Source organism: Salvelinus namaycush, chromosome 24 (assembly GCF_016432855.1).
Source record: "Salvelinus namaycush isolate Seneca chromosome 24, SaNama_1.0, whole genome shotgun sequence".
Lineage (NCBI taxonomy): Eukaryota > Metazoa > Chordata > Actinopteri > Salmoniformes > Salmonidae > Salvelinus > Salvelinus namaycush.
The window spans coordinates 14,893,019-15,008,876 of record NC_052330.1 but is presented as its reverse complement, the minus strand read 5'-3'; the positions used below and the strand labels follow the sequence as shown (position 1 = coordinate 15,008,876).

Here is a 115,858-nt window from a genome sequence, read left to right as displayed (position 1 = left end):
ATATCAACAGATTGGCAAGATCCACAGGGCTATGGGGTGAGACGGATGCAGCTTGAACATATCAACAGATTGGCAAGATCCACAGGGCTATGGGGTGAGACGGATGCAGCTTGAACATATCAACAGATTGGCAAGATCCACAGGGCTATGGGGTGAGACGATGCAGCTTGAACATATCAACAGATTGGCAAGATCCACAGGGCTATGGGGTGAGACGATGCAGCTTGAACATATCAACAGATTGGCAAGATCCACAGGGCTATGGGGTGAGACGATGCAGCTTGAACATATCAACAGATTGGCAAGATCCACAGGGCTATGGGGTGAGACGGATGCAGCTTGAACATATCAACAAATTGGCGAGGGCACTAGAACAGTCTGCAGAACCCGACCCTCACCCAACTAGAATCTGAAGTCAAGTGTCTGTTTGCTGATGATCTGGTGCTCCTGTCAACCAACCAAGGAGGGCTTACAGCACCATTTAGAACTTCTGCACAGATTCTGTCATACCTTGGCCCTGACAGTAAATCTCAGTAAGACAAAAATAATGGTGTTCCAAAAAAGGTCCAGTTGCCAGGACTAAGAATACAAATTCCTCCTAGACACTGTTGCCCTAGAGCACACAAAAAACGATGCATACCTGTGGCGCTGATGTTTAGGCCGAGGTAACTTCCACAAAGCTGTGAATGATCTGAGAGACTAGGCAAGAAAGGCCTTGTACACCATCAAAAGGAACATCAAATTCGACATCACAATTAGGATTTGGCCCCAAAAAATACTTGAATCTGTTATAGAACCCATTGCCCTTTTATAGTTGTGAGGGACAAAATGGGACAAACACCCAATTGAGACTGCATGCAGAATTCTGCAAAAACATCCTGTGTGTACAACGTAAAACACCAAATAATGCATGCAGAGCAGAAGTAGGACGATACCCACTAATTATCAAAATCCAGAAAAGAGCTGTCAAATTCTACAACCACCTAAAAGGAAGCGATTCTCAAACCTTCCATAACAAAGCCATCAATTACAGAGCGGTTAACCTAGAGAAGAGTCCCCTAAGCAAGCGGGTCCTGGGGCTCTGTTTGTGAACAGAAACACATTTAGACCCAACTAAATCATGAGAAAACAAAAAGATAGTTACTTGACACATTGCTCTGTTTTTTTGTTAATTCTTTCCAAACTGGAAAGCTATTTGGCCCTAAACAGAGAGTACACAGTGGCAGAATACCTGACCACTGTGACTGACCCAAACTTAAGGAAAGCTTTGACTATGTACAGACTCTGTGAGCATAGCCTTGCAATAGAGAGTCCGCTGTAGGCAGACCTGGCTCTCAAGAGAATACAGGCTATGTGCACACTGCCCACACATTAAGGTGGAAACTGAGCTGCACTTCCTAACCTTCTGCAAAATGTATGACCATATTAGAGACACATATTTCCCTCAGATTACACAGACCCACAAAGAATTTGAAAACAAATCCAATTTTGATTAACTCCCATATCTATTAGGTTAAATACCACAATGTGCCATCACAGCAGCAATATTTGTGATCCGTTGCCACAAGAAAAGGGTAACCAGTGAAGAACAAACACCATTGTAAATACAACCCATATTTCTTTATTTATTTGAACATTGTTACAACACTGTCCATAGCCATAATATGACATTTTAAATGCCTCCATTCCTTTGAAACGTTTGAGTATAATGTTTACTGTTAATTTCGGATTGTTTTTCACTTTTGTTTATTATCTATTTCACTCGCTTTGGCAGTGTAAACATGTTTCCTATGCCAATAAATACCTTTGAATTGAATTGATGCCTATTCTAAAGTGGCTTGTGCAATAACTCAATTTTCCCTTGCAATATTTTGAAACTTCTCAAACAGTAAAGTCTACAAAATTGTCCACTCTGTTCGTAAAATATTATAGTTTTTGGAAAATAACTGTATTGAGAGAATCTTTCATCGATGAGTATTTGCAGATTGTCGACTAAAATCTATCTCGCTCCATCTTATTCTACTCCTAGCCACTGGGCTTCCATATTTGGTGGTGAGTAGAAACGTCAACCGGATGCTTCAGATGTATATATCCGGTAAACATCTGGCTCATTGTTCTATGACTGTAGCAAATATTTTGTATAACTAAACCAAGATAGACCACAGCCCGTCGTTTCAAATGGGAACAAACGTGCCAAAGTGGACAGAACAAGCAAGGAGGTGGACAGAGCTAAGCACGAGCTAGCGATATCCTATTGGCGCGTTCTATTCATACATTTCATTCATACATTCATACATTTGCATATTTCTGTTGGGGAACGCCTACTCTGAAGTGCGCGTGTCCAATAACTTAATTCGCCTTTGCACTCCTAAACAGCGCACTTTTTAAAAACTTTGGCAAAGGGAAAAGTCTACAAAACTTAGTCCACTCTGTTCGGAACATATTGTAGTTTTGGGAACAGAAAACTGTATTGAGATCAAATGTTCTATCGATGAGTAAATTAGCATAATGTATGCCAATATCCATCTCATTCAAACTGGGCTTCTTCTCACTGCCATATTTGGTAGAGAGTGGAAACGCCAACCGGATGCTTCACATTTATACAACCGGTGAAATATCTGTCTTCTTGTTCTATCTGTGACTGTAGTGTGGTAGTGGTGGTCCAATTATAAGACCATTCCAGAAACCTGACTTAACTAATCATAGTTAGTTGTAACAATTTTATAGTTTTCATAGACAGATTTACAGTAGTTAGAAAAACCAAGATGCTTTTTCTTTGAATTTAAACATTAATTTCACAAGAATCAAATAATTTGTGTAACGACATGACGACGCTGTCCCCTGCTTCTGAGAAGAGGGAATCAACCAATCAGACCGCACTTGTCTGTATGGCTAACAGTACTGAAACGATAGTCTATAGCTGCTAGCATTTTTAGGAGGGGCGGACATTCTGAGCCATTATCTGGCATTCTTGAAATACAAAGTGGATGCCTCTATGATCCAGCTACAGCGAAATATACCTCTTCGTACAAGGTAAGATACGCCGTAAAGTCACCCTGACCTGAGCCACTGGAAATGATTTCGAGCTACGCTAGCCGGTTTTGGCTAAATAGAGAACTAGCCACTAGCTCGCAAGTGTGTGTCGCGAGCGGTCTCTTCAAAGATGGTTTCCTATTAACGTTACTATGGTCTCGTTTTAGTCTCTGGGTGGTAGCTTAGTGAGTGACAGTCCATACTCTACACCTAGAAGACCATGGACATGGTGGAAATCCAAGCAACATATTCTGGCATGGGGTTGAACAGTGTTGGATTGGTTAAATATAATTTATTTGAACGTTTGAACGTTCGCTAGCTAATTGTGACATCCAGTAGCTATCATCGTAGCGAGCGAGCTAGTTAATGTTAGCTGCTAAATTACAGCTAAGCAGCCCGTCGGCTTTTGCAGTTGAAACACATTTAGAAGTATCGGTTGATGTCCATCCACCTGTTTCGCATTACTAACCAACACAGTAGACCACGTTATGCATGAATCTGATCATATTAGTTAGCTAGCTAATAGCTAATCACTCACCAAACGTTATTGACAACATTGATTGACAGAAAGCCTACTAACGTTATCCATGTGCGAAGAAAATAGAAATGTCGTTACTAGTTAATTATTTAGCAAAATAACGTTAGATAGCTTACTACATATGCAGTACTAACGTTAGATCATTCAATAACAATGAATGGGGAAAAGACAGGATGTAAAAATTGTTTGTAATTCTCCATGTGGATATTAGCAGGGGATTATGGTTGTGCAAGGACACAGCAGTTACACGTTTTCACTGAGTCTATATCCACTAAATCAGATTTCAGTCAAATTCCACAGCCACAAAATCTAAATTGGCTACAAACATTTGCTTGTTGGTCTTAATTTATATGGGCAATCCTTAGGTGCCACATCCATTTTTGGACGTATATATTTTTTAATGGCAATTATACGTTATATTATTCAGGAATCAATGGGTACATATGTCATACATGTATACGTCCAAAAATGATGTAGCAACTAAGGATCGCCCATATAAATTAAGAGAGCTAGTATGTGTGTGACAGATGGCTAGATATATCTAGCCATCTCAGCAAAAAAATAAAATGTCCCTTTTTCAGGACCCTGTCTTTCAAAGATAATTAGTAAAAATCCAAATAACTTCACAGATCTTCATTGCAAAGGGTTTAAACACTGTTTCCCATGCTTGTTTAATGAACATGCACCTGTGGAGTGGTCGTTAAGTCACTAACAGCTTACAGATGGTAGGCAATTAAGGTCAGTTATGAAAATTTAGGACACTAAAGAGGCTTTTCTACTGATTCTGAAAAACACCAAAAGAAAGATGCCCAGGGTCCCTGCTCATCTGCGTGAACGTGCCTTAGGCATGCTGCAAGGAGGCATGAGGACTGCAGATGTGGCCAGGGCAATAATTTACAATGTCTGTACTGTGAGATGCCAAAGACAGTGCTACAGGATGGACAGCTGATCGTCCTCGCAGTGGCAGACCACGTGTAACAACACCTGCACAGGATCGGTATATCCGACCATCACACCTGCAGGACCGGTACAGTATGGCAACAACTGCCCGATTTACACCAGGAATGCACAATCCCTCCATCAGTGCTCAGACTGTCCGCAATAGGCTGAGAGAGGCTTGACTGAGGGCTTGAAGGCCTGTTTACAAGCCCACGGTCTCTTGACCAGACAGGACTGGCAAAAAGTGCTCTTCACTGACGAGTCGCAGTTTTGTCTCACCAGGGATGATGGTCAGATTTGCATTTATCGTCGAAGGAATGAGCGTTACACCGAGGCCTGTACTCTGGAGCGGGATCGTTTCGGAGGTGGAGGGTCCGTCTGGGGCGGTGTGTCACAGCATCATCGGACTGAGCTTGTTGTCATTGCAGGCAATCTCAACGCTGTGCGTTACAGGGAAGACATCCTCCTCCCTCATGTGGTACCCTTCCTGCAGGCTCATCCTGACATGACCCTGCAGCATGACAATGCCACCAGCCATACTGCTCGTTCTGTGTGTGATTTTCTGCAAGACAGGAATGTCACAAGTTAATTGACACAAGAAAATAGCAACTCTACAGATCGCAATGACTACAATGAATAGCTAAATTACTTCGGGAAACTAAAGGCGTCTGAATGCTTCCCAGCCCATACAGTTTGGTAGAGTTTGTGCATATATTATGACATTTTGTGACGTTGTCGTTTGTTTTGGACTTCGATGAGGGGTTTCTCGGCTGTTCGGTCACACTTAATTTTTTTCTGGAGGCAATCTGAAGTTCAGAGACGAAGTCTACGCCTCTTTGTCTGTAATTGGTCAACAGTAGGGATTCTTCAATAAATGATTTCTCATTCAACTAGAGACAACTCGTTTTCATGAACGTTTTTTCATTGAAAAATACTGCATCAAATATCTTAATTAGATGTAAAATTGTGCTACTAAGATCTTTTCGGCAAAAACGTCAAAATGAATGACCGATTTCTTGTTCTTTTAATTCTGACTATTTTGAGGAAGTGTATACTGGCTATGGCGTCTCTAAATGGACAAACAGTACTATTTCCACTATCTTCTCGTTTTAAAAGTAAAGGTCTTGAAGTGAGTATGCGAGCACTCGTTCGGCTAGGTACCAGCCGAACTGAATGCATGGGTCCGCAGAGCTCCTCATCCTCTCCACTCTATGCTTTTTACTAACTGTAAGACATAATTAAGATTGATCGAGGAATCCATGTGATCTCTTATCTGTAGCTAGTAATGTTACAGCTATGGGTTTATGTCGTGTGAGCTAGCTTTTGCATAATGCTGCTGATGATCACACCCTTACAGGCAGCCCTCACTGCCATGTGTTTCCTAGCAACGTGAAGCTGCTGTGTTTCCACAATCTTCTCTCACAGAAAATATAGCTCAAACTGTTATTTTATTGCCCTTTTGTCAGCAGATCTATTAGTGAAACAAATGTGGGTCTGTAGTAACATATGGTATGACAATGATATTATTCAATGCATTTGGAAAGTATTCAGACCCCTTGACTTTTTCCACATTTTGTTACGTTACAGCCTTATTCTAAAATGGATTAAATAAAATAAAAATCCCCGTCAATCTACACACAATACTCCATATTGACAAAGCGAAACAGGTAAAGAAATGAAATGCCTTATTTACATAAGTTTTCAGACCCTTTGAGCTCAGGTGCATCCTGTTTCCATTGATCAGCATTGAAGGTCGCCAAGAACACAGTGGCCTCCATTCTTAAATGGAAGAAGTTTGGAACCACCAAGACTCTTCCTAGAGCTGGCCGCCCGGCCAAACTGAGCAATCTGGGGAGAAGGGCCATGGTCAGGAAGGTGACCAAGAACCCAATGGTCACTCTGACAGAGCTCTAGAGTTCCTCTGTGGAGATGGGCGAACCTTCCAGAAGGACAACCATCTCTGCAGATCTCCACCAATCAGGCCTTTATGGTAGAGTGGCCAGACGGAAGCCACTCCTCAGTAAAAGGCAAATGACAGCCGGCTTGGAGTTTTCCAAAAGGCACCTTAAGACTCTCAATTCATGAGAAACAAGATTCCCTGGTCTGATGAAACCAAGATTGACTCTTTGACCTGAATGCCAAGTTTCACTTCTGGAGGAAACCTGGCATCATCCTTACGGTGAAGCATGGTGGTGGCAGCATCATGCTGTGGGGTTGTTTCTCAGTGGCAGGGACTGGGAGACTAGACAGGATCAAAGGAAAGATGATTGGAGCAAAGTACAGGGAGATCCTTGATAACCTGCTCAGGACCACAGAATGTAGCTTAAGAAACAAGGTTTATGGAATTAATAAATTGCTAGTAACGGATGACATTCATATTTTGAATAGATACAGTGGTAGCAATACAATGTTATAACATTTACAGAAAAGACAGAAGTGCCAGTGTTGCTGTTTTTATATTCAGAACCACATTCCTATAAAGCTTAGAGGATCATGTTAAATACTGTTGAAGTAATATGGCTACAGGTTCATCTGCCTCACCTAAAGCCCATTCGTGTGGGAAGCTGCTATAGACCACTAAGTGCTAACAGTCACTATCTGGATAACTTGTGACATGCTTGATATTGTATGTGATATTAACAGAGGTATTTTTCTGGTTGATTTAAATATTGACTGGCATTCGTCAAGGAAAAGCTTCTAATTGTAACCAGTGCCTGCAACCTGGTTCAGGTTATCAGTCAACCTACCAGGGTAGTTACAAACAGCTCAGGAATTAAATCATCAACATGTATTGATCACATCTTTACTAATGCTGAAGAAATTAGCTTGAAAGCAGTATCCAAATCCATCGGATGTAGGAAAACCAAAGTTCCAAAGGCTGGGCCTAATATAGTGTACAGTCGTGGCCAAAAGTTTTGAGAATGACACACACATTAATTTTCACAAAGTCTGCTGCCTCAGTTTGTATGATGGCAATTTGCATATACTCCAGAATGTTATGAAGAGGGATCAGATGAATTGCAATTAATTGCAAAGTTCCTCTTTGCCATGCAAATGAACTGAATTCCCCCCCCCCCCCCCCCAAAAAAAAATCCACTGCATTTCAGCCCTGCCACAAGGACCAGCTGCCGTCATGTCAGTTATTCTCTCGTTAACCTCTACCGACCCCCCCTCCCGGATCCGGGATCCTCCTCATCAGAAACGCTGACTAGCCTAGCCTAGCGCCACAGGGAATATCATATAATATAATTTCATGAAATCACAAGTCCAATACAGCAAATGAAAGATAAACATCTTGTGAATCCAGCCAACATGTCTGAATTTTAAAATGTTTTACAGCGAAAACACAACATATATTTATGTTAGCTCACCACCATATCCAAAAAAACACAGCCATTTTTTCACAGCAAAGATAGCTTTCACAAAACCCACAAATAGAGATAAAAATAATCACTAACCTTTGAACAACTTCATCAGATGACAGTCTTATAACATCATGTTATACAATACATTTATGTTTTGTTCGAAAATGTGCATATTTATAGCTACAAATCCTGGTTTTACATTGTGAACATGGCGCCAAAATGCTCCAAATTGTCCGGAGAAATTTAGAGTCACGTAATCTAACAGAAAAACTCATCATAAACTTTGCTGAAAAATACATGTTGGACATATAATTAAAGATACACTGGTTCTTCAACCGCTGTGTTAGATTTAAAAAAAAAAAATGGGATAATCTGAGACAGTGCTCAGCCATTCTCCGCCATGTTGGAGTCAACATATTCAACAAAAATACGAAATAACATCATAAATATTCTCTTACCTTTGATCTTTCATCAGAATGCAGTGCAAGGTGTCCTAGTTCCACAATAAATCGTTTTGTTTTAGAATGTCCATTTCTTCTGTCGAATTTGCAACTTTGGCTAGCATAGTGGAGCTCACGTGTCCATGAAGAGTTTACGCATGAACGAAAAATTCAAAAAGTCATAATAATAGTCGAATAAACTGGTCAAACTCAGTTGATAATCCATCTTTAGGATGTTTTTCAGAAATCAATCCAATAACGTCCCAGACGGAGCATTTCTTCGTGTCTACCTAACGCATTGCAGAAAACGATGTGACAAACCCTAGTGCGCAGCAAAATACTGCCAATATGGCTGACCTGTCACTCCAAAAGCTCTCATTCGGTGCATGCACATTTGTGTGTGGCCTGCTGGAGGTCATTTTGCAGGGCTCTGGCAGTGCTCCTCCTTGCACAAAGGCGGAGGTAGCGGTCCTGCTGCTGGGTTGTTGCCCTCCTACGGCCTCCTCCACGTCTCCTGATGTACTGGCCTGTCTCCTGGTAGCGCCTCCATGCTCTGGACACTACGCTGACAGACACAGCAAACCTTCTTGCCACAGCTCGCATTGATGTGCCATCCTGGATGAGCTGCACTACCTGAGCCACTTGTGTGGGTTGTAGACTCCGTCTCATGCTACCACTAGAGTGAAAGCACCGCCAGCATTCAAAAATGACCAAAACATCAGCCAGGAAGCATAGGAACTGAGAAGTGGTCTGTGGTCACCACCTGCAGAACCAGTCCTTTATTGGGGGTGTCTTGCTAATTGCCTATAATTTCCACCTTTTGTCTATTCCATTTGCACAACAGCATGTAAAATGTATTGTCAATCAGTGTTGCTTCCTAAGTGGACAGTTTGATTTCACAGAAGTGTGATTGACTTGGAGTTACATTGTGTTGTTTAAGTGTTCCCTTAATTTTTTTGAGCAGTGTATTTTCCAGCATGATGGAGCACCTTGCCATAAGGCAAAAGTGATAAGTGATAACTAAGTGGCTCGGGGAACAAAACATCGATATTTTGGGTCTATGGTCAGGAAACTCCCCAGACCTTAATCCCATTGAGAACTTGTGGTCAATCCTCGAGGCGGGTGGACAAACAAAAACCCACAAATTCTGACAAACTTCAAGCATTGATTATGCAAGAATGGGCTGCCATCAGTCAAGATGTGGCCCAGAAGTTAATTGACAGCATGCCAGGGAGGATTGCAGTCGTGGCCGTATGTTGCAGGGTCTACAGACAATCACGGATTACAAAAAGAAAACCAGCCCTGTCGCGGACACCGACGTCTTGCTTTGCTCGCTTTGAGGACAATACAGTGCCACTGACACGGCCCACTACCAAAACCTGCGGGCTCTCCTTCACCTCAGTCAACGTGAGTAAAACATTTAAACGTGTTAACTTCTTGCGGATCAGTGGGACGCTAGCGTCCCATTTCGACAACTTCCGGTGAAATTGCAGAGCGCCAAATTAAATTACTATAAATATTAAACTTTCATGAAATCACAAGTGCAATATATCAAAATAAAGCTTAACTTGTTGTTAATCCAGCCGCCGTGTCACATTTCAAAAAAGGCTTTACAGCGAAAGCAAACCATGTGATTATCTGAGGACAGCGACACGAAAGTCAGAAATAGAGATATAATTACCTTTTGAAGATCTTCTGTTGGCACTCCAAAAGGTCCCAGTTACATTACAAATGGTCCTTTTGTTCGATCAAGTCCTTCTTTATATCCATAAAAACTCAGTTTAGCTCCCTCCTTCAAAATGCATACAAAATGAATCCCAAACGTTACCAATAAACTTATCCAAACAAGTCAATCAACGTTTATAATCAAACCTTAGGTACCCTAATACGCAAATAAACGATAAAATTTAAGACAGAGAATCGTTATTGTCTTTACCGGAGAAAAATACCAAAGAACGCGCTCTCATTCACACGTTTGGAAACACTACAGCCAAAATGCCGGTCCAGACGGCATCTCTAGCCGCGTCCTCCTAGCATGCGCAGACCAGCTGGCTGGTGTGTTTACGGACATATTCAATCAATCCCTATCCCAGTCTGCTGTTCCCACATGCTTCAAGAGGGCCACCATTGTTCCTGTTCCCAAGAAAGCTAAGGTAACTGAGCTAAACGACTATAGCCCCGTAGCACTCACTTCCGTCATCATGAAGTGCTTTGAGAGTCTAGTCAAGGATCGTATCACCTCCACCCTACCTGACACCCTAGACCCACTCCAATTTGCTTACCGCCCCAATAGGTCCACAGACGACGCAATCACACTGCACACAGCCCTAACCCATCTGGACAAGAGGAATACCTATGTAGGAATGCTGTTCATCGATTACAGTTCAGCATTTAACAACATAGTACCCTCCAAACTCGTCATTAAGCTTGAGACCCTGGGTCTCGACCCCACCCAGTGCAACTGGGTCCTGGACTTTCTGACGGGCTGCCCCCAGGTGGTGAGGGTAGGAAACAACATCTCCACCCCGCTGATCCTCAACACTGCCACATGGGTGCGTTTTCAGCCCTCTCCTGTACTCCCTCTTCACCCATGACTGCGTGGCCATGCACGCCTCCAACTCAATCATCAAGTTTGCAGACGACACTATAGTGGTAGGCTTGATTACCAACAACGACGAGACGGCCTACAGGGAGGAGGTGAGGGCCCTCGGAGTGTGGTGTCAGGAAAATAACCTCACACTCAATGTCAACAAAACAAAGGAGATGATCGTGGACTTCAGGAAACAGCAGAGGGAGCACCCCCCTATCCACATCGACGGGACAGTAGTGGAGAAGGTGGAAAGTTACAGCGCCTCTTCAACCTCAGGAGGCTGAAGAAATTTGGCTTGTCACCAAAAACACTCACAAACCTTTACAGATGCACAATCGAGAGTATCCTGTCGGGCTGTATCACCGCCTGGTACGGCAACTGCTCCGCCCACAACCGTAAGGCTCTCCAGAGGGTAGTGAGGTCTGCACAAGGCATCACCGGGCAAACTACCTGCACTCCAGGACACATACACCACCCGATGTCACAGGAAGGCCAAAAAGATCATCAAGGACAACAACCACCCGAGCCACTGCCTGTTCACCCCGCTATCATCCAGAAGGCGAGGTCAGTACAGGTGCATCAAAGCTGGGACCGAGAGACTGAAAAACAGCTTTTTATCTCAAGGCCATCACTGTTAAACAGCCATCACTAACATTGAGTGGCTGCTGCCAACATACTGACTCAAATCTCTAGCCACTTTAATAATTAAAAATTGGATGTAATAAATGTGTCACTTTAAACAATGCCACTTTATATAATGTTTACATACCCTACATTACTCATCTCATGTATATACTGTACTCTATGCCGTTTGGCCATCGCTCATCCATTTATTTATATGTACATATTCTTATTCATTCCTTTACACTTGTGTGTATAAGGTAGTTGTGAAATTGTTCGATTACTTGTTAGATATTACTGCACGGTCGGAACTAGAAGCACAAGCATTTCGCTACACTCGCATTAACATCTGCTAACGATGTGTATGTGACCAATAAAATATGATTTGAAGACTCGAGGCTGTAATCGCTGCGAAAGGTGCTTCAACAAAGTACTGAGTAAAGGGTCTGAATACTTATGTTATTGTTTATTTCCATAAAATAAAATTGAAAAAATGTCAACCTGTTTTTGCTTTGTCATTATGGAGTATTGTTTGTAGGTGGATTATTTTTTTCTAAATCAATTTTAGAATAAGGCTGTAACATAACAAAATGTGGAAAAAGCCAAGGGGTCTGAATACTTTCCAAATGCACTGTATGTTGGTATAGGTCAGTGTTGATGGTTAATGTAGATATTTTACCCTTATGACATCAATATCCCTATTTGCCCAGCTGTAGTGGCTGCAAAGGTTGAGGTCAAAGGTGAGCTGTCATAGCAAAATCATGGTGTGATATTTTACATATTAGTCATTGATTGTCAATTTTTTTTTAATTAACTGTTTGTAGCACCTGGCAGTTTTTAGGTTAAAAATGGTTAGGCTTAGTTTATACTCTGTTGGTTATGAGCAGGGGTGTAGATCAGATGTTGCTATGCCATAACTGTCTGTCCTGCTAGTTAGGCCTACTTGTCTTCTTGCTCATAGAGTTGTCCTTAGGCATGCTTCAGTGTGGCATAACGTTGTAGCAATGTTATAAAACAAAATAAAAGTCGAGGCCTATATCTCAAACTTTAATTAGGTAGCTGCCAATAACGTTTATGGTGGCAAATAAAACCAGATACGATCCTTTTCCGTTGACCATGTAATAAAGTAGGCTGGACGTTTTCCTCTGAAGTAGCTGTCATCCCTGAGATCCCTGAGATGACAGCTACTTCAGAATAAAAGTACTTTGAAGCAACGTCTCTCAAATCACTTGCAAAAGGCAGCCAAAAATAGCCTTTCTGTGAGAAACAAGGATTGCAAAGAAATACAAAATACTTAATTTAGCCCAGTACTGACAATAGGCATTTTTGGCTGTCACATAGTGTTAGTGTCTGTGCTGAAAATTTGGTAGATCTTTCCATCTCTGACAGACTGTTTGTACACTGAACAAAAACATAAACATGTAAAGTTTGGTTTCATGAGCTGAAAGAAAAGATCCCAGAAGTTTTCCCTAAGCGCAAAAAGCTTATTTCTGTCAAATTTTGTGCACAAATTTGTTCACATTGCTGTTAGTGAGCATTTCTCCTTTGCCAAGATAATCCATCCACCTGACAGGTGTGGCATATCAAGAAGCTGATTTAAACAGCATGATCATCACACAACTGGGTACAACAAAAGGCGACACTAAAATGTGTAATTTTGTCACAACGCAATGCCACAGATGTCTCAAGTTGTGAGGGCGTGTGCAATTGGCATGCTTACTGTAGGAGTGTCCACCAGCGCTGTTGCCAGAGAACTGAATGTTAATTGCTCTACCATTTATCATGCTGAAATAAGTGGAGTATTTTTCTCTTCAGTCACTTAGTAGCCTAGGCCTACTCCTGACTAAAATACTTGTCTTTAATCAATCAATGTGATTTTGTTTCACTGAATCTCCATCTGTAGGCTATATTGGATTAGTTCTGTGGCTGGGCAAATAAGTTGGTGGTATAGCTCATCAATTCGTTTTGCACATCTATCACTGATTAGAAACATTTAGCATGCAATGTAAATCAAGTGTAGGCCTGTTATTAAGCTCACGTATAGGAAACTTTAAAAGCCCGTGGAGGTTGTGAAATATGAACACGAGACGTGAGTGCTTTTGAAAATATGTTGCTATTATTTTCTATGGGTCTCATGATGAAGATGCTGGGCCACTCCACAAGTTTCTAGGCCTATGGGAGAGGCTTGGCATAGTTCTGAGAGACAGAGTTTAGTTTAGTTTATTAGGATCCCCATTAACTACTGCACATGCAGCAGCTACTCATCCTGGGGTCCACATAAAATGTACAGAACAGTTATAGACAAAGTAAGATATTACATTAAATTCAAAAATCTAATAAGAGTTTTATATTTGAAAGAGAACAAAAAAATACTACTTACACACCTATACATATTCTTATTTCCAGTACAGTTAAATTAAATCTTTAGAAAGAGGAGAGGCGGTGTGGTACAATTTTTGTATGTTTTTATTTTTTTTAAAGCTAAACTAGCTTTTTGCCTGTTTGTTTGTAAATGGTACAACATGAGAAAACGGGAGCAGGAGATTCCAGCTGTGTATTGACGGGTCGTGTTTTATATTGAAAGTAACTTCTTATTTTTTCTTCAATAGAGTGATCAGGGGCATGCAACTATAGTTTTCCTTCACAGAAAATACGTTAGTGCAACACATTCGGTAGAAAATAACTTAATTTTCATCAGATGACAACAGAAGTGCAACGCTATTTGGCTGGCAGCCACACAAGTAAATGAGCTTACACTGTAATGATGTGCGCTGAGAGTCTGGAAGCAAGTTCAGGGAGTGAGTGTTTTAATAAAATAAAAGGAACATAATACAAAACAAGAAACACTAACAGCACACAGACAGGAAACAGAAACAATGACGCCTGGGGAAGGAACCAAAGGGAGTGACATATATAGGGAAGGTAATCAGCGAAAGTGATGGAGTCCAGGTGAGTCTTACGGTGCGCATAACGATGGTGACAGGTGTGCACCATAATGAGCAGCCTGGTGACCCAGAGGCTGGAGAGGGAGCACACGTGACAGCAAAAGGGATGCGTGGCCAATGTATTTATAATGTTTGCCATAGAAGGAATGTAGCCAACAACATTTTATTAATGTTTTGCTTAAAGTTAATTGTGCATTTTTACCAGAGAAAAGTAGCTCCACATCAGTCAGAGCGCTGTCTGCTGATTGAATGCCAATTGGTGAATTCTCATCTGAGTGGAGAAGTGCAACTGAAGCAAAAAAATTGTCTGAGGCCAAGCAGAAATTACAGTAAGAAGCATTTTAAATCTGCGTTTACAAAACGCAGCCAGATATTTATTACGCATTCTTATTTTTCTGTGTGAAAAACGCAGAATTCTGTGTTAACACGAACCCTAAATATAATTTGCTAGTTATCTAAGTGGCTGAATTAATAAGGAGACGGGGCATCGTATAGTGTTACTATTTTTGTTTTCTTTAAAATTGTATATATTTTTTTTGTGATACCGTAATTTCCGGACTATAAGCCGCTACTTTTTCCCACGCTTTGAACCTCGCGGCTTATACAATGACACGGCTAATTTATGGATTTTTTTCACAAGATTCATGTCGCCAAAAAACTGAGCACCGTCACATAATGTGACATAAATTGAGCGCGCTCAAACTTCCCATCATTCTGATTACGGTAGTCATTTTGTCACCCTCATCATGGCAAAGACACGGAGAAATGCATATGATGCAGCTTTCAAGTTGAAGGCGATCGATCTGGCTGTTGGAAATGGAGCTGCTGCACGGGAGCTTGGCCTTAATGAGTCAATGATAAGACGTTGGAAACAGCAGCGTGAGGAACTGACTCAGTGCAAAAAGACAACAAAAGCTTTCAGAGGGAAGAAAAGCAGATGGCCCGAACTAGAAAATGAGGCTTGGATGACAAGTGGGGAGAAATCCTTCACTAAAACGGGCCGCATGCGAAGAGCAACTTATGGTCAAGTCTGCCAGTGGGTCCTGATGTCAAAAAATCCACTCATCAACGGGTTTCGAAAGGCTGGACTGCTGCGTGTTGAGGGCAGCATGAGCTCAGCGGGGAATTTGCCTCCGGATGAAAGTGACGAGAGCGACAATGAAAACGATCCAACATCGGATGAAGCAATTCTGAGGTTATTCAACTCCGACACCGAAGGAGATGACGTCAGTGGTTTCAGTGCACAGGAGGAAGATAGTGACCAATGACTTTCTTGGTAGGCTACTGTTTACTGCTATTTTTTAAATTTGTTACAAGCCGTGTTTCGTTTAAAAGCCTATTTATTTTTGTTACAAGCCGTGTTTCGTTTAAAGGCTGTGTAAAGTTCATTTGTTTCAATGTACCGGTAGGCACCTGCGGCTTATAGACATGTGCGGCTTATTTATGTACAAAATACATGTTTTTTTTAAATTCAGTGGGTGCGGCTTATATTCAGGTGCGCTTAATAGTCCAGAAATTACGGTACTTTTACCCCTTTCTCCCTAATTTCGAATTGGTAATGGTACAAGGAAATCCCGGCTGGCCAAACCCTAACCTAGATGACGCTGGGCCAATTGTGCGCCGACTCATGGATCACCCGATCACGGCCGGCTGTGACACAGGCTGGGATCGAACCCAGGGCTTTAGTGACACCTCAAGCACTGCGATGCAGTGCCTTAGACCGCTGCGCCACAGAGGGGGCCATGTTAGCTTTCTGCTGTGTTTGAAAAGTCAAAGCCCTTTGAAAAGTCAAAGCCCTTTTGGATCAGTTATCTGTACAGCTGCCACTGCTATCTGGATTTTCTTGCGTTTTTTTCCTTCTCCATATTCTCCAAGCAGAGCAGGCAGGCCTGTTGCCGTAGCGACTCCAGATTCCACACACACACAGCGTGTACACTTGCCGCACCAGAGACGGTACTGTTCTTCCTTCAGACAAGTATACGTCAAAGCCTTGTTCATTTGGTCAATGTCTCTAGTTCACAGTCCAAACTCACCAAAAATGACATTTGGTAGGTCCTACCTATCTGTTACTTATGAGCTGGATTGTCTGTCTTTGCAATTTAGTGTTTTTCCCGTTTTGTGCTTGTTAGCATATTTAGCTTAGCAGCCTCCATGGAAATTGACTATTAATTGTGCTAATTTTGACAGCATTCTGGTAATAGATGCCAATTGGGCTTTTTCTTTTTTTTGGCGCCCACTTGTGTATTTAACCGGTAATACCGCAAATCCTGAGATGAGAGAAGGACGGTATGAAAATCTGGGTACCGCCCAACCCTACTGCAATGCACAGGAGACCATTAGCTTAGGCCTCCAGTGTTTGCCCCATATGCATTTCAATCGTGGACGTCACTGTAGATGTATGCCCCAGGAAGACCCCATCCGCCCCCAAGCAAGAAGCCCCCACCCAACACCCCTGCAGGAAGCCCCCTGCTAAGTCTGCCACTGCTGCTGAAAAAAAATCCTAGAGGAAACACTGGGCTTCAGTAGGTCCAGTAGGTTCCACCTGAGCCAGTGGAACATTGGAGCTGCAGCTTTAGTGAATGGCCTACAGACAGGCCAGATAGCAGATGTAATTCATGGAAACAAGCTTTGCTGGCTAAATGTCTCTGGTTATCCAAGCTTTGGAAGTGTGGTTGTTGTTAAGCAGTTGGAAACCCTTGACTTGGCTACTGACCAGTTCCAATGTAGAACAAAGGTGATTACAAACAGACCGCTTTTTCAGTGTTGGGGCACCACCAGCTTTAAGGGAATCAATGGGGTAAGCTTAGTTTACTGCTATTCTGCTATTGCTTGTAGCCTTGTACCACCATTTACTGTTTCCCCTCACAACAACCTATAGAAAAAGGTTCCCCCCCCAGCCCAAACCACCTCCTAAGCCTCTCCCTGCCTGTCTCTGGGCTGTGCTGGCTGTTCAGGGAAGTCTCCAGGCCACAGCCAGTCTAAGATTGCCCCATGTTGATCTGTGTGAGATCAATGTAATCGCCTTTAGCTCAAGCCTCCCCAGGGCATTAGTAGTCACCGTGTGCGTGGCTGAATGTGGTGTGTGTGTATGCCACAGCAGGGCTAATGTCCTGCTCAGCAGAATGTGGTGTTCTGTGGGGTGTTGAGAGTTTCACTGCTGCCTTCTGTTAGGCTTTGTTTTAATCAAATGTATTTCAGATAGAGGCTCTACAGTTTATGTATTTCATTATTCATGTTTGCCATGCTGCTGCACTTTACTACTCAGTCTTGGAGCTTAATCCCAAATGAATCTGTGCTAGGCCTAGTTGTCAATAGTGTATTGTGGTTGTAAATGATCTGTAGGGGTTTTGTGTAGGCCCAACCTTTACATACAGTGCATTCGTTACAGCCTTCTAAAATTGATTACATTGCATTTTTTTTCTCATCAATCTACACACAATACTCCATAATGACTAGGTGAAAACATGTTTTTAGACATTTTTGCAAATGTATTAAAAATAAAAAAACAGATCCCTTATTTATGAAAGTATTCCGATGCTATGGGGCATCCTGTTTCCATTGATCATCTTTGAGATGTTTCTACATCTTGATTGGAATCCACCTGAGGTAACTTCAATTGATCGGACATAATTTGGAAAGGCAGACACCTATATAAGGTCCCACAGTTGACAATGCATGTCAGAGCAAAAACCTAGCCATGAGGTCAAAGGAATTGTTCGTAGAGCTCCGAGACAGGATTGTGTCGAGGCACAGATCTGGGGAAGGGTACAAAAACATTTCTGCAGCATTGAAGGTCCCCAAGAACATAGTGGCCTCCATCATTATTAAATGGAATACGTTTGGAACCACCAAGACCCTTCCTAGAGCTTCAGACCCCTTGACTTTTTCCACGTTTTGTTACGTTACAGACTTATTCTAAAAAAGATTTTTCCCCCCCTCATCAATCTACACAAAGTAACCCATAATGACAAAGAAATGTTTGCAAAGTTTTTTCCATTCTTCTCTGCAGATCCTCTCAAGCTCTCAGTTTGGATGGGGAGCATCGCTGCACAGGTCTCTCCAGAGATGTTTGATCGGGTTCAAGTCCGGGCTCTGGGTGGGCCACTCGAGGACATTCAAAGACTTGTCCCGAAGCCACTCCTGCGCTGTCTTGGCTGTGTACTTAGGGTCATTGTCCTGTTGGAAGGTGAACCTTCGCCCCAGTCTGAGGTCCTGAGCCCTGTGGAGCAGGTTTTCATCAAGGATCTCTCTACTTTGCTCTGTTCATTTTTCCCTCGATCCTGACTAGTGTTCCAGTCCCTGCTGCTGAAAAACATCCCCACAGCATGATGCTGCCAACCATGCTTCACTGTAGGGATGGTGCCAGACATGACGCTTGGCATTCTGGCCAAAGAGTTCAATCTTGGTTTCATCAGACCAGAGAATCTTGTTTCTCATGGTCTGAGAGTCCTTTAGGTGCCTTTTGGCAATCACCAAGTGGGCTGTCATGTGCCTTTTACTGAGGAGTGGCTTCCGTCTGACCGATCTACCATAAAGGCCTGATTTGGTGGAGTGCTGCAGAGATGGGAGAACCTTCCAGAAGTACAACCATCTCCACAGAGGAACTCTGGAGCTCTGTCAGAAGGACCATCAGGTTCTTGGCCACCTCCTTGACCAAGCCCTATCTCCCTTGATTGCTCAGTTTGGCCGGGCGGCCAACTCTATGAAGAGTCTTGGTGGTTCCAAACTTCTTCCATTTAAGAACGATGGAGGCCACTATTCTTGGGGACCTTCAATGCTGCAAAAAATATTTGGTACCCTTCCCCAGATGTGTGCCTCGACACAATCCTGTCTCTTAGCTCTACGTACATTTCCTCATGGCTTGGTTTTTGCGCATACACTGTCAACCGTGGGACCTTATATAGACAGGTGTGTGCCTTTCCAAATCATGTCCAATCAATTGAATTTACCACAGGTGGACTCCAATGAAGTTGTAGAAACATCTCAAGGATGATCAATGGAAACAGGATGTACCTGAGCTCAATTTCAAGTCTCATAGCAAAGGGATACTTATGTAATAAATAAAACACTTTTTAAAATAAATTCTAAAAACCCATTTTTGCTTTGTCAATTGTGTGTGTAATTAAAAAGAAATCTATTTTAGAATAAGGCTGTAATGTAATAAAATGTGGAAAAAGTCAAGGGGTCTGAGTACTTTTCAAATGCACTGTTTATACTGGGACTGCTTGACACACACATCTGTCAACCAACAGACTATCGACCAAATAATCGACCAGTTGACTATTTGGAATCAGCCCTTATACACACGTAGTTACTTGTTTTGAAAAACAATTTTAAGATTTAAGAACAGGCCTTTTAAATACTTCAGGGTGTATGTCTCTGTTGCTGCAGTGACAACATACTCAGTGCCACACCTGTGTGTGCCAGTGTGACTCAGTGCTAACCTCCTGTGTGACTGTGTGTATCTTTCCAGACTTCAGCCATGGCCACGGCAGGCGCAGGACCAGGCACAGCAGAGCCAAATCGGCCAGGCCCCCAGAGGAAGATGTCTACCACAGGGGAAAGCCTGTACAAGGTGCTAGGCCTGGAGAAAGGAGCTTCCGCGGATGACATCAAGAGAGCTTACAGGTAACACACTGTTGTGGTGTGACTACCATTAATGTGATGACTGTTATTTGATCAAATTAACTATGTTTAATTATTACGTGATTAAATTAATCATGTAACAATTAACTCATTAGCAGTCTTGGGGCACCACGGGAAAGGTTATTTAACGAGTTGCTATCCCCGACTTAAACTCTAAAGATATAAATATCTCTTACCTCAATAACAGTCAATTATTAATTATTATTACCTCATCAGTCTCATTCTGAACGTCATTGACCGCACAGAAATAATAATAATCGCACAGAAATACACACAGTATAGATTATATTGATTACTAACATAATGCAATGTAAAGTCCCTAGTCGACTAACAAAGCATGACGGGGGGGGGGGGGGGGGGGGGGGGGGGTTTAATACTGCTGCTGCGGCTACTGCTGCTGCTGCCATCTTTGATTCTCACCTAGGCGTGAGAGTCATGACAGTCCTCCTCTGGTTGTTTCAATCTTGTAATTATCTTGCAAGTTGCACACCACCATAAAAATGACCACGGGATGTTCTGGTTTTGGATCCAGGACATCCCGTGGGGGGGGGGACTGACAATACTTAGGCTGTCTCTGGTTGTTATAGCCACAACTGGTAAGCCTGTTTCTCCATTTCCCAATGAATTGGTCCATCAGACACAGAAGAATGGACTTTTAATGAGTTATAAGCTCTTTATAGGATTCAGAGTTTCGTTTCATTCATATGTGACGGCGTGGACTAAGATTAATGAATTCATCCATCTGTCCATCCATCCATTTACAGGAAACTAGCGTTGAAGTACCACCCAGATAAGAACCCAGACAACCCGGAGGCTGCAGATAAGTTTAAAGAGATCAACAACGCCAACTCCATCCTGAACGATGATGGCAAGAGGAGGATCTACGACGAGTACGGCTCCATGGGTCTCTACGTGTCTGAGCAGTTTGGAGAGGAGAGCGTCAAATACTACTTCCTCATGTCCAAGTGGTGGTTTAAGGTGAGAGAGAATACCGCATAACCCCTCTAAAACCACCTTTTAGTCTAACAGTGTAATAGATTGAGTACTCAGGTGACCATTACCCTCTGTGGACAGGTTATCCTGGGTGTAGTCAGGACTGCAGTAGCCTCTGACAGTGGGGTGATTAACCCATCCTGAGTCCCAGCCTACTGTCTCTGTCTGTGATGACGTACTGACTGGATTGCTTTCACAGCCACGTCATTCACACACTCATCGCACTGTATAAGACATTACTATGTCTACTCCATTCATTAGACACCCTTCTATCTTGTGGTGGGAGTGCATTGACAGTCTATTAATTGAAGACTTGAGTGAAGTGTATTATTGCTTTGAAAGGTGTCATAGTTATACCTCCCTCTGAACCTGTCAGTGTACTGTGTTTTTCTGTTTGTCAGTTAGACCGGTGGCGTCAGGTGCAAAGCAGTCTTTATTTAGAACTGTGTAGTTGTGCTCAGTCACTCTGAGATGTGAGGCCTTTGATGCTGAGTACAGTAAGTAGAGTGGTTGAGATGCAGAGGGGACGATCCAGTGACTGTCTCACAAACCTCACTCTGCTTTCATCTACAAAGAAACAAAACCGCTGCACTTATTTATACCCTAGAAAGCACAGTGCAATAGGATTATTAAGCGCACCACACATATTACATTTGATATGTAGCATTGAAAAGCAGAGAGCCCTGAGGGCAAAGCCACTGTCTGAGCCAGGAGGTCTCTGCTGATAGCATCCACTAGCTTCTCTCACTGGGTCACCCTGTAGATCTGAGGCCAGATATGTAGAGGTTCTCATGGGAGCAGGATGACGGCGGGTGGCTGTCCTGACTGCTGTGTGTTTGTGTTATGTCCTTGTGCTGCAGACCATGGCCGTGTGCTGCACAGTCTTCTCCTGCTGCTGTTGCTGCTGCTGTTGCTGTTTCTGCTGCGGGAAGTGCAAGCCGCCAGAGGAGGATGATCACTACCAGTATGTGGACCCAGAGGACCTGGAGGCCCAGATCAAAGCTGAGACGGACGGAGGTGAGAGCACGCTGGGAAGGGGACGTGTGGGGGGGGCATTATGGGAGGGGGGTAGGATATGGATATGAGAGTGGAGGGGGGATTTTGGTTTGATGGTGGGTAGTGTATGGGAGAATGTTTGGGGCACCAGTAGGTGGGCTGGGGACTGAGAGCGTGGTGCTGCGCATGTATAGTATAGACTCTATGCTATAGTTGGACTAGAGGTCATGGTGAGGGTAGCCGATTTAAATGCAGTATGCCCCTCGGTCCCTGTCCTTCTGTGTTGGCCCTTCTCCTGAGTCCTTCTCCTGAGTCCTTGGCCCCTCCACTGTACCTCAGCGGCAGGCAGCCTCGCAGATGTCGGTTTTTCAGCCTGAATTAACGCTGTCACTTCCTTTCAGAGCATAGGAGCCGGAGAGAAGGAGATTAGAGGGAGGAGAGGCGGGGAAACCGCAGAGCACAGATGGGGCTAGAGCTGCCAAACAGAGATGGGGGGGAGGATGAGGAGAGAAGCGTCAGTGTCTAGCTCTACTAGGCAGAACTCCCGGTCTACAGCACCTGATCCTGCTCTGGAGGTTGAGGCTGAAGGCTAGCCCATAGATTACCTTAATGAAACAGAACAGCTAAAAGTGCATGTATTTATAGCTCACACACACTGTGAATGAGAGACTGCTGGCTCATATCACAGAGGATATGTGCTTTGTATCACAATCTTCCTTTACCACAAGGATACAAAACGCTAATGAAATGTTGTTTGGTATTTCTGCAGGTCAGCTTTCTGTGTGAAAGCTATGGATGTAGTGTACAATAACGTACACATTAACCGTTAGAAATGTCAAGTGTTTCTTTTCTTCCAACATTTCAAACTCAACAAGAAGCTTTGTTTTACCCTCTACCATCCGTGGTCCTCAGTGCAGGTCAGAACAGGGACAGGGGCTGGGACAGAAGTGAGATGAGGGAGATTAATAGCACATCCTCAGATCTGACGGGACTGTATTGTCTGCCTCCGCCTCCTGTGTCGTGTCCTTGACTGGTTGGTCTGAGGACATGACTCGGAGTTCCTTGACTGATGTTGCCTGTTAACACGGCAGCAGGAGAGCTCAGATAACTCAATAGCAGACAGTCCCAAGGACTAGACTTCTAAATGCCTTGTCAGAGTGATCAGCGACCATGGTGACCCTATAGTCATGACCCTAAGCCCAAATTGCTGTCGCACTTTCAGTATAAGAAGTTATGAAATTATGGTGCATTGTAATTTACTATTGGTTTCAGAGAGATATTTGAATGTTTAGGCGAATACCTAGGTGACATGAATAACCTAACAAAAAACAGGAACTGTGCTTCATTTACAGTACCTGAAAGCTAAACAGGACATGACAAGCTAACAACCCCAGGGCGGTATGGGGATAACACATCAGTATACTCTGGCCCAATGAGCAGGACAGGTTCATTTCGTTCTGACAGAGTGGTGTTTCTGTACTTTTGTGTTTCCATCTACCAGGTGACACGGTAATCATTGTCCAGCCCATACCTGTAGCCGTACCTATAGCTGTATCGAGCCCTGTGGCTGAGAGCATCAGCCTAGGCCCTGCCATCAGCCTAGGCCCTGCCATCAGCCTAGGCCCTGCCATCAGCCTAGGCCCTGCCATCAGCCTAGGCCCTGCCATCAGCCTAGGCCCTGCCAGTCCAGTAGGTGACAACCCGACCAGTCCAGTGGCTGCTGAGAACCCAGGCGAAACGCTGCCGGAGTCTAAATGACTCGTAAGCCCCCCCGTCTGCCTGATGTACTGGCTGTACTCATCCCATCTGCATGGTGTTGTCCATCCGTTATGCCCCAGACCAACCCGTTTCACCGTACTGTATTAGTTCGTAGTGACACATGGTGCCTTTGTACCATGTTCTGCTGTTTGGTAGTTCGACTGGCTCACTAACTATCCATTCTGTTTGCCTGTCAGTGTTGCATGATGTCATGGCTGTTACTTCAAAATATTTTCAGCATGGCCACATGAGCTTGCCTTGTATATAATGTCTCTGCAACCGTTTCATAACAATTTCAGTGAATTGATTGCTAAGTATTTTGATTGTGTTTGGTCCATCATGAATGTATCTGCAGTAACTATTTACTGCCTTGGTTATAAAGTGGATGTCATCTCTTTATTAATTAGGCCTAGTAAATGGTAATTAGATATAGCCTAATCTCTGCCCAGTATCCCATTACCTGAACAGCAAGAACACAGTGGCACTTAGGGCTGGATTCAATCCGGAAGATCTGCGTTAAAATGTAAAGGTCAGTTGTGATTGATTTAGACATTTTAACGTGAATGCAGTCTCTGCAGGAACATTGCCTTTAAATTTAAATCGAGCTATACGGCATTTTCCGCAAGGAGACTGCGTTCACGTTAAACGCTGCATATGTCGGCTCAATCGGAAATTACCTTCAATTCCACCATACGGATTGAATCCAGCCCTTAGGCAACACAGGGCCCCACAGCAGCCAAGTACTCACTCAACCCACAACACATTAGCTGCCTTCAATAAACAGTAGCAGTCTATGTATATGAAACATCAATGAAATGTCAGGCTGGTTAGTTGAAAACCTAGCCTGTGGGTATGTGCAGGACAGAGCCATGTTCTAAAAGCACAGTCCCTTTTTGTCATAAGCTAACACAACCCTGGGATCCCCCTGGGGCCTGACGTAGAGGTAGCTGACCGCTTGGCTGAGCCAGTCCAGTGTGGGTTCAGCAGCTAAAGTGTTGGCACAGTATTCAGACTATAATGAGTCATTCTATTTCTCTGATTCATGCTCGCCCTTCATAGTGGTGGTGATAGACTAACCTTGGTGGTGGTAGACTAACCTTGGTGGTGGTGGTGATGGACTAACCTTGGTGGTGGTGGTGGTGATGGACTAACCTTGGTGGTGGTGGTGGTGATGGACTAACCTTGGTGGTGGTGGTGGTGATGGACTAACCTTGGTGGTGGTGGTGGTGATGGACTAACCTTGGTGGTGGTGGTGGTGATGGACTAACCTTGGTGGTGGTGGTGGACTAACCTTGGTGGTGGTGATGGACTAACCTTGGTGGTGGTGATGGACTAACCTTGGTGGTGGTGATGGACTAACCTTGGTGGTGGTGATGGACTAACCTTGGTGGTGGTGATGGACTAACCTTGGTGATGGACTAACCTTGGTGGTGGTGATAGACTAACTGTGGTGGAGGTGGTGATGGACTAACCCTGGTGGAGGTGGTGATGGACTAACCCTGGTGGAGGTGGTGATGGACTAACCCTGGTGGAGGTGGTGATGGACTAACCCTGGTGGTGGAGGGTTTTTTCACTTGTCACTGAAGCAGGGTTGAAACTAACCTCATAGGACATGCCTTCATTAACCTAGGCTAACTCCCAGGGAATTACAGAACATTCTAGTATGTCAGTCAGGTGCCTACCACTTTAGGTTAAGAACATTAGTAGTGTTTCCATGAAAGACGTGGGTTTAGAGTACCTAGATAGTCTGGAATATTCCATGATATCATGATACCCACTGGGTACTATTATTTTGAAAGTTTGTTCGTGGGGTTCCACTGTCACCTGTGGAAGTGGTAGGGACTAGGTACAGGTGTGTGTCCAGTGCACTGTTGAGACCAATGCCCCATAGACCTAGACGGACCACTGCTGTCCTGTCACATCCAGCCATATGTTTTTGTCATCTCACCTCACACCTACTTCCTCAGCACCGTCCTGTCTGTTAGTGGTCTGTTTGTTCAACACCATGACACCTGTTGACATGTCAGTCTATGGTTCTCTCTTTAGCTATACCAGAGCGATAGCTTGAAGCTTTGAGAGACAATGGCTATATAATGATGTTGGGATAGTAGTGAATCATTACTATCATTGCATTATACTGTAATCTGATATAGTAAGGGTAGTAGTCTACCACTAATAGTAGAAGTGCTTTCAAAGCCATGCTCTGTGCTCTTCCTCTATGCTGCGTTTTGGATGGTGTCCTCTATAAGGACAGTGACAGTGTGGATGAGCCTCGCCAGGGGAGGGCAGGTAGGTTCCTGATACACACTTGGTTATGTTCAGTAGGGCGCACCGTAGCAAAACGTTTTGCAATGGAAAACATGCTCAGGTAGCACTTCCTTGTTTCAAAACTTTTTCCCACCTACTGAACATGACCCTTGTGGGGTTTCAACACTGCAGGGCAGGTTACACATGAGGACAGTAAAACAAGGGCCCAACTTGAGGTCATGCCTTCTACTAATAATACATTCCCTTGTCAGTTGTATCTGAGATGCAACAGGCTATTACTTGCAAACATTTTAAACTTTTTATTTAACATTTTCACTGAGCAAGTAGCCTAAATCATGACAAACTAGTACAAGATAAAATTGTATAAGACGGTGCATTAACAAAACAATAATCATAAAACATGACTTGCTGGATTTTGATCTCTGTATTTCAGAAGAGTTCACTTTTTTGATAACAGGATTTATTGCTGCAAAGCTAATGAGGATTGGAAGCTTCCAGTCAACAGTGTTTACAGAGCTGTTGTGTAGATCCAGCTAGTAAATACTCTGTGTGTACCTGGCAGCCAAGTCTTTGCCCTTGTAGCCTCAGCCTAGCTGCTTTACTGTTTTGGGAGGAAGTTTTACTGTAGTCACAGACCTTTGGCTTGTACAGTCTGCATGAACCACAACCTGTACTGATATTCCTGTTTGATTTCTCATTGGCATCATGTCATTAGCCTAAATCTACAGAACCCTGATATGTAATTTGATGTTTACAAAGTCATTGTCATTTGAAGGTCATTGTGATCATTGTTGTTACCTGTCTGTACATGCCTGTTGGTTATTCATTTGACTTCAGAATTTGACCTTTTTAGTATTACACAAACAATAGAGAATTATTTTACAGGATATGTAGCATAGTTCTTTACTCACTCCATTAGTATAGAGTGGGGCATATAGCTAACATACAGAGCTTTCAGAAAGTATTCACACACCTCACATATTGTTGAGTTATAGGCTGAATTTAAAATACATTACATTTATATTTGTTTTGTCACTGCCAGTAGACAATACCCCATAATATCAAAGTGGAATTATGTTTATTGGAATTTTTACAAATTAATTAAAAATTTAAATCTGAAATGTCTTAAGTATTCAACCCCTTTCTTATGGCAAGTCTAAATAAGTTCAGGAGTAGAAATTTGCTTAACAATTCACATAATACGTTGCATGGACTGTGTGTGCAATAATAACATGATTTTTGAATGACTACATCATCTACATACCCCACACATAAAATTATCTGTAAGGTCCCTCAGTCGAGCAGTGAATTTCAAACACAGATTCAACCACAAAGACCAGGGGGCTTTTCCAATGCCTCGCAAAGAAGGGAACCTATTGGTACATGGGTAAAAATAAAGATACACTACAAAGATACAGACGCACTTCCTAACTCAGTTGCTGGAGAGGAAGGAAACCGCTTAGAGATTTCACCATGAGGCCAATGGTGACTTTATATCAGTTACAGATCTTAATCTGTGATTAGAAAAAAATAATAAATGGAATGAAGTTAAGCACAGGAAATATCCTAGAGGAAAACCTGGTTGTCTGCTTTCCACCAGACACAGGGAGATGAATTCACCTTTCAGCAGGACAATAACCTAAAACACATGGCCAAATCTATACTGGAGTTGCTTACCAAGAAGTCAGTGAATGTTCCTGAGTGGCCAAGTTAGTTTTCACTTAAATCTACTTGAAAATCTGGCAAGATCTGAAAATGGTTTTCTAGTAATGATCAACAACCAATTTGACAGAGCTTGAAGAATTTAGAAAATAATACACTGCTCAAAAAAATAAAGGGAACACTTAAACAACACAATGTAACTCCAAGTCAATCACACTTCTGTGAAATCAAACTGTCCACTTAGGAAGCAACACTGATTGACAATAAATTTCACATGCTGTTGTGCAAATGGAATAGACAACAGGTGGAAATTATAGGCAATTAGCAAGACACCCCCAATAAAGGAGTGGTTCTGCAGGTGGTGTCCACAGACCACTTCTCAGTTCCTATGCTTCCTGGCTGATGTTTTGGTCACTTTTGAATGCTGGCGGTGCTTTCACTCTAGTGGTAGCATGAGACGGAGTCTACAACCCACACAAGTGGCTCAGGTAGTGCAGCTCACCCAGGATGGCACATCAATGCGAGCTGTGGCAAGAAGGTTTGCTGTGTCTGTCAGCGTAGTGTCCAGAGCATGGAGGCGCTACCAGGAGACAGGCCAGTACATCAGGAGACGTGGAGGAGGCCGTAGGAGGGCAACAACCCAGCAGCAGGACCGCTACCTCCGCCTTTGTGCAAGGAGGAGTAGGAGGAGCACTGCCAGAGCCCTGCAAAATGACCTCCAGCAGGCCACAAATGTGCATGTGTCTGCTCAAACGGTCAGAAACAGACTCCATGAGGGTGGTATGAGGGCTCGACATCCACAGGTGGGGGTTGTGCTTACAGCCCAACACCGTGCAGGACGTTTGGCATTTGCCAGAGAACACCAAGATTGGCAAATTCGCCACTGGTGCCCTGTGCTCTTCACAGATGAAAGCAGGTTCACACTGAGCACATGTGACAGAGTCTGGAGACGCCGTGGAGAACGTTCTGCTGCCTGCAACATCCTCCAGCATGACCGGTTTGGCGGTGGGTCAGTCATGGTGTGGGGTGGCATTTCTTTGGGGGGCCACACAGCCTTCCTGCGGTTAGCCCTGGGTTCCTCCTAATGCTAGACCTCATGTGGCTGGAGTGTGTCAGCAGTTCCTGCAAGAGGAAGGCATTGATGCTATGGACTGGCCCGCCTGTTCCCCAGACCTGAATCCAATTGAGCACATCTGGGACATCATGTCTCGCTCCATCCACCAACGCCACGTTGCACCACAGACTGTCCAGGAGTTGGCGGATGCTTTAGACCAGGTCTGGGAGGAGATCCCTCAGGAGACCATCCGCCACCTCATCAGGAGCATGCCCAGGCGTTGTAGGGAGGTCATACAGGCACGTGGAGGCCACACACACTACTGAGCCTCATTTTGACTTGTTTTAAGGACATTACATCAAAGTTGGATCAGCCTGTAGTGTGGTTTTCCACTTTAATTTTGAGTGTGACTCCAAATCCAGACTTCCATGGGTTGATAAATTTGATTTCCATTGATAATTTTTGTGTGATTTTGTTGTCAGCACATTCAACTATGTAAAGAAAAAAGTATTTAATAAGAATATTTCATTCATTCAGATCTAGAATGTGTTATTTTAGTGTTCCCTTTATTTTTTTGAGCAGTGTATATACCGTCAAAGAGGTGTGTAAACAAAACTCCTTAAAAATTTGGCAAGATAAGAAGTTGGGGTATGGGGGAGACAAAATACTGATACCTACAATCCAGTAGTGGAAAGCTCTTAAAGACTTAGCCAGAAAGACTCACAGCTGTGATCCTGCCAAAGGTGCTTCTACAAGGTATTGACTCAGGGGTGTGAATACTTATGTAAATGAGATATTTCTGTATTTGATTTTCAATACATTTGCCAAGATGTCTAAACATGTTTTCATTATGGGGTATTGTGTGTAGATGGGTGAGGGGGGAAAAAACAAAACAATCTATTCCATTTTGAATTTAGGCTGTAAAATATCTATGTGGAGTAAGTCATGCGGTATGAATACTTTCTGAAGGCACGGTGTCAACTGTCCGTTTCTCTATTGAGGGTTATTTTTTTCTAGTGAATCTGACCCAGTCCCTTGTCTTCCTGCAGGTCCGCGTGCCCCTATCGTGATCCAGCCGCATTCCATTACCGTCGAGGTTCCAGAGACCTCCCAGGCTGCAGCCAGTCAGCCCACCTCCAAGCCCCAGCAATGACCCTCCCCTCCCAGCCCCGTCTACCCGCTGGAGCCCTCCCCTTAGGTGGGCACGGCCCCCCGAGGGCCCCACCCTGGAGCAGCCAGCCAGGCCAGCCGTTACGACAGCCAGGACTCACCAGTGCCAGTCAACCCCCCATACTGTGGCAAAGGTCCAACCAAATGGACATGAGCGGCATGCTGCCAAGAGACCAGGACTCCTTATGACTTGATATGTCTATCTACCAAACTGAGGATTAGAACAAACTCTCCTATCACTCCATTGTGTCCCTCTGTTTCAATCCTCCCTCGTCTAACCCCTCTCCCCCGCTCTCTTTCTCCCTCTTGGACTCTCGTCTCTGTCAGAGCTCTGGGATTGGAGACTCTTTTCATGTTCAGTCTGAGTTTTGGGTTTTAAATAGCCTGACTCAAACCTTCGACCTCCCAGAGACTAAAGCATGGATCAGAGGATGTGCATGTTAAGTTTGATCTGCATGCCCCTACTGTACAACACTGGCACATACATACCCCTCTACTACAGCCACCACCACCATCTTACCCCTGTCAGCGATACCCCCAGCTCCAGCCAGGTGCACTTACAGAATGCTGCACAACCAAGGGTCTCCACCTCCACCTGAATGAGACCCAAAAGTGGGGCCAACATTCGAGAACAGTGAAAATGTGCGGTGGGAAAATTCTGCATTTAACAGAAAAATGTGTTGACTGCTTTATTTAATTGCTAATTGATGTCACAGTTATGTTAGTTAGACCAAAGCCAAACTACATGCCACTAACTCCATGCGTTCAGTAGTCACCAGTTTCTCCTCATGCCACTAGAGCCAACCTGAGAGGATTGCCCCTTTTTGAGGTGTATGCATGTGGGTCTACTATGCACTTTTGAAACCTGTGAATTGGGTAAATGGTCATTTCTGATGGACTGTCAGCTATCGTATGGGTCCAGCCAACCAGCACTGCTTACTGAAACAGTCAGCACACTTCTCTCTGTATTCGATGGAACTGACAGATAGAAACAGCTAGCTGACTGCAACCCAACTATTATCAAACGTCTCCCATCTCAAATGGTGCTTTTGCTTTGCGTTCTCATAGTCTGTTGTGACATGGAGATACAGGTGGTAGGTACTGTAGGGATCTGTGTTTGACCCAGCCACTAAGTGCACTCTATGCCACATTCTAGAGGGACAATTATGTTCTCTGTACTGCCTACAGAGAGATCCCATCACCAATGATTTTGAGACTTTTCAGATGTTGATTTGACTTTGATGAAATAACACACCAGGGTGTTTTCCATGGGGTTTTGGTGGACTGAGGCATGTTGAGTATTTTATGGGCTAAAGATGCACATGTCTACTATTTACAACTAGGCATTAGTCCTCCCGTTCACTCCTTTCTACAGTACGGTCTCTGTGATGAGATGATGCAGGGTTAGGGTCTGTACAGATCACACAACCAGCCGTTTGTACTTTAGTACAGCTCTCTTTATGACCCTGGGGGTGCAGAGTCGGCGCTTTCTCAAATGTACTGTAATCAGAATAGTGAAAAAGTGAAGCGAATGGGTGCCACATTGTTATTGCGAGTCAGTCCCAGTGGTGGGTGGGGGTGTGTGTGTAGAGCATTGTACTAAGTCGTTTGGTTTGTTCATCTAGTGCTGTGGTCAGTCAGTCATCCCCTCCCAGTTTCTTTGTGGTTTGTCATTTGAAAAGGGCATTCTGTGTTTCCTAAAGAGGGGCTGGTACATGGTGTTAACCACCTTGTGTATTGGCTGAAGAACAACCCTAAAGTTAGACTAAAATCATGTCATCAAATGATGTCAAGCGTTTTGTAGCTTTGGATGTTTTTTTTCCTGAGTTTTCATAAATGATTTCAGTAGCTTCAATTTCTTACTGGAATTTATGGCACTTTTCTCCCCTTCATTTCACTAAGTTAATAGCCAAAACCCTCCTGATTTTTTTAATTATTATTTTTTTTTTTTGTCTGTTATGCGTTTTCGAAAACCATAGTAAATCGGATGCATTTCAACATAACAGTGCAGTATCTAGCCCCAGGGCTCAGAGAGGAGAAATACCTTTTATTTACTCAGTGATTATTATTTACAGCAGATAAGGATCACCAATGTGTGTCACATGCAAATAACATTGTAATAAGGTTGTTTTGAGAATCTTTGTTGAATGGAAAATGTTTTAAGAATCAACCCCATATACATAGTGTACATTGTCTATTTTTTATTTATGTCCAACCAAAAGAGCTGTTTAAAAAAAAAAATGTAAACAAGTTGACAGTTGGGAAGAGAGGACCCTAGACTAGCCAACATGGTCCTCCCAGGGGGCTGGGCAACTGGTTGACAGAGGTAGGCAGGCTGTCCTAACTGGCTAGGCCACCATGGCGCTGGTCTACAGTAGCAGACAGACAGGTAGTGTGTATCTGTCTGCCCTGAGTGTAGGGGGCAATGATGTCTCCATCTCATCTCTCTTATAGGACACCGGGTAATATGAGGACTCTGCCACTGAAATGATTGATTGTAGTTTTGTCAATGTTTTCATTGTCATTCATTCTTCATCATGACTCATGGACAAAAATGATCTGTAAATGTGTATTTATATAATGAAATCAAAATTAAAAGAAGGGGGATTTGTACAATGTATTCTGTGTGCGTCATTGTGTAGTTATTGTGGAATAACTACACAGTTATTGTGGAATCCTCAACACTGAGAATGGTTGGTATTTTATTAGGATCCACATTAGCTGTTGCGAAAGCAGCAGCTACTCTTCCTGGAGTGTTTTTATTTATATACACACATATTACCAGTCAAAAGTTTGGACACACCTACTCAAGGGTTTTATATCATTTTACTATTTTCTACATTGTAGAATAATAGTGAAGACAAACTATGAAATAACACACATGGAATCATGTAGTAACCCAAAAAGTGTTAATCAAAATATATTTGAGATTCTTCAAAGTAGCCACCCTTTGCCTTTGACAGCTTTGCACACTCTTGGCAACCTGCTTCACCTGGAATGCTTTTCCAACAGTCTTGAAGGAGTTCTAACATATGCTGAGCACTTGTTGGATGCTTTTTCTTCATTCTGCGGTCCAACTCATCCCAAACCATCTGAATTGGGTTGAGGTTGGGTGATATTGGAGGACAGGTCATCTGATGCAGCACTCCATCACTCCTTCTTGGTCAAATAGCCCTTACACAGCCTGGAGGTGGCTTGGGTCATTGTCCTGTTGAAAAACAAGCGATAGTCCCACTAAGCGCAAACCAGATGGGATTCCACAAATGAACATTCAACAAGGCACACCTGTTAATTGAAATGCATTCCAGGTGACTACCTCATGAAGCTGGTTGAGAGAATGCCAAAGTGTGCAAAGCTGTCATCAAGGCAAAGGGTGGCTACTTTGAAGAATCTAAAATATATTTTGGATTAGTTTAACACTTTTTGGATTACTACATGATTCCATATGTGTTATTTCATGGTTTTGATGTCTTCATTATTATTCTATAATGTAGGAAATAGTCAAAATAAAGAAAAACCCTTGAATCACACACCGAACGAGCAGTATGGCTGGTGGCATTGTCATGCTGGAGGGTCATGTCAGGATGAGCCTGCAGGAAGGGTACCACATGAGGGAGGAGGATGTCTTCCCTGTAACACACAATGTTGAGATTGCCTGCAATGACAACAAGCTCAGTCTGATGATGCTGTGACACACCGCCCCAGACCATGACGGACCCTCCACCTCTAAATCTATCCCGCTCCAGAGTACAGACCTCGGTGTAACGCTCATTCCTTCGACAATAAATGCAAATCTGACCATCATCCCTGGTGAGACAAAACTGCGACTCGTCAGTGAAGAGCACTTTTTGCCAGTCCTGTCTGGTCCAGCGACGGTGGGTTTGTGCCCATAGGCGATGTTGTTGCCAGTGATGTCTGGTGATTACCTGCCTTACAACAGGCCTACAAGCCCTCAGTCCAGCCTCTCTCAGCCTATTGCGGACAGACTGAGCACTGATGAAGGGATTGTGCGTTTCTGGTGTAACTCGGGCAGATGTTGTTGCCATCCTGTACCTGTACCGCAGGTGTGATGTTCGGATGTACCAATCCTGTGCAGGTGTTGTTACACGTGGTCTGCCACTGTGAGGACAATCAGCTGTCCGTCCTGTCTCCCTGTAGCGCTGTCTTAGGCATCTCACAGTATGGACATTGCAATTTATTGCCCTGGTCATATCTGCAGTCCTCATGCTTCCTTGCAGCATGCCTAAGGCACATTCACGCAGATGAGCAGGGACCCTGGGCATCTTTCTTTTGGTGTTTTTCAGAATCAGTAGAAAGGCCTCTTTAGTGTCCTAAGTTTCATAACTGTGACCTTAATTGCCTATCGTCTGTAAGTTGTTAGTGTTTTAACGACCGTTCCACAGGTGCATGTTCATTAATTGTTTATGGTTCATTGAACAAGCATGGGAAACAGTGTTAAAACCCTTTACAATGAAGATCTGTGAAGCTATTTGGATTTTTACGAATTATCTTTGAAAGACAGGGTCCTGAAAAAGGGCCGTTTCTTTTTTTGCTGAGTTTATATAAGGAGTGGCTCTCCACGAACCAAACAAAGTATGTCTGTTCACAGAAGAATGCTATCTTTTATTTCTGTTCTCTCAGACTAACAGAACACTGCAATCATTGGTGAACATAAAATTGGAACACAAAGCCTCCATGTCCTATAAAAGTCCCCTTAAGCTTATTAGCAGCTTAGCATTACCTCAGCAATTACCTCATCTGTTTAGTAACCAGGAAGTGGAGGGTTAAGGGTCATGGACCACTTGTCAGAGGGTGTGTTTCAGATAAAGTCTTTCCGGGTCAGTTAATCAGCTAATCGAGTCATTTTCTTATAGGCTCACATTCCAGCTTGGATCTTTTGAATAGTTTGGATATTTTATCCGTCACTGATAATTACGCTTAAAGTGTTGGTCTGATGTTTCTTGAGCTGAAAGAAAAGATCCCAGAAATGTTCCATATGCACAAAATAGTAATTTCTCTCAAATTTTGTGCACACATTTATTCACGTGCCTGTTAGTGAGCAATTCTCCTTTGCCAAGATAATCCATTCAAGAAGTTGATTAAACAGCATGATCATTGCACCTTGTGCTGGGGACAATAACAGGCCACTCTAAAATGTGCAGTTTTGTCACACAGCACAATGCCACAGATGTCTCAAGTTTTGAGGGAGCGTGCAATTGGCATGTTGACTGCAGGAATGTCAACCAGAGCTCTTGCCAGAGAAGTGAATGTTAAGTTCTCTACCATAAGCCTCCTCCAACATTGTTTTAGAGAACTTGGTAATACGTCCAACCGGCCTCATAACCGCAGACCATATGTAACCAGGCCAGCCCAGGACCTCCACGTCTGGCTTCGTCACCTGCAGGATGGTCTGAGACCAGCTACCCGGACAGCTGATGAAACTGTGGGTTAGCACAACTGAAGAATTTCTGCACAAACTGTCAGAAACCGTCTCGTGGACATTCATCTGCGTGGTCGTCGTCCTCACCAGGTTCTTGATGTCAACATTGTGAACAGAGTGCCCCATGGTGGTGGTGGGGTTATGGTATGGGCAGACATAATCTATGCACAACGAACACAACTGCGTTTTATCATTGCCAATTTGCACAGTGATACCGTGACGAGATTCTGAGGCCCATTGTCATGCCATTCATCCACCGCCATCACCTCATGTTTCAGCATGATAATGCACGGCCATATGTCGCAAGGATCTGTCAAGAACTGCAAAGCTGCTGGGGTTTTCACGCTCAACAGTTTCCTGTGTGTATCAAGAATGGTCCACCACCCAAAGGACATCCAGCCAACTTGATACAACTGTGGGAAGCAATGGAGTCAACATGGGTCAGCAGCCCTGTGGAACGCTTTCGACACCTTGTAGAGTCCATGCCCCGATGAATTGAGGCTCCTCTGAGGGCAAAAGGGGTGCAACTCAATATTAGGAAGGTGCACCTAACTTTTTTTTACACTCAGTGTATGTCTTTGGTCCTGTTGAACCCTTCAGTTGACTGTTCGAACTGAAGGAGCCATTCAGATATGAGAGACTCCAACAGCTGCCTCAGTCCTGGGGGACAGGATGCAACAAGGTCTGCCTCTCAGGCCGAGGCCATTAATGAAAAGCAGAGGAGGCTGGTGGGAGGAGCTATAGGAGGACAGGCTCATTGTAATGGCTGGAATGGAATAAATGGAACGATATCACAACAAACATATGGAAACCACATATTTGACTCAGTTCCATTGATTCCATTCCAGCCATTACAATGAGCACGTCCTCCTATAGCTCCTCCCACCAGCCTCCTCTGGTGAAAAGTGGTCTACTCGTCACAGACCAAGACGAGTGTACCAAGATGGTGGTTCCGCTGCCCGTCGTGTCGTCACGAAGTGGTGTTGGACCGTCATGGTGTGTGAGCGAGCGAGGGGTACGTGACTGCCTTCTGCAAGCATCCACCTGAAACAGAATTCTCACCAAATGTCAACATCATCCATACAACGTGCCTTCACACTTCTGCTGACCTCTGTTGACTTGGCATGTCAACAGTAGCCATGTCAACAGTAGCCATGTCAACAGTAGCCATGTCAACAGTAGCCATGAGCACAAGGGGTGTGTAACGTGAACTCAGCCATGAAATATTGCTTCCAAAATATTCACCGTTCATGCAACAGACCTAGGGATCTGTTTTTATTCTAATGGTGTCACTAGAGCTTCTGTGTGTGTTCATAAGCTGCGTCATGTCAACATACCAGGAATATGGAAAGCTCAGTCCCTGGCAGTGTCCTCAATGTTGGTGTTATAACAAGCACACTTTATCCCTGCCTCGATGGAGTGGTAAACATGAGAACCATGTGTCCTCTTGTGGCATTGACACAGCTACAGACTTGTGTATCTGTATCTGGGGGTTAAGTACCATAGATTTTATATTTGGGAAGTGTTGCAATTACTGTAGGTGCATTGTATTACCATTCTAGGATTAGGGTTAGGGTTAGCACTTATATCCTCCTTTCTGTCTTAATCCTACCACTCTTTGGACCCGCAAGGTGCTGGATCTTGGCTCAGTCTGGCTTTCTCTTTGACCCAAGGCTCAATTTAGCCACTGATGTGGTTCGCAAGAGGGAGTGAGAATCTGCACCTACTATTGCAGTAATGTCTGTTTTATATATATATTTTTTTAATTAACAGAAAATAGAAGACAAAACATTCAGGAAAGTTTCCCCTTTTTAGCCCCCCACCCCCTCAACCCCCCGTATTTCAAGACACATTTGCAACTGATTGTGCCTTCAAACACATAAAAAAGTCGTTAAGTTACATATAAAAAAAAAAGATTCAAAAATGTATATACCACGAAGTTACTTCAATGCCGTAAAACATACTATAGCCTAACATTTCCAGGTGATTAGGTGATCCTATAGAAGTAACCTCAATGGCTGGGGGTGAGGTAAAGAATCTGGAGGAAGTGTATGGAGCTGTTCGAAATAGTATACCATCGGGCAGTAATGTCTGTTTACCAGTAGAGAGCAGTACTGTAATCTGTTACTACTGGGTGTTGTAAAAGCGCATTACGGCCATATTTAAAAGCCGTTGGTCCTTTTGGCTGTGAACAAACTATGTTGTTTATTATATCATTTATATCCATCGCTGAATGTATAGTACGTGGCATATTTTTGTTCACACCATCTCTGAGGACACATTCTCACTTTGTATACATGGCCACTGGGTGGCAGTCTTTTCCAATATTTTGTTTAATTTAGAACGCTGTACATTATCACAGCTTTTTCATACCTTGTCACTTGACACGATAAATATAAAAAATAATATAATTACATCAAGGAAAGTACTTTTGGTCTGTAACACATTTGAGTTATATGAACAATCTATCTAGTTACACTCCAAATTATATTCCACAATAACTTTTATCGACTTTGTAAATTGGCTTGCAGTTATTTGATGTTATAACACCTTAACCCAGCAGAGCAAGGGAGAGAAATGAAACATTACCAAAGCTAGTGTATCATCAGCTGTTCCAGTGACTGTGAAACAAAGCGTGGGGAGAGTGGACTTCTCCCCTGGAGAATGGTGGTCAATAGCTGTAAATTACATATGAGGTAAACTGTTGGTGAAATCCCCTAACTCCTTGTAAGTGTTGTTCCCATAAGGGTATTTCCTCTGTCAAGGACAGAAGTGACGAGTCTCATAAGACAGAGGCAGTTGTGTGTGTGTGTGTGTGTGTGTGTGTGTGTGTGTGTGTGTGTGTGTGTGTGTGTGTGTGTGTGTGTGTGTGTGTGTGTGTGTGTGTGTGTGTGTGTGTGTGTGTGTGTGTGTGTGTGTGTGAGATTGAGTGTTTCTATAAGAGGTCGTTCCTTTACTTCTGTGTCCCTGCAGGCCCCTGAACCCCACCAAGGTGGAGCAGCTGATGTGTGAGGAGCATGATGAGGAGAAAATCAACATCTACTGCTGAGCTGTGAGACGCCCACCTGCTCTATGTGCAGTGTTTGGCCAGCACAATGACTGTGAGGTGGCCCCCTTGCAGAATGTCTACAAGAGACAGAAGGTAAGGAAGCACCCTGAATCAGGTTGTGATCTCACTCAATATCTCTATAGGTTGTCTGTCTTCCTGTCTGGTAGTCTGTCTGCCCGCCTGTCTGTTAGATCGTCCTTACTCTTGCAATGAAAAGTAATTATCCAATATAACAGCTTACTTACTTTGTCACTCTCTATTCATCATGTCCCCCAGAGAGAGATTTGAATGTTATTTAAAGTGTAGAGCCAGTGTGTGTATGTGATCTGCCTGTGTGTGTGTGTGTGGTTTGTCTGTGAGTGCTGAGTGAAGTGACAGCAGACAGATGTATTGAGTTGGAGCTGCCCTGCGGGGGTTCTCACACTGTGAGGGCCGGGTTTCATCTCACCTTACACGCACGCACACACACACACACACACACTCACACAGCCTGGTGGCACGACAACAGCTAATGTTGTATATCACACCTCTGAGTCTTGTGCAGCATTCGTGTCTGTCTGTCCTTCATGTGGACCCACTCACTCACACACACACACACACCACACACACACACACACACACACACACACACACACACACACACACACACACACCACACACACACACACACACACACACACACACACACACACACACACACACACACACACACACACACACACACACACACACACACACACACACACACACACACACAGCGGTGCTCTGGCCTGCTGCCATTAGTCCTTACTTCTAATTTCTACTCCCTCTAACTCATTCACTATAAACTTGTCATCTCACTCCCCTCTCTCTTAAATCTCCTCCCCCTCTGGCCATGCTGTGTACTGTGGGCCCAAGCAGAGAGGGACATGCCTGACCATTAGCTCCCATAGTTCTCCCTGGCTCTCTCTCTCTCTCTCTCTCTCTCTCTCTCTCTCTCTCTCTCTCTCTCTCTCTCTCTCTCTCTCTCTCTCTCTCTCTCTCTCTCTCTCTCTCTCTCTCTCTCTCTCTCTCTCTCTCTCTCTCTGTCTGTCTGTCTGTCTGTCTCTCTCTCTCTCTCTCTCTCTCTCTCTCTCTCTCTCTCTCTCTCTCTCTCATCCATCCACAGCAGTGGGACTTGAGTCATTCTCCTCTGAGCTCAAGTCACAGGCTCAGCTCCTCCGTCGCTGCTGGCTGCCCGCTAACTAGCTCTCCTCTCCAGCATCCAGGTGAACAGTGACTAATATCAAAGTGAGAGTCCCACCATACCAGCATGGTAGGACTCAACTGAAGGTCACTTGTTAAGGATGGACAATGTGTCTGGCTATTAAGTAAAACTAAAGGGGAACGCCACCCACACAAACATGATACATAGGGTTTACATATGTACTATATCTACTTACATAAGCTAAAACAGTACGAATGGACCATAGCGACAGACATGTTATTGAGCAGATGGCTTTGGTGCCATTTTTCTTTGCACTACGTTGCTCACTCACTCTGTAAATCACTCAACATTACAGATGCAGATGAGAAACGTTTAGGATCAACTTCAGCTTCACCTGATGTTTTATGCATTGTTAAAAAACAACACTTTTTCACTCTATCATCACAATTGTGTGAACTACCACATTAGGTCAGGGTTTCCCAACCCTCTCCTCGGGCCCCCCCAGACGTTTCACATTTTAGTTTTAACCCTAAACTGGCACAACGGATTCAATTAGTCAACTAATCATCAAGCCTTTGACTAATTGAATCCAGTGTGCCAGTTTAGGGTTAAAACTAAAATGTGAAACGTCTGGGGGGGCCCGAGGAGAGGGTTGGGAAACCCTGACCTAATGTGTTAGTGCAGGGTTGGAACAAAAGCCTTCTTATCCTGTAGTAACAACCGTATCCAGGCCCTCCTCTCTAAGATGGAGGAGATATGCAGGACCATCCAGGTGAGAATGTCACCCACTACAACCATTCACACTTCTCACCTCAAAGTCACAATCACTCACTGTGGGGTCACAACACACATTACTCACATCACTGTGAAGAACCTGTTATATTGTAATAACTAGCATGAATAAGTAGTAATACATTATTTATTAACTATTTCTACACTGAACAAAAATATAAACGCAACATGTAAAGTGTTGGTCCATTGTTTCATGAGCTGAAATAAAAGATCACAGACATTTTCCATACGCACAAAAAGCTTATTTCTCTCAAATGTTGTGCACAAATTTGCTTACATCCCTGTTAGTGAGCATTTCTCCTTCGCTAAAATAATCCATTCACCTGACAGGTGTGGCATATCATGAAGCTGATTAAACGGCATGATCATTACACAGGTACACCTTGTGCTAGGGACAATAAAAGGCCACTCTAAAATGTGCAGTTTTGTCACACAACACAATGCCACAGATGTCTCAAGTTTTGTGGGAGTGTGCAATTGGCATGCTGACTGCAGGAATGTCCACCAGAGAAATGTTCTGAAACAAAGCTGAAAATGTCTTAGTTCTTCCATGGCCTGCATGTCACCCATTGAGAATGTTTGGGATGCTCTGGATCGACTTGTATAACAGCGTGCTCCAGTTCCCGCCAATATCCAGACTTGCCTAGTTAAATAAAGGCTCAAATTTAAATGTATTTTTATTTTTATAAGAAATATCTTTGCACAGCCATTGAAGAGGTGTGGGACAACATTCCACAGGCCACAATCAACAGCCTGATCAACTCCATGTGAAGGAGATGATTCGCGTTGCATGAGGCAAATGGTGGTCACACCAGATACTTACTGTTTTTTTGATCCACGCCCCTACCTTTTTTTAAGGTATCTGTGACCAATAGATGCATATCTGTATTCCCAGTCATGTGAAATCCATAGATTAGGGCCTAATGAATTCATTTCAATTGACTGATTTCCTTATATGAACTGTAACTCAGTAAAATCGTAGAAATTGTCGCACGTTGCGTTTATATTAAGCATTTCTAAAGGCTTATTCATGAAAAGCCATTATTATAAAGTGTTCAATGGGTGCCTGTGTGCAGGAGAACGGGTATCATCAGAAGCAGAGTGCGTGTGAAAAGTTTGACGGGCTGTATGCCATCCCTAAGGAGAGGAAGGAGGAGCTGGTGGGGAGGATCAGCCGCCAGCAGGATGACAAGCTGGACCTCGTCCGCTCCCTCATGCGTCGCCACGGAGACCACCTGGAGGGTGCGGGCAAGCTTGTGGGGACAGCCATCCAGTCCATGGAGGAACCACAGATGGCTGTGTTCCTACAGGTAGGCACTATGGATGGAACACTAGCCCTGGACCTGGGTGCACGGTCTGGCCTCAGTAACTGGACCTGGGGTGTGTACCAGTATGTCGTTGAATGGAATGGAATGATGGTCATTCCAGCACAATTACCGGTATATGTTAACATGTAACTTCTTGAGCAGAAAATGTGCCTGTTTTAGCCCCTCGGAAACTGCACTAGGATCAGAGTTCCTGCAGGTGTTTCACTGTCTTATGATCAGTATCCCTACAGCTAGCATATGAGTCAGTGGGCCCTTAACAACTGTAATATGATCAGTTGTTTGATCAATGGCTCTGGGTCAGTTATGAGCTGGCCCCAATCCACATGAGACATGATAAGGCATAAAGTAATAACAGTGATGATGAGTCACAGACACCATAGAGACTGTAGTCCCCTGCTCTCACCCCTGACCTGAACCAATAACAGTCTACTTCACATCCTGTTCATGCTGGGACCAGGCTCATTGATATACCCAAAGACCCAGTAAAGGATCCTTTCATCCTTTAAATCAGGTTTAGAGAAACCTTCACTATCGATGATCAATGGGGTGTCATGCAGTGCTTCACCGTATTGAGCAGGGGAGAAGTGATGAGCAGAAAGCCCAGCAGGGGAGCCTCATCGGCGGGGACGCTGCTTTTAAAAGCACCCCTAGAAACTCTGGTCCTGTGATTCTCTGATCACTCACACTGTAACCCTGTGGAGGTGATTGACACCTCTCTCCATCAATACACCAGAAGCATTCTCTGAGTTCCAGCCCCAGGGGCCAGCCATTGCTCAACTAGTGACAAACCTACACATAGGTCTACACACACACAACTCCCCTGCGGGGGACACCTGCCTCATCCTTTGACCGCTGGCCTACTGGCCATAAATATTGTCCTTGTAATAGAGCCAGGTGGGATGACGTGCCCCTGCTGCAGACCACAGGTAGTTTAAACCCCAGCCAGGCGAGAGATAGATGGTGCCATTTATGCCATTCATCCGACACTCCTTTCCTCCACTCAGGTCCCTTGCTTAATAAAAAGCTACAGTTTGAGTGAAGGCTCGCAATTTAAGTGTCTCTTTATTCAACTCCTTCACGTCCACGCTTGCAAGCACTTTGTTTTGTCAACCAGTTTAGGGCTCTATTCACTCTGTAAACCTGAGTGATACAGATTCCACGATAGAAATGTAAAAGTAATTTCCGATTGAGCCGACATTTGCAGCGTTTACTGTGAATGCAGTCTCCGCTATAGCGGAAACGTTGCCTTTAAATTTAAATTACGCTGTAAATCTGAACTTCCGCGATGCGGATTGAATAGGGCCCTAACTGTTAGCGCTAGCGTGAGTGGCAGGATGGTGGCAGGTGCACGTTTTATGAATGACTCAAACTGAGCGAGTGATTCAGAAGATCGAGAGAAGAGGAGGCTATAGAAATTAAATGAATTGTAAATGAATAAAAATTATATAAAACTCAAAAAACTTATTCTAGAGTATATATAGCACTAATTTACCTCAGAAATTGAAGTGCAGGAATTGAAACTAAACGCAATAGCCTATTGATCATTTATTTTCTCCACAGAGCATCAAAGATATATTTAAACAGAAAGTAAAATTCTTCTTTTCATCTGTTTAGTGTTCCATTCTGCTTCTTATGGGGTGTTTAGCTGGAAAGTCACAAATTACATTACATTCACTAACACAAGCACTAAAATAAACTAACACACCAATTGCAATGACTGTAAACTGAAAGTAACTGCATGGGAGATGTGTGTGGTTGGCAGTAATGCGTGATTGCTGGCTGCTGATAGCTAATGCATTATAATGAAGCTCTCCACTTGTAGAGTTATCGAGCAGACCCACCCAGCCTGCGTCACTACCAGCCACAGGGGGACAGGAGACGCTGCCATCCATCGCTGTCCGTCATCTCCTATTTGTTTGTCTCTGAGCTGTGACCTCCCCACTGTGTCCTTGTCAGGATCTCTGCCACTGCCAAGGCGTCCAACATGGAGCGTCCAGAGCCGGGTTATGAGAGCATGGCCCATTTTGTTACCAACACAGAGGATGTGGCAGACATGCTAAGGACCATTGACTTCAACACAGGTAGGGCCTCAGGTAGCTGTACAATACAACCATATATGGAGAGTTTGGCCATTAAGGTTTCTCTATATTTGACTCTAGCCTCAGGGAAGTGACGTCAGCTCCAAACATTACCCTGAAATCACACGTTCAAGAACATTTCCCTTGTTTTTGTTGGTCTGTCTTAATGTGGTGCGCTGTATGTGGTCGCAGGTTCCCACGGAGAAGACGGAGAGGACGGTTATGATCTGGATGAGGGGGCCAGGACCTGACGTCACTGGCAACGGCGGACGTAGACTATGGGAGATACCAGTAGTTGAAAAGGATCCCTCAGGTTAATATCAAAAGACAAACCAGCATATAGTATGCTGCTCCTCTGCTTTATTCCTGTACCCACATTTACAACGTTTAGGCTACAAACCCAAAGGCTTTTATATATAATTTCTTATGACATTAGTCTTAAATATTGCCATAAAGGCTGAAATCAAGTGTTTCATGTCCAGAATATGGATCACTTGTCTTGTTTACCTCACAGCAGACTCATTTCCAATGGAAAGACAATGCATTATTTTTCCTCTGTGATCAATCAATTCCATATTCCCCTAGCTACCTCCAAAGGTATAACGATCCTGCTTAAAACCAGGGAACCCTTCAGCCTCACAGCGTCACTGTAACATTCCAGAGATTAATGAACTGGAAGCACACATTTCATGAATGGCAGATAGTCCAGGGAGAGATGGGGGGGTTATTTACTGGCCTGTCGTTTATACATGATTATGGGTTCATCCAGAAACTCCCAAGTGAAGAGTTTGATGTAGCCTGTTGATTGGGATTTACCTTGTTGTACTGACTATGACAATTCTTGTGATTTTGGCTTAATATACAGTACTAGTCAAAAGTTTGGATACACATACTCATTCCAGAGTTTTTATTTATTTATTTTTTACTATTTTCTACATTGTAGAACAATAGAGAAGACATCAAAACTATGAAATACACAAAAAAGTGTTAAACAAATCAAAGTATGTTTTATATTTGAGATTCTTCAAAGTAGCCACCCTTTGCCTTGATGATAGCTTTGCACTCTCGGCATTCTCTCAAACAGTTTCATGAGGTAGTCCCCTGGAATGCATTTTAATTAACAGGTGTGCCTTGATAAAATTTAATTTGTGGAATTTCTTTCCTTAATGTGTTTGAGCCAATCAGTTGTAACAAGGTAGGGGTGGTATACAGAAAATAGCCCTATTTGGTAAAAAAACAGGTCCATATTATGGCAAGAACAGCTCAAATAAGCAAAGAGAAACGACAATCCATCATTACTTTAAGACATGAAGGTCAGTCAATACGGAACATTTCAAGAACTTTGAAAGTTTCTTTTAGTGCAGTCGCAAAAACCATCAAGTGCTATGATGAAACTGGCTCTCACGAGGACCGCCACGAGAAAGGAAGACTCAGACTTACCTCTGCTGCAGAAGATACGTTCATTAGAGTTACCAGTCTCAGAAATTGCAGCCCAAATAAATGCTTCACAGAGTTCAATTAACAGACACATCTCAACATCAACTTTTCAAAAGAGACTGTGTGAATCAGGCCTTCATGGTCAAATTGCTGCAAAGAAACCACTACTAAAGGACACCAATAATAAGAAAAGACTTGCTTGGGTGCCAAGAAACACGAGTAATGGACATTAGACGGTGGAAATCTGTCCTTTGGTCTGATGAGTCCAAATTTGAGATTTTTGGTTCCAAATGCTGTGTCTTTGTGAGACGCAGAGTAGGTGAATGGATGATCTCCGCGTGTGTGGTTCCCACCGTGAAGCATGGAGGAGGTGGGATGTTGTGGGGGTGCTTTGCTGGTGACACAATATATCAGTGATATATTTAGAATTCAAGGCACACTTAACCAGCATGGCTACTATATAATTCTGCAATTATACGCCATCCCATTTGGTTTGCGCTTCGTGAGACAATCATTTGTTTTTCAACAGGACAATGACGCAACACACCTCCAGGCTGTGTAAGGGCTATTTGACCAAGAAGGAGAGTGATGGAGTGCTGCATCAGATGACCTGGCCTCCACAAACTCCCAACCTCAACCCATTCGAGATGGTTTGGGATGAGTTGGACCATAGAGTGAAGGAAAAGCAGCCAACAAGTGCTCAGCATATGTGGGAGCTCCTTCAAGACTGTTGGAAAAGCATTCCAGGTGAAGCTGGTTGAGAGAATGCCAAGAGTGTGCAAAGCTGTCATCAAGGCAAAGGGTGGCTACTTTGAAGAATCTCAAATATAAAATATATAACACTTTTTTGGTTACTACATGATTCCATTTGTGTTATTTCATAGCTTTGATGTCTTCACTACTATCATACAATGTAGAAAATAGTAAAAATAAAGAAAAACCCTTGAATGAGTAGGTGTGTCCAAACTTTTGACTGGTACTGCAGATCATGGCCCTCACACTGGGCATTCAGCTCTGTTAAAAAGGCCAAAAGCTCTGCCTCCTGGTGCCTTGGGACCTCAGCTTGCACAGGTAGTGAAGAATAGACCTCTCCTGCATTTCCAACGACACACACACATCTGAGCCATATTTCTGTAACCTGTGTCATTACTTATAATACATAGTTAGAAATAACTACTGCCCCACCTTGCGTGTGCTGGGTGTTTTGGGGTTGTTGTAGATGTATGGACCTGACACTGAGTCCTCACAGGAGCTGACCTTGTCACTGGGGCTGTCGACCCCTCATTGATTGAAGGAAGAGAAAGAATTCTGGTGGGATGATAAAGATTGTGTGTGTGTGTGTGTGTGTGTGTGTGTGTGTGTGTGTGTGTGTGTGTGTGTGTGTGTGTGTGTGTGTGTGTGTGTGAGAGAGAGAGAGAGAGAGAGAGAGAGAGAGAGAGAGAGAGAGAGAGAGTGAGAGAGAGAGAGAGAGAGAGAGAGAGAGAGAGAGAGAGAGAGAGAGAGAGAGAGAGAGAGAGAGAGAGAGAGAAAACCACAGTGAGAGTTTCTGACTATGAATGGAGACAGATCACTGGAGGCCGTCAGACATGTATCAGAGGTTGACGCATGCCGTTTTCTGGCAACAAGCTGTTCCAACATTAACTCTTCACACTACAAGTAGGATAAGACAGAACAGAATGGCCAATTCCATGATCCTTGACATGTACATTAATAAAATAAAATCAAGCTTTATTTATACAGCACATTTCAGACATGGAATACAACGCAATATGCTTTACAGGAAAAAAACGAATAAAAAACCAATGAAAATACAAGCTGAAATATTTACTACACAACAAACATAATATAAAAAACTAAAGAATGACAAACTGAACAACTAGAAAGCACCCTAAGGAAATGCAAAGCTAAACATATGTTTTAAGATCTCTTTTAAATATGCCCACAGTTTCGGCCCCCCTCAGGTTTTCTGACGGGCTATTCCAGAGGCTGGGGGCATAATAACTAAAGGCTGTCTCTCCATGCCTATTGGTCCTAGACTTTGGTATAGTTGAAAGGCCAGTGCCAGAGGACCTGAGGGACCTACTGGGTACATCATTTAAAAGCATGTTTGACGTGTTGGGGTGCACAATCGTGGATAGATTTAAAAACCAATAGCGGGTGTCAAGTGGGGTTTCTCATGGAATCTAAGGGGAAACCATTGTCTTGCTTATATTATCATTTTTGGCCTCCGAGATCTGTAACAGACATAGCTGAAGACTACACAGGCAAATGTAACATTTCGGAACAGAGCATAAAGCTCAAACATCACACAGTTGAAGGCCTCCCTTGCCACCCACCAGATATACTGTATATACAAAAACCTGTGTATTGTGTGTAAATATGATAAACTAAGAATAATCAAATGAAATGTATACCACTGTTGGTTTGAATTGAGCATGTTGTAAAGTAGGAAGAATACATTGTTGTGTCATGTTTTTATCTCACCTCACACTCCTACTAGTGCTTTAACCGAAAGGTCGCATGTTCGAATGCTCGAGCCGACTAGGTGAAATCTGTCTATCTGCCATTGAGCAAGACACAACCCTAATTGCTCCAGGGTCGCCATCAATAATGGATGATCTCTGGCCGTGACCCCATTCTCTCAGGTTCTCAGGGAGAGTGGGATACGCAACAACAAAAAGATCTAATTCACACACCACACACTTGTACAGGTTACACACTTGTACATGTGTGAAACAGGACATTTTGACTTCCTCTTCATCTTACAACAACCTTAACTTTGACGAGTTCCACAAGTATGACTAATATTGTAGAGACCCGAAGCAGCTGAAAGACTACTCATGAAAGTGTAAGACAAAACTAAATGATCTGACTGTATAGCATATGCACATTCTAGCTTCAGCTTACAAAGTTGTATACAAAAAAAAATCTCATTATGATATCCCCTCTCTCTTTTTAAGCAAATGTTTGTGTTACCAACCCTGACCTTGAGCTACAGCTGCTGCTTTGATCTCCAGTGGGATTTGAGATGGTGATAACCACCGAATTAATCATTGAATGCATCTCTATGGTGTTAACACAGTGAGGAACAAGGCAGCAGATCCACCACCATACTGACAGTCTGAGTCATTGAAACACCAGGCTGGGGGGCATTTTGATGAGTTCTCACAAATTCGCAGAGACTCTCACCAACCATTACACCATTATCTAGGCTTCCACATGTTATGCTTTTAAAAAGAAGACGTGCAACTGCTGTAAAGTTACATTTAATGAGAGTTAAAGGCGATAACTGCAATGAATGTTTGGCCATGGAGGTTAGATATTTGGCCATAGGGGTTTTGCAATGAGTGTATAGCCAGAGTTTAAGTAAATATGCAAGGAGTTTATTTATATTTCAATAGGCAATAGGATATTCAGCAGCATCTGTTTACAGATGTAGGAATAAACTATTTTGGTAGACAAGTCAGCAGAATAGTTTCCTTTATTACATTCACTACTGTACGAGACTATGACAAACTCAATGGACATTTTTTCAGAACTTTTTTTAATTAAAAAATATAAATGGCAAAAAAGCTTTTCTTTACTGCTAAACCATGTGATCATATGATATGTCCATGATTGGGGCTTTGACAAAACAGTCAACATAAAATGAACCATTAAATGTTTTTCTTAGTTTAAGGTAAGCATGCTAGGTACAGTACAGAGGATAGTGTACTTGCTTGGATGGAAAGATAATAAGGAGAGTGGGAGTGGCGTTAAGTGTAGGATATGTTCACTTTGTCTCAGATTAGATTGGAGATTAGTTGTATCACAGAAACCTACAGGAAATGCCAGACCCCATACCTGAAACAATGTGAAAAGGCTTCTTCTGCTGGCTAGATGGCTGCCTGCCAAGTGAGCTAACAAACCAAGGGCAAATGGATAATCACTATAAATTAAACAATTGGCATACAGCAAATACAGTAATGAAATGACAATATTACATGAGTGCTTTACCTGATTTGTTTTAATCTATGCCGGTGATAAGGCCCTAGTTCAATCTTTTTCAGTTGTTGAACAAAAATACATCTCAGGAAAAGGACACAATGTATGTATCTATATTGACTGAGCCTTGTCCCTTAAAGTAAGCAACAATATGAGTCACACAACTAACCATTGAAAGATCACATATGGGTAGCCAATATCAATTTGCACAGCATTATTTTCCTCCAATGTGTTATAAAAGGCCAATAGCATGTAATGCTGGAAAAAATGACTAGCCTACCTGCCTTTGTTATTTACCTAGTACCAACCATTTAGACTACGACTAACAAAACATGTTGCACTTATTCCACATGAGGGCAACTTGTAACTCAATTTGTGTCTGGCAATATTATTGTTGTAGGCCAACTACAATGCTCCGGACATCCAAAGGTGAGAATACACTATAGAGGTGTGAGATCCGGAGTATTCACACTATGCCATATGTTAGGGAATAGTTGTCAAGGCGCCTCACTATGATTCCATTGTAGATGGGGTCTTGGCAGTCAATAATTTATTGCCCGTTGATTTTGAAAGGCTTTTTGGACAGGTGGGGAAGTTATTTTTATGCATCTTATGATGAAGAATGACAGAGAAACCAACGGTTAAATAAAATCTAAACTATTTCGTGGGTCTGAGAGTGCCAGGGGCTTTGTTGTTTTCTGTGAGATGTTTTATCATGATGTTTTCTCCCTTGTTGACGACACTTGCTGTATCACTTTCCAACTTCATCCAGATACTTGCGGTTTAACTCCGCTTGCTCCTTCTGGCTCTCGATCCTCGCCATTTCGATCATATTTCTCAGAAGGTGGAAAGTGAGGTCGATTGAAATTGGGGGGTCATCGTTTCTCTTGGTCAGCTCCACGAAGTCTTCCAGGCTGTTGCCCTCCTCAAGCGCGCGCTGCTCCTCCAAGGGCGGCAAACTGCGCGCCAGGTGACCAAGACCCCTCGTGCCCAGGGGCGTCACCTCAAAGGGAAACTGTGGCGGGAGACCTGCCTGCAACCGGGGATTTCTTTGCAAATACCTCAGTATCTTTTCTCCTATAAGGTAGGAAACTGCGTTATCACCAGCCTTCAGCAACACCTCCTCCAGCTGACTCTTGTAGCCGTGGCCGTCGAACATTGCCAGGTCCCGTGGTCGACAGACACTGGGGGGGATGTGAGAGCTGAGGAGAACAGTGGCAAGGAGCAGGATCAAGGGAACAGGCTTCATAGTGCTGGACAGACGGACAAAACGGTGCCCTGTTACGGAGAGAGGTGTACAAATATTAGCAAAAAGCACTGGAACTCAAAGTAGACTCAAACTTTAAATGGCACATATTTAACAATTGTGTTCAAAGCAAAAACAAATAGGCTATCACCAATTTACAAAAATTAGCCTAAAGGCAAGCTTAATAACATAAACAGTAATAAACAACAAACGTAACAAAATAATATGTTTCTCTTTACATTATAAACATATGCATGTGAGTAGGCTATTTATAGGCGTGGTTAATTGTCACACAATGGATACATACATACATCGTTGAGCTACTGAAACAAGCATGCACATGCTTCTTCAGCTTTGTAAATAAGTAAAATAAACATACATTGTTTTTATGATACAAAAATGACCAACGAATTGCTGTGTGTACTTGATATTCTCAATTCAGCACCAGAACTCTCAGCACCTCAAACTTAAAAGGTGAAACAAAAGAAAGCTAAATAAACCACTTACCGGTACTTTGTCTCCTTAATGCTGAAAAAGTTGCACACCGGCTAGAAAAGTGTCAATTGAGACCCCGGTCCGAAAAGTCCCGCTAAATGTCGATTGGAGAATAACGCCTCTTTCTTAAGGGTTATATATACATCCAACATCGTTCCATTGACGTCAGTGCAAGTGCATAAACTGCTTGTAAATGAGGCGACTCCGTTTGAAGTAAAGGCAAGTGTTTTGAGGGACAGCTTATTATGCTGCAAGCCAAGGTCTGCTCAAAAACATTTAAAATGTTTCCATTTGAGTCATTTAGCAGACGCTCTTATCCTGAGCGACTTACAGACTTACAGTGCAAACGTTAGAATATTTTTTTCAGAACAGTTTGTCGATCTGATATTCTATTTTTCCATTAAGTTAGCCTACCTCAACCTGTCACATTATCCCTAATTAAGTCCGCAAGGCAAAACCAGTTATTGTTTCACACGGTGTTGGTATGCCTCCAGTGAAACTAAAATAACAGAACGCACCGCAAAAAAACAACACATTTACTTATTAAAAACAACCAATTGTGGAAGTTATAACAAAGTGATTCGTCAAAGTGTAAAGCTGCTCCATGTACCATGAATCTGGACTCTGAATAAACTAGTCTAGAAATGATGAACCGTTGTCGTGATGCCTTTATGCATGGTTTAACATCTAAGCGAGGCAGAGCAGAAGTACACAGCGGGGAAACGTGCAGAGGGCGCAGAGAGTACTGTCCACGGTACTGAAAAGGTTTATGCCTGTGATGCAAGTTCATTCTAAATGAAAACTACACAAAATAGAGGAATACGTCATATTTAGCTGATACAATCCGAGAGCTATTAATGCATTGAAAACGAATTTAAAGCCACCCCCATGTATTTTTGTCAGATACATTTAGTTCGTTATAGAAAAGATTCCTCTTTTCAGAAATAGCCAGGCTAATGGATTTGTCTGTTTGGTCCCCCAACTATTTTTCTAACACACTTTCTTTCGCTTGGAGAAGTGTGGCATATTCAACAATGGTGCAAAGTTGGGGTCAAAGCCACTCATTGTCACCTTTTAAACAGAAGTTAAAGAAATAATTAGATATTAAAGAACAGACAGATATGGCTTTAATATTACAATTCCTTGTACATTTTAAAAGTATAGTGTATACAATTTAAGCTTAATACAGCATTTTAAAATTGTATGTTCATTATTGCTGGTAATGTCATAAATTGAAATGAGAAAACAGAAATCAAGTAAGCTACTGTTTAACAGCAGAGTAAGTCACTGAACAAAAATATAAATGCAACATGTAACAATTTCGAAGATTTTACTGAGTTACAGTTCATATAACGCAATCAGTCAATTGAAATAAATTCAATAGGCCCTATTCTATGGATTTCACGACTGGGACTAAAGATATGCATCTGTTGGTCACAGATACCTTTAAAAACAAGGTAGGGGCGTGCATCAGAAAACCAGTCAGTATCTGGTGTGACCACCATTTATTTGCCTCATGGATTTGCATATCAGCCTGTTGATTGTGGCCTGTGGAATGTTGTACCCCTCCTCTTTAATGGCTGTGCGAAGTTCCTGGATATTGGTGGGAACTGGAAACACGCTGTCATACACGCCAATCCAGAGCATCCCAATCCTGCTCAATGGGTGACATGTCTGGTGAGGAAGAAGGCCATGGAAGAACTGGAACATTACCAGCTTCCAGGAATTGTGTACAGATCCTTGTAAAATGGGGCTGTGCATTATCATGCTGAAACATGAGGTGATGGGTCGGATGAATGACAACAATGGGCCTCAGGAACTCGTCACAGTATCTCTGTCCATTCAAATTCCCATCGATAAAATGCAATTGTGTTCTTTGTCCGTAGATTATGAATACCCATACCAGAACCCCACCGCCACCATGGGGCACTCCGTTCACAATGTTGACACCAGAAATCAGCTTGACCACATAACTCCGTGGTCTGTGGTTGTGATGCTGGTTGGACGTACTGTCAAATTCTGTAAAACAACGTTGGAGGCAGCTTATGGTAGAGAAATGTACATTCAATTATCTGGCAACAGCTCTGGTGGACATCCCTGTAGTCAGCATGCCATTGCACGCTCCCTCAAACCTTGAGACATCTGTAGCATTGTGTTGTGTGACAAAACTGCACATTTTAGAGTAGCCTTTTATTGTCCCTAGCACAAGGTGCACCTGTGTAATGATCATGCCGTTTAATCATCTTATTGATATGCCACATCTGTCAGGTGAATGGATTATCTCGGCAAAGGAGAAATAACAGGGATGTAAACAAATCTGTGCACAAAAACATTTGAGAGAAATAAGCTTTTTGTGCATATGGAAAATATCTGGGATCTTTTATTTCAGCTCATGAAACATGCGACCAACACTTTACGTATTGCGTTTATATTTTTGTTCAGTATATATATGTCAACTACAGTCTGCCTGACTATCAACTTTTTATAGCATTAATAGTAACTTTATATACGCTACCGGTCAAAAGTTTTAGAACAAGGGTTTTTCTTTATTTTACTATTTTCTATACTGTAGAATAATAGTGAAAACATCAAAACTATGAAATAACACATATAGAATCATGTAGTAACCAAAAAAGTGTTAAACAAATCAGAATTAATTTTATATTTGAGATTCTTCAAATAGCCACCCTTTGCCATGATGACAGCTTTGCACACTCTTGGCATTCTCTCGACCAGCTTCACCTGGAATGCTTTTCCAACAGTCTTGAAGGAGTTCCCACATATGCTGAGCACTTGTTGGCTGCTTCTCCTTCACTCTGCGGTCCGACTCATCGCAAACCATCTCAATTTGGTTGAGGTCGGGGGATTGTGGAGGCCAGGTCATCTGATGCAGCACTCCATCGCTCTCATTCTTGGTAAAAATAGCCCTTACACAGCCTGGAGGTGTGTTGGGTCATTATGCTGTTGATAAACAAATGATAGTCCCACTAAGTGCAAACCAGATGGGATGGTGTATCGCTGCAGAATGCTGTGGTAGCCATGCTGGTCAATTGTGCCTTGAATTCTAAATAAATCACAGACCGTGTCACCAGCAAAGCACCCCCACACCATCTCCTCCATGCTTTACAGTGGGAAATACACATGCAGAGATCATCCTATCACCCGTTCACCCACACTGCGTCTCATAAAGACACAGCTGTTTGAATCAAAAATCTCAAATTTGGACTCCAGACCAAAGGACAAATTTCCACTGGTCTAATGTCCATTGCTCGTGTTTCTTGCCCCAAGCAAGTCTTTTCTTCTTATTGGTGTCCTTTAGTAGTGATTTCTTTGCAGTAATTCGACCATGAAGGCCTGATTCACACAGTCTCCTCTGAAAAGTTGATGTTGAGATGTGTCTGTTACTTGAACTATGTGAAGCATTTATTTGGGCTGCAATTTCTGAGGCTGGTAAATCTAATGAACTTATCTTCTGCAGCAGAGGTAACTCTGGGTCTTCCTTTCTTGCTGTGGTCCTCATGAGAGCCAGTTTCATCATAGCGCTTGATGGTTTTTGTGACTGCACTTGAAAATACTTTCAAAGTTCTTGACATTTTCCGTATTGACTGACCTTCATGTCTTAAAGTAATAATGGACTGTCGTTTATCTTTGCTTATTTGAGCTGTTCTTGCCATAATATGGACTTTCTGAATACCCCCCCCCTACCTTGTCAAAACAAGCTCAAACGCATTAAGGAAAAAAATTCCACAAATTAACTTTTAAGAAGGCACACCTGTTAATTGAAATCCATTCCAGGTGACTACCTCATGAAGCTGGTTGAGAGAATGCCAAGAGTGTGCAAAGCTGTCATCATGGCAAAGCGTGGCTATTTGAAGAATCTCAAATATATTTTGATTTGATACTTTTTGTTTTTTGTTAAACACTTTTTTTGTTACTACATGATTCCATATGTCTTATTTGATAGTTGTGATGTCTTCACTATTTCTCTACAATGTAGAAAATAGTAAAAATAAAGAAAAACCCTTGAATGAGTAGGTGTGTCCAAACTTTTGACCAGTAGTGTAGATGTGACAAAATTTCACAAAAATCTTTCACTATGCAAAAGTTTGAGTTTCAAGTTTCTTTTTTTCCCAAGTTTGAATATTTCATAGTGTTTGTTAACAATTTTTTTCCTGACTGCTAACTTAGTGTGCGATTCACAGCTTTCTGGATTCAGTGTATCACACTATTTGCAGGTGTAAAAGTCTCATTGATAGTCCTATATGTGTGAGGTAGGGCGGGTCCTGAAATATCCATCACATCTTATTGGCTTTCCAGGACAAGTAGGAATTCCAGCCGATAGCTACAATCTGGACCACAGCCAATCTGCAAGACAAGAGTTCAATACTGACACATCACAGCTGAATAAATAGATCAATGCCATTGAATAGATCAATATGGAAATAAAATGTATATGGACTACATTGATGTCACTAAACCATCCCAGGGGCTCACCGGTGGTGCAGTGGGATAAAATAGAAGTTGGCAATCTGGACTGCAGGCCATAGCTGAAAAAGAGCGGAACACATTCAATGAAACATTACAGAGTGGTTCATACAGTAAATAATATTTTAAGCCTTTCACAGGAATAACTTACATAGTAATTTGAGATCAAGGCATCTGTGTAGTCCTGCAGAGAATAAGATGGACACAGAGACCTTTACGTTAGAGCTTAGAAGGATTGTGTATTTCTAATAAAAACATCTTCACTGATCCTCACCCGGATGCCTTCTTCCAGTTCACACCTGTGTTGACCTCTAACCCTGACCAGGTAGGTAGGGGCTATCAGTCAAGCTGTGAGGGGTTACAGTATGTGTTGGCCCCCCTCTGGGCCAGTCACAGTGACAGCTGACAGCACAGCACCATAGTCTCAAGTTATTAACAACTGTGGGTCAGTGCCATGTCTTGCTCCCTCACATCACATGGCATATAAAACAACCAGCCATCTGGAACAGCCAGGACCCTCACTAAGCCTGGCCCATCTCCCTAAAGGTCAACCCAATAAGATTGGATGGATTTCATTCTTTTTTAAATGTCTTTATTGGGAAAGACTAGGTGTGTAAAATAATCCAATGTTCCCAGAAATGTTGTCTTTGTTTTCTTTGGCGTAACAGTTCCTAATTACTAGAAAACAAGGCACCGGCCACCTGGGGTGAAAACACCGGAGTACTACAACATCAGAGACACACGGTGGCGTTACCAAAATCCTTCCCCTTTGGAGAGCGGACATCTTTCATTCTTCTTCTAGGGCTGAAGAGACAACTAACTTCTTTGAGCTCACGAGGCTGCAGTTATGCGTCCATGGAACTGTTTGGCCAGCGCCCACCATATGTTCCCTTAATTATGACACACTGAGCTCTGAGAATGTCATAAAACCATCAAACTGTCACATAATGAAAACGGTAATAGGTAGACGAGTTTTTAGTACTTGTTTTTGTGTTCCCAGGAGGTAGTGTGCGCTTGACCTTTTTGCTTCAGTATTGGCATTCAGCAGCGCGAAGCAGAGCGACTGACCGCATGTGTAGAAGAATGGATGCACTCAAAATGGACATCTCCGACCTTCACGTTTACAACCCATTCATCATTTCATAAAGAAGGGAGGGAGGGAGGTCAGAGCTAAGACATACATTTTGATCTAGCTCTACAGGAGCCATAGAGGAGGTAGGTACTGTAGCATCAGTGGCCATCGAAATAAGCCACATGAATAACCAAGTGGTCCCGGGGGAGAGCTTGACCCACACTATAAGATGAGGTGAAGTGAAGTCATAGTTGGGATGGGCCTGTGACGTGATTGACACCAGAGCGGCTTGCCACTAGCTATTGAAGAGCAGGGCTGAGGACTGAGGAGGATGCTGCATATGGAAGATTCCACGCCAGGAAGGCACCAAAATATTTTTGGTATGTCAGATTGTTCCGGCAATTCTCAAATAGAAACTTGATTGGAAGGAAGGATGTTTGATAATCTTTTTACATTTGCATCCCAAACCATTTTTGAGAAAATCATGATGAAAGTGGCAATTTTAAGGCCCTTTTTATACATGCCTCTTGTAAGACTCCATGAGCCATGAACCGCACATGATACAGACAACATCTTGGTGTGCTAAAATATGGAGTGTCTAGATACTGAAATAAACATTTTCACATTAATTTATTCAACATTAACAATATTAATATCTCATATCTCATTATATTTGGAACAATATTCTCTTCAAACACGTCAAATTTCCAGACTGGGTACTCTTAAAGATATGACATAGACATTGACATTATGGTCATTAACCAATTACATTCAGCAAGTCACCAGCAGAAGGAGTTCCCTTTGAATCTTCAATATAAGCCTACTAGAAAGTGTGTGCCCTCAAGCCTAAAGGGAAGCAAAAGTAATTCCGCTACCCAAGAATAGTAAAGCCCCCTTTACTGGCTCAAATAGCCGACCAATCAACCTGTTACCAACCCTTAGTAAACTTTTGGAAAAATTGTGTTTGATCAGATACAATGCTATTTTACTGTAAACCAATTGACAACAGACTTTCAGCACGCTTATAGGGAAGGACATTCAACAAGCACGGCACTTACACAAATAACTGATGATTGGCTGAGAGAAATTGACGATAAAAAGATTGTGGGAGCTGTATTGTTAGACTAATGCAGCTTTGGACATTATCGATCATAGTCAGCTGCTGGAAAAACATATGTGTTATGGCTTTACATCCCCTACTATATTTTGGATAAAGAATCTAACAGAACACATAGGCAGTTCTTGGAAGCCTCTCCAACATAATCCAGGTAGAATCAGGAATTCCCCAGGGCAGCTGTCTAGGGCACTTACTTTTTTCAATCTTTACTAATGACATGCCACTGGCTTTGAGTAAATGTATGCAGATGATTCAACACTATACATGTCAGCTACTACATCAAGTGAAATCACTGCAACACTTAATGATCTGCACTTAATTTCAGAATCGGTGGCAAGGAATAAGTTAGTCCTAAATATTTTTATTACGAAAAGCATTGTATTTGAAACAAATCATTCACTAAACCCTAAACCTAAACTAAATCTTGTAATAAATAATGTGGAAATTGAGGAAGTTGAAGTGACTAAACTGCTTGGAATAACCCTGGATTGTAAACTGTCATGGTCAAAACATGTTGATACAACAGTAGCTAAGATGGGGAGAAGTCTGTCCATAATAAAGCATTACTCTGCCTTCTTAACGACACTATCATCAAGGCAGGTCCTACAGGCCCTAGTTTTGTTGCACCTGGACTAATGTAAATGTACACGGAGAGCTAACATTAATAAAATACATGTAAATCTCTCGTGGCTCAAAGTGGAGGAGAGATTGACTTCATCACTACTTGTTTTTGTAAGAAGTGTTAACAAGCTGAATGTACCGAGCTGTCTGTTTAAACTACTAGCACACAGCTCAGACACCCATGCATACCCCACAAGACCTGCCACCAGAGGTCTCTTCACAATCCCCAAGTCAAGAACAGACTATAGGAGGCGCACAGTACTACATAGAGCCATGACTACATGGAACTCTATTCCACATCAGGTAACTGATGCAAGCAGTAAAACCAGATTTTAAAACCCAGATTAAAAATACACTTTATGGAACATCGGGAACTGTAAAGAGATGCACACAAACAGGAACAGACACACGCACACACTCTACACACACGTACATTGTAATATTGTTGAATGGTGGTATTATATATTTTGTATTGTAGATATGTAGTGGTGTAATAATGTTATATGATATACTGTTTTATATTTGTTTTATGTGTGATGTAAGTGCCTTTATGTGTTTGAAACCCCAGGAAGAGTAGCCTTGGCAGCAGATAATGGGGATCCCTAATAAATACAAATACATTTTTCCAGTAGCAGAGCACCAACTCTGACAATTTGAAGTACTTGTATAGTACAATAAAAAAAAGGGTACTTTTGAGGTAATCATATTCATATTTTTTATGTTGAATAAATGAATGTGAAATTGTATTTCAGAATCTAGAAATACTCCATATTTTAGAGCACACTATAAGGAGTATAATGACACCAAGATGTTGTCTGTATCATGTACGGTTCACGGATCATAGGGTTTTACAGGAGTTATGTATAGGTCTGAAAAGTGCATAATATGGCCACTTTCATCAAGATTTTCTTAACAATGGTTTGTGATACAAATGTAAAAAACATGTCAAACACCCTTCCTCCCAATTAAGTTTCTATGCGAGAATTGCCAGAACAATCTGAGACACCCAAAATATTTTCGAGCCTTCCTGGTGTGGAATCACCCATATGTCCGCAAACATTCCCACGTGTCACTAATGTCCATTTTAACTAGTACTGTCTATCAGACTAAGTTCCATCTGGCTTTAGATGGGGAAGGTGTGGTCACATTATTGCCTTTCACCACACATTTATTTCACATCACAGTCTTGCCTAATGAGCACAATTGCCATTTGTTTTCTGTCTTTTCTGACATTTTGGTGACTGCCCTTTCGGCCTCATTTAAACTCAAGCGCCTTCCTTACATAAATATTTGATGGTCCGCCGAGCAAGAAGAACGGTGGATGAACACCCCCCCCCCCCCCCCCCCCCACACACACACAAACACACACACACACACACACACACAAACACACACACACACACACACACACACACACACACACACACACACACACACACACACACACACACACACACACACACACACACACACACACACACACACACACACACACACCTTCTCTAAGACATGAGTCACCAGCGCTATTTCAACCCTCCTTCCCTTCATTCCTTCATCCCTCCATGGGAGAAAATAGCTTTAATTATACTGGGGCAGAGATGGAGGTCACTCAGCTTGTTTCCTGGAGAACACAGAAGAGGAGAGGAAAGGAGTTCCTCTCAGTTTTGGAGCTACAGGGGTACCTACAGGGATCTGACAGTCCCTGGGCTCCAAGGTCAACGCTACACACCTCTGTCTCAGACCACGTTGATTTTTTGTGATTACAAAAATCAGCATGTACAGTTGGAGTCGGAAGTTTACATACACTTAGGTTGGAGTAATTAAATCTCGTTTTTCAACCACTCCACAAATTTCTTGTTAACAAACTATAGTTGTGCCAAGTCGGTTAGGACATCTACTTTGTGCGTGACAAGTAATTTTTCCAACAATTGTTTACAGACAGATTATTTCATTTATAATTCACAGTATCACAATTCCAGTGGGTCAGAAGTTTACATACACTAAGTTGACTGTGCCTTTAAACAGCTTGGAAAATTCCAGAAAATGTCATGGCTTTAGAAGCTTCTGATAGGCTAATTGAGATCATTTGAGTCAATTGGAGGTATACCAGTGGATGTATTTCAAGGCCTACCTTCAAACTCAGTGCCTCTTCGCTTGACATCATGGGAAAATCAAAAGAAATCAGCCAAGACCTCAGAAAAAAAATTGTAGACCTCCACAAGTCTGGTTCTTCCTTGGGAGCAATTTCCAAACGCCCGAAGGTACCACGTTCATCTGTACAAACAATAGTACGCAAGTATAAACACCATGGGACCACGCAGCCGGCATACCGCTCAGGAAGGAGACGCATTCTGTCTCCTAGAGATGAACGTACTTTGGTGTGAAAGTGCAAATCAATCCCAGAACAACAGCAAAGGACTTTGTAAAGATACTGGATGAAACAGGCACGAAAGTATCGATATCCACAGTAAAACAAGTCCTATATCGAAATAACCTGAAAGGCCGCTCAGCAGGGAAGAAGCCACTGCTCCAAAACCGCCATAAAAAAGCCAGACTATGGTTTGCAACTGCACATGGGGACAAAGATCGTACTTTTTGGAGAAATGTCCTCTGGTCTGATGAAACAAAAATAGAACTGTTTGGCCATAATGACCATCGTTATGTTTGGAGGAAAAGCCGAAGAACACCATCCCAAACGTGAAGCACGGGGGTGGCAGCATCATGTTGTGGGGGTGCTTTGCTGCAGGAGGGACTGGTGCACTTCACAAAATAGATGGCATCATGAGGCAGGTGGATATATTGAAGCAACATCTCAAGACACCAGTCAGGAAGTTAAAGCTTGGTCGCAAATGGGTCTTCCAAATGGACAATGACCACAAGCATACTTTCAAAGTTGTGGCAAAATGGCTTAAGGACAACAAAGTCAAGATATTGGAGTGGCCATCACAAAGCCCTGACCTCAATCCTATAGACAACTTGTTGGCAGAACTGAAAAAGCATGTGCGAGCAAGGAGGCCTACAAACCTGACTCTGTTACACCAGCTCTGTCAGGAGGAATGGGCCAAAATTCACCCAACTTATTGTGGGAAGCTTGTGGAAGGTTACCTGAAACGTTTGATCCAAGTTGAACAATTTTAAGGCAATGCTACCAAATACTAATTGAGTGTATGTAAACTTCTGACCCACTGGGAATGTGATGTAAGAAATAAAAGCTGAAATAAATCACTCTCTCTACTATTATTCTGACATTTCACATTCTTAAAATAAAGTGGTGATCCTAACTAACCTAAGACAGGAAATTTTTACTCGGATTAAATGTCAGGAATTGTGAAAAACTGAGTTTAAATGTATTTGACTAAGGTGTATGTAAACTTCCGAATTCAACTATATATATTTGCAACTCATGCTTAAAACCTTTTCTCAATAGGGGGGCGCCATTTCGACTTTGTAAAAATTTGTTCCCAAATTAAACTGCCTCGTACTCAATTCTTGCTCGTACAATATGCATATTATTATTACTATTGGATAGAAAACACTCTCTAGTTTCTAAAACCGTTTGAATTATATCTGTGAGTAAAACAGAACTCATTTTGCAGCAAACTTCCTGTCAGGAAGTGAGAAATCTGAAATCGGGCACTCTGTTCCAGGGTCAGTTTATTAATTTGCATGTAATCTATGGGTCGACATGCACTGCATACGCCTTCCCCTAGATGTCAGTAAGCAGTGAGAATTTGAATGGGGTGTCTAGGTAGATCTGAGGCCGTACAAAAGCTCTTGGAACCGGGTGTGCAGTCTTTTCAACTTTCGTCATGGCGCAAGACAGACCTCAGGATTGCATTCTGAAAAGCTCTCGTTATAGGCGTTAGATATATCCGGCTCTGATTTTACTCGATATAGGTGTTAAAAACATCATAATGTAGTTATTTTAAACCGAGTTATATCAGTTTATATCAGTATATTGCGATTTTCGGTATTTTATTTGTGCTGCGTTATGGTGAGTTGGACACGTCTTCGCCACATGGCTAATGTTTGCTGCTAATTCCAAAGTTGAAGACGACAATCTACAACCGAGCAACGATTATTCTGGACAAAGGACAACTTGCACAAGATTCTGATGGAAGCTCATCAAATAGTAAGAACTATTTATGATGTTCATTCGTATTTCTGTTGAAAAATGTTAAACTATTATTCCGCCATTAATTTCAGTGCGGTCTCGCTTTAACGCACGCTGTATGTCGTAGTAACGTTAATTTTAAAAATCTAACACAGCGGTTGCATTAAGAACTAATGTATCTTTCATTTGCTGTCCAACCTGTATTTTTTAGTCAAGTTTATGATTAGTTATTGATTAGATTAGGTGCCTCTCCCAAGATTTCTCCCGACATTTTGTTTGCAGTTTGGCTACTATTCTCATTGTATAACCACGATTTGTGCCGCTAAATATGCACATTTTTGAACAAACCATATATGTATTGTGTAATATGATGTTATAGGACTGTCATCTGATGAAGTTTTGAGAAGGTTAGTGAAAAGTTTAATATCTTTTGCTGGTTTATTCGCTATCGCTAACGTGCATGAATCAATGCTGCTGTGTGGTTGGCTATTGTAGTAAGCTAATATAATGCTATATTGTGTTTTCGCTGTAAAACACTTAAAAAATCTGAAATATTGGCTGGATTCACAAGATGTTTGTCTTTCATTTGCTGTACGCTGTGTATTTTTCATAAATGTTTTATGATGACTATTTAGGTAATTCACGTTGGTCTCTGTAGTTATTCTAGTTGCTTTGGTGAGATTTTGTGATGGTGGCTGCAATGTAAAACTATGATTTATACCTGAAATATGCACATTTTTCGAACAAAACATATGCTATACAATAAATATGTTATCAGACTGTCATCTGATGAAGTTGTTTCTTGGTTAGTGACTATTTATATCTTTATTTGGTCGAATTTGTGATAGCTACCTATGCAGTAAAAAAATGGTGGAGAAAAAAAAGTTGGGTCTTTTGCTATCGTGGTTAGCTAATAGAAATACATATCGTGTCTTCCCTGTAAAACATTTTAAAAATCAGAAATGATGGCTGGATTCACAAGATGTGTATCTTTCATCTGGTGTCTTGGACTTGTGATTTCATGATATTTAGATGCTAGTATTTACTTGTGGCGCTATGCTAGGCTATGCTAGTCAGCTTTTTTACTGATGAGGGTGCTCCCGGACCCGGGATGAGTACCAAGTAAAAGTTAATGTATGTTATTTAATGATCTTATTCTTTGAGGTTTAATGTATGTTTCATTGAAATCAGTGGAGAAAAGTCATAATGAGATGAGCCTTACCCTCTTGAGCTTGGCAACGTTCTCCTCCACAGTCAGTCCATTCAAGGTTCCAGAGATCCCCAGGAAGGCACCCAGGAAACACGGTGCAAAGCCCAACTGTTGATACATGACAAGAAAAAACACTGTTTTATCCGTCTGTGTACATGTGTGTGTCTGTGTGATGTTTTTGTGTGTGTGAATGTAGAAAAAACACTGTTTTATCCGTCTGTGTACATGTGTGTGTCTGTGTGATGTTTTTGTGTGTGTGAATGTACATGTTTATATAAATGTTCATGTGCGTGCAAGATGAGTGGAAAATAAGCTCAGTGAGTTAATGGAAGCATACTTTTTCCATGGACATTGTGCATACAAATAAGGATGCACACTGGCCACTATTAAAAGGTTTCAAAAGAAAATTGGATAATTGCGATGATTATGATGAGTCCAGTTGGGCCCTGAAAGTAGAGTGCCTGTAGGATGTTGTTACCTCTGCAGGGTTCTGCATATAAGCCAATGATGTCATAATACATATTTACGGAAGTGAAAATGGCCATTTTTAAAACACAGACCCATGTAGGTTTTTATTGATCTTTCATGCAACATTTCTCAAATCACCAAAAGCATAGTCACTGAGGAAACGGTTATACTTGTATAACATACACTATATATACAAAAGTATGTGGACACCCCGTCAAATTAGTGGATTTGGCTAGTTCAGCCACACCCGTTGCTGACAGGTGTATACAATCGTAAAATCGAGCACACAGCCATGCAATCTCCATAGACAAACACTGGCAGTATAATGGCCTTACTGAAGAGCTAGCTTAGTGACTTTCAACGTGGCACTGTCACAGGATGCCACCTTTCCAACAAGTCAGTTTGTCAAATTTCTGCCCTGCTAGAGCACTTACAGTCAACTGTAAGTGCTGTTATTGTGAAGTGGGAACGTCTAGGAGCAACAACGGCTCAGCCATGAATTGATAGGCCAAACAAGCTCACAGTACGGGACAGGCGAGTGCTGAAGTGTGTAGTGCGTAAAAATCATCTGTCCTCAGTTACAACACTCACTACCGAGTTCCAAATTGCCTCTGCAAGCTAACAGGCGGTCCACAAACAGGCAAATAATGGCGCAGTACAACAGTGGTGTACAGAATGGCATCTCGGAAAGCACAACTCGTCGGGTCCTTGTCAGGGATGGGCTATTGCAGCAGATGACCACACTGGGTCCCACTCCTAACACTGGACAATTGAGGAGTGGAAAAACATCACCTGGTCCGACGAATTCCGATTCCTGTTCCGTCATGCTGATGGCAGAGTCAGGATTTGGCGTAAGCGGCATTAATCCATGGTCCCATCCTGCCTGGTGTTAACGGTAGCAGACTGGTGGAGGTGGTGTAATAGTGTGAGGAATGTTTTCCTGGCACAAGTTAGGTCCCTTGATAATAATTGAGCAACGTTTGAATGCCACACCTTGTAGAATCCGTGCCCCAAATAAGTCAGGCTGTTCTGGAGGCAAAGGGGGGTCTGACCCGGTACTAGATGGGTGTACCTAACAAACTGGCCACTGACTGTATAGTGACAGGACATATTATTTGGGGGGGAGTGGGTCTTTAAGATCACAAATTTGCCCTGGAATCGCTGTTTTGTGTGTGAAAATAGCTGTGCAGTGAAAGGAGATCGTGGAGAGTATGCATCCTTCAGAGTGTACACTAATCCCTCCTCCAGGAGAGGGCCGCGCGGTGCTCGCCTCTCATTGTCCTCTCTAATCCTGTGCATTCACAGATCCCAAATCATGTTAGCTGCGTATTATGCAAGTAGGCGTTTGTTCCCCCACCTGTCAATGCAGGGATTGGTTGACAGACGCTGAAGGGGGCTTCAACCTTTAGGGGAACAGGCAGAAATAGATTCCTCTGATGCATGTCACACCTATTCATTCAGCTCTGGCTGGCACCACAGTGACAGGCATTTTTGATGGCGCCTTAACCTGGGGTCCATTCATATTTGGAATGTTTGTTGATGTAAGATTTGTGACTAGAGGAGTCATATGCAAGGGTTAATAACCAGCCCATTAGAGGACAGAGAACTTACCTAAAGCAATATTAACCATGTTAAATTATCTATTCATGTAAACTGGCTGGTAGATGTAAACTGGCTGTTTTTTTACTTAATTGCAGCCACCCAGATGCCCCTCACCTGATCGACAAGCATTTTCTTCATGGCAGCACTTTTAGTCCCCCCAGTGACCAGCTTGTCCAGAACCTTGTACCAGCCACCTATTGCAGGGCCCTGGGGTTGAAAAAAGAACAATCAGGATACTTCACACAGATTCATCACGAAAAGACTGATGGCGTAACAGCAGGAATCAATCATGGAAAATTATTATGCTTTCAGAACATTCCGGAAACAAATATGTTTGACAACAACAGGGTTGGTGTCAATTCAAATTGAAGTCAGTCAATTCAGGAAGTAAACTGACATTCCAAATCAATAATTGAAAAAAGGCACACACACACACACACACACACACACACACACACACACACACACACACACACACACACACACACACACACACACACACACACACACACGCACGCACGCACGCACGCACGCACGCACGCACGCACGCACGCACGCACGCACGCACGCACGCACGCACGCACGCACACACACACACACACACACACACACACACACACACACACACACACACACACACACACACACACACACACTAACAGAGTTTCTCAGCTTTCTGTCATGTCAGTCATGTCACCGAGTCTGTGAGAAGGAGTGTTTGAGAGGGAACATCTGTGTGTGGCGTGTCTAGGAACCTTGGTGCTGTGGCCTGGCCTTAGGTGGTCCTTGGGTCAAATCAAATTAAATGAAATTGTATTTGTCACATGCGCCGAACACAACAGGTGTAGACCTTACAGTGAAATGCTTACTTACAAGCCCTTAACCAATAATGCAGTTTTTAGAAAAATAAGTGTTAAAAAATAGATCAGTAAAAAATAAAAAATAAAAGTAACAAATAATTAAAGAGCAGCAGTAAAATAACAGTAGCTAAGCTATATACAGGTAGTACCGGTACAGAGTCAATATGTGGGGGCACCGGTTGGTCGAGGTAATTAAGGTAATATGTACACTACCAGTCAAAAGTTTTAGAACACCAACTCATTCAAGGGTTTTTTCTTTAGTTTTACTATTTTCTACATTGTAGAATAATCGTGAAGACATCAAAACTATGAAATAACACATATGGAATAATGTAATAACCAAAAAAGTGTTAAACAAATCAAAATATATTTTATTTGAGATTCTTCAAAGTAGCCAACCTTTTCCTTGATGACAGCTTAGCACATACCCCAACCATAAGCCATGGATTACAGGCAATGGCCACACTGAGCTAAAGGCTAGAGCTGCCGCTTTCAAGGAGCGGGACACTAATTTGGATGCTTATAAGAAATCCCGCTATGACCTCCCACGAGCCATCAAACAGGCAAAGCTTCAATACAGGACTAAGATCAAATCCAACTACGGCGGATCTGACGCTCGTTGGATGTGGCAGGGCTTGCAAACTATCACAGATTACAAAAAATAGCAGGGAGCTTCCCAGGGACCCAAGCTAACCAGAAGAGCTAAATACCTTTTATGCTCGCTTCGAGGCAAGCAACATTGAACCATGCATAAGAGCACAAGCTGTTCCATACGACTGTGTGATAACGATATCCGTAGCCGATATGAGTAATACCTTTAAACAGGTTAACATTCACAAAGCTGCAGGCAAGTGTCTTCACTGACATTTTCAACCTCTCCGTGACCCAGTCTGTAATACTTACATTTCAAGCAGACCACCATAGTCCCAAGAACACCAAGGTAACCTGTAGCCAAGGTAACCTAAATGACTATCGCCCCGTAGCACTCACATCTGTAGCCATGAAATGCTTTGAAAGGCTGGTCATGGCTCACATCAACACTATCATCCCAGACACCCTGGACCCACTCCAATTTGCATACCGCCCCAACAGATCCACAGATGACGCAATTTTATTGCACTCTACACTGCCTTCTCCCACCTGGACAAAAGGAACACCTATGTGAGAATGCTGTTTATTGACTAGAGTTCAGTATTCAACACCATAGTGCCCTCAAAGCTCATCACTAAGCTAAGGTCCCTGGGATTAATCACCTCCCTCTGCAACTGGAGGCTGGACTTCCTGACGGGCCACCCCCAGGTCGTAAGGGTAGGCAACAACACATCCACCAAGCTGACCATCAACAAAATGGCCACTCAGGGGTGTGTGCTTATTGTCCTCCTGTACTTCCTGTTCACCCACGACTGCGGCTATGCATGACTCCAAAACCATAATTTAGTTTGCTGACGACACAACGGTGGGAGGCCTGATCACCGACGACGATGAGACAGCCTATAGGAAGAAGGTCTGAGACAACAACCTCTCCCTCAACGTCAGTAAGATAACGGAGTTGATTGTGGACTACAGGAAATGGAGGGCCGAACATGCCCCCATTCACATTGACGGGCTGTAGTGGAGCGGGTCAAGAGTTTCAAGTCTAAGAATCTATAAATGGTCCACACACACCAACACAGTCGTGAAGATGGCAAGGTCCTCAAAAAGTTCTACAGCTGAACCATTGAGAGCAGCTTGACTGGCTGCATCATCGTTTCGTATGGCAACTGCTCGACAAGGTGCTACAGAGGGTAGTGCGAAGGCCCAGTACGTCACTGGAGCCGAGCTCCCTGCCATCCAGGACCTCTGTACTAGGGGATGTCAGAGGAAGGCCCTAAAAATTGTCAAAGACTCCAGTCACACAAGCGGTACCAATGCCCCAAGTCTGGAACCAACAGGACCCTGAACAGATTCTACCCCCTAAGACTATTAAATAGTTAGTTAAATAGTTAGTCCGGGAGGCAATTTGGTTATCTGCATTGACATTTTTAGCTTTTTTTGGGACTCATCACATACGCTGCTGCTACTGTTTATTATCTATCCTGATACCAAGTCTTTATTTCTAGTTATATGTACATATCTACTTCAATTACCTTGTACCCCTACACATTGACTCGGTTCTGGTACAGTGCATTCAGGAAGTATTCAGAACCTTGACTTTTTCCACATTTTGTTCGGTTTACAGCCTTATTCTAAAATGTTTTAAATAAAACATTTTCCTCATCAATCTATACACAATACCCCATAATGACAAAGCGAAAACAGGTTTTAGAAATTTGGGCAAATGTATAAAAAATGTATAACAGAAATACCTTAAATTTCTTTTTATTTTTTATTTAGTTTTATTTTTTTATTTAATTTGTACTTGTACCCTGTGGGAATTGAACCCACAACCCTGGCGTTTCAAGCGCCATGCTCTACCTACTGAACCACACATGACCTAGAAATACCTTATTTACATAAGTATTCAGACCCTCGGTTATGAGACTCAAAATTGAGCTCAGGTGCATCCTGTTTCCATTGATCATCCTTGAGATGTTTCTATAACTTGATCGGAGTCCACCTGTGGTAAATTCAATTGATTGTAAAGTCATAGACCTGTCTATATATGGTCCCACAGTTGACAGTGCATGTCAGAGCAAAAAACATGCTATGAGGTCGAAGCAATTGTCCGCAGAGCTCAGAGACAGGATTGTGTTGAGGCACAGATTAGGGAAAGAGTACCAAAACATTTCTGCAGCATTGAAGATCCCCAAGAACACAGTGGCCTGGAATAAGTTTGAACCACCAAGACTCTTCCTAGACCTGGCCGCCCGGCCAAACTGAGCAATCGGGGGAGAAGGGCCTTGGTCAGGGAGGTGACCAAGAACCCGATGGTCACTCTGACAGAGCTCTAGAGTTCCTCTGTGGAGATGGGAGAACATTGCAGAAGGACAACCATCTCTGCAGCACTCCAATCAGGCCTTTATGGTAGAGTGGCCAGACGGAAGCCACTTCTCAGTAAAAGGCACATGACAGCCCGCTTGGAGTTTTCCAAAAGGCACCTAAAGGACTCTCAGACCATTAGAAACAAGATTCTCTGGTCTTATGAAATCAACATTAAACTCTATGGCCTGAATGCCAAGCGTCACTTCTGGAGGTAACCTGGCACCATCCGTACGGTGAATCATGGTGGTGGCTGCATCATGCTGTGGGGATGTTTTTCAGCGGCAGGGACTGGGAGACTAGTCAGGATCGAGGGATGAAAACCTGCTCCACAGGGCTCAGGACCTCAGGCTGGGGGTGAAAGTTCACAATGACCCTAAGCACACAGCCAAGACAACGCAGGAGTGGCTTCGGGTCAAGTCTCTGAATGTCTTTGAGTGGCCGGACTTGAACCTGATCGAACATCTCTGGAGAGACCTGAAAATAGATGTGCAGCGATGCTCCCCATCCAACTTGGCAGAGCTTGAAAGGATCTGCAGAGAAGAATGGGAGAAACTCCCCAAATACTGGTGTGCCAAGCTTGTAGCATCATACCAAAGAAAACTCAAGGCTGTAATCGCTGCCAAATGTGCTTCAACAAAGTACTAAGTAAAGGGTCTGAATACTTATGTAAATGTGATATTTCAGTTTTTTTATTTTGAATGAATTAGCAAAAATATCTATAAACCTGTTTTTGCTTTGTCATTATGGGGTATTGTGTATAGATTGATGACGGGGGGGATGACAATGTAATTCATTTTAGAATAAGGCTGTAACCTAACAACATGTGGAAAAAGTCAAGCGGTCTGAATATTTCTGAATGCAATGTATAGCCAAGACATCGTTACTCATTGTGTATTTATTATTACGTGTAATTACTTTTCTATTTTCTTTCTCTCTGCATTGTTGGGAAGGGCCCTTAAGTAAGCATTTCACTGTTAGTCTACACCTGTTGTTTAAGAAACATGTGACAAAGACAAATGTGATTTGATTTGAGCCCACGCTTCCCAGCTGTTCTCTCACTCCTTCAGAGACCTACTCATACCTACTTGTGGCTGCTATTGACGCACAGTCACAGATCTGATCCCATATAACAGCTGGCCAATGTAGTGTTTGTGACAGCACAATGATCCTCTCCATTTAACATGACCACAAACAAACCTCCTCTCCTGTGTGTGTGTGTGTGTGTGTGTGTGTGTGTGTGTGTGTGTGTGTGTGTGTGTGTGTGTGTGTGTGTGTGTGTGTGTGTGTGTGAGAGAGCACAACCCAATATGCATGTGTGTAGTGAAAGTGAAGTCAAGACTGATACACTGGAACTAACCAGTCCTTTGAGGTGAGACAGTGAGTTTAAAAGAGAAGAAGAGTGAGGAAGAGGAGGACTCACGACAAAGAAGAATCCGATGCTCATCATCTTGGCCGTCCGTGTCACGTTGTGATTGGCCAGACCCCGCCTCTCAAGCACCTGCTGGGAGATGACATCACCCACCCCCACCAGCGTGCCTGTAGGAGAGAGAGGGGAGAGAAAAGAGGGAGGGAGGTGAGAGGAAGTGAGCGAGAGTGAGTAACAGAGAAGATCATTGGGATGTGGTCATCTGCCGCTCTGTGCCAGCAGCCAGGGGACACGTGCTTAGACAGACACATGCCAACCTGTGATGGTGCCAACGACAGAAAAAGCAGTAGAAGCCCATTCAAAGACATCAGCCCCCATTAACCATTAATACCCTGTACACCTACAGACCTTCACAGGGTTCAAAGACAAGCCCCCTGCCTCTCTGCTTTACTGATAACATCAGACGTCACAACTGATGATTATCAAACATAATGTACCTAAAAAGAATCAACATTGACTCACCACATACACCACTACTGTTATAATTGTTTTAACGAGTGTACTATAATAAATCTCTATGGTTTTGAGACCTAAATATACTGTAGTTACACTGGTGCAGAGGAATGGTTGACTGGGCATTTGTCCTACTCTACACATGTCCACTCCTTACAAAGATTGTTACATTTACATTTTAGTTATTTCGCCTACGCTCTTACCCAGAGAGACTTACAGTTAGTGCATTCATCTTAAAAGGAAGATTGCAGAATTAGGTTGCTGTTAAACATTCAGATATTTTATAATTTTTTCTTTGATTTAACCTTTATTTAACTAGGCAAGTCAGTTAAGAACAAATTGTTTGACCTACACCGGCCAACACGGAAGACGCTGGGACAATTGTGCGCAGCCCTATGGGACTGTGAAACAGCCTGGAATCAAACCATGGTGTCTGTAGTGACGCCTCAAGCACTGAGATGCAGTGCCTTAGACCACTGCACCACTCGGGAGCCCCCTTTGTTTCATCCTTCCCACTAAAAGTCCCAACACCACATATCACTTTACATTTGTATTTTGGGAGACATTTATATTCAAATTTGATCAAAGCCATGACGGGAAAGCGTTTGGAAAAGTGACGTCAAGAGAAGAACACAAGGGAATACACAGCAGGAGTGAAGCCACTGTCCACATCATACCTAGTCCTCCTACTGTTTAAATTAAGAAAAATATTTTGGCATGCTGAATAAAGCCAACTTATGATATGAGCATATCCTGCGCGTTCTTTATTCTGTATCAGCAAAAAAAAACATTTTTACCACATACAGCATGCAGGCTTTTAGCATAGTCCCTTTCACAACCTTGCTGGCTTACGTTACTCCTACTAGCTAACCACTAACAGCCTTGAAACACATCACTTATTATGAGTTCAGCACATCAGCATTTGTTGACTGTTACACAAAATCTAGATAAACCTTTACCATCACAGTAGACACTGAACGTCTATAACCAAACTGGCTAAAACTCTGTTGTTGGCCAATGGTAGGTACAGCTAGCCACATGCTTACCTGAGTGCTACTATTAGCTAGCAGCAGTAAATCCAGGTAAATGGCTAACACAAACATTGGCTACCATGATATCCTGCAAGTTATAACGGCCAATGAAGATCAGGCAATTCAGCAAAAATAAAGACATACCTTGAAATAAACAATGACATTAATACGATTGGCATTTCACCATTAATTTCGACAAAACGTACAGTATTCTGTTGATGGAGTTGTTGTAGTTAGCTAGCTAGCTTATTCCCAGCCATTGATCATGACTCTTAGTTCCATTACATTACACATAAAAGAAATAGGACGGGGCCTCCCGAGTGGCGCAGTGGTCTAAGACACTGCAGTGCTTGTGCCATCACCACAGACCGGGTTCGATCCCAGGCTGTGTCACAGCCGGCCGTGCTCGGGAGACTCATGAGGCGGCGCATAATTGGCCCAGTGTTGTCCGGGTTAGGGGCGGGCCGGCTGGGATATCCTTGTCCCATTGCGCTCTAGCGATTCCTTGTGGAGGGCCGGGCACCTGCAAGCTGGATGGTGTTTCCTCCGACACATTGGTGCGGCTGGTTTACGGGTTAAGTGAGCAGTGTGTCAAGAAGCAGTGCGGCTTGGCAGGGTCGTGTTTCGGAGGACGCATGGCCTTTGCCTCTCCTGTGTCCACATGCATCGCTTGCTGTACCGTATCTTAGCTGTTTCAGCCACTGCCTGACACCAAGGCTCGATCCTAGGCCCCGCGCTCTTCTCAATTTACATTAGCTCATAGCTCAGCTCTCATCCATTTATATGCAGATGATATAGTCTTATACTCAGCTAGCCCCTCCCTGGATTTTGTGTTAAATGCTCTACAACAAAGCTTTCTTAGTGTCCAACAAGCTTTCTCTAACCTTAACCTTGTTCTGAACACCTCCAAAACCTCTGAGGGTTTAGAGATTACTACCTCTGAGCTTGAGGTAGTCACCTCATACAAGTACTTGGGAGATTGGCTAGACTGTCAGCACAGTGTACCGCACATATCAAAGCTGCAGGCTAAAGTTAAATCTAGACTTGGTCTCCTCTATCGTAATCACTCCTCTTTCACCCAAGCTGCCAAACTAACCCTGATTCAGATGACCATCCTACCCATGCTAGATTACGGAGATGTAATTTATCGATCGGCAGGTAAGGGTGCTCTCGAGCCGCAAGATGTTCTTTACCATTCGGCCATCAGATTTGCCACCAATGCTCTTTATAGGACACATCACTGCACTCTATACTCCTCTGTAAACTGGTCATCTCTGTACACTCGTCGCAAGACCAACTGGTTGATGCTTATTTATAAAACCCTCTTAGGCCTCACTCCCCCCTATCTGAGATATCTACTGCAGCCCTCATCCTTCACAAACAACACCCGTTCTGCCAGTCACATTCTGTTAAAGATCCTCAAAAGCACACACATCCCTGGGTTGCTACTCTTTCAGTTCACTGCAGATAGCGACTGGAACGAGCTGCAACAAACACTCAAACTGGATAGTTTTATCTCAATCTCTTAATTCAAAGACTCAATCATGGACACTCTTACTGACAGTTGTGGCTGCTTTGTGTGATGTACTGTTGTCTCTACCTTCTTGCCCTTTGCACTGTTGTCTGTGCCCAATAATGTTTGTACCATGTTTTGGGCTGCTACCATGTTGTGTTGCTACCATGTTGTTGTTATGTTGTGTTGCTACCATGCTGTGTTGTCATGTGATGCTGCCTTGCTATGTTGTTGTCTTAGGTCTCTCTTTTTATAGTGTTGTGTGTTGTCTCTCTTGTTGTGATGTGTGTTTTGTCCTATATTTATTATTTATTTATTTTACATTTTTAATCCCCCGTCCACGCAGGAGGCCATATGCCTTTTGGTAGGCCGTCATTGTAAATACAAATTTGTTCTTAACTGACTTGCATATTTAAATAAAGGTTAAATAAAATAAAAAATAAAATCTTTCATAACGGCGAGAAATCATTTTCAAAAAACTAAATATTAAATTCAATCACACCTATATATGGTTAGGGTTCCCACACAACCATATTTCCATGTTACAGAGCTTGTTTACAGAAAACAGACAGAGTGGACTACCTGTGCTAATTAGCTATCTGCGTCTCCAAACACCTGTGTGTAAACGGAAGACCTACGCCACAAACGTGTTGTCACTGAAAAATGCTATCGTTGCAACTGTGTTAAAACAGGTTAAAACAGTCTACAGTATTTCGCATTTGGGAAATTATTTTGATGTGATATGAAAGTAGTTGGATTTTTGTTTCTTGAACCTTACCACATTTAGATGGAGTATTTGGCTATTTTGGCTTCCAGACCCAATTCACCCTTTAAACAGAACATGTAAGGTCATTGGACTAAGGAGTAACATTAGCCTCCTTTAGTGCAATATTGGGCAAGCTTATTTCATCCCCAAACACCATGCTAGATCCGTGTGAGTGGGCCAGTTCATTTTGCATGGCCCGGTGCACTTAGATAGCTGGCTATCTTCGTGTTTTATAATCTACTAGCGACATAACATGACAACTCTTTGGGCACTTTAGTACCTGCTTATCTGATTCACATCCATCACCGAAGCCGCCAGCCGTGGTGCTATAAGTAACACCGGTGGCATCCGTGGAATTGGAGCCTACATTGATCGTGGGCAAAGAACCGATTTTTAGCTTCAGCTTCATGTTGAATCCACTCTTCCACTGTTGGTCACCGTTGTAATTGTATAAGTGAGGTCCACATATGACTGAAGCTCACCTGACCCAGTCTACCCGAAAGCGGTAGGACTTCCTTCCCATCTAGCTACTCACATTTCGACCAAACATGCATGCCGGTAAACAGTGCACTGCCACCACCACCAGTTCTTCTCTTTTGCCAAAGCCGCAATGTATTGTTGGTATATGAGTTTTTGATAAATGTAATTCAAATTGTGAAAACAGAAGTGAAATTTTAAGGGGGGATAAACTTTTGCATAAAGACCGTTTAGATGGAATATCATCAATCTACGTTGTTAGATTTGTGGAAATATATTGTGCAACCTTCCCTTTAAGATAGCTAGGTGGGACAACCACATATCAGTAATAGTAAGAACATTTTTCCTCAATAAAGTAGATATCAGCAAAGTCAGTGGGAAACAAAATTGTCAAGAGCGAGTGTTAGTTCATAAAAGGCAAGTGCTTGACAATAACTTTTTTAGCCACTTGTATATCGGACAAGCAGGACTGATTTTTTCTACTTGTCCAAAGTACAAGCTCAAGTCACTCGTCCCCCAAAAATTAAATAATCTGTAACACCATGGGCCAAAACAATGATGTAAAATTGTGTTGTATCATGCAAGGAACTACTTATTATCACTGGTACTGACAACGGAAGACTGCTGGTCTCTGATCCCAAGTATTATATCTCCTGCCGTTGCATAAAGTAAAATACTGCACTGATAGGCTACTGTATAAAACATACAGTGAGTGCCAAAAGTATTGAGCCAGTGCCACATTTTTGGTTGTTTTGACTCTGTACTCCAGCACGTTGGATCTGAAATGATACCATGACTATGAGATTAAAATTCAGGCTGTCAACTTTAATTTGAGGGTATTTTCATCCATATCGGGTAAACTCCTTAGAAATTACAGCACATTTTGTACATAGTCTCCCCATTTTAGGGGACCAAAAGTATTGGGACAAATTCCCTTACATGTGTATTGAAGTAGTCAAAAGTTTAGTATTTGGTCCCATATTCCTAGCACGCAATGACTACTGTACATCAAGCTTGTGACTCTACAAACTTGTTGGATGCATTTGCTGTTTGTTTAGGTTTGGTTTCAGATTATTTTGTGCACTATACAAATTCATGGTAAATAATGTATGTGTCATTTTGGAGTTACTTTTATTGTAAATAAGAATATAATATGTTTCTAAACACTTCTACATTCACGTGGATGCTACCATGATTATGGATAATCCTGAATGAATCGTGAATAATGATGAGTGAGAAAGTTACAGACGCACAAACATCATACCCCCAAGACATGCTAACCTCTCACCATTATAATAACATGGGAGGTTAGCATTTTTTGAGGTGGTTTGATATTTATGCGTCTAACTTTCTCACGCAACATTATTCACGATTCATGCTATAACTGGGCAAATAACTCACTAACTAGCAATGAATATCAACAATCCGAACACACAGCTTGCTTTGATCTCAAAAACGTATCTCGCGACTTCATGATTGAAAGACCGCTCCTGCCTGTCAATGCAGGCATATAATAATTCTACTGCGATGCGCTCTGCAGAGATTGGGAGGACATTGGGCAATACATCACATCCGGAGGACAATTTGATCCAATTCTGATCAGAGTAGCCTAATTGTTTGATATTGTGATTTTTGCCTGATTAGGACCACTTAAATCTATAATCTGCTCGTCTGACAATTAGTTGTACTTGCCCTGAAGGGTGTTTAAGATACTCTTTGAAGAGGTAGGGTTTCTGATGTTTTCAGAAGATGGGCAAGTGTAATTTGGATGTTACACAGTTGTAGTACATTTGTGACAATGTGTAGATTGTAGATATTGTGAACAAGTGTCTTGCGGTCACAATATGTCAACAAGATGAGACCACATCTAATAGGCTAATATCATTAGATAGAGGCACTAAGCCAATTTAACCAATATAGACATTAATATACATTTATTTTATACATGCACTGAAATCCAATAAAGACAATTTTCCTTTCCTTTAACAACCAAAGAGACGTGCATCTTAAAAATGTATAATTACACAATTTTATGTTTTTTCTCTCCAAATCCATTGAGGTGATTTAGCAAGGGCTGATTATCCTGATTTAGAGTCACATAAAACAAAACACCTAAAAAGTTAACTTTTGTCCTCTGGCCTCATCAACAAAGCTCTGACTGAATGAGTCATCCTAAAACACACTGGTCCTGTAGGTCATTGTCTTTGGAGGGCCTTACTGCCACACATAGGGATTACTGACGCACTGAAGTGTGTCTGCCCCGGGCACACAGGATAGGTCAAACCTTTCAGATGCTCCTTGCTCTGTAAATACTTCTGCACTAGAGGGGGGGGGGGGGGGGGGGGGGCGACTTGTACGGTGTCATTTTATCAATGAGAGTGAAAAAGAGAGAGAGAGGAGTCAATGGACACTGGCCTCAGTGACTGATGGAAACGTATGCCATTGCCAGATAGGCCTCAGTGGGACATGATCGTGTCCTGCGTGTGTGTGTGTTTACGGTGCTTAAAGACAATTATTTTGGGGTATCTCAGATTGTTAAGGCAATTCTCACATAGGAAGAAGGAGGTTTGACACACTTTTTACATTTGTATCACAAACCATTTTTTAGAAAATCATGATGAAAGTGGCCATTTTAGGCCCTTTTTATACATGCCTCTTGTAAGACTCCATGAGCCATGAACCGCACATGATACAGACAACATCTTGGTGTGCTAAAATATGGAGTGTCTAGATACTGAAATAAAAATTTTCACATTCATTTATTCAACATTAACAATATTAATATCTCATATCTCATTATATTTGGAACAATATTCTCTTCAAACACGTCAAATTTCCAGACTGGGTACTCTTAAAGATATGACCCATTTTATACATAGACATTATGGTCATTAACCAAATACATTCAGCAAGTCACCAGCAGAAGGAGTTCCCTTTGAAACTTCAATATAAGCCTACTAGAAAGTGTGTGCCCTCAAGCCTAAAGGGAAGCAAAAGTTAGGCCCTTTTAGACCTATACATGCCTCCTGTAAGACCCTATGATCCGTGAACCGTACATGATACAGATACATTTGAATCCTTATGGTAGCGGTCGGCAACAGGCTGCCCGACGAGCAAATGTTGGTTTTGGGTTAAAAAAAATACTAGAAATTACCAGGAATTCAGCAAAAAACTTTTTTTTTTAAGAAAGTCTGTTCCCAAGTATTCTCCCAAATAAATAAAACGCCTCAAATACAATCTCTTTTTGGGCTTAGTTGTGGTCAATTTGAAGTGTGAAAATTATTATAATTATTAAATCCCTCAGCTGGATTTAGTTGCATACCCCTGCCTTATGGAGATTCTGGATTCTAGATTCTGAAATACACATTTTCACATGAATTTATTCAACAACAAAAAATATTAATATAAATATCTCAAAAGTATATTTTTTGATTTTGTTAATTTTAAGACATTTTGTTTGGAACAATATACTATACAAGAACATCACATTTCCAGAGTGGTCTCTCTGCTAATTCTAAAGCCGTGATAAATGTTATGAGCACCACCAACACAGTGAATGAGAAAATGGATTCAAAGTGAACTCACTCTGCTGGTGATTTGCTGAATGTACAATCCCAATGGAGGGCTGTGACTGGTTAATGACCTATAACAAGCATAGTCATTGCGTCTGTCGACAACTTAATTGGCGGCTAGCGGCAACATTCTGAATGAATGTTGTGTTTTCCATAGTCAGCTGAATGCGCTGCTGAGTTCATAGAACCCGATATCGGGTAACGGAGCGGTAAAAGTGGTTTCTAACACTTCTGTTGCATCTTCATATAGTTTTCTTCCTACTAATTTGGCTCAAGACTGAACGGTTGGAGCTATTACTGATTATGACCTCACCCCATTCTTGAAGGCCGAGACTCTCAGGAACACGTGGAATGAAGCTGTGCAGGACTCGTTAGAAGGGAGTGATAAATCTGCATAGAATAGCCTAACTAAGGGAAATGAATTGATTCACCACAAACTATCATACACAAAGATTGTTTGATGATCATCATTATTCCTGTTTTCCTGAACTTCCAATCCCTTTGATGCATTTTAATCACTCCAAAGCATACCTTCTTCAGACTGAAATATGCCATTACCTGATTTGACATTTCTTTGTGCTATAACTTTTATTGAGATAAATGGCAATAAGGTCAGATTCAAAGATACATCAAATGATTTTTTACATATTTGTTGCTGATACCCCCAAGTGACACAAAATAGAGAATCAGAGATTCAAATAGCTTGATAGTCCATGTTAATAGTATCTTAAATATCATGCATGAATCCATTTGATATCATGTAGTAGGCCTATAAATCAATTTTACTTTCTGACCCCCCCCAACCCCCATTCTCCGATTGTTATGGTGACTCACCCAGTGATTTTGTTTTACAAAAGTGTCTCCCTCAGAAATATTAGTGACTACCACTGACTGACCTATAATGTCAATTTCTATGTATAAAATGGGTCATATCATTAAAAGTACCAGAGAGGGCATTCTGGAAATTTGACGTGTTTGAAGAGTAAAAATAAGCTAAATCAAAAAGGGTCCTTTCGATACATTAATAATATTCTGAATGTTGAACAAATGAATGTGAAAAATTGTATTTCAGAATCTTGACATTCTCCATATTTGAGAGCACACTATAAGGAGTATAATGACACGAAGATGTTGCCTGTATCATGTACGGTTCACGGATCATAGGAGGCAAATATAGGTCTAAAAGGGCCTAAAATGGCCACTTCCATCATGATATTCTAAACCATGGTTTGCGATACAAATGTAAAAAGCATGTCAAACATCCTTCCTCCCAATGAAGTTTTTAAACGAGAATTGCCTGAACAATCTGATACCAAAAATATTTTTGGCCTACGCTGGCATGGAATTGCACGTGCGCGCGAGACCTCCTGTCAACACACACAGAGAGTGCCAATCAAGAAGACAGAGCCGTCTCCTCCAATCTGTTGGAAATGTCACGGGTCCTATTCCCTTCCGCTGTCCAGAGTCTGGCTGGGCTTGGGGGCATCGATCCCCTCGCCCCCACGCAGGAAGGAGGGGGGAACAAACATACACATGCATTATTTATACATGCTTAAACAAACAACGGCCTCGCATGTCTCTGCGGCGATCAGCTCATATGGGAAATCTACAGCAGAGGATGCAAACATTTGATTTAGGAGATGCATTGATGAATATGACTGAGCGAGATCGGTTGATGATAAAAACAAACCCATTGACTACATGTCAGCCTAAAAAGTATGGTCTCTTTGCGTGGGGGGGGGGGGGGGGGGTTGTTTCCGCTTTTGACAAAGAGTTCCGAAAACGGTGACTCCTAATTTGTTATGATGCAGCATCTAAATTAAGCTAAAAAAAAGATGACTCCTCTCCACCATGTCTCTGACTAGAAAACTTCTGAGAGGGAAAACATTTCCATCAACACTCTGCACAAAAAACAATACAGGCACAGACCAATGTGTTCTAGCCTTTGTTGACATCACGACAAGAGACAAAGCAACACAAATTTGTTCTCTCTGCGTAAGCAAAAGTCGCCAGTATCTCGTTAGATATGAGCACAAGCCAATTTCAGGCTCAAAGCATTCCTCTTTGTGACACTCTCTCACTGGCAGGTCTGAAGAGTCAGATAAATGCCAGCTCTCTCCGAGCAGTTAATGAACAGAGTCATACAGATACAACACATGTGAAGAGAGAGCGGGTTTCATGGAGGTTCATAACAGAGGAAATTGTGGATTCTTGTAAACAACTTTTGGCAGACAGTAGGCCTGCTAGATAAAGGAGTAAACAGCCTGTATGTGTATGTATGTATGTGTGGTCTGTTTGTGTGTGCGGTGTGTATGCTACTTATCAGGAGGAATAGAGATGAGCAGCCCTGACTGTGGACAATGGGACAGAAAGATAACAGGGGAAAGGGGTGATGAGACACCATGGAGAGGGAGAATCCCCTCCCCTACAGAGAGGGAGAGATGGGAGCGTATTAGACCACTGCCCAGTGCCCACACCTCCAGTCTGTTTCTAGGGAGCGCTGCCTGGGCCAAAGCTTACACCTCTAAAATCCAGAACAGCATCCTGTTTAAGAGGCAGGATGACCAGGCTAGGCGTTGAGATGCATGACTCGGTGAGGTGTGAGAACCATGGCTGACACAGACAGCCCATCCAGCCACTGACGGCAGAGCTCCAGATTTAGTGTGCTTCTGTTTTTAGCTTAGCCGTTGTGAAATGATGATGCTGCGTGGTGCGGCGGGGGACTAAGGAGTGAGCAGAGAAAATGGCCAGATTTAAAAACAGTTTGTTATGGGCAATGTGAGCTTGACTGGCCCCTCAGGCCACTCCTCAAACGACACACAAACACTAGAGCACACACACACAGGGCCTGGGTCAGATGGCCCTCGCCTCTCTTGGAGGAAATGAATGGAAGGACAGAGAGATGAAGGGACACAACCTGAGTATCAGAACTCAGGATAAGACCCAGATGCAGACAGCTAGAGTCACAGATGTTAATTGACCCAAACAGGGAGCAGGCAAAAGACAGGTCAAAGGCAGGTAGAGGTCCATAATCCAGGGCAGAGTCAATAAGGTACAGAACAGCAGGCAGGCTCAGGGTCAGGACAGGCAGAGGTCCGTAAACGGGTCAGAGTCAGGCAGATACAGAATGGCAGGCTGTGGGCAGGCAGAATGGTCAGAACCGGGGAAACTAGGAAACAGAACTTGAGAAAGCAGGGAGACGGGAAAAACCGCTGGTAAGACTTGACAAGACGAACTGGTAACAGACAAACAGAAAACACAGGTATAAATACACTGGGGATAATGAGGAAGATGGGCGACACCTGGAGGGGGGTGGAGACGAGCACAAAGACAGGTGAAACAGATCAGGGTGTGACACTGAGGGGGACATTGGTGGACAGAGGACACACACACTCACCCCATCAAACCATGGAGAAAACTGAGTGGACCCTATGCTCTCAGATCTGCAGGGAGGAGGTCATGAAATGTGGCTAGATTGGTTTGGAATCAGGCCATGGTGGAGCCCCAGTCTACAAACCTCCAGCTGCATCAGCAAGAGGATGAGGTGTTGTGGTACTCATGTTTGACACACTGAGCAGGGAACTTTCACCTGAAGTCAGCTCAGACCTGCCTCTACCTCCCGCAGCCAAATATCATGTTTTAAAAAGGACATTTGGCCTTAATAATAATGTATTCCAAGGCAGACAAGCCCTCTTTGTATGATCTAACTTTTTCTTAAAATGTCATGGAATAACTAATAAGGCAGTTGGGAAGAGGGTGGAACCTTTTATGTGCTTTTACTGGAGCATCTACAACTCGACCTTAACATAACGCGCGTGCACGCACACACACACACACACACACGCACACACACACACCTCAACAGATCAGATGAACCTAGATCTATCTTGACTGGAGTGTGTCCTTCATTGTAAACCTTTATTGTAATAACTGGCCCTTTAAGAATAGAGCAGCCATAAACCCTGAGAAACCCGAGGCTTATCAACACTACATGAGCTCATCCTTAAACACAGCCAGACACTACCCTCTTACAGCTACCATTTCTCTTTTGTAAGGTCCTTTGTGAGTGTTCAGCGATAAAACCACAGGACAGGTGCAACAAAAACATCTTCCCTCCAAACTTTAATAACATATCTATCTAGCTGGTAGCCACCATCTGATGCCCACTGAGACATGGCCCCGTAGCTAGTCAAGAGGTGCCAACGAGCTTCCTCTCCCCTCCTTTATTGAGTGCTGATGTCAGCACTAGCTAGCTTGGCAGGCTGGCTGGCTGCGGCTCTAGGGGCCCGTCCTTGAGGGAGAGCCAGAGCCTATAGAGGCTAATGGGGCTGATGGTGATTGACGTGGCCCAGGCTAAGTGAAGTGATCTGGGGGAGAGTTGGCAGGCGTTCCCCCTGGGGCCTGATGGTTGTTCCACTGGGGAGGGAGTGGACCCACTGAGCCCTCAGAGGTGTAACGGATGTGAAATGGCTAGCTAGTTAGTGGTGGTGCGCGCTAATAGCCTTTCAATCGGTGACGTCACTCGCTTTGAGACCTTGAAGTAGTGGTTCCCCTTGCTCTGCAAGGGCCGCGGCTTTTGTGGAGCGATGGGTAACGATGCTTCGTGGGTGACTGTTGTTGATGTGTGCAGAGGGTCCCTGGTTCGCGCCCGGGGCGAGGGGACGGACGTAAAGTTAAACTGTTACATTGATGCGGTTGACCCGGATCACTGGTTGCTGCGGAAAAGGAGGAGGTCGAAAGGGGGGTGAATGTAACGGATGTGAAATGGCTAGCTAGTTAGCGGTGGTGCGCGCTAATAGCCTTTCAATCGGCGACGTCACTTGCTCTGAGACCTTGAAGTAGTGGTTCCCCTTACTCTGCAAGGGCCGCAGCTTTGTGGAGCGATGGGTAACGATGCTTCGTAGGTGACTGTTGTTGATGTGTGCAGAGGGTCCCTGGTTCGCGCCCGGGTTGGGGCGAGGGGACGGATGTAAAGTTAAACTGTTACAGAGGCATTTAACTGATGAAGCCAACCCAGCCTGACCCGTCCCCTCCAGGTAGGAGTGCCTCTCAGGATCCACACTCACAACTTGACTTTGGGATCAGCTACTGCTACCGTAGCTCACTGGTGTCCTGAGATCTCCCTTTTTCCTCATTAATTTTGTTCGTTGTTCAATCATTCATCCATTGATCAATTAATTCATCGACTGACTGACTGACTGATGTCAGGTACTGAATTCCATGTATCATACAGGCTATAGGTAAGCAGACCTAAAGCTAAGCTAAACAAGAGGTCAGAAAAGTTTGGGTTTGTCTGCAGTTGCTGTGTCTCTGCCTTTTTAGAGCAGATCTTCATTTGTCTGTGAGGTCTGGTGGTCCCCTCAGTGGAGAGAACACACACACTCGTTATCTCTCTTTATCAGGTGCCCTCTCTCGTTCTTCTGAAGGTCTCCAGTGCACTACAGTACATAAATGGCATTTCCACACAGCTACAGTAGCTAAATGTAAACCAGTACACTTTCTCCCTTCTCTCTCTCTCTCTCCAGTGAAAACTAAAATGATGAGTCACTCTTCAAGTCAGACATCTTAATTACATAAAATGCTCACTCTGCCTGCAACCCCTTAACCCAGCTGCCTTGGAAGGGCACTAATGCGTTCTTATTACAACCAGTCTTCCCTGTACTGGATATCTCCTTCAAATCTATGTGGACACATTCCAGAAGAATATCAATAATCAATTAAATTGTAATCTCATAACACACCTTTGTTAATAATGGCAAAGAGAGAGGACCGCTTTGGCACTGCTAGGCTTCTGGGCGGTTTGACACTGGCGCTCCTTATGCAATCAGTGAGGTAATGACTAAGGCAGGGGTGTGGCACTTCCCTAATTAGCCAATTGTTCCTCCTAGTAACAAGACAAGTGTTGAGGCATGAGATCAGATTTGGAAAAAAGGCAACTGTGTCTTTTGGATAGTTAGGCCTACTTACTGTGGAAAACAAAACACTCATAACAGCGTCCAGTTTTCATCATCCCATAAAGGTTGATTTGGCAGGCAGTCTCATGTAGCCGTGGCAGCACATTCTTGTGTGGTTGTATAAATAGGGATGTTGTTGACGTTTCCACTCTGAATCGTTATCGGTCACACAGACACAGCTTTGCCCCCGAGAGGAGAAACACCAAGGTAACAAATTAGGGAAATATCAAAGCCTTTTTACACTGACAGTGACAATATAGACTTGGGCTACCACTGAAGTACAAGTTATAGAGGAGTGAGTCAGCCAAATATTCCTATCAAATCAGGGTGAAATATCTGAACAAATATTGATTAGATTTAATTGGCTATCAAAACAAGGCTGGCACCTAATCCTGACATACGCATCACCTCAAGGACCTACAGTATAGGCTTGTGAAAAGACCGTTCTTCACTGCCATCTTGTGTTAACAGAAAAAACACAGTGTGGGCATGTAAATGTTGGTTAATGAGACACTTCAGCATTATAGGAGGAAAAACACCTATAGTCTACAAGACGACATAATAAAACTATATAGAAGGAGAACATTATGATTTACCTGTCTTCAAGGCAATTTCCACACTTATATTAAATGTTAAATGTATATAAAAATAAAACCTAATCAAAATATCGATGAAGTCATATTGGCTTGGATCCTCTGATTAGTAGTCACAGTGCTTCCTATGATGTTTGCAACCACAATCTACACTGTCACTGAATCAACAGGAAACATGTAAAATATTTACAGAATACAGACAGGGCTCCATTTTAGGGCACAGCACAAATTGAACAACCCCATTCAGACCACGAGCTCTCATCCAACAACCCCAATCAGACCCGAGCTCTCATCCATAAACCATGGAATAGGGGGATTGCATTTGTAAACATTTGGACAGACACAGTCTGTGAGATGGATTTGACATCAGAGCTGAAAAAGTTGAAGCAGCTGAAATCAGGTGAAAGCCTAAGACAACATTTTGGGGGAAATTGACTATCGTTGGTGGAAATGATGCCAGAGGCTTTGCTGTAGAGGGGGACAGTGGACATAGTGTAGTCACTGTAATGTAACCTAGTGTTGTGGGTGTTTTCATACCGGCTGTGATTATCTGGACAGTCCATGGATGCCTGGTCATCAGAGCCTGATAGGATCTCCACAGGCCCGCCATTCTCCGCTCTATGCTGGAACAGACAATCTAGTCAGAACCGCTTATAACCAGTCATAACCTATATGCCTTGCCATCAACTGATTGATTGTGTGTGGACATTGGTAGTTCAATATATAACTTTAGATATAGGAGACATGACTATTTTCATTATGACAATATTCTGACTTTTGAAAAAAGCTAATGGTTGGGTATTATCTGTACAGTTTCTTGATATCACTAAGTAGACAACCAAACGTTTCTTTACTAAAAACACAGACGAAATAACTGCGGCCATATGGAAAACGTAGGCTAGCCTACTCTGCAGCTTATGCAATGGAATGCCTGGCAGGCAGACAGATGAATGACACGTGCTGCCTCACATAACGTTCTCCACATTACCTGATCACGGGGGAGGCAGCAAAATTGGATTTGGACAACTTTACTACACTGTAACTAGTTACTGCTACTGCAGTCATACTTGCCGTACTTAATGTAATCCTGATAGTGAAAATATTATTTATTTATTCAACATAACCCTGTTTCCTAGTCAACCAGACGTAAAGCATCCTAATCCTAGCCTTGCAACCTCATTAGCTAACGTTAGCTAACTTAGCTACTCTCTGGAGTTCTGCCACTAACGTTACTCTGCCACCAATAAGAAACTTGTCATGCAGCTCTAACATTATAGTCAAGTAAATAATTTCTACATAATAAAAACGGTACAACTAGACAATGAAAGTGTTACAAAGCGAAAAGATAGAATACAATTGTTACATGCCTTCCTTAATACAGATCCAACAGACACACAACACAGACTATTCTAACCGACGTCACTTCCACAACAAATTTAGCATCAGATGGATTATGTCACCCTCTGGTGGTGCAAGGCTAACCCTATGAGAAGTGACCAACATAGTGACGATGAGCTTTGTCCTTGATTTCTATTTTCAAGTACTCAGTTCTCTCTCTCACTGACAGTTGAACATGAACAGGGTAACACAAAACTAAAACATCCAGTTCGTATTATTTTATTGTTTCTTGGAGATGAAATGATAGCATGAAATATTGCAGTGATTTGTGTGTGAAGATTCCTTTTTGCTAAGGGAACACACAACAAAAAAGCCCAATCAAGCCTTGTCCTTACATCATGCTTTTTAAAAATGTCTAATCAACAAAAGGCACACAAAAGAAATCTAGATTCATGGAACATTGTTGAGCATATAAATGTAACCAAGCTGTGTGAACCACACAAGCAGATATACAGTAGTAAGCAGACACCCATGGACAGTTCAAGCTATACAAAACAGAAATGCAGGTGAGGTAACGAACATAGCTAAAGCTGATTCCCTATAGAGAAGCCTTGTTTGACACATGGAGACCCAGCAAAGACAACCACTCTCCCTAAGGGAAATACATAGATGTTTTTATTATATACACACAACTGGACAAATATGTAACACTATGTTTACCGTCCAAATGTCTCTAAGCTAACAATATGCATATGCATAGTTTTGGCAAAAAAATGCCTGAGGATATCTTGGGTATCCTCTTTTTTTAAGACACTATATTTAAACACTCAAAGCCACTGAATCCTCAAGGTTCTGTCTTGCAATCCTGTAACTATGAAGGCCAGAAAACAAAATATGTACATGGTCAAGCTGGTCAGCCTATTCAAACATGATACAGATGATCCATGATGGTTTCATTTGAGTACAGTCAGAGACAACCTCTCCTGCTGTAATTTCTTAATTATACTACAACATACATTGTACGGCCTTTGTGAACTAACCAGGGGTATCAATTTAAATGAGAAAACATTAAATACACAAGGAAATAATTTACACAGGAAAAATATTCAAGTATAAATAGTGCTAAATAGTTAAAATCGGTAACAAAATAATTAAACTGACTGACTATCTGCATTGACCCTTTTTGCACCAACTTTGATTAATCACATTTATTATCTATCCTGTTGTCTAGTTACTTTATTCCTAGTTATATGTACATATCTACCTCAATTGCCTCGTACCCCTGCACTTCGACTCGGTACTGGTACCCTGTGTACATAGCCAAGTTATCGTTACTCATTGTGTATTTATTATTACTTTTCTATGATTTTTTCCTCTTCATTGTTGGGAAGGGTCCGTAAGTACGCTGTTAGTCTACACCTGTTGTTTATGAAGCATGTGATAACATTTTATTTATTACCCAGAGAAATGGCTGCAAAGTTTAAAAAAAATCTGCATCAACCAACCTATAATATATAAATGAGGGAAACCTAATAAAATCCTTATAATAAAAACGGCCTCAAGTACTAAATAATGCTCCCAATTCAAGTCAATCATCTTAAACCATAAAAAAGGTACTTTTTTGCCTGAGACTTTTGTCACAGCTAAGGCAACAGCACACAATCTCCAGAGAGGACAGTCCATAATGTCCATAAATGTATATTAACTAATACACTCAGGCAATGTTGAGCTTAAAGCTACCCATGAGCTATACTACCTTATATTTTCACTACCTACCTGGTCCATTGTACCCTCAGTCTAACTTGCTCCTCTCAGTTATAATACAAAGTCTCCCTGTGCATAACAATGGTCATCGCCATTATATTCACACATGTTATTCAAGCACAGCTGAGACATGGCACTAACAGCCACAGACTGTCCTACTCTCATCTTCCCTGATTTCATACTGTGGTGTGATTTGTCATCTTAACTATTTCTATGGGTCCACTCAATAGGAAAACATCAAAAAGTCTAGAAAATGGTCATCCTTCAACCCAACAGAGGCTTTTTATTTCTCTTGATTCTTTCTCCAACCTGCTGCGTCAACAAAAATCAAACAAGCAAAACCTCAAATCAAGTATTTTTATCAGTGGATAGATAGATATGTATGGGCTAATGGGCATCGCTAGCAAAGCTAGGCTAATATCACGTTTCCCCCTCAGGAGATTAGGTAGCCTTATGACCTTTCACCCTGATCAGAGAGGGTAGAGTTGGCACAGGGGCAGTGCCCAGGACATCATGTAATGATGATAAGCAGCAGAGGGGCGCTGACTGAGGGGGAATCTTTAGCTCTTAGGAGCTGGTCAGTGGTTGGCTGGCATGGCTAAGTGCTTGTGTGATGCCCCCCTCCCCCCTCCTCAGCAAAACTTCAGCTCAGTAGTCCATCCGTTAATCACTCTCGGTCCAGTCCGAGGGAGTGTCCGTCCCAAAGTAACGGTCCCCAAAATTACCTGGAGGAGAGAGGAGAGAGCAGTCAGTCATATTGTCATTGTGAATACATGAGTTGGACTAGCGTCAGTGAGAATTGTGTGATCAGTGGCAGTGCTGATGGAACATATGGGTTACCCCAGCTATCAGCTGGCTCATTCATCCCCCCCTCTCCCCTGTAACTATTCCCCAGGCCGTTGCTGTAAATGAGAATGTGTTCGCTGTCAACTTATGATAAAATAAGGGTTAAATAAAAAATGTAAAACATCAGTCTGGGGTGATTCATAACAAAGCCCATCTACTTGGGCCTGAATGGCCTTATTCTAAAAATGGATTTAATAAATAAAAATCCTCAGCAATCTACACATAATACCCCATAATGACAAAGGGAAAACAGCTTTTTAGAAATGTGTACATATTTATTACAAATAACAGAAATACCTTATTTACATAAGTATTCAGACCCTTTGATATGAGACTCGAAATTGAGCTCAGGTGCATCCTATTTCCATTGATCATCTTTGAGATGTTTCTACAACTTGGAGTCCACCTGTGGTAAATTAGGACAACCATCTCTGCAGCACTCCACCAATCAGGCCTTTATGGTAGAGTGGCCAGACAAAAGACACTCCTCAGTAAAAAGCACATGACAGCCCGCTTGGAGTTTCCCAAAAGGCACACAAAGATTCTCTGGTCTGATGAAACCAATATTGAACTCTTTGGCCTGAATGCCAAGCATCACGACCGGAGGAAACCTGGCACCATCCCTACAGTGAAGCGTGGTGGCAGTATCATGCTGTGGGTATGTTTTTCAGTGGCAGGGACTGGGAGACTGGTCAGGATTGAGGGAAAGATGAACAGAGCAAAGTACAGAGAGATCCTTGATGAAAGCCTGCTTCAGAGCGCTTAAGACCTCAGACTGGGGCGAAGGTTCACCTTCCAACAGGACAACGACCCTAAGCACAAAGCCAAGACAACGCAAGAGTGGCTTCGGGAAAAGTCTCTGAATGTCTTTGAGTGGCCCAGCCAGAGCCCGGACTTGAACCCGATCGAACATCTCTGGAGAGACCTGAAAATAGCTGTGCAGCGACGCTCCCCATCCAACTTGACAGAGAGGATCTGCAGAGAAGAATGTGAGAAACTCCCCAAATGCAGGTGTGCCAAGATTATAGCGTCATACCCAAGAAGACTCAAGGCTGCAATCACTGCCAAAGGTGCTTCAACAAAGTACTGAGTAAAGGGTCTGAATACGTATGTAAATGCGAGCATTTTTTAATTTAAAAATAAATAAATTATCAAACATTTCTAAAAACCAGTTTTTGTTTTGTCATTATAGGGTATTGTGTGTATATTGATGTGGAAAAAAACGTTAATGCATTTTTTAATTAGGCTGTAACCTAACAAAATAATTCAAGGGGTCTGAATACTTTCCGAAGGCACAATCTGACAATCTGGAAGTTTTTAACTTGTGATTTGGTCATACCACTAATGATCAGTCACACCACAAACAGCAGACTCACTAGATCTGCAATAGGACACCGCTTTGAAGGAAAAACCGCATTAAGTGAGAATGACTGAGAACAACGTGTGTGAGAGAGCGAGACAGACCGATAGATAGCAGAAGCACCCACCAATGCCAGGGATGATGTGGAACTCGTTGTTGACCTTCTTATCGACGGCCGTGGTGATAATGCGGACCTTAGGGAAGGCGTAGGCCACAGAGTGGACGCCCATCTCAGCCATCAGTAGAGACAACAGGAAGATTTTATCCTCCTGGACATCATGGTCCTACACAAGGTGACAGACATATGCAAATTGTGACCTTTAATCACGATTGAAGAAAGAGTGGTGGTTAGTGGGAAGTTTCTGTGACAGTAGCACAATATGTAAGGGGAGCGAGGCAGCCACTTCCAGAACTGTTGGGATCTCAAGCTCTTCCCATTCCCACTGCTACCGGTCAAAAGGGACTCCTTAGTCTGATAGGTCTTCTGCACTCATCACATACTTCAACCAATGCTTCCAGTAAAAACACACACCTCCATGACTATCTTTTAAAGCTAGAATCTTTATTCGAAACATTAACAAAGCGGTCACCCCGCCTCTGTTTTGGTAAGAAGCTGAGGGACGGACCTGGAGAAATGTAACCATTCAAATCCAGAGACTGAGCTACGGATAAAAAGACTGACCATCCATGATATAAATTATAGTTTTAACCATGTTATGAGGCTATACAGTGAATGTTTACATTTACAATGTTTACAAACATTGGTGTAAAAGAGCCTTATATATATATATATTTTGGGTTATGATGGGGTACGACAGTTGAACTAAACTCATGAGGCATTTATAAAAGTTAAATTCTTCAAGAATCAATGGGTATGTATAATTACTTTATAAGTCCAAAAATGTATGCAGCAACTAAAGATTCTAGCTTTAAAAAGAGGTAGTCATGGAGGCAGTAAAGTTTTCTTTCGGAGAACAAACAAAAACCACGGACTTTGGTTGCCATAGTGGATGGCGATAATTCTCCCCAGATGTTTACATTTCACAAGGGGCGAAGGCTAAAAGCACAGGACCTGTACATTTAGAGCTTTAGTCTTATCACAATGAGGAAACAGGACCTCAAACTCGCTGGACTCAAACTGTGTTTTATGACGGTAAACAAGCATCCCGATCTCTCCTTAATCTCCTGCTGCTGTTGCCGTCCAGTCTCCACTAGCAAAGCTGCTGCCCTGCCATCTCAACAACCAACAAGGACAACTCTGCTATCTCAACAACCAACAAGGACAAGGCCTAGTCTGCCATCTGTCATGTTCAGCCATGTCTCAGGGGTAACCAACATTATCTGGATGCAGAACCATAGGTAAACCCCCAAGCCCTAACGTCTCCTCAACATAGGTGTGTGGTGGTGAAGACAAACATGAGAATATAAGACTTCTACTAGAAACTACTATTACATTTAATTTGAACTATAATACCCGACTAATGCTGAATAGACTAGACCAGAGGAGTAGAATAAGGTAGAATAAAGTAGAACTGACCAGCAGCACTCGGACGGCCATGAGAGCAGCAGCCCCAGTGGACACAGTGCTGTCCATCAGGATAACATAGTCCTCACTGATGTCCTTAGGCAGACGCAGGTAGTGGAGCTGGACAGGGGCGATAGGAAATGTTAATACAATGGGACGTTTTATACAATGGTTTTCATTTGGGCATTTTATGAACTTAAAATGTCACATTTTGAGCATCTGTGGTGAATGAAACCAGTAAAGCTGAAGAAAGAAGGTCCAAAGCTTGAAGGCTATAGCTGGCATAGACATCACACACACAGTATATCTCCAAAGTATGGCTGGTCTGCTATTCTGATAAGGCAGTGAACCTGAGGTCAATGAGGCTAGTGTGTATCAGTTAGCCCAGAGACTGACACCTAGCCTTGAATGAAGTCACTCCTGGTTTATGATCTTCGTGTTGAAGAGTTCATGTCTGGCTGTGTATGCAGCCTTACAGATAAGAGGGCCAAACACACACAGAAAGCTTTTGGAACAACATGACTGATTTCTGTGTGTTACCTCAGGCTCTCCAGTGTCATGGTTGGTCTGGATGAGGATCTTCCCCAGCCGAATGTCTTTACACACATGCATCAGCGCCTGCTCCATGGTCTCCCCTGCTCTCAGTATGGACACGCCTGTGATCTACACACACACACACCATTGCATTCCAGGCTTTATACTCCTTCACAGTTTAGTTTATAAGTAAACTTCCATTGAGCAACCTGAAGGACCAGCATAGTGAGCACTCCGTGTTACCCAGCCTGATGGTAGGAGATAGACATCTGCAGTAGAGTAATACAGTCATAACAACGCTGTTGCCTAACAGAGCTGCTCCCACTGAGAGCCACTCAAACACATCACCATAAAAAGACTGGAATGAACGATCCTCTCAGGCCCATCCACACACTTTATGACTCAAGGGTTTTCACTGCAGGCGTCTAGTTAAACGAATGTTAACAATGCCTATAGTGCTTTATGTATGGTGATGAATAAAATTACTGGAGAGATAAACTAGTCTAATCACTGTACAATCTTCCAATAATTACAAGTAGCAAACAGAGTGATTGTGACAATGTAGCTGCAATGTAGTATCAGGGATGACATTGATACTTTATTGCATTTTAGGGCCCAAAACCCTCTGTGAAAGTGGGGAGGTATCTGCATAGAGCCTTACCCTTTTACCACTGAGTCTCTTCCCTTCATAGATGGAACCTTGGGGAGTCTCCACTTGCACAGGCTAGAGAGGATGAGAGGAAAGGAAGAGAGAAGAGACCAGTGTTAGTGTCTGGTTGTGCACAGGGTGTAGAAGGCAATATAATATTGGTCATGCATCTGCAGGCATGCAGGGCCACTCACCTTGAGGGGCAGGAAGGAGAGGGCATGTTCTATCAGGAGCCTCATTAACCTCTTAGAGTAGAAGATAAACTCATCACGATTAGTGTCCTTATTCCTGCAGGCAGGCACACACACACCAGGGTTAGGGGACAGGGACTGAGCGTGAGGGGGGTGTGTGTGTATATTCATTATAAACTTGTGGCAGTGCAGTCGATGTTGAGAGGGTGAGAAAACGGTGGTCACCCAGAGCTCTACGGCCTTACCTGATGATGGTGTGCATGCCGCGGACCTGTGGGGTGCTCTCCAAGACGCTGAGGGTCTTGGGTAGGGGCTGTCCCTGGTGGGCCGAGGCCAGAGCAGACCTACACAACAGAGAGACAGTCAGACCACTGTCTCCTGCTGGAGTGAACACAGTACAACAGACAACACTGCCCCCTGCTGGAGGGACCACAGTACAACAACACAGACATCACATCAAATCAGGGGGACAAAGGTAAGATACCACTGGGATATTTTACGTTCCTCCTCGTAAACATGTATTGCAGTATGGTGGTCACAGATGCACAGCCAGGCAAAGTGGGGTGGGGGAATAGTGTACAGGTACTGGCAACAGCAATGCTTTAACAGGCTCCTCTCGCGCTGTCTGGAGCATATGGTACTTTACCGGCAGACAATTCAACGTGACATCACTAGGACCATTTCAAATCTAGAAAATAACTATTACGTTGTACAGGTCTAAACAGTGGTTCTGTTGATAAATAGAAATGCCATAAAGCAATTGAGCACATTGCTATGTGTCCTGCATTGTTGTTGCCAATACAAGAAGCCAAGACAACTCACTCTCTAAATACTGTAGTACTGCACTGAAATTAGCCTTTTGAATGTATATATCTGGTACCAAAATACAGGACAGTTAAGACTGTAGAAATCATAGCGAAAACTGAAAGAATCAAGCAAATTGGTTAAGAGGTAAATGAAAAACAATATCTTGGAAAAATAGCAATGACAGCAAACAAAGATTGTTAGCTTTTTGTCAGGGGGCTATGTTACTAAATCATAAAAGAGGAGCAGATGAGAGGGGAGATAAAACTTAAGAGAAGGAGGAAGATGCAGGAGTTTATCCTCACATATCCCAGCGGAGCTTCCTCTGGAGAAGGTGACAAATATTCATTTTGCGAGAACAAGAGTGATGACAAAGAGGAGAGGAAAGAAAGAGGAAAAGAAAGAAAATACATCCCAATTAGACAGCAACAGGACAGAGTAGGGGCCCTATGATATCTGTGGAGGAGAAGCTGAGAGGTGTGACGGCCGGGGGCCAGGCTGAGAGGGGCTCCTGGAGGGGGGGGGGGGGGGTCAGGGCCCCTGTTCAGCTCAGCAAGGGGACGGCCTCAGGACCAGACGACATCACCATGGTTATGAGCTCTGACTGGGAGTAGTTAAAAAAGAATCATCTTTGCAACGGCCTTAGTGAGAGGTCATATGATAAACATGTAGGACTAAACTCAAGGTTATACTCGGTCCTTGGTTAATGTGACGTTAGCTTTTTGATCGTTCGGTAAAAAGGGATTCATTACATCAGCGACTCCCAGCAGTTTTTTTTAGGTCTTAACCAGAGCTCAGTGGAACCATAGCGATGTCATCCTTCTGGTGTTAGCGATAGCTTTCATGACTGACGGTGTGGAAGAGGAGAAGAGGAGCTGCACAGACTCTCATTTAGCTTTACAAATATTTTCCTGGGCACCTTGATTAGTTGATCATGTCAACATCAGTGGGGAAAAAAATGCCAAAATGGTCAAATAAATAGTAACATGAGTATTCTGTCAGACTGGGCACATCTCCTTTTGTCCTTTCTGTGCTCTCTGAGCTTCTGCTGAGAGGAAACAGAATGAAAAGACAGAGGCAGCACGAGACAGAGACCGGTAGAGATATGAGGGGTGTGGCAGTCATACCTCACTGTGATTTCACGCTGAGACGGTTAGAGTGCATTATTCGGTCAGGGTTTAGCAAGTATTTGATTACAAACACACACACAGGGAGGAGAGAAATAAAAACAAAACTCATGAAATGAGACAAGCCATTCCAACCCTCCAAACAAAGCCAAATGTCCCCAGTCCCCACCGCCCTTTTAAATAAACACAAACACCAGGCAATGATATTACATTCCCCTCCATTTTGCCATGAATCAGACAGACAGTGTTCCATCAGATAAGCTCAGTGCCTGAACCGGTACCTCTTTCTCTGTACAGGTTCTACTCCTGAATTAGATCAGGCTAAATTCTAATGCTCTGATCTCACAACAAGGCCCAGTGCACAGCATGGGAAATTAATTTGAAATGTGAATTTTTTGGGCAATAAAACAAATATATTAAAAAAAGTCAAGTGTTCTGCTCCTTTTCCATATGGAAACCCCATGGAGGTGCACCATATTTGATTTACTCGTTTTATCCATTAGTCTGATAAACAAAATCGTTCCTACATAGTATCTAGTCCATATCAAACAAAATGCCCCAAAGCTAATGGCAAAGTGTGGCATCCTAACCAAACCAGGGGGTTTCCTAACCAGAAGTACTATAGTGGGCCCAGTGGTAGTAGTCTTGCTATATGGAGGGTGCTATGGTTCATTAGGCTACAACAGGCCCTGTCCTCATCAGTCACTCACTCTATGGAGGACGAGCTGCCGCCGTCTCCTCCCACTCGACACCATTCATTACTTGATCCACACAATGGCCTTTTATTAGAGATCCCTTAATCCACAAATCCTCACACACACTATCTGCTTTTGCACACGCTTTTGCACACGCGGGTGAGACTCTGAACGTGAATGGCGTACACTTTAGACAGAAAGTCTCACTCCCCACACAACCCGCGTCACTCCCCACACAACCCTCTCCAAAAGAAATAAAGTACAGTGAGTCTGTTAAATATAATGTAACCGAGCACCTTTGAGCTTGTCTTTGAAACCTTCCATCTTATCTCTCTCTGTGACAGATGGTTTGTCATATTACAGTGATGATGGATCAGGACACCACAGGGCCACATACACTGAGTGTACAAAACATTAAGAACACCTGCTCTTTCCATGACAGACTGACCAGGTGAATCCAGCTGAAAGCTATGATCCCTTATTGATGTCACTTGTTAAATCCACTTCAAAATCAGTGTAGATGAAGGGGAGGAGACATGTTAAAGAATGATTTTTAAGCCTTGAGACAATTGAGACATGGATTGTGTGTGTGTGCCATTCAGAGGGTGAACGGATAAGACAAAATATTTAAGTGCCATTGAACGGGGTATGGTAGTAGGTGCCAGGCGCACCGGTTTCTGTCAAGAACTGCAACCCTGCTGGGTTTTTCCAAGTTCAACAGTGTCCCGTATGTATCAAGAGTGGTCCACCACCCAAAGGACATCCAGCCAACTTGATACAACTGTAGGAAGCATTGGAATCAACATGAGCCAGCATCCCTGTGGAACGCATTGGACACCTTGTAGTCTATGCAATGACAAATTGAGACTGTTCTGAGGGGAAAAAGGAGGTGGGGTGCAACTCAATATTAGGAAGGTGTACCTAATGTTTGGTGTACTCAGTGTATATCATGATGTGTAGGGACTTAAAGGGGCTGTCTGACAACAGAGAGCACAGTGTTAAAGATGCCAGTTAGGATTTATGGGTCATGGCACTGACAGATAAGTTTGGTGTCCTTGACGCATGCATGTCCACACACAGGTGTGCCTTTCAGTTATAAATCCTCTCTTGTTACGTTCCCTTGGTGTACAGAGTGTTGGGTTCAGCCTGATACCAGAGACAGGCAATGTACATGACAAATTCATAACCTGTGGTGCTGAATCCCAGCCACTAGATGGGAGAAGTGAGGTGGGCAACTGGTTGGATCAACTTCTACTTGGAGACCAGCCTCTGGGAATTCAGGATTACCTTGGAACTACCAGATTGAAACAGTGCAGACAGGACAGCTATAGGAGTCTGCTGATCTTAATAATACATGTAGTCTTGAGAGATCCTATGAGAATGAGACTCGTCATTGATCATTAATCCAGTACTGACCCACCCATGTTGAGGGATAGGACAGGGTTCAGAGGTCATGGGTTAGGGCAGGAGTTTTTCCTGTTAGGGAAGGTGGTCAGGAAAAACTCCTGGCCCAAATCATGAACCATGGGATAGGGGTCATGCAAAAACTGAGCATGGTGTGAGCCGAAGAGACGACACCATGGACAGAGATAGGTACATGCTTTTAGGTTAGGGTCTATGGGCAGAGGTATAGGAGATAAAAGCCTATTATTCACACATACCTTTTCAAGCTGACTGTGAACATGCTGCACAATCAGATCCAAGGCAACAAAGTTCTCGCCCCCTAAAATAATCAAACACACACGTATCTTTTATAACAGAATCACTACAGATACCATTTGTAAAAGGTTGTTATTGTTCTGAATTTAATCTAAAGACTCTATACATAGAAGCAGTGTTTCTAACACACTGGTAGTATGCATCTACCTACAAGCCACTCACCCCTGGGGACCACAATATCCGCCACCTGCACAGTGGGTTCGATGTACTGCTCAAAGGACGGCTTGACGAACTTGTTGTACTGCTTGATGACCCCGTTGATGTCCCGGCCGCGGTCCGATATGTCCCTCTTCAGACGCCTGACCAGACGGATGTCTGAGTCGGTGTCCACAAACACCTTCATGTCCAGCAGCTGGGGGAGGAAGATGGACAGAGAGAAAGAGACAAAGGGGTTAAGAGAGGTCATGTACATAACCAATGGCAGAAGTTCTCAACATGACAGATCAGACTTTTAATAGGGCAGTGTTTGCCAGAGATGATCATTTCAAGTACGGAGTGTTGGGTAAATGCCCCCACAGCAACATTCAGGGTAACCCACCTACATGATGTCCTAGGGTCAAAATAAGTGAAATGGGAATCTGACGACCTATTGGGTCTTTGAAGCTCTTTTCCTAAACACACATCAACAGAAAAAGAAATACAGCTAGCCAGTCAGTCAGGGGAAACTAAAGCCAGAACTCAAAGCTCTAACCTCAGCAAAACTAAAGTGAGGAGGATTAATGGTCCAGCAGCACCACTGTATGTGACGGAGACACAAGAATAGGCAACCACTCAAAAACAAGAGCTATTGATGACTATCTGGCCATTGAGTGTTGGGAGTGTAAACTCAGAGAACCAATGAGACTGTCAGTCATTGGGAAAGTAAATCTGCTTCCTGACCAACCGGGCCAGCACAGCTGTCACCCTATAGGAGGAGGGGATGAGGAGTGGGGCTCCAGCCGCTCCACATGACAGACCATGCTAAGACAGACAGCAGGGTTCAGACTCAGCCTTCCCCTCTATCGCTCTCTCTCTTACTGGAACCTCTGTCATTGGGGGAAAAACTAGAGCAGGGCAGTTTAGCAACGTTTTACATCACTGCAGCTTAAAGATGGCAGGTCATTGCCGGGCCAGAGCGGACCTGACGCTTGGTGTAGCCAGCACGGTAATGTTTGTTGGAGTCATGGCAAAGGGTTGAGAGGGAGCCAATTTATAGGAAAGTAAATAAACCGGTTGATAAGAACGTTTAGTACTAAGTGAGCCACAATTACAACAAAAATAATACAACACTTCTATTGAAAGAATAAAATTGAAAGTATATCCAGTTACCTGCATTGTTTGTTTGGCTTATCATCCTAGCCCAGCTTAGGCCAGCCTCTCTGTACAATAGCCGAATTGATAAATCACCCGGAACAGAAGTCCTTTGCCAATGCAAACACAATCACTCAGATTTTAATTTGTATGGATTTCTGTACACACACACACACACACACACACACAGCACTGGTGGATCGAAGGGAAAAAAGGGGACCAAATCAACAGAACCATTAATAAAACAGTCTTGTTCATTCACTGGCACATGGACCAGACACTAGGGCTGGGAATTGCCAGGGACCTCACGATATCATCACCATCCTTAGTTGCTGATACGATATGCATTGCGATTCGATGTTCCAAACATATTGCTCACTATATGTCTGCTGCAGAGAGACAGAGCCATGAGAAAATGAGTTTTGATGGAAATAAGTGCTAAAAACAAATGGTCTCCCTATTTAAAGAGAAGATGGAGAACAAGCTATGAAAGAAAAAACATTGTCGTTTTGGTTCAGGTACAGCCAACTAGCGCAAAAATAATATTGAGATATTGACAAAGAGATACATCGGCAAAAATAATATCCTGATGTGTAACTATCGTTTTTTTTTTTTACCCCATCACTACCAGACACACAGCCTCTAGTTCAGGGGTCTCCAACAGGTCCACCTATGAGTAGCCCGCCAAACAATTCAGAAAGTATATGCCATTTTCCCATCGCATGTGTTCTATTGCAAACTGTCATAAACAAATCTCACAAGTATCAGACACCGCAAGCTCCCAGGTACTATGTAATCAACGCAACATAGACATACCACCCCTGGTTAGCCACTATTGGCTTAAAATGCCAAACCTATCTGCCAATTCATTTCCAGCAATATTGCCTGTCATGTTTGTGTGGTGCACACGTTTGTCTATATGCGCAGTGTAGCCAGTTGATGTGATAACCGTCTTCTGGGTTGACAGAAATGCTTTCCCCAAAACCTTCAATTAAATGTTAACTGCAAAGTAGGCTTACCTGGCAGAAGTCTATCATGAGTAAGTATACCGTCTCATTTGCATCTATTATTTGCTAACTTGTCCATGAAATGAGCAGCAGCAGTACCGAACCATCGCTAGACCGAGATATTAGACACATTCCTCATGCGCTAGATGTGCAATTAACAATGGGAATTACACTCAAATCAATTTGTTTTCCATTTTCCAAATTGTCTTCTGATGGGATTTAACCATGGACATGGACCCAAAACATCTAATTTAGTGGTTTCTTTATGAACAATTGTAATTTTGATAGTGAAAAACTAAAACTAAATTAAATAATGAAAAATAAAAATGAGAAAAAATACAAATATTTTATATACCCCCCTTTATTAACCATTATTTTACCAGGTATATTGACACAAAACATAGTATACAAGATAAAGTAGTGCACTAAGGACATGGGGAAGAGTTGCAGGGAAGAGAAGAATGTGCCTATTTGAAAGCTAGAAGAAAAAAATGTATAATTGTACTTAGCTACTTAAAAAAAAAAAAGCTAAGTCCCATCCATGCTAGAGAAGGTTGGAAACCCCTGCTCTAGTTATAATGAAGAGGGAAGGAGAGTCCAAGGCAGGCTACAAGTCCAGGACAAATGTGATTAGGTCTATCTGGTCACCTCATGGATCATACTTGCCTAGATACTTCATGGATTTAGATGAGCCAACATGGTCTTTGTGAAAAGTTGCTTACCTACGTTGTAATAAAGAGGACCAAGATAATCAAAGCTGACAAGGGCTGCCTGAAGAACTGCCATAAATTCTACTACAACAGTACTAGTAGTATTTTTGCTTTGTTCTAAAGGGAAATTATTTGTGCATTCTTCTCTGAAGAGAGCTGGGCTTCAGGTTAGTTATGTTTTACTCTAGCCAAGACTGCTGCAGCACTGGGTCCCCAACAACACCCCACCCCCCAGCCCCTCCATTTCTATCAGTCATTCCCCAGCCCAGTCACCCATAGCCAGCCCCTGCATGAAACCTAATCATAGCAGATAGCTGTGAGCAGGGGAAAGTAGAACAGTGAATACAGAGCCATCCAGCAGAGAGAATCCATCTAATTTCCCTGAATCTGCTTCAGGATGGCAGCGGCACTCCATTAATCAGCCTGGCTGGCATCTCTGCAGCATGGCAGAGTAATTAATCAGGTCTGCTAGGCTGGTGGGGTAAGAGGGAGGGAGAAGAGAGGAGCAGGAAAAAGAGAGCAGGGAGAGAGGAATGACTGGAGACCAGAGAGAAGAAAAAGTACTGTAGAAAGGAAAAGTGAGCATTTCATCTTCTTACACTCACCTTAAAGCAGGTTAAAATAACACAGCCTCACCTTCAAAAGCTCCTTGTTGGCAAACGCCAGAATCCCCTCAAATATGACAACATTGGCACCGTAGACAGTTTTCTGAAGAAAAAAACCCCACACACCATTAAAGAGTTTCTCACCACACAAAGCAGATTATTATGTACAGTGTACATAATTAGACAGACAGCATATGGCAGAACAGGGACTGGGCCAGGCTTCCCAGGACTTATGAAAGATGTGCCCACCAGGTGTGCCAGGTAAGTGCGTGGGCAAATGGCTGGCAGAGGGAGACCGGTGGGTTGACGAGGTGTAAGGGGCACAGCGCCTTGTCAGCACCCCTCTGCTGTTCTGTCAGCACCACGTTCACAGCTAAACTAAAAAAAATTGTGCGCCGCTCCAAATCTCCCCCTCATTCTTCCAGCCTATCCCCCTCTGATTAACAGCCCTTTGTTTGCTGTAATTACCACTGCAGCTATCTGATGTGATTTTTTTTTGTACCACAGAAAGTAATCCCTGAGGTGGCTGAGCAGAGCAGGCCCAACTGACACATTAAGATCTGATGTTATCATAATTAAAAATCAAGATGTCCAAAACAAGAGATGGACTGTCAGTGACTCAAAAGGCCCAGATTTAACCGTGTGTGTGTGTCAGACGCGGAGCATAGACATGTATCACTCAGGTAGTACTGCCTAGTCAGGGAGCTACAGACTGTCACGATCCCATTCCAGGAGTCTGACGAGCTCAGAGCTGCAGTGAATGACCAGGCTACATCTGTATTGATCAGAGAAAGAGCATATCATACAGAGAGAGGGATAGTAGTCATGTTTCATTCATTTATCACATTATTACCCCCTGGTGATAGCAAACTGTTTTTTGTTACAAGTAATGTTATTGTTTTCCTGGATAGCTGTACTTCTTTCAGCCATGAAATTGCATTGAGTCTTGAGGATATGAAAGTAAACATTAAAAACGCAAAATGCAATTCTCATAACATACTCCTTGTTGATAGTCAATACATGCAGTGGTTTAAAATTCATACAAGCATTTTCTTTGTGATTACTGCTGAGAAACCAAAGACAATCATTGAAAGTGTCTTGACACCTACTCATTCCAGGGTTTCTCTTTATTTTTACTATTTTCTACATTGTAGATGAATAGTGAAGCCATCAAAACTATGAAATAACACATATGGAATCATGTAGTAACCAAAAAAAAAGAAAAAAAGTGTTATACAAATCTAAATATATTTTATATTGGAGATTCTTCAAAGTAGCCACCCTTTGCCTTGATGATAGCTTTGCACTCTTGGCATTCTCACAACCAGCTTCATGAGGTAGTCACCTGGAATGCATTTTAATTAACAGGTGTACCTTCTTAAAAGTTAATTTGTGGAATTTCTTTCCTTAATGTGTTTGAGCCAATCAGTTGTAACAAGGTAGGGGTGGTATACAGAAGATAGCCCTATTTAGTAAAATACCAAGTGCATATTACGGCAAGAACAGCTCAAATGAGCAAAGAGAAATGACAATCCATCATTACTTTAAGACATTAAGGTCAGTCAATGCGGAACATTTCAAGAACTTTGAAAGTTTCTTCAAGTGCAGTCGCAAAAACCATCAAGCGCTATGATGAAACTGGCTCTCATGAGGACCGCCACAGGAAAGGAAGACCCAGAGTTACCTCTGCTGCAGAGGATAAGTTCATTGGAGTTACCAGCCTCAGAAATTGCAGCCCAAATAAATTCTTCAGAGTTCAAGTAACAGACACATCAACTGTTCAGAGGAGACTGCGTACATTTTATCAATTCCATTTACTTTTGATACTTAAGTATATTTAAAACCAAACACTTTGACTTTTACTCAAGTAGTATATTATTGGGTGACTTTCACTTGAGTCATTTTCTATTAAGGTATCTTTACTTTTACTCAAGTATGACAATTGACTACTTTTTCCACCAATGTAGATTTCCACACCGTTTTTCACGTTGCTAGCAAGGTTGTTATAACCAAATGAAATATTTGTTACAAAAAATTATTGTTCTCACATATTACAGTTATTTAACACTGTAAATCATAAGAATCATAAGTCATAGACCGTTCTCTCTGCTATAGCACGGCAAGTGTTACCGGAGTGCCAAGTCTAGGTCCAAAAGGCTTCTTAACAGCTTCTACCCCCCAAGCCATAAGACACGTGAAAAGCTAACCAAATGGTTACCCAGACTATTTGCATTGTCCCCCCAACCCAACCCCATTTTTATACTGCTGCTACTCTCTGTTTATTAGCCATGCATAGTGACTTTACCTCTACCTACATATTACCTCGACTAACGGGTGCCCCCACACATTGACTCTGTACCAGTACCCCCTGTATATTGCCTCACTACTGTTATTTTTTTGTTGCTCCTTAATTATTTGTCATTTTATTTATTTTCTCTCTTAAAACTGCATTGTTGGTTAAGGGCTTGTAAGTAAGCATTTCACTGCAAGGTCTACACCTGTTGTATTCGGTGCATGTGAAAAATAACATTTGATTTGAATGCGTGGTTTTGGGTGGATTATTGCTTTAAGACAATTTACTGAGTCTGCCTTACCCACTCCTTGCGGCGGCAGTGAGAAGTGAAGTCGTAGACGGGTACTTTGATGCTCTTGCCCTTCTTCAGCTTCCTCAGAACAGTCACCAGCAACTCAAAGTCAAAGGCCTCTGGGTGATCAAAGTTATACTCATTCTTAGCTGCCAGCTCCTGCTCATCTTTGGTCAAAACCTGGGGGGGAGAAACAAGGTCACGATTCAGGAATTCAATTACACTCTTGCCTGACCTGCATTTGTGTAGATCTGAGAGGATTGGATTGGTTGAAGCAATATGGCAAACATTCCACCTAGCCTATCAAAGGGCAAGATGGAGCTATTTTAATAGCCCTGCTGTTCGTGCCTTTGCGATGTGCACAGGTACCTAGGTGTGGGGGCCTATTTGGCCAACAAAGCATGAGTTGTTAGAGCCATTCCCTTGTCACCTAAAAAAACAACATGGCTGCTACAGTAAAACATACTTAAAAGCCATCGACTTTTGTTTCCAACACAGCTAGGGACATAATTGACATGAATGATTCCATTCGTTCCCTCATTGGTTAGGAGTTTAAAGCTAAATAAAAGCTAAAATCAGGGTTAATTACTGACCTTTTGGAGGGTTGAGGACAGAGCAGGGTACACACTGCTTCACTGATCAAGTTAAGCAGAGGCAACTTTCTTTAACAACAGGGAACCAATTCAATCAATCTATTGGAGCAGCTGCAGTGGTCTCGGAATGGTATTGAGTTGAGTGGTTCTGTCTGGGTAGACTGAGGATATCTCTCGAGGGTACTGACAGTTCTGTGCTCCCTAGGTGTTGCTGCCTCTAAACTAAATCTGAGGGGGAGCCAATAAAGCATTCAGCATGAAGCGGGTCATGAAATTACATTCATTGGCTAGTTTACCTTCAACAGAATGTCTTATAAGTATACCCAGGAGTTATTCCTGAACCTGTGACCTCACCAATGATAAACTCCAGGCCATACTTATAAACATAGCTTATTATGCAAGTTTACCTTATAGAATGAGTCCTATAGTTTACCTTATAGAAAGAGTCCATGGAGAGGAGGACCACCCAGGGAACATCTAGAGCCTCGATGATCTTATTGGCCACCGTGGTTTTCCCAGAAGCACTTCCTCCACAGAGGCCTGCAGGAAGAAAGATGAGGGGGTAAGACAGGGCTCCTGACAAACGTACATTAGGAATCCAAAACAACAACCCTGGGAGTAAATCCAACAATACATGCTGTGGTTGTGAAAACCTGGATGCAGTGCTTGTAGTGTCTGCTTCTGCACAGGCAGTGGGGAACCCTTATTATAATGTACTGAATACATAAACCAGAGAGGTGCACATAACACAGGGTGCAGTTCAAAACTGCTGAGTTAGGCTTTAAACGTGCACAGACAAAATATTCAAGATAACAAAATGGAACTGAAAACTGTCTAGATAAGCTCTTTTTCAAAATATTTTACTTCGAATTGAGCTATGTTGCCACAACAAATGAAACTCAGCCATCAGACTAACTGACACAGAACATGAAGCAACCCATCCAGCAAATGAAATGAAATCCGTCTGGAATTGTTGCCTAGAGACAATAACAAACAGCTCTGGCTCTGATGATTCAGGGCTCCTTTTATGTGCTTACCATCTCTCCTCTCCCTCGGACCTCTGAGGCAGGTTGGTTATTGTACATGAGCAGATTTTCTAACCTTTCATCAACAGAAGCAGAGTGCTGGCCAGAGCAGAACAGCAGGATGGCCTTTTTACGGGAATCATCAACCAAAGCACATCCAAGTGTGAAACGTAACCAGTCAAGTCCGGCTCATTGAAAGTAACAGATTGCGTATTAAAGATAGCCTTTGTCTCAGTCAGCAGCACTCAAGCCAATCAGATGTGTTTAAACAAAGTATGGTCCGGCTGGGTAATTCATACACATGGTTCATTTCATTATGGTGTGTAAAACTTACAGGGGTGCCTTACTGGGATGATCAGAAGGACCCCGGCCAAATGTAGAATATAAGCTACAACCTAAGCTAGCATGGAGGATGCCCTGAGCACTGATGATGAGATCCTATTATTTTAGGATTTCTGAAAACCTTTTTCAAAATGTCTCTTCAATTTCCACACTGCCTATCAACTCTCCAGGACAATGTCTGGTGACTGACCATTGCCGTGCATGTCATTTCTGTTCATTAAGTTGAGTTTGAGGTTTGAGTTTGCAGGTAATGAGTCATGACAATTAGAGCCCTGCACAGGCATGAATTTTCAGCAACTATAGTACTACCCATGCCTACCACTTTCAGGCCCTACCCTACCCAAGCCTGATTTCTTCTGTTAAATTTAAGGCCCTACCCGAAACAACTTTCTACATTAGTAAAACCATTAACTGCTCCTCTCTGTCTGTTACTTGCTCCATGTGCAGGCAGCTCGCTCTTCATGCACACTGCTAATGGAGGCACTGAGTCTGAGTAACCATAGCAATGGGTGGCTTGGACTGCTCTGCCAGAGATATTTGAGAACGGAGATATGAATCCCATTGGGCAATGTATGGAGAAACGTATAACGCCCCACCCAGCAGACTGTCGACCAATCGCGTTCACGTTGTCATGCTGCGCCATGTGGTTACTAAGCTAATTGTCACGCAATCCCTTCTCAACGTTAGGGTATGAGTCAAGAAACCTGCCTACTTTCCTCGAAAGTACGTAATGTCACGATTCGAAAGCTCACAGATAAGTTACTTCTCACACTTCGGAAAAGGTTTGTAATGTTGTACTTACTGTTGACGAAATTCATGCTAATGTTGGGTTTTTGAGCTAGCGCCCAATTGACTCCCATTCACTCCTTGAAGGAGAGCTCTCCTTGTCCCAGAGTCGCCTAGAATGCACCGTGCAGCCCATTGTCGTACCATGGGCATCGTACACAATGGGCGTTGATACGATTTCAATGGAGTTTCCCATCTCCTCAAAAGTATATCTGGCTCATGGCGCAGTGGTCTAAGGCATTGCTATCTGAGCCACTAGAGATCCTGGTTCGAGTCCAGGCTCTGCCGCAGCCGGCCGCACAATTGGCCCAGCGTCGTCCGGGTTAGGGGAGGGCTTGGCCGGCAGGAATGTCCTTGCCCCATTGCGCACTAGCGACTTCTGTGGTGGGCCGGGCGCAATGCACGCTGACACGGTCGCCAGGTGTACGATGTTTCCTCTGACACATTGGTGTGGCTGGCTTCCGGGTTAAGTGGGCATTGTGTCAAGAAGCAGTGCGGCGTGGTTGGGTTGTGTTTTGGAGGACGCACGGCTCTCGACCTTCGCCTCTCCCGAGCCCGTACGGGAGTTGCAGCGATGAGACAAGACTAACTACCAATTGGATACCACGAAATTGGGTAAAAAATAAAGAATATATATATATATATTTTAAAGTATCTGCTCAACAATCAAAGAGACATGAGAGCATTTAGCTGTTAGCTTCTTTTGGTCACTCTAAACTCCGACAAAACTCAAGGAACATTATAATTTAAAGTATAATGTTGGGGCCTTTCGGGCTCAGGTAACCGAGCACTAATAACAATGTCAAATGACAGCTCTCTTACCAATAACGAAAGCCTCTTTGAAGGTGGTCCCAGTGACATTGTACCAGGGGGGCCTTCCTGCAGTGTAGATTGTCCTCTTGTTGGTCCTCAAGAGAGGTGGCTCAGTCTTGCTCTGGCTGGTGGTCCGTTTCCGTGGAGACAGTGAGGGGGTCAGAGGGCAGCGGGGGTGTTTCGGAAGACTGCCCAGAGAATCATCTCCACTGCCACTGGTGAACAACAATAACACAAGGGACAAAAAGGTTAGTTCCGCTCAAATTCTGCCTAGTCATTATTTAGCGCGCTTCACTGGATAACCCACAACCCAGATCTTCCATTGAAGAGGATTGTATTATAGCTATTAACTATGATTAATCTGTGACATGAATCACTTCAAACATCCACTCACAAAAGCCATCATATCCATATATGCCATCAGAGATGCCGTTTAAGCTCATACCTGCCCCATGATGATGATCAGGACAATGATCTGGGCAATTTGATTACAATGTGTCTGTCCTGTGGAGAGAAAAGAGAGGGGGTCCATACACTCGAGGAACCCTCATCAGTAGCGCTCCGCAGTTCTGTACTGTCTGTGTAAGTGAGGGAGAATGGGGGAAAACTTGACCACCCTCTCCAGGAAATCACACAGTTGCTGGGGGGCATGGGGCAGGCAATCGCATGAGTAAGGCTGTCATCATTTGGTCAAAGAGAAAATCGAAATGTGTGACAACAGCTGGACTGTATGTCTAAAACTGATTTCCTTACCTACTTTTCCTCTTCACCTGCACTGATCTGAAAACACAGGACAAGTGAAAAAATGTTGGTAATTCAAATAGGCGAAGGAGAGAAATACACTTTAGACTATTGAAATGAACACCTGGATGTTCATTTTCACTGTTGTTGCTCTGTTATAATGCCAACTCGGCATCTGAGATCTGAATCATTGCACCCACATTCACTGCCACGTCTATGTGATTGTGCATTAGCTAACGTTTGCTAATGTAGCATTAATGAAGCATTATTCTAGCCGGCTGGCTAGCTAATTCATTGAGTACATACACCATAACTAAGCAACATACTTAGCTTGCTTCCAACGTTGTAGCTGAGATATTGAGTATAAGTTACCAGAAATAATTTATTTCAAATAAATATTAGCTTTGCCTGGCTAATGATAGCTGACTGGTTAGCATGCCAACCCACACGACACACTCTGTCGGTCTGTCTCTGTATTGCTATCTTTGTTAGCCTGAAACATATCAATTATTTATACATACCTGTCAGATCTAGACATCGACCGGTCTTCTTCTTTCTCCCCCTCTTCTTTTTGTGGCATCTGGACATCGTTTGGGTTCATTTTCATTGCCATGTTTCCATCTCGTACACACCGGAGACCGCGCGTAAACAAACACCGGATGAAGCGTCCTGACGTCACCTTTTGTGTACATGTGCGTGCGTGGAGTGCACTCCAGCCTCACTTTACCGAGGTAAAACCAGCTTCAAATTGGATATTCGCGCATTCAAACCTCAATAGCTTTCAAACCACTTGAGCCACAAACTCTAAATAAATGTCATGATGTTGGAAAAATTGCGCACAGCATTGCACAGGTATTTTTTTTCCACGATTTGGACATTAATTCGCTTTCCAAAGGTAATAAACACCTGGAAATGTGAACAGCATTTTGCATTCCTATTTCAATTAGTTAGGGAGCATAAACAAAGTACAAACTTTTTTACATTCCAATGTCAATAGCTCATTGGTCATGTGACCTACTTGACTTTAGAATTTCAATAGCTCCTTGGTCATGTGACCTACTGATCTCAAACAAGGTTCAGAATGTCCACTCAGTGGGCCTACACATTACACACCCTTTGTTTTGTCCATTTTCATCTCACACGTTTTTACATAAATTTTTCAGAATGTTACATTTCATTAGCTCCTTGGTCAGCTATAGGGGATTTTAGAAACACTTCAAATTAGGTTAGGTTTCATGTAGGCTTACCCTGGCATGTTTTGATAACCTGTATTGGCCTGTATTTATCCCCCAAAAATGAAATGATAATTAGCTGCTAATGTGGGTATCATAAAGAACTACAATTGCCATGATGATCTGAACGAGACTGAAGAATCAAGGCAAATGTAGGCATCTCTGGATTAACTATATAATGTTAGCTAAATGTAGTAATGAATAAATTGGCTACATTTCTTTAAATGGACAATTCAGTGAACGGTCTTGTGCAAGTTTTAAATCGAAACAATAACTTTTAGCAAAGGTGTCAGCGAGAGATGACGTGCAGGAGCTTGCAGGGATTTGTAGTTTTGCATGATGTCTACTTTGATGCTAAATAGCATTTTCGAATATGAGAGTAAATAGAGCCAAGACACCTTGTCCGAGAGAGATTTACATGGTTATCAAAACGTCACATCAGGGTAAACCTACACGAAACAGCCTTTATTTGAAGTTTTTCTAAAAATACATTTTGGAAAAAATGTATGGTGGAAAAACAATTGGGACCGTTTCCCTGTTTAACCGCTAGGTTTTATGGGTATTATGACACCTCCACTGCGGGGCTCTATAGTCTGTTTGTTTGTGTTGTTGGTCTTGGCTGGCTTAATATTCCTGTTGGTTGTTGCAAACCTGTCGCTCAAATTGCGTCTATACAGTGCAGAAATACTTTTCAATCATCCTGGAATACACACGCCAAAATCACCTTTCACGTGCCCACAGTACTCAACATCCACTACAACAGGATAGGAAAAGCCTGTCTAAACTGCATTGGTGACGTCGATGCCCAAACTCAGATTTTACGGAGGAGTTCCGAAATTTAACGAAAACTGGATTACTATCAAGGTAAAGTTAGCCTAGCACAAACGAGCAAATGCTTAATCTACAGTTTATAACCATATATGATCACTATTTGAGTTGCAGCATGAGTTGATCGTTTCTCAAAATGTTTCACTGATTCAGCTTGGTTACAACCTTATTTTACCACTAAAAAGCAGATCAGCTAAAATTAACGAGGAAAAACATGAAATAATGGCAATAGGAAAAAGAATAACTCATGATCTACAGCAATTATTTAAGTGGACCACAAAAAAAAATGAAATACTTAGGAAGCTTAATTAGTGACAAACAACAAAAATACAGTTGAAGTCAGAAGTTTACATACACCTTAGCCAAATACATTTAAACTCAGTTTACACAATTCCTGACATTTAATCCTAGTAACAAATTCCCTGTTTTAGGTCAGTTAGGATCACCACTTTATTTTAAGAATGTGAAATGTCAGAATATTAGTAGAGTGATTTATTTCAGCTTTTATTTATTTCGTCAGAAGTTTACATACACTCAATTAGTATTTGGTAGCATTACCTTTAAATTGTTTAACTTGGGTCAAACGTTTTGGGTAGCCTTCCACAAGCTTCCCACAATAAGTTGGGTGAATTTTGGCCCATTCTTCCTGACAGAGCTGGTGTAACCAAGTCAGGTTTGTAGGCCTCCTTGCTCACACACGCTTTTTCAGTTCTGACCATACATTTTATATAGGATTGAGGTCAGGGCTTTGTGATGGCCACTCCAATACCTTGACTTTGTTGTCCTTAAGCCATTTTGCCACAACTTTGGAAGTATGCTTGGGGTCATTGTCCATTTGGAAGACCCATTTGCGACCAAGCTTTAACTTCCTGACTGATGTTGCTTCAATATATCCATATCCACATATATCCATATCCACATAATTTTCCTGCCTCATGATGCCATCTATTTTGTGAAGTGCACCAGTCCCTCCTGCAGCAAAGCACCCCCACAACATGGTCCCGTGTGGCTCAGTTGGTAGAGCATGGCGCTTGCAACGCCAGGGTTGTGGGTTCGATTCCCACGGGGGGCCAGTACAAAAAAAAAAAGTATGAATGTATGTACTTGTAAGTCGCTCTGGATAAGAGCGTCTGCTAAATGACTTAACTGTAACTGTAACATGATGCTGCCACCCCTGTGCTTCACGGTTGGGATGGTGTTCTTCGGCTTGCAAGCTTCCCCCTTTTTCCTCCAGTCATAACAATGGTCATTATGGCTAAAAAGTTATATTTTTGTTTCATCAGACCAGAGGACATTTCTCCAAAAAGTCCGATCTTTGTCCCCATGTGCAATTGCAAACCGTAGTCTGGCTTTTTATGGCGGTTTTGGAGCAGTGGCTTCTTCCTTGCTGAGCGGCCTTTCAGGTTATGTCGATATAGGACTCGTTTTACTGTGGATATAGATACTTTTGTACCTGTTTCCTCCAGCATCTTCACAAGGTCCTTTGCTGCTGTACTGTGATTGATTTGCACTTTTCGCACCAAAGTACGTTCATCTCTAGGAGACAGAACGCATCTCTTTCCTGAGCGGTATGACGGCTAAGTGGTCCCATGGTGTTTATACTTGCGTGCTATTGCTTGTACAGATGAACGTGGTACCTTCAGGCATTTGGAAATTGCTCCCAAGGATGAACCAGACTTGTGGAGGTCTACAATTTTTTTCTGAGGTCTTGGCTGATTTCTTTTGATTTTCCCATGATGTCAAGCAAAGAGCATTTAACACAAAATCCGGGGAGTGGCCAGCTGAGTATAAGACTGTATCATCTGCATATAAATGGATGAGAGAGAGTCCTCCTGCCTGAGCTATGTTGTTGATGTAAATTGAGAAGAGCGTGGGGCCTAAGATTGAACTTTGGGGTACTCCCTTGGTGACAGGCAGTGGCTGAGACAGCAGATTTTCTGACTTTATACACTGAACTCTTTGAGAAAGGTAGTTAGCAAACCAGGCCAAAGACCACTCGGAGACACCAATACTCCTTAGCCGCCCCACAAGAATGGAATGGTCTACCGTATCAAAAGCTTTGGCCAAGTCAATAATAATAGCAGCACAATATTGCTTAGAATCAAGGGCAATGGTACATCATTGAGGACCCTTAAGGTTGCAGTGATGCATCCATAACCTGAGCGGAAACCAGATTGCATACCCGAGAGAATTCTATAGACATCAAGAAAGCCAGTCAGTTGATTACTGACAAGTTTTTCCAACACTTTTGGTAAACAGGGCAAAATAGAAATAGGCCTATAACAGTTAGGATCAGCCTGATCTCCCCCTTTAAATAAAGGACGAACTGTGGCTGCCTTCCAAGCAATGGGAACCTCCCGAGAAAGGAGAGACAGGCTTTACGACGATAGGGGCAGAAACCTTAAAGAAGAAAGGGTCTAAACCATCTGACCCAGATGTTTTTTGGGGGTCAAGTTTAAGATGCTCCTTTAGCAAGGAGGCACAGCTGAGTCAAATATTAATCTGCCCAAGGACCAGGTTAGAAGAACCTCATGGTTTCAGGCTATTATGCCACACTGGTGGAATCTCCAGGTTTGCATAAATATCCAAATGCAGAAGAATATCATAGCTGATATTTGGACAACACAGCTCACTAGTCCTTACTACAAGCGAACTAGCAAGCTTTGTGCAATATACATAGCTAGCGACTTACCGGTGATGAAGTGCTTCAAACACACACATATATTGAGTAACCAGAGCCCACAGCTTTCAGTGCGGCTTAATAGCCTAAAACCATGAGGTTCTTCTAACCTGGTACTTGGGCAGTTGATTACACTTAATTTGGTGGTATTTTTCTCCTACTGTTGTTAAAACAAAATGGTACACAACAACTCATCGGCATCTTAAATGCAGGGTTAGCTAGCTAGCTAGTTAAGAAAGTCAGTTGGAATCGTCTCTTTGGCTGATAATCTTGCTGTACATTCTGTACAACCGTCTATCTGTTCATGTTAACATTTAAACGTTTAGAATTTGTGTTTTTAAGTATGATGTTGTTTGTTGTTAAGACGGCACGGAAGTATGTTAAAAATGTCCAACCAAGCATATCTAAAATATTTATAGAATGATTTTAAAAAATACAGCCATTGTCGGTTAGGAGTAAAGTAGGCAATTTAACATGAGAGTAACGAGAGTACCCTACTCGGCTGTACCCTACTCGGGGGCATGGTCACGTTAAGCCCTGCTTCGCCAAGCCCTGCTTCTTTTCTTCCAAGATGGCATAGCAGTCAGACGTCTTTGTCTTCGTCTTGTCGTGTCCCATGTGTATATCTCTATATCTTTTTTCTTCACATATATTTAAAAATATATTTTTCTTAACCTCAACTTCTGCAATCCACCTCACCCAATGTGCTATGGATCTGCTATTTTCTTTACTTTTGAACCGGAACCCCCAACAGAAGCCAGTTTGCACAGAGCGATTCAAACCAGAGCATATCGGACTTATTTTTCTCCAAATTTTTCTCCGGTATCCTACCGCATGCTCTGAACATTTTCACCTGGATCATCGCAGCTAGCTAGCTGCTATCCGAGTGGCCACTCCTGGCTAACGTCTCTGTCCCGAAGCAAGAACCAATTAGCCTGGAGCTAGCCTTTGCTAGGCCCATCTCCCGGATAGCCCGAAGAGGTCCATCAGCCACTCCTTGGGCTACAATACCTATTTTGACAATTGGGCTGGACCCCTTTTACTGCCGAGACGGAGCCCCGCCGATCCATCACGACTGGACTACCGACGTAATCTGCCCGAGGGGGTTTGTCAACTGGCTCCTCCATCGCGATGTCCCCTGAATGCCCATCTACTTGCCTGCTAGCCGTCTAGAGCATATCGGACTGTTAGCTGAAAAGGCCCATCGGACCATTTCTTTGGCCACTATACCTATTTTGCCAATTGGCCTGGACCCTTTTACTACACGGAGCCCTGCTGATCCATCACGACTGGTCTGCTGATGTAACAGCATGAGGGGCTACAACAGACTTCTTCCGTTGCGACGTTCCTTTAAGGCCCTTCTGCTAGCTTGCTAGCCCCGACCTGCTAGCTGTCTGAATTGCCGTGTCTCCAGCCCGCTGAGCTACTCACTGGACCCTATGAGCACTCGGCTACTGATGCCTCTCCCTAATGTCAATAGGCCTTGTCCATTGCTGTTTTGGTTAGTGATTATTGCCTTATTTCACTGTAGAGTCTCTAGCCCTGCTCAATGCGCCTTAGCTAACCCTTTAGTTCTATCTCCCACACAGGTGACCTCACCTGGTTTAAATGATGTTTCTAGAGACAATATCTCTCTCATCGTCACTCAATGCATAGGTTTACCTCTACTGTATTCACATCCTACCATACCTTTGTCTGTACATTATGCCTTGAATCTATTCTACCGTGCCCAGAAACCTGCTCCTTTTACTCTCTGTTCCGAACTAGACTACCAGTTCTTATAGCCTTTAGCCATACCCTTATCCTACTCCTCCTCTGTTCCTCTGGTGATGTAGAGGATAATCCAGGCCCTACGGTGCCTACCTCCACTCCCATTCCCCAGGCGCTCTCATTTGTTGCCTTCTGTAACCGTAAAAGCCTTGGTTTCATGCATGTTAACATTAGAAGCCTCCTCCCTAAATTTGTTTTATTCACTGCTTTAGCACACTCTGCCAACCCGGTTGTCCTAGCCGTGTCTGAATCCTGGCTTAGGAAGACCACCAAAAACCCTGACATTTCCATCCCTAACTATAAAATTTTCTGACAAGATAGAACTGCCAAAGGGGGCGGAGTTGCAATCTACTGCAGAGTTCTGTCATACTATCCAGGTCTGTGCCCAAACAATTCGAGCTTCTACTTTTAAAAATCCACCTTTCCAGAAACAAGTCTCTCACCGTTGCCGCTTGCTATAGACCACCTTCTGCCCCCAGCTGTGCTCTGGACACCATATGTGAATTGATTGCCCCCATCTGTCTTCAGAGCTCAGGCTGTTAGGTGACCTAAACTGGGACATGCTTAACACCCCGGCCATCCTACAATCTAAGCTTGATGCCCTCAATCTCACACAAATTATCAATGAACCTACCAGGTACAACCCCAAATATGTAAACACAGGCACCCTCATAGATATCATCCTGACCAACCTGCCCTCCAAATACACCTCTGCTGTCTTCAACCAGGATCTCAGCGAACATTGCCTGCATCCGTAATGGGTCTGCGGTCAAACGACCACCCCTCATCACTGTCAAAAGCTCTCTAAAACACTTCAGCGAGCAGGCCTTTCTAATCGACCTGGCCCGAGTATCCTGGAAGGATATTGACCTCATTCTGTCAGTAGAAGATGCCTGGTTATTCTTTAAAAGTGCTTTCCTTACCATCTTAAATAAGCATGCCCCATTCAGC

The 115,858-nt window shown here is 42.9% G+C and overlaps 4 protein-coding genes and 1 pseudogene across 7 annotated transcripts; 2 read left to right on the top strand and 3 right to left on the bottom strand.

Annotated features, from left to right (window-relative positions):
- The first annotated feature begins 2,681 nt into the window (after positions 1–2,681).
- Positions 2,682–32,618, top strand: LOC120019758 (dnaJ homolog subfamily C member 5-like). Of its 2 annotated transcripts, none has more exons than XM_038963193.1 (5): positions 2,682–3,033; positions 19,945–20,099; positions 20,882–21,095; positions 21,971–22,127; positions 23,608–24,945. In XM_038963193.1, the coding sequence occupies exons 2-5, from the start codon at positions 19,954–19,956 to the stop codon at positions 23,862–23,864; spliced, it is 774 nt and encodes a 257-aa protein (XP_038819121.1). In that variant the 5' UTR covers positions 2,682–3,033; positions 19,945–19,953; the 3' UTR covers positions 23,865–24,945. The 2 variants fall into 2 exon arrangements, with proteins under 2 accessions (XP_038819121.1, XP_038819122.1); XM_038963194.1 differs by lacking the exon at positions 23,608–24,945 and adding an exon at positions 29,898–32,618 and having other exon boundaries at positions 2,683–3,033.
- A 5,531-nt stretch (positions 32,619–38,149) lies between these two features.
- On the top strand, positions 38,150–44,142 carry LOC120019298 (annotated as a pseudogene).
- A 5,921-nt stretch (positions 44,143–50,063) lies between these two features.
- Positions 50,064–50,561, bottom strand: LOC120019225 (UI). Its single transcript, XM_038962548.1, has one exon. The coding sequence runs from the start codon at positions 50,559–50,561 to the stop codon at positions 50,064–50,066; it is 498 nt and encodes a 165-aa protein (XP_038818476.1).
- A 4,455-nt stretch (positions 50,562–55,016) lies between these two features.
- On the bottom strand, positions 55,017–86,777 carry LOC120019438 (protein Mpv17). Of its 2 annotated transcripts, none has more exons than XM_038962728.1 (8): positions 86,716–86,777; positions 85,886–85,971; positions 70,984–71,099; positions 65,857–65,949; positions 63,685–63,780; positions 55,690–55,722; positions 55,548–55,600; positions 55,017–55,418 (listed from the first exon to the last, which is right to left on the bottom strand). In XM_038962728.1, exons 2-8 carry the CDS (start codon positions 85,956–85,958, stop codon positions 55,349–55,351), a joined length of 534 nt encoding a protein of 177 aa, XP_038818656.1. In that variant the 5' UTR covers positions 85,959–85,971; positions 86,716–86,777; the 3' UTR covers positions 55,017–55,348. The 2 variants fall into 2 exon arrangements, with proteins under 2 accessions (XP_038818656.1, XP_038818655.1); XM_038962727.1 differs by having other exon boundaries at positions 85,886–85,966.
- Positions 86,778–88,707: 1,930 nt separating this feature from the next.
- Positions 88,708–109,066, bottom strand: si:ch211-243j20.2 (uridine-cytidine kinase-like 1). Of its 2 annotated transcripts, XM_038963191.1 has the most exons (16): positions 108,919–109,066; positions 108,410–108,436; positions 107,666–107,871; positions 105,124–105,230; positions 104,107–104,277; positions 101,544–101,615; positions 98,063–98,252; positions 97,843–97,904; positions 95,487–95,503; positions 93,801–93,899; positions 93,559–93,652; positions 93,377–93,439; positions 92,722–92,844; positions 92,194–92,301; positions 90,784–90,940; positions 88,708–89,175 (listed from the first exon to the last, which is right to left on the bottom strand). In XM_038963191.1, exons 1-16 carry the CDS (start codon positions 109,008–109,010, stop codon positions 89,114–89,116), a joined length of 1,650 nt encoding a protein of 549 aa, XP_038819119.1. In that variant the 5' UTR covers positions 109,011–109,066; the 3' UTR covers positions 88,708–89,113. The 2 variants fall into 2 exon arrangements, with proteins under 2 accessions (XP_038819119.1, XP_038819120.1); XM_038963192.1 differs by lacking the exon at positions 101,544–101,615.
- Between the last annotated feature and the right edge of the window lie 6,792 nt (positions 109,067–115,858).

What these genes read in the sequence shown, in the direction of transcription:
- si:ch211-243j20.2 (XM_038963191.1), bottom strand. Translation starts at nt 109,010, where the DNA reads ATGGCAATGAAAATGAACCCAAACGATGTCCAGATGCCACAAAAAGAA. An exon ending in GGCATGCACACCATCATCAG is followed by an intron (nt 93,653 to 93,800) that starts GTAAGGCCGTAG and finishes GCCTGCCTGCAG; the next exon opens with GAATAAGGACACTAATCGTG. An exon ending in ATGACACTGGAGAGCCTGAG is followed by an intron (nt 92,302 to 92,721) that starts GTAACACACAGA and finishes GCCCCTGTCCAG; the next exon opens with CTCCACTACCTGCGTCTGCC.
- LOC120019758 (XM_038963193.1), top strand. Translation starts at nt 19,954, where the DNA reads ATGGCCACGGCAGGCGCAGGACCAGGCACAGCAGAGCCAAATCGGCCA. An exon ending in GACATCAAGAGAGCTTACAG is followed by an intron (nt 20,100 to 20,881) that starts GTAACACACTGT and finishes ATCCATTTACAG; the next exon opens with GAAACTAGCGTTGAAGTACC. An exon ending in CAAAGCTGAGACGGACGGAG is followed by an intron (nt 22,128 to 23,607) that starts GTGAGAGCACGC and finishes TCCATCTACCAG; the next exon opens with GTGACACGGTAATCATTGTC.
- LOC120019438 (XM_038962728.1), bottom strand. Translation starts at nt 85,958, where the DNA reads ATGGCGGGCCTGTGGAGATCCTATCAGGCTCTGATGACCAGGCATCCA. An exon ending in GCATCGGATTCTTCTTTGTC is followed by an intron (nt 65,950 to 70,983) that starts GTGAGTCCTCCT and finishes TTTCAACCCCAG; the next exon opens with GGCCCTGCAATAGGTGGCTG. An exon ending in TTTATCCCACTGCACCACCG is followed by an intron (nt 55,419 to 55,547) that starts GTGAGCCCCTGG and finishes CTTGTCTTGCAG; the next exon opens with ATTGGCTGTGGTCCAGATTG.
- LOC120019225 (XM_038962548.1), bottom strand. Translation starts at nt 50,561, where the DNA reads ATGAAGCCTGTTCCCTTGATCCTGCTCCTTGCCACTGTTCTCCTCAGC.